Raw genomic sequence first — 144,179 nt, 5'->3', positions numbered from 1 at the left:
AGTGTGACATCATACTTAAAATTACATTCAAGCTTTTAATTGACAGACAATGTTTGAGTTTTTATTATAATTTTAAATACGGTAAACCACTGTTAAAAATTTAGAAATTGGTTGTAAAGATAAGATCTTTTTACCCTAATCACCCTTAACACACTGTCTGAAGGATGAGTTTCTCATACTCATTTATGAATCACTAAACCAATGTCATTAAAGAGCTGAAAGAGAACAAAGTGCAATGATATGTTGTAATTCTCCAAAAAAAAAAAAACCTTGAAAGACTGGGACATTTTTCATGAATCAGATTTGAATAAGTGGTAACACTTTATTTCACGGTGTCTTTGTTACACATGTTACATGTAATTATTATAGTAATAACAGTTAATTATGCATAATTACATGCAACTAACCCTAAACCAAACCCTAATCCTAACCCCAACCCTATAGTAAGTACATGTTATTAATGATTATTACTTAGTACTTAAATATATAATTACACTGTAACAGTGATACCGTAAAATAAAGTGTGACTGAATAAATCCACAGTAGTCATTACAGCTAATTTTAACGTCTGTGTGGATGCTGTTATACCCCAGAGGACAAGAAAAATCTATTCTAGATTTTTTTGTCCTATATTATTAAGGACATCAAGGACTTTATTATGCAAAAAAGCGGCTGGCTTTCAGGAGTAAAAATGCAATTAAAATCAGCACAAAGGGAGCTGAAAGTATAAATTTACAGAGCTAAAGATCAATATAAGAGAGAATATCTTATGTGCTCAACTTTAGGATACCATGAAATATATTATAAATATGACCAGGAAACCATTGTATACAATAGACGGCAACAATTATGGCAAATTATCTGAATAACTTCAGGTTTGATTCATATGATTTTTCTTTAGAACGGGACAGTGTTATTAATACCATAATAATTGACGTTTGTGTTCCAAATATAGACATTGGTTCAAGGGAGGTCAGAGGACTTTTTAAAAGAGTTAATACTGATAATGCAACAGGCCATAATGATGTTTCAGCATTTCTTTTGAAAACATGTGCAGAGGAACTTACACCAGCTTGGGCTCATGTCTTTCAAAGGTCAGTTGACTCTTAAACAGTTTCATCTCTTCGGAAGATGGCAATCATTAGTCCTATAAAAAAAAACTGTTCCTCAAGAAAGTGATGATTATAGACCAGTATCCTTGACTTCTATATTGTAATGAAGTGTTTGGAAAAGCTTATGGTGTGGAAACTGAAGTCAAATATTAAGGAGCAGTTAGACCCATATCAGTTTACCTAAGACAATCGGTGCACTGATGATGTTATACTAACCATATTACATTTTATTCTGTAACATCTTAAAAAACCCAAGGCCAACGCTAGACTGCTATTTTTAGACTTCCGCTCATTAGCCACTCATCAGCCACACATCCTTTTTAGTAAGCTTAGACAAATGTCTGTTAATCCATATATTATTAGGTGTTATCACCCTTTTTTGACCAACAGGAACAGAGTGAATCAGACATTGTCTAAGTCTAGAGTCATCGATGCAGGTGTTCCTCAGGAATGTTTGAGTTCTCCCATGCATTTTGTTTACATTATATACAAACAATTGTATAAGCAGTCATTCCAGCACTTTTATTGTAAAGTTTTCTGATGATACTCAAATTTTGGGACTTATCAAGGTCAAGGTCAAGGTTTTTTATTTATATAGCACCTTTACACAACACGAATGTTGACCAAAGTGCTTCACAAGCAAAACAACAGTGCAAAAATATTTAAAAAGCTATGTAAATAAGATAAAAACAGAACAAATCACAATCATGTATACATTGCAACACCACAGCTTATAGCGTATAAAAATAACCTACAATATAAAACCTGTCTATGAGTAGGCCTGAGAAAAAAGGTAAGTTTTAATTGATGCTTTGAAAGCATTTAATGTGGGAGTGGCTCTGATTGTAAATGGAAGTGCGTTCCAAAGTTTTGGGGCGTAAACTGAAAAAGATCTATCTCCTCTTGTTTTCAGGCGCGATTTCGGAACATTTAAAAGTAGCTGAAATGAAGATCGAAGTGATCTCTGAGGCGAATAAAAACATAAAAGTTCCGATATATAAATAGGGGCGAGTCCATGTAGAGCTTTGAACACAAAAATAAGAACTTTAAAGTCAATTCTTTGTTTCACAGGGAGCCAATGAAGAGAGGCCTGAATTTGTGAAACGTGTTCTCGCTTTTTAGTTCCCGTCAAAAAGCGAGCAGCAGCATTTTGGACAATTTGGAGACGTGATAGAGATGACTGACTAATTCCAGCGTACAGGGCATTACAATAGTCAAGCCTTGAAGATATAAATGCGTGAATAACAATCTCCAGGTCCTTAAAGCAAAGCATTTGCTTTAATTTTTTGAGCCGCTTTAGCTGGAAAAAACCAGCTCTGACCACAGAGTTTATTTGTTTGTCAAACTTCATATCAGAATCAAAGATGACCCCTAGATTTTTAACATATGAATGATGTTTTGACTGGAGATGACTCAAGGTTTTACTATGATTTTCAATCTGTAGCTTAGAGACAAACAAGATAACCTCTGTCTTGTTTTCATTTAACTGCAGAAAATTTTCATCCATCCATCCTTTTATGTCCTTTAAACATGCTAACAGAGAACAAACAGAATCACCACCCAAGTCTAGTGGTAAATAGAGCTGGGTATCATCTGCATAGATGTGATAAGAGATCTTATAACGTTCAAAGATTAAACGTAGTGGAAGCATATAAAGAGAAAATAAAACTGGACCCAGAATTGAACCCTGAGGCACCCCACAAGTAATTGGTACTGATGATGATGAGAATTCTCCAATTTCTACAGATATTGTTCTATTTGAGAGGTAGGACTCAAACCAATCTAAGGCCGCACCACAAATACCAACCTCAGAGTGTAATCTTTTCAACAAAATACGATGGTCCACCGTGTCAAAAGCTGCACTTAGGTCCAAGAGTACAAGTACTGCACAATTTCCAGAATCGACTGATAACAGAATGTCATTTGTCACTCTTAATAGAGCAGACTCGGTGCTGTGTTTGGCATTAAATGCGGACTGAAAAGGATCCAGGATGTTATTTGAGATTAAATATGATGTAAGTTGACCTAAAACCACTTTTTCCAGAACTTTTAACAAAAAGGGCAATTTGGAGATAGGTCTGTAATTTTGAAATTCGGAAAAATCAAGATTTGTTTTTTTTTAACAGGGGGTGAACCACAGCATGTTTTAAGCAGGATGGCACAGTACTGTTATACAGGGAGGCATTTATAATAGAGAGTACACTAGGTAGTACAGCATCCAATACCTCCTTAAAAAGGGCAGCAGGAATAATATCAAGAGAACAAGTAGTTAGTTTCATATTTGAAACCAAAGCCAACAATTCAGAGTAGGATATGGCCTGAAAATCGTAAAGACTAACAGAACTAGTCTGTATAGTATGGACTATACTTATGGACATGGATACTAATATTTCTGGTTATAGTTTGATCTAACATTTTTGGATTCATAATGTGAGTTTGGTAACAGCATGTCCGCATAATTCAAATAAACAGCAAATCATTGGCTGGTGCTTTGAAATGTCAGCAGCAACAAGACATAGACATGAAGGAGTGACATTCCACAAAGATCAACATATTGACCAATGCTTATGGAAGTCAGAGAGCCTTAAGTGAGAAATGAGGCCTAGTACTTCTGCTATTGGAGAGATTAGTTTCTGAAGATGTGCAGCCTCAAGATGGATCTCAGGCAGGCACGTGCACAGATAGGGCTCAACCTGTGCACAACACATGCCCTTTTTGTCCTTAACTCCGAAGTGCCCTTTTTTTGAGGTGTTTAATTATTTTTTTATATATATAAATCAATGCTATTGTTAAGCATTTACGTCTGCCTGTCTGTTTTACAAATAAATGTATCAAATAAAATGTATTAAAAAAACTAAATATTTTTGGATCCGCTCAAACTGTCAGTCAAACCCCTTAACTCCGCCCCCTGAAGGCAGCGAGCTTTAAGTTCTACAGCAGTCAGAGCAGCTGAACGTCTTGCAACGGTAAATAAATATCTTGTTGTTTGAGTACAATGCTGCCACATTAAGAAAGTAAAACTTGTATGTCTATAACGGCGCATGTTTTATAAATTTGAGCCGAATTATCCATAGACGGGATTGGGCGAGTGGGCAATCAGGGGGCACCAAGGGCTCCAAACTGCGACCAAATGGAGTTTTTGACAAAGCGCGAGCAGTTTTTAAACAAGTGTTCACCCATGTGAAGGGCACCCGTGACAACAATACGGAATGCAGGGTCGGGTTTTTACCGCTTTTTTACATGACGCGTATTAATCGTTTAACTATGCAGCCCGGGTTAAAGTCAACACATTTCAGACCTGCGAGAAGACGAGCCTGCGCGGGTAAATGTCTATCCTACATTAACACCAAAAACATTAGAGATGAAATGTCTTAGACATCAGATGCCCAGTGAAGGAAAACTGGATAGAAGACGAGAAACGTGTAAAGGATACAAGTATGTACAGTATATTGCCCTGCCACTCATTACAATATGCTATCTGGATATAACTTATTGTATTTGTATGTATCTTATGCCTTGACTTAGTCAAGGGAGTTGTATGATTATTTGGTTCATAACTTTTTATTCTGAAATCAACTGCATAGAGTTAAGTCTATTTAGTATTTAGTATATTTTTTTAGTAATGCAGTTATTTGCACCTTCAAAAGACCAAGGTTCCTCAGCACAGTTTTTGCCAGGTAGGCAGAGATACATGTTGAATATGCTAATCGTATGGCTAAAGTGTAGTATAATCTCCTATTTTGATCTTTAATCTCCTATTTCCCCCTCTTCTCAATGACATACATAAACATGTTAACCAAATAATAAAAACTAGCTTATAAAACTAATCAGAATAGCTTTTTTTCTTCAAACATATTTTATTTAACTGTATGTATGTAAGTAGAGGAAAAAATTTAAATTAATATATTCTACAATTAAATAAGAGCGAGTACACAAGAGCAGTTCACAAACACATGACTACAATAGGCCTAATATAGACAACCACCCAGGATGTAAATTGTTAAAGCCAACTTACAAGGCCAGATATCCTTTGCACTGTATAATGCCAAGCTATCATAAAATGTCGTTTTTCATTCATTAATAGTGAATTAATTTTAAAGCTATTAAGACGATTATTACGTGATATTTATTTGGAGGGGTGCCCTTTTTCAGATTCAGTAGATGCCCCTCAAAAGGTCTGTGCACGGCCCTGATCTCAGGAAAATATTGACAGTAATGGACTGACTGAAAGTCAGGCTGAGAACGTTCATGAAATGGTTGATTCTGGTAGAAATCATAAGGTTTCTGAAATGGAAGAAGATAGTGTAACGAATGATGATGTAGGTATATTCTAGTGAAAATACTGAAAGTCTAATTCTGGTGAAATGTGTACTGATGCTGATCTGGGGATGCGAGATGATGATGCTTTCTCTGATATATCTGATTTTGGATCACAGTGTGGAAGTGTAGATGACATGTATACAGTACATTGCAAGATATAAACAATTTCCTGGATGTGACCTTTGGTAGAACAGTTCAAGTTAGTGATTTTTTTTCCTGATGAAAATAAATTCATTCATACAGTGAAATTATTGCAGAGAAATGTTAGTTATGATGCTTTAAGTAAACAAAAAAGGTTCAGGTTGAAGAAGATGCTAACAAAGTTAAGAAAGGATCAAATGAATGCTTCTCAAAATAAATCAAATGTTTAAACGACACGGGGTGAATATTTCTCTGTGCTTTTTTGGTCTCTTTCTGTCCTTTCACTAGTTCGCCTGCGCATTCAGGTCTTAATGATTAATGGTAAACAAACTTGGCTTGCTGTCCTCGAAGGGAGCTCTGTACCTGAGCTCTGAACCTTCAGAGAGAGCGAACCTGAGGCTGGGGCTCGAGCCACAAGTTCAACCCCCCGCAACGGAACTGCAAAGAGGAAGAAGGAGAGAGTGAAGGAGAGAGTGAAGGAGGAGATGGGGAGGAGGAGGGATGTCGGAAAAGAAAGCAGCTGGACAGGAAGGCCTAAAGGCTGCCTTATATACGCCCATGATGATGATGATGATTGACAGGCCTGAATGTTTAGGCTCCTCCCGAACCTACGTTTAGAACTGCATTTCACTAGTTCGCCTGCGCATTCAGGTCTTAATGATTAATGGTAAACAAACTTGGCTTGCTGTCCTCGAAGGGAGCTCTGTACCTGAGCTCTGAACCTTCAGAGAGAGCGAACCTGAGGCTGGGGCTCGAGCCACAAGTTCAACCCCCAAAAGAGTGTTTGATGGACAGCAAGTTGAGCAGGAGCCTGCGAGTAATTAAGGTCTGTAAGATTTATCCTCTCTCTCCCCCCCAAAAAATGGGTAGAATATCATCAAACCATTTCTTCTTCCTCTTACTGAATTACTACTGCGGTAGTAAGAGCGAAGATGAAATCACTGCTGCGGCAGTGAAAGAATTGTACAGAAAAAGATGTGCAAAGTTTCAGCTTAAGACTCCTGCGGGAGTCAATGGGAAGCGTGCGGCCTGGGGCTCCTGCGGGAGCAAGGCTGAATCACTACTGTGGTAGTGCGAGCGTTATGAAATCACTGCTGCGGCAGTGAGCAAAGTTATACAGAAAAAGCTGTGCGAAATTTTGGCTTAAGACTCCTGCGGGAGTTACTGGGAAGCGCACGGACTGGGGCTCCTGCGGGAGCAGGCTGAATCACTACTGCGGTAGTGCGAGCGTTATGAAATCACTGCTGTGGCTGTGAGCAAAGTTATACAGAAAAAGCTGTGCGAAATTTTTTGGCTTCAGACTCCTGCGGGAGTTACTGGGAAGCGAACGGACTGGGGCTCCTGCGGGAGCAAGGCTGAATCACTACTGCGGGAGTGCGAGCGTTATGAAATCACTGCTGCTGCAGTGAGCAAAGTTATACGGAAAAAAGTGTGCGAAATTTGGGCTGATTTTAGCTCTAGCTATAAACACTATATGCTACGCATCAGTTACGGGCTATGTATTGTAACTATGAATGCTTGTATGGTCCCTGTCAAATAAACAAATAATAACTCCTGCGGGAGTAGGAAATGCGCTGTCTGGGGCTTCGGAGCGAGCGGGATAAGATCACTACTAAGGCAGTGAGAAAAAAGGTTGCGACAACTGTTAAATAAGAGCGCGATCGGCTGGGATCAATACTGTGGTAGTATGAGCAGGACAAAATCACTGCTGAAATCAATGCGTATCGAGCGAAAGGTTGTTAGAGGCTGATTGTGGTTGATAATTAGCCAACATGTTAATTCGATTTTTGTTGACAAATAACTGCGCAAAAAACACACGAACATTGGAAACAATCGTGAACACGTTTTTTGGAGCAACAGACTATATTATTTATGATAAATTTCTATAGGGGGAAAAACGCAAAATAAGAACATCTTGTGACTATTTTGTGGGCTTGTCTGCTTACTTTAGAGAACTGTGTTAAGAGGTTGGTATCCGGTGGGACCAGCGGGACCCAACTCGAACCTTGTGGGAGCATGCAGCTTACCTTTGCTGCGGGTGGGACTGGGCAGATAAAGAAAGCTAGTGGTCCCGGGGTTTCTCGTTGATATAAGTGTCAACAAATAAGAAAATTAAAACTGGAACGGAAGACTGAAATTTTTGTTTCATCGCCTCGCAATTGAAAAAGCGTGAATATGTATAAAAAATATATGAATGTTATAGAATATGCATCTGCGGCCGGTCAGTTTATGGGAAAAAGCAGGGTTTCTCGATTGTTATAATACGTAGACTACGCTGTGAGATCAAAGCCCAAAGACGTGATCCACTTAGCTTTGCAGCTAGCACGGCACCGTTTAATCCCAGATAGCACAGGTACGACTGTAAGATGTCTGATAAAGATCTGGAGAAGTGGAATACATTTGGTGTGTAAACACATCTTATAAAGGTCTTAGAAAGAGCTGCTTTACATACGTTATAAATCAAAAACATCTTTAATATGTCTATGACATCTTTTAGGAAAAGTCCCAGAGACGTATTGCAGATGAGCAAACAATCTAAATAATGTGACTTGCAGATGTAAACACAGACATCAAATAGACATCTTCGAGATGTATGTGTGCTATCAGGGATGCGTTTGAAATGACACCTTTGGACACCTAGACAGCACGGGTACGAATGAAAAAGCATTAGAAGGATCTGGAGCTCTGGGGAAAAAAAAAAAAAATCTGGGTGAGTAAACATCTCATAACAACCTGGAATAAAATTTCCCGGCAGCCTGCCGCCCAATTGGCCTGCTGCCAGCCAGCCGCTTTGCTTTTATGAACCAAAGTCAAACTTTCCGAATTTGGCATTCAATAGAAAAATCGTTGATCAGTTTCATGAGCAGAGCATTCGCGTCGCGCACGCACCACATCTCTGCAGCGTGTATAGTGAGAATTTGAGAAGGGCGAGTCATGTATTGCAGATGTGCAATTTAATCATCAAAAATTACATCTTGCAGGTGAAAATGTAGCATAGACATCAAATAGACGTGTATGTGTGCTATCAGCAATGTAGAAGCACTCTTGTATGAAAAAATTATTACAAACGCAAGAGCAAACGGCAATTGTTCTCGTTTTGTGAACAATTGATCTTTAATCTGTGATCAATTCTCAAAAGTAAGGTTTAGCTAAACAAAACAAAAAATCCAAGAACGGAGCTAGAAGTTCATAAACTATATTTAAGACTGTTGATGACAGCGGAAAGTTCCCTCTCGCCCCTAACATTTTTTAAAATAAAGCTTATTGAAAACTGGCCGTGAGGACGAAGGCCAGGATCTGCTGCGGTAAAGAGAAATAAAAATTCTGACGAATTATAGTGAAGTAAGCAGCCGAATCATTGCTGTGGCAATGAAGTAAAATGAATTTAAGAGGCTGGAGGACATAAACAGGAATCACGGCTGGGTAGAGAAATATATATATATTTTACAGATTATCGTGAAAAGCAGCCGAAACATTGCTGCGGTAATTAAATAAAATTAATTTAAAAGTTGGGTGCTAGGACGAAAACAGAAATCGCTGCTGTGGTAGAGAAATGTAAACATTTTCTAACAAATTATTGTGAAAAAGCGGACGAAAACATTGCTGCTGCAATGAAGTAAAATTTATTTAAAAGCTGGGTGCGAAGACGAAAACAAGGATCATTGCTGCGGTAGAGAAATATAAAAATGTTCTCTGACAAATAATCGTGAAAGAAGCAGCCGAAATCATTGCTGCGGCAATGAAGTAAAATTCATTTAAAAGCTGGGTTTGAGGACGCCAACAGGAATCACTTCTTCGGGAGAGAAAATAAGAACATTGTGACAGATTTTCGTGAAAAACCAGCCGAAAAAATAAATAAATGCTGCGGCCATGAAGTAAAATTAATTTAGAAACTGGGTGTGAGGACGAAAACAGGAGTCACTGCTGCGGTAGAGAAATATAAAAAATGGTCTTTGACAAATGATCGTAAAAGAAGCAGCCAAAATCATTGCTGCGGCAATGAAGTAAAAATAATTTAATCAGCTGGGTGTGATGAAGAAAACCTGGATCACTGATGTGGTAGGAAAAAGTTATTTTCTCTGACAATTATCAAGGGAGAAGCAGCCGAAATAATTGCTGCGGCAATGAAGTAAAATAAATTTAAAGCTGGGTGTTAGGATGGAGGCTGGATCACTACTGTGGAAGAAAAATTGTAAATTTACTCTGACGAATTATTGTGAAAGAAGTGGCCGAATTCATTGCTGAAGCAATGAAGTAAAATTATTTTAAAAGCTGGGTGAGGGGACGAAACCGGGATCACAACTGCAAATAGAAAAAATTGACAATTTTCTCTGACAAAGTATCGTGAGAGGACGAAATTACTGAGGTGGAGAAATATCAAGTTTAACTGGGGCTGGTGAATAATCGGAGTCCGAGAACACTGCTGCGGCAGTGAGAAATGGATTTTAACTGGCGCTATTGCGGTTGGTCAGATAACTGCTGTGGCCTTGAGATTGAAAATGAAATCAAGTGCGGGAGCGGTGTTTGTGGTTGCTGCTGCGGCTGAGGGAATAAACTTTAGGTGAGACAGGTGGAAATTATTCAATGGTAAAGGCTAATTATGTGCGCTTCTAGTAGAAACCGGCGTTTAGGGATGAAGTCCTGCAGTTGGTTACGAGGTGAGTTAATACAGACAAATCTTCTTTAGTCCATAAAGTCTATAAAGTTTATTGGCATAACTCCGTGGCGTGATATTTAATGACCTGATATCAATTTAATGGTGCGGCGATGAGAGACAATACCGAAGAACAATTTCAAATTGCGAAGCGTGTTTAAATGTTTTAATAAACACTGAGGTTTGGCTGTTGGACAAATTGTGAATAGCAATGAGACCGGGGTTAGGTCGCCTGTTAATTAAGCACTAAGCATCAACCGAACCGCGTTTTTTGAGATGTTCTAATCAATTGTGAATAATATTTAAAGCAATGAAGAAGCAATATCTTTATTGAATAAACATTATATGCTTATTAGGTTGATGAAAGTGGACTAGCTTACCGTGATAGTGCGAGCGGCGGTTCTGTAACGGAGAGAAAATTGATAATAATAGGATAAATGTGAACTGAGATCCCTACTGCGGTAGAGATAAAGCGACAGAAAGATCAGCTTTAAATAATACTTAACCGGACTCGTGGCGAGCCCGTGTGAGCAGGCAAGCCTGCAACAAATCTCTTTGATTGATCCATGCAATACAATGCTATTTAATGTATATGCGTTTTTACTATGAAGTATAGAAACTTGCCATTTAAAACACGAGATAGGCTATCTTATATTTATATAAAATGTACCCTGGATGAGGAAATAACTACAATCCGATTTCTGCATTGCTTGAAAAGTAAAAACGTAAATGAAATGAAAGTTTAATAAAGACATATTTATGAGATTGTTATTTTGTTCATGTTCTTATATGTGTCAAGTTTTGTGTTACAACAATAGGGTTGTTCCGAGTCCGACAGACGACTTTTTCTATCCTTAGCTTTGTGTTGGGTTTTTTTGAATTCAATTGCTCAATGCTGTCGGTTCAAAGAAAAGTGCAACAGTTAGCGCGTCATGCCTTTCGCCTGAGACGTGTGCGCGAAAAGCGGAGGCTCGTTGTAGACCATTGCGTGGGCATCCTTGCCCGTCCGCGGAGACTGTCATATCATGTATGCATGCGGGGCCAGTGGAATGCAGTGTTGCCTTGGATGGAAGAAACGCGGGAGCGTGTAGCGAATTCTTCTACAGAGCTGTGAGAAAAAATAAACTATCGAGAAGAACGAAAAAACGAGCAGTTTGATTGAATTGACAATAAGGTAGGTTTCACTACGATTAACTCTGGATTATAAAGCTCCGATGATTGTTAGCTTTGATGTAAAATGAATTAATAAACGTGAAAACAAGTGCAACACAGTCCTGTGGGCCGCCATTGTTGTTTTGGTCGATCGCGCATGCGTAGACGGAATTAACAGAAGCGCATGATGTCACGTCGCCATTGTCAAACAGCGTTTGCAATCGAGCATGCGGTTGTCGTGTAAAAGAACATCCGAAATGCAAAAATATTGAGCGCAGCCCCTGACATCAACTACGGCGGTAGTGAGCGGGTACTAAAAAAGCTGCTGCATTGGTATTTAAAAATATATTTCCCAAGTTAGTAGGAGCCTGGAGCTCGTTGTGTCGACGTGATTCCGGAAACGGGCGGGGCCAAAATCCGGAAAAGAAAGCAGCTGGACAGGAAGGCCTAAAGGCTGCCTTATATACGCCCATGATGATGATGATGATTGACAGGCCTGAATGTTTAGGCTCCTCCCGAACCTACGTTTAGAACTGCATTTTTCTATCCCCTTTCTCCTATGGAGCTGTTAAGGGTGGGCTCTCTAAATATAAATAGGGGCAGAGATGGTAATAAATTAGCAATGATATCAGAGTTATTTAGTATAAAAAAAAAAATGTAGCTTTCTTCTTAATTTTTATACAGACTTGTATGATGCTGAGACTTGTGATCTTGAATGTGTTTCTGATTTGCTGAGTGATCTACCAAAGCTGACAAATGGACAAAAAGAGTCTTTGGATGGATTAATTACTTTTAAGGAAGTTACTGATGCAATGAGACAGTTATCAAATGGTTGCTCCCCAGGAATCGATGGGTTACCAGCAGAGTTTTATCAGACATTTTGGAATATACTAGGAAATGATGTGTATGAAGTTTTATTGGAAAGTATAAGGAATAAGCTACTTCCTGTAAGTTGTCGAAGAGCAGTTTGTTCTTTGCTCCCTAAAAAGGAGGATTTGTGCCATCTAAAGAACTGGAGACCTGTTTCTTTGTTGTGCATGTACTATAAAATCCTTTCAAAATGTTTAGCAAACAGATTGAAACACAGAGATCAAACATACTGTATTCCTAATAGGTCAATTATAGACAATCTTTTATTGTTAAGAGATGTCATTGATTTAAATCAATTTAATAATGTTGACCTGGGTGTGCTTTTGTTAGACCAAGAGAAAGCGTTAGATAGAGTTAATCATACATATCTTTTTGAGGTTTTAGAAATGTTCGGCGAAAGACAAGAGGATGAATCAGAATCCCTTTTGATTTTTAAAACTCCACAGCTGGATTTGTTTGAAACGACATAAAAAAAGCTATTTATAACACTGCAGTTAAAGTTTTGCATTAAGTTTTAGTCAGAGGACAAAAGAACTCAAGGTGGCCAGATATGTTGAAGCCCGAATGTTTTTGTAAGAGACAGATGAAGAACTCTGTATAAACCACCAGTAGAAAAACGAACTGCAGATCTTCAATGAAGAATCATTCATGGTGCTATAGCTACAGACAAACATGTGGCGCACCTGAATCCAACAGTAGGGGTGAGATGTAGGTTTTGTGGTGAAGAAGAAAATTTAGAACATTTGTTTTTAAAATGTAAAAGATTGGAAAGTCTCTTTGATGTTCTTAGCAGATTGTTTCAAGCTTTTGGAGGGGAATTCTCAGAGCAAGTTTTTTTATAAGGGGTGTGAAATATAAGTTTTCAGAAAGAAGGAAGATGTGTCTGTAAAATTATTTAATAGGAACTGCGAAATTGGCAAAATATGGAAAACCAGAAAAAATCAAGGGTTACAGTTGAATAGTATCAATGTTGAAGTGATGTTTACGATGTTGGTAGCAGATAGACTCAAAATAGAATTTCCGTACTATAGTCTAAATCAGTGTAAACTTTTTCAACCCAAGGACCACTTTATCTACCAATTTTTTTCTGAGGACCACCTAACAGAATCCCACTCTAACACGCCCCCAAAAAACAACATAATAGGAAGGATAAGCTAAATTAAAGTTTAATATGCGACTGTTTCAAGTCAAAAACTAATTTTTTAAACACAATGCTATGTATAGAAATTATAATAGGAATTTTATTTCATTTGAAAAAGTAAATGTGCAATGAGTTGCGGCATAACATAAACAACAAACATGTGAAAAAAAATGCAATTAAACATACTATAACAGCCTAGGTTAAACTTAATGTCATTCCAAAGAGCCATTAGTTTAAAACTGAGGTGGTGGGTATATGAAGTCTATGGTTGTAACTATGGTAAATTTTCCCCTTAATGTCCAAAATCACGGAAATGACAGGGATTTTACACATGAAACAAAAACTAATACATTACAAAACTAATAGATCTGTGGATTTGAGCTGCTTTCAGTTGACGATTGATCTTTTCTTTTGACTCCTCTTTGGTTTAGCCACTGATCCATTTTTACGTTATTAAAACAGAATGGCAAAAACCGATATCACAGTTTCATAAGTGCATTACAAATCTACTTAAATAAGTGATAATTTTGTATAAACACTTGCCTAGTTTAGGTCATCTTTTGGCGGACCACACTTTAAGAATTACTGGTCTAAATAATGAGATGGTTTTCATGATCTGTGGTGTGTTAATGATGTTTTGTGTGTTGTGTTTGATGGAAATCTGTTTTTGGAAATCTCTCTCTCTCTCTCTCTCTCTCTCTCTCTCTCTCTCTCTCTCTCTCTCTCTCTCTCTCTCTCTCTCTCTCTCTCTCTCTCTCTCTCTCTCTCAACATCAAACACATTAAAATGTTTATTCAAATAACATTAAACGGTCTCTGGTGGTAACATCTACTGTCTTTCTAATTGATTTTTTATACAGTATGGCCAAATCAACCTGACAATATATTAGGGGAAAGCGGGCACGAAAGATTTCTGAAAAATATAATTTTTAAAGACAATATTTTAGACAGAAGTATATTTCTGCTGTTGTCAATAAGTAAGAAGTGTGGTCTATCAATACTAGATTTGACTTCACACAAATGTAGAACGACTTCAGTATACTTCACTTTGAAGTTGCACATTGTTACTCTTTTATCCCTTCGAAGCATCTGCAGCAGGCACGTATTTTGAAATGACACATGATGCACATATTTTGACATGATGAGCCAGTTGATGTAGTTGATGATTTGCATTTTTAATATTGTTTTAACTTATAACACAATGATAGTTGTTACTTACCGTTTGTTTTAAATATGACTGAATTTTGATTAAAACTTCATATGAACAAGAAGTTGGAATGAGTCGTTGTAACAGGGGAACTGTGAGATGGTAGCCAGAAAAACAACAGGATTTTCCCACAGCGTTTGCAGGGTGATGAGCCCGGCCAGGCAGTGGCGTGTTTACCCACCACGCAAACCACGCAATTGCTTGGGGCCCCACGGGCTTGGGGGGGCCCCTACTGTCCACAAGCGGTTAACTTATTTAATTATTTTTTATTTAATGATTGCAGAGTTATAAAAAGTCTGCGTGGTAAGCATTCCGCTTTTTTCTTATTTTTTTTTTAAGATCACACACTGAAGTTGCAGTACTGTATTAATTACATCATTTTAAATACATCCTATAAGGAATTTGGCAGCAAAGGATATATCTGAGATAGGCTTAAAAATATATTTCTGTACAAAAGGGAGGCCTTTTGGAAAAAGTTTGGAAACCACTGTGGTAAAATCAAGACCTTTATGTTTTTGACAGATAATGATTCTTTATTCTTTTGAATAAGACAATGGGCACTATTTGTATTTTTAAACCAAGAATTTTTTTCTTAATGTTGGGGCATGGGGGGCCCCAGGTCCTTGGACTTTGCTTAGGGCCCCCAAAATGGTAAACACGCCACTGCGGCCAGGGCCGCATTAATGCATGGGCTTACCTGGGCTTAAGCCCAGGGCCTCGGGCTGGAAAGGGCCCCGAGATGCCGGAAAAAATTAACAACCGCATTTTATAAAAAGTTGATACTCCCTTTAAAATTATGCTTAATCGCTTTGCTTTGAATGTCCGTGCGTGAATGCAGTTCCTGCGCAAGAAAATCTCTCACTTACTGTAGGCTACCCTGCAATCATTAGTGAGCTTTTTAAAATTTCTGTCTGAAATATCCATTATTGCATTTCTGATGAACAAAGACGAAACTGAGGACGCGTTTTTTTCTTAATATGAAAGACAACGTGTTCATTAGATGATTCCTCGTAACATTTTAAAGCCAAGATGTACAGAACAGCACACAAAGATATTACACAAAACATTTTTGATAACTAAATCTAATAAATAACAAATTAGATTATGCCTCGGAAGACACGGCTAAGTTCAGCGATCTTATTTCATTTTGAGATTTAGCGTGGCAAGGAATTAAAAGACGAGAAATTACATATAATTTGTTACTGTAAATTATAAAAAACAAGCTTTATATACAATTCCTTAAACGGTTCATTTATAACAAGAAAACACTGAAATTAATCATTTCATAGACACTATATATGCTTTATTATTTTGCACAGAAATATCTGATTGCTTACTTTCACTTTGATCATCTCTGCATTCACTTGAAACATCTGATGTTTCTTAAAACATTTGTTTCAGGAATCTCTTTTCTATCATTTGAAAGTAACTTAACACCGACCATATTATTAAATCACAAGAGAGACAATTGTGTCAGATTCGGTAGAGATATTTATATTCGGTGTCATCACCGAAAAAAAACGGCTTACCTGTTTTGTAGCTCAACTTTTGACAAGTTAAGCAACCTTTTTAAATACATTTTAAAACTTATACTTGTCGAAAAAATCAGTTTTTTGATGTTTAGTTTGATGAACGCCTAAATATGATCACGCAGAACACCTAGCGCGTTCGGCTAAATTGAATGTGACAGCATGCAACAGCGTAACATCGACACAACGGAAAGCAATCCAAAACTTACAGAACTTAAATTAGATCAGAATTTACCTTTATAATTAATAAAAAATAAAAACAATATGAAGTCAGAATCAATAAGGTGCAGAACATGGGTGCAAAATGCCTAAATGCGCAGGGGAATAAAACACAAGCCACGAATAGTTTAATCAGATAACACTAAATAATCTATAAATTAAATAAAAACAAAGAAATATTAAAATACATTTTAAAATAACGAAAGTATAGAATTGCCTGTTTTGTCTTTTAAATTGCAGAAACAAAGAGACTTGAATTTCTGAATATAGACGTGTAGCCCTGTCACGGGATTTTGGCTATTAACAGACTTTAAAAATATTTATTGAAAGCTACTTTTTCACATATTATTTACTTAGTATTATCATAGTAGGCTGTATATTTTTTATATTGGGAGAAAGCTGTTATATGTGAAATCAGATAATGTGCACTCTTATACAGCCAAAATTAAATGATCCTCATTTTATAACACATTTGCGACGATTCGACTGTGCAGTAGTCGAATCAGGCTTCTCCTGTCAAAGCATCGAATCTTAGACTATTCGGGTCACCCTATAGGACTATGTGCATATGTTATGCAGTGATATTTGTGTATATTGTGGGCATTCTGATATGGTTTTAATATTTTGTTATTGCATTTATTCCAGCAAAATAAAAGCCTGACAACTTGCACTTAGTGCCCTGCTAAAAAAACAGCATACCAGCAAGACCAGCATATGTTGTGTTTTGGTGCTGGTTTGCTAGTGAACACCAGCTAAACCAGCATCAGCACCAGCATTAGCACCAGCTAAACAAGGACCAAACCAGCATTAGCACCAGCTATACCAGCACCAAACCAGCATTAGCACCAGCATCCCATGCTGGTCATACCAGCAAGACCGGCATATGTTGTGTTTTGGTGCTGGTATGCTGGTGACCACTAATTCCCATGCTGGTCCATGCTGGTTTGATTCTGTTTTTATCAGCAGGGTTATTATAAAGATTGTGTGAATGTAGGCTGTAATTCTGGTGGATGAAGGGCCCCACAAAAGGGTAAAGCCCAGGGGCCCCTTATAGTGTTAATGCGGCCCTGAGCCCGGGTAACTCAGCACCTTGACTACGAATTCCTTTGGTTCAGACCCAACACGTACTGTGTGCCAGTTGAGCTCTGCCCTTGTTTATGAAAGCCATTTTTTGGTTTAAATTGTGCTGTCAGGAACTACACAAAGGTCGGGTCATGCTTTGATGCTCTTTCATCAGGGAATCATCAAAGTCTTTTTCAACAGTTCCTTTAATGAACAACACAAAGTTTTGCATATATTATGTAGACAAGTAGATATTTTGCTCTTGTCAAAGCTATCCTTTAATAGTGGTGCATGCCCCCCCTTTGAATACCCCCCCCCCTCTCTCTCTCTCAACATCAAACATATAAAAATGTTTATTCAAATATTATTAACGGTCTGTGATGGTAACATCTACTGTCTTTCTAAGTGATTTTTTTATACAGTATGACTAAATCAACCTGACAATATATTAGGGGAGAGCGGGGGAGAAACATTTCTGAAAAATGTCATTTTTAAAGATAATAATCTAGACAAACTGTCAAGATTGTGGCAACTCAAAGTTTAAATGACTTGTAAGTCCAAGTTAATTGCATAAATGTTTTTTACAGGATCTTTCATGTTAAGGAGCAGGACATAATCATTAGACTGTTAAAGAGTAGGCCGGATCATTTGTTTTGGATTGCCAAGAATGGTTTAAGTTTCGTCTGTATACCTGTTGGATTGGTTGAATGCCATTGCCCAAGGCAACCTACGATCGAAAGTGAATGACATAATCTTTATTTGAATGCTGTCACACTTAAAGTATAATCTAATCTATAGAGATACGTCAACAACAAAGGCATTCTTTTCTTTTAATGCAGAAGCATGTTAAAAAGAATTCTGGGAAAATATGTTGTGTCAGCAGAAGTACCAGAGAAATCAAAAGCAATACACAGTTGATAATATTTCATGCCATAAATTAGATTAATATGATTATTTTATTTGCAATCATTTGTTTATTTAGATATTTGAGTGAATGGGTGGTTTAAACTAATATTTTTAAATTGAATAGATTTTTAAGTTAAACCAACTTTTTTACAGTGTAGGAAAGAGATTTTTTGTTATTTTGTTTGTAGTGCTTGATTTGTTTTAAATATATAATTGTTTTGTTGGTAATAAAAAAAAATACAAAGATTGTAATTGTATATGAAACCGAGTCTTAATCCCACATTTTTCTAACTTCATTTTAACTCTCAACTCTTATCTTTATTACTACTGTATACAGAAGCTTTTTTCTCCTCCTGATAAGGTCTTAATCTCAGATGTTTCAACTTAATCACTGAACTATGGTACAGTACACTTACTGTATCTTTATAACATCCATTTCCACATTGATTCCTATTTGGTAGTCTTAAGAATCAGCCTGAAGTTTTGGGTTAAAGTAACACAATTACAAAACCCCCTCTAGGCCCAGGTGTGTGCGACCACCCAGATGTTAAAAAAGCTTAAAGACAGTCATAAATATACAATAGGATATAATAGGCCATAACAATTTATTTATTAGCTATTTAAACTTTGCCAAATAAATCAACCTAACCATAAAAAATATGTCAGTGTTGTTACAAAAAAAAACAGTGTTTGAACTCATGAATGTTATGAAATTGTTATCATAGGCTGCATTTTAACTAAATAAGCAATGCTGAATGCCAGGTGAATTCTTGCCTTGATCATAATCTTTTAATCTTTACAGCTTAAATAATTTTAATAATAAAAAAAATTCTTTTGAAGACATGTGAGGTTTTTTACATTGGGGTTAGTTCAAGTTCAAGATTACTGTTTTTCCAGAATGTGTGGCCTCTAGACCCTTAGTTCCTCAAAATCATAACCGGATGTCAAATGCTCATTTTTCATTGCTCATTTTTTCATGTTGACATTGAGATTGACACTAAAGTTAACTGTTTATGTGTGTTTGTTTTCATACTGTAAATGATACTGTATCCATTAATGCTCAGATTGAATTCAGCACAATGCGAGTCTGATTGACGGCACATTATATTACTGGTCAGACTGCATTCTCGGAGAACATGACATGACATGAAACTGAACAAATAGCTATTCTATTGTTGTAAAGCAGAATGAATGGATTAGTTTAATTGTGGTACACTGAAGTGTCATACTAAATAAAGTACAGCAGAATACAAAGTTTTTTTTTTCTTAAATAAAAATTCTGCTCATGAGAGTATTGTTTATTTCATTGCTTTATTGCAAATATCTGCCTATGGAGGACAAAACTAGTTTAAAGGCACACTGCAGTATGCCATTTTTGACAACCAACCCTATGAAGGGTTGTAATACTGGTTATATGTTGTGTATTCTCTGAATTCAAACATTGTTAAACACAAAACACTATGCTAGTGATTTTTGGATATTTTAATGCAAAAATGTTACATATTGTGCCTTTAATACTGAATTTTATTGGAAGCACTGAAAAAAAAATGCGGAAACTCTTTAGATTTCATTGCCAGTTGCTAGTTGGAAATACAAGTGGTTGTTCATTTAAAAAAGCTGCATGCACATAATCATATTATGCTGTAAGCTTGTTTATTGATTACTGACCATGAGATAATCCAGGTAAAACCGCCGGTTTCACAGGTAAGGCTTAAGGTTAGTCTTAGACTAACTGTGCATTCAGACCGCCACCGGCGAGAGCGTCAAAGTGGCCGGAAGTCATTCATTTTCAATGAGAGCCGGCGGCGAGCTCCGGCGCGCCGCGTCATGTACAGCGTGAGCGTCGAGGAGATTTGAAATCAGCTCAAATTTATGGTAATGAGATATGACGCGGTTCGGCGGCAACCAATCGGAAGGCGGAAATGTTCACCAGCAACCAATCGGAAGGCGGAAACCTCCGCCTGAGAGGAGTTCAGAGAATGCATTCGAGCGTCAGAGCGTCCACTACAACTTTTCTTTAGCGTCGTTGTCAGGGCAGCCAGAGCTTTTATTGACGCTCTCGCCGGTGGCGGTCTGAATGCACAGTAAGACACATGTTTGAACTGTCTCAACTATAAATGATTGCACTGACAGATCTTAAATAATCCAGTGCCATTGTTTTGTCTCAAGATACAGTAATGTCTTTTTCTAAGGCATGTTTATAAAAAATGCTTAAACATCTTAATTTAACTAAAGCTTAGTCTTACCTTTAGCTATGCCTTGTCTGTAAAACCATGCAGGCCATATGGTTATAAAGTTTGGCCAAAACAAATTAATGGGTATTTGTAACTATGCCTTTTTGCCAAATAGCACTAAAAGTTGTTCATGGGGGAACCAGAACGATAAGTGGTGCTATAGCACGATACAGTACAATATGGCTCTACATATGTTCTATATAGGTGCTATAAATCACTTAAAGTGGTTCCCCTATGATTACAACCCAGTATCTACTTTTTAGTATTAGTTTAATACAACAAGGAAATATAGCTCAGAAAGAAGCTGAACAACCAACATATTAATGACTAACTGTACCTAATGAACTTAATTAAAGTTTCCCTTCATATACTTACGTAACAAGTTCATGTTGAAATTAATCTGACTGCTAAATGATATCCTTCCTGTTTAAACAAGAAGTAACAACATTTCAGGAACACCAAAGTTTATAAAAGAATGTCACTTTTGTCACTTTGGAAGTTTCAGCCCACATTACTGAAAAGCTTTTCCTCAAGTAATATCTAACAATCTATTCATGAAAGAAAATTTACAAAATGTGGGGTTTTCCCTCAAAAGGGATATATTCAAATTTTCACAAAAAAAGGTTGGAAAGAACACTCAAAAAAATTAATTTGGTTGGAGTCAGTTTTACAAAATAATTTCTTGTTCACTTTACTTAACAAACACAAGTAACGGCATATGATTAATTTAACTTAGTAATTTCAACAAAAGACTGTGTCTTTTCAGCTTTACTTCAAAATTATTTGTTCAGCCAATAAAACATTGTTGCGTAAAAGTAACAGATTAATAAAAGCAATTCAGACTTGCATCTCATTGGCTGATGATGCTGCAGTGTATTATGGGTAAATTGTTGTTCTGGCAGAATTGTTGTACCCTCTTGCAAAAGTGTAGCACAATTAGATAGGTACCTGAGTAATAAGTGGCCAAGTATTAGTTAATTAACTTGTTCTGATATATTTTAGAACAAAACAAACCAACAAACGGTTTGAAATGTTACATTACATTTCAAATATGTTTGTGATATGTTTGATAAACTGTAATTAAATAAAGGTTGTATTGAGCAGCTGCACTCTGATTGATTGATTCGTTGTAATGGAGTTATTAAATCATATTTTTTTCATCAATTAAATGTTTCATAATAGTGACTTTACTAGGATTTCTTTAGTCCATGTAACATTTAAATTGTCAATTTTACACAAACTTTTTTAGTAAATACAACTTACATTTTATTTGTTGACATTACTTAACAAAGCTATGTGGAACCAACTTGACGAAGTTTTTTTAAGTAAATCCAACTTTTTATTTTTTTGAGTGAATGCGGTGTGCTTTAATTGATTCATCACACCTACACAACAATGTGTAACCTTATGAAGCACCACAGTTTAGCTCACAGGATGTAAGAATGTAATTTATAGCTGTCAAACTTTCATCTCATGCCAACCTGACCATAAACATCAGGATTTTATGATTACAACATTTCAGTTTCAGTTCATGAATGTTGTTGGCACAAAATGTTACATGGGAGTTTTATGTACTGGAATTAGTTGGCATTAAGTGCACAGATCCCGTAAAACGAACAGTCACCTGCATGACGTTGGACTCTTATTGACTCACTTATTGAAAGTGACGTGATCAAAATATAGCAGTGTGACGTTGAATTAGAAAATGTGTTAATTCTGTAAACAAACAGATCCTTTTTGCCATTTATTAAGAAAGAGGGGAAGCAAATGGTTCGCCCATTGTTGTAAAATATATCTGTTGGAACTTTTCATCATTGCTCAGAGGAACAACGCAATTTGATTAAAGAGTTGATTTAAGAGGGGAAAACATAAAGAAATGCAGCAAAGTTTATGATTCTCAACTTAAATGATCGCAGATGGTTTAAAATGGCAAAAACAAAGCACATGGAAGAAAATAAGCAACTACTGTTCTTATTGTTGTTCTCATTGGCAAAACCTCAGGCGACCCTGGTTACTAAATTCAAGCCACAGTACACTGTTAAGGCAGTTAAGCATAGTCATGGTATTGAGATGTTTTTCATACTACCGTGTTGGGCCTATTTATCATCTACAAAGGAAAATGGATCAGTTTGAATACATCAGAATACTTGAAGAGATTATGTTGCCCTCTGCAAAAGAGAGAAAATGCCCCTAAAATGGGTGTTTCAATAAGACAACAACCCCAAACACACAAGCAAGAGGGCAAAATCTTGGTTCCAGATTGAGGTTGTGGAGTGGCCAGCTCAATGCCCTGATCTCTACCCCATTGAAAATTTGAAGGGGTAACATTAAAATGCAGTTTCTGAAGCAAAACCTAAAAATTGACAAAAACTTTGGATCCTGGGCCGAAATACCCATTTCTAGGGGTCAGAGTCAGTTGACTTGATTTGACACAGATTATTAACAGGGTTATGCAACTAAATATAAGTCATTCAATAGTTGAAAATGAAGTTAACCTCTTACACTCTGAGGCTATTTTGGGGATTTCCGCCTGGATTTGGCCTACCCAATTTCAAAAGCTTCTCATACCCACAAGCAGAGGTGCACATACAAAAGTTTGGTATCATTTTACCCTTTGAAATGACATAAAACACTGTTAAAAGTGCTCAACATGGTTATATGTGTTGTCAGTCCTCTAATAAACACAAAAATAAATAGGCGCTTTTTGATGTTTTTTTTCTAAAGTCTGTATTTAAAAGTGTATAACTCTGGCCCTGAGTGGTAACGAAACCTGCAGACAGTTTTGTTTGATTCCAGCAATTGCCAGCTTACAGAGGAAAAACGAATTTTTTCTCTATCATAATAAATGCAAAAGTTAATTTACTCCAACTGATGGGAGGAATAATACCCTTTTTGTATACAATTTCTGCCTAAAAACATTTGAAGTGGTCCCATAACCACATACAGTGGAATAAATGCAATATCTTTATATCATTTTGCAGAAAACCCTTTGAAGTTACATAAAAAGCTGCTGTTTGTTACAAATATTGTTATTTATGTTGTTTTTCATATGATAAAACATATGAAAAACTTTTTTATGTTGTAAATACTGTCTTTGATAGTGTATAACTCTGGTTCTGTGTGCTCTAGCAGACTGCAGACAGTTCTGGATGTTACCAGCAGCAGACAGTAAACACCCAAAAAAAGAAGATATTCTTATTTTACTGAAGGGTGTGAAAATACATTTTTCATATAAATATTAATTTTTTGTTTTGCACATATAATAAATAGCAAGGGATTAATTATGCACACAACCAAAGAAAATGCTGTGAATGGACTCATTGTTTAGAGTAGGACCTAAAATAAAAGATGATGTATCATTTGTGGCTATATGTGCTATCTGAGGCAGTCCACACTCAAGTTTCCCAAAAGACAATTTTTTACTTTATTATTCATTCAACAATTGTTGGATATGTGTTAATAATAGAGCAAAAATAACGATGTAGCCTTATTCCTGAGAGTGAGAGCTTTCATTTGATATAAGACTTGCCCATGTTTGTCATACCTGAAAAATATGAAATATGTGAATATTAAATCATATAATAAATTGTCGGGGGGGTGATAGTGTAAATTAAGTGTAAATAACTTTCTTACAGTAAAACATATCTCAAAGTGATGCATATCTGCAGAAAGTAGAGAGTCTAAGCTATCAGTCAAACAGTATCTCATATGTGGTACTGGGTCCATGACAGACCATTAAAAATTAAAGGAATATTTTATATTAAGTCAAAATAAGATAATTCTGGATTAGGGTCCACAGCGTTTTAAATCTTAAGAAATTTCTTCAGTTTTAAATGTCTACAGAAAAACATGTTGGCACTGCAATTTTTTTAACGGCTTTTTCTGCTTCTCTGACTTGATAAATGTTTTAATGCTTTGATTCGGAATTGAATGTGAAATGTTTTCAATACATTTGAAATAAGAAAATACACTCTATAACATTTTTGCACTTTATTCAGAATCTTGGTTACAGCCAAATTAGAAACTCAATATCTTTATATTTGGGTTTTTTTTAAATATAAAAATGTCCAGAATGAGGACATTACCCCTCTAAAATCTGTCGTTTATTATGTTTGGGCTAACGGTTTTGTCGCACCCACGCAAATATTTTATGTATTTTTGAAATAGCATAGTTCAGTTGTTCTCAAACTTTTTCAGCGTATGGCCCCCATTGTGTACGGTGCATTCCTATGCGCCAGAGATGGGACCAAGTCACACATGTGCAAGTCTCAAGTAAGTCTCAAGTCTGAACCTTCAAGTCTCAAGTAAGTCCCAAGTATTTTTTTTCTTGGGCAAGTCAAGTCAAGTCGAGTCACAGGCTATGTCAAGTCAAGTCAAGTCAAGTCCTGTAGTAGGTCAAGTCAAGTCCAAGTCAAGTCAAGTCACCTTATTATTGTAATTTTACCTGCAGAATCTGATCTTAATAAAGTGACAAGATATACAGTAAGTAACTATCAGTAAATTACAATAATTTGGATTTGCATTGTAAATACTCATGTTCAGTAAAATACATCTTGGAATCAAACAAAATTGTAACTTCATAAATTATTTATTTTTCACTTCTGCCAACCGTGTTTGAAATTTTCCACATTGAGTCCATAAAACAAATAACAGCTTAACATCCAACAGACCCCTCTCTGAACACCTCCCTTTCTCTCAAACACAGTTCACGTACAACATTAAACTTTGTTACATTTCTCCTCTCTCTCTCTCTCTCTCTCTCTCTCTCTCTCTCTCTCTCTCTCTCTCTCTCTCTCTCTCTCTCTCTCTCAAACATGTGCCCAGAAAAAACGAGCGCGTCGCATCTCTTCCGTTCGCGCGCCTAAATTTGAAATAACAAACTTGAGCGCGCAAAAGACGCGACATGTGAACCGCCCCTAACATTGTAGAATCAAGTAATTTTTCTCTGTGTGTGTGTGTTCAGGTGGCAAACTTGAAAAAGAAGTATTCAAAAATAAAAATAAGTATTTAAAAAAATTAATCAAAATTATTTTGCCCACATTTGTCCCCAACACAGTATGCTACGTTACAAAGGGCTACATTAGCTATTATTACATTAGCTAACTACCAACTAACCAGATATTAACAAATTGACAAGCACTTACTAGGCATAATGGCTCTTTAAATGATGACCAAAATTGGAGATTGCCTTCTGGCTGCTTGTGATTTTAATGTTGCATGTCTTGCAAAGCACTGTTCGTCTTTTGCCATCTTGTTGAAGCCAAAAGCAATGACACTCCGTACCCCTCCGGCTGACATGTTGATATCTGATCTAAGTGGGCGTGGTGTGCGTAAGGTACGAGAGGGCATGACGAATGATAGTGTCGTGATTCAGTCATGACAACACCATTCTCAGCCTGCGCTCCAGCTGGGTCGACTTTATTTTTTTAAATAATTTATGTATTTTATATTTAAACTGAAAACATGATGTGATTAACACTCAAGTCATTCAAGTCATCGTGTCTCAAGTCAAGTCAAGTCCCGAGTCTTTAACTTCCAAGTCCGAGTCAAGTCTCAAGTATTTTATTTTTTGTCAAGTCAAGTCACAAGTCACAAAAATAGCGACTCGAGTCGACTCGAGTCCAAGTCACCAAGTCACAAGTCCCCATGTCTGCTATGCGCCCCCCCAAAGAAAGTTTATGACAAAAAACTGTTCTAAAATTTTACATTTTTATTAAAAAAAACATATTAAGTTATACAAACTAGTGCTGTTGGTTAGTAGCCTTATTTTTTTTAGGTTTAATTACACAGAGTTCATGTTAAATAAATGTATTTTATAAAATGTCATAAAAGTGGGGCCCCCCTGGAACCATCACGCGGCCCCCCCAGTTTGAGAACCACTGGCATAGTTTACAGTAAACAAGACAATTGAGCCTTTAAACGTATTTACAAACTTTCATTTTATTCAGAAGAGCTGCAGATACTATCAGACTGTACTAGTGTTTGAATAATCAGGTTTCACTGTGTATATCTTTTATCTGCTTTCATCATAGCAGGAACGTGTGTCATCATCAATGTTCAGCTACGCTCCGACTGGATCAACCAGCATTCACAACACAACACAGGTTTGAAATTTTAAGAGAGAAGTCTGCAGCTTTCTTTATCATAAAGGAAGAAAATAGCAAACATTTAATTTTACCCTGCATTTACTTGCAGTAATTGTCACATTAAGTAAGGATTTACCCCCATATGCCTTCATACAACTTTGAATTGTTGCCAAATGTTTTTAATAAAGTTAATAAAGCATGCACAAAATTTGCCTCTTTTTATTACAGTGTATGTAAATATCATGTGTACACTGTAAAAAAGTAAAAGTTGGATCTACTTAAACAAATTACTTTAACTGGTAACACTTAAAAAATTAAGTTTTGTCAAATTAAGTTTTTCATTTAAAGAAAAACAATTTAATGTGAAAATAAAAAAATACTTCTTTGGTAATATCTAGAAAATGTGAGCCTTAAGTTCTCACTTAAAGTTGATAAAAAAACGTGTTGAAGCTTTAGGACTTGTTATAACACAAAAAAAGTTTAAATTGATTAATTTCATAAGTTAAAGTGTAAACAAAATTTAAAATAGTAAGTTAAAATGACTTGCACAGACAATTTGATTGGCAGTCAGAGTCACATTTCAGTATATCCACAACAAAAGGTTTCATCATCACTCTCGGTGGAAATGGTTCCTGGTGATTGTATGGCAGGATTGGGAAACCCCACAATCTGAGTCCAGAGCATTTACAGTTGTAACCTTAGACAGCTCTATCTCTCCTTAACACCTACACGCAGGAAAGTGACAGTTTCACTCATATTGGTTTCATTCTAATTAACTCTGCTATAATGGCAAGCCAGTCTATTCCATTGAAGAATAGTTAAAGCTTTTCTTTCAACAGAAACAATGTTCAGTATTCAAAGAATTTGTGTTCTGGCACAAGGGGAAACAGTGCCAGCATATAATATGATGAAAGACACTCATGTTAGTGTACATATAGGGTTAATAATTAGTGGTGCTTGCATTTATGCAAAGCATCACTATTATTATTGCTTTCGGTTATTATTATCTGGACAAAATTTCGGTTTGTTGTAGACCCACAAATGAGGACTCAAATCGACCGGCTTATTGAGGAATGGGGTGCTATGACTTTTATAAGCGATCGGGTGCAGGATTTCCGAAAGGGGGGCTAAAAACCACCCGAAAAATCCCATTGATTTAACATTGCGCTGAACTTTGACGGGTCATAGCTCCGCTCGAGGATTTTGTAGAAACATGTGGGTTACATTATTTGAAGAGGGTGGTAGGCTCAGTAAGAACATGCATCACATTGGGGTGTAAGTTTTACCCCTGGGGTGTAAGAGGCACCCGAAATTTCCCAATGACTTATAATGGGGCAGGGAACACGCCCATATAAGGAAATAAAAACATTCCAGACGGGATATCTTTGCTTTACAGTGACATAGAGACAAGGGGGTGGGCTCATTTTACTCAGGCATCCAATCAGGATAGTCACAGATGTATTAATCTCATAGGCTGCCATTATAAAATGCCCAGATGGATACCTTCGTGCCACAGTGTCATGGAGGTGGGCTCATTTTACTCAGGAATCCAATCAGTCTCTCAGGATCCTTACATTGGTATTAAACCACGCCCCTAGCAACCACTATTGAGCACCCTAGCAACATAAAATTCAAACAGTTATATCTCAGCATCAGAACATCGTAGAGACACAGGGGTTGCACTGTTTGACTCGGATTGTAATCACTAGCCACATCATTAGCCACTCCCAAGCCAAGCCCCTAGCAACCAAATACAGTACCCTAGCAACCAAATAAACAAAGCCTTATATCTCCGCATCAGAACATCGTACAGACAAGGGGGTTTGACTGTTTTACTCGTGACTCGGAGGGTAATCACTAGTGGGTGCCAATTTTCTCCCTAGCAACCAAATACAGTACCCTAGCAACCGAATAAACAAAGTCTTATATCTCCGCGTAAGAACATCGTAGAGACATGGCGGTTGGATTGTTTTTCTTTTGTCTTGGAGTATAATCATTTACTGTCCCCAGAATTTTGCCACGGCAAGCACCACTTCACATTTTCTTCAGGAAATTTACTTATCTAGTTATTATTATTGTAGCTAATAGTCCATTTTCAACTAACAACATTAAAGGTATACTGTATTTCACCGAAAAATGAAAATTCTGCCATAATTTACTAACTCACATGTTGTTCTTCTTCTTCCTTCCATTCCAGCATCTACGGCTATATTCATGGCAAGAACAAGTTAATCCATACACAAGTTTTATTCAGACAAGTTGATCCATACACAGGTTGGGGGAGGGACACTTTGGCATCTCCAATCTGCCTAACTTGCATGTTTTTGGCCTGTGGGAAAAAACCTGAATTAAACCCACGCTGACACAGGGAGAACATGCAAACTCCACACAGAAAGGCCCCAGGTGGGGCTCGAACCGGGGACCTTCTTGCTGTGAGGCAACAGTGCTACCCACTGAACCATCCTTTTTGAAAGCAAACCGATCAAAAGCCTGATTGTCTTCCATAGTGGAAAAAAGAATACTATTGAAGTCAATGGAGCTTCTTATTAGTTTAATTTCAAGAAATTATACATTTAAGTCCTCTTATAGCTCAGTTCGCAGAATGTTGCATAAGCATCACGAGTTTGTTTCCTTTATTAAGGAAGTGAAAGTCATAAAACTACTATGTTTGCAATGCCTCCATTATTTCAGGCATGAAAGACTGTCCTTTCTACTTGAATGGGGAAAGCCAGATATCTCCAAAAACACGTGCTAAAATCACAATTAAACAACATATTTCTGACCAATAATTAAACCTCAGCTGTATCATCACTTTTGTTTCTTAAGCTCAAATTGCTGGAAAGCATCTTCATTCGAAGTCGTTTCGCTACTGCGCACGTGCAGAGGTTGGCTAGTACCTCATGCATCACTGTAGAGAGCCCCTCCCCCAGAGAATTTTGGCCAGGGGGGCTATATATAATTGAGTGTTGCATTGCCCCCTATAAAGGGTAAGCACATGACGTTGTTGGAGAAAATGTATTTCTTATGACATTTTTGAATATATTATGTTACTATTTATGAATGAATAATCCTTCGCTAAGAATCATATTTACCAGCACCCCCTGAAAAACTGCCAAGGTGAAATAGTGGGTAGAATGTTCTTTTGTTATCATACGACCTTTGATTACTGCATATTCAAGTTGCATCATCAAGTTACTATCTCTGCTTTGGTAGAAAGTAGTCAATCCTATTCTTCTAGACTTAGAAAAATGTGTGATGTTGTTACCATTGTGAAGGTCTGTGAGGTTCGACCTTCGGAATGAACCAACCCTGTGATTAGAACCTAAATAAATACAGTCCGCAGAGAAGCTCAGATCGAGAGACAGTTGAGTGTTTCCTGATGAGACATCTCAATCTGGGTTCTCCCTGCAGAATATTATACACCCCATTCGTGGTCTGAGTGTGTCTTATTTTTGTTAAGGTTCATAAGTATTTTAAACCTGACAACATCACCTTCTGTGAAAGTGACTGCGGTTACACTGAGTGGGAAAAAATCTAAGCAACAGCATTAGCATAGCACACAAAATGCGTCTAAAATGGGAAAAGTAGTTGTGTGATTGACTGTGCTAACAGATTCAGCAAAAATTTGGAGTGGTCTTTTTCCAGACTGCAAAAAACACTCAAATGAGAAGTAAATCAGTAGCAGTAGTCACATGTCAGGTATGTAAAATTTTGGGATGAAAACAATCTCTTATTCTGTGTTATTGCAAAGTTTTGTCAGTGAGCCTTCATTAAAACATCCATTAGGCAAGTCAAACATATATGTCAGGAAAAGCAATGTCTGGCCATATGCCAATGTCCACAGACTACTGGTTGTTTGGCAAACTGTTAGGGTCCCTGTTACGGCCAACTAAATTCAATTGAAGCTAATAATTGCAGCAGCCGCTATGAAAACCAGCCATTTTGTTAAATGTTTTGCCACTCAATAGGGCGAGCTCTGGCATGGTCACGTGGAAAGTGATGTCGTTTCATACCCTCTATAGATGTTGTCAGCAGTAACAACATAAACAAACGGCTTTCGTGGAACCAATGTAACTTATGGTAAACTCCAGTGGTGTAGTCTAGATTTTTGTAGTGAGTATACTGTGATTTTTCCCTCTCACCCTTATGCTCACTCATCCTAGCGTGACACCTCAAAACCACCACACTCACAGATGCATACAGTAAAGATATTCATGAAGAGCATTCTGAAAGTGTACTCAAAAACACATAAACTGAATGTGTTCTCAACATGTCAGTTTATTAAGAAAAAAGACTTTAGAGCCAATGGGTTGATTTTTAGACTGGTTTAGTGTTAATCAACATCTAACTAAGTTACTCAACTGTTAATTAAAATTAAATAAACTGTTTACAATCTTCAATCTGTGGCTAACACATGCATTGAAGGAGAAAAACTATTCACTCTTTCAATAGCTATTATCTGACAACTATTGATAACATTACCATGTGTAATTTAATGGTGTAAATGTTTTTAATTAATACACATTTAAGATGACCATGAATTAACTCTAATTTGCATAGTCATTGCATACATAGGCTATAATATAAGCATTGTCTTAAAATGAAAATAGGCTTATACTTAATTATTATTACAAGACCATCATGTAGCCTAATATTAGACACCCAAACCAAACAGAAGATTAAGATCATATACATCTTGAACGTAGATATATGAACAAAGAGAAGGGAAGTTTAACACTGTGAAGCACAAACAAACAAACATGCTGAAGGCAGCTAAAAACCATCAGGATAAAATCACGGGCTTTTTTATTGCATTTGGAGCCTTACCTCCAGATAAAGTAATAAACTGGACTGATGATTTAAATGTTGTTTACTCACATGTGTGCGTTGTAAAGCAGCACTGCTCCACTCGTTCACATGTCGCGTGAGCTGCTACACTGCAGGTTCGCCTTCATTTGGCGCTAAGCAGACCTCTTCGTGATGTCAAAGTACCGCGAGAGCGATTCAAAGCAGATTTCTCCATGTGATAACTGGAGTCTCTCTCGCGGTACTTTGCTGTCACTCTCCTGTGGCGCCACACCAGTCTGCTCCCCAGTCACTTTCGCGTCACTATAGCTAATTTGATTTCATGATCGGATCGCGCAGTTCGGCAGGAAATATAAAGCCTAATATTTCAACCTGCTAAAGTAGCAAGTGTAGCATGCTAATGGTCAGTGCTTCACATCTATATTATGACTAAAAGTTTAAAAATGTCACAAAACCATGCTGTTACGCATCCTCGCGCTATTTTCAGTGGGTATACGGAAATCCTTGACAATTTCTAGTGGGTATACGGCGTAACTCCACAAAGAATCAGTAACAACAAAGTCCTTTTAGAGTAGTTTATTTCTGATAATACGCAAAATAAACAACACATAAGATTACCTTATTATTTATTTTATTAAATCTTTATTAAGGACACAGAATCCTGGTCCATAGTATTAAAAAGAAAAGATTACAAAACAAGTACAGGACCTTAGTTCAAATCATAGCTAAAGTGTATCAAAAACTACACTGAGCTATAATGTTACTGTGTAAAATGTGTACTATATCATGTATGCAACCTTAACTACTGACCGGCTTACAAACCTCCCATCAATTAGTAGTAATCCATGATCGCCGTCTTCCCTCGTCTTTAGGAAACCAAAACATTTGTTATTTTTGACAAAGTGTTTGTTCAAGATTTTAGTTTAGACACAAGTTTTCAAACAAAGAAAGACCGGAAGTAAAGTTCGACTCAGACGCGTAATCCGATGCATCCAATGAAACAATCTATAGCAATGCCAATTTTATTATATAATATATATTTGATCCCAGGCAGCAGAGGCAATGGTGAAATGCATGTCTTGAATGCACTGTAACTCACTTTGGAAAATGCATGATTGTGAATTTCAAGGTCTGCCAAGACCACAACTGCGATGATATCACCAAATTGCCAGTGCATCGTCTAAATTATTTATAAATGTGATAAGATGTTAAACATATTTTTAATTTGATTTCTTTTGCTACTGTGGGTTTGGTCAGAAATAAATGGGGATTGGGTAAAAAAGTCAACAAAATTAAATTGACAAAAAACAAGATCTGGTTGCAAAACTACTAGGAGATTTTGTATTTTTTACATGATTTAAAAAGTGATATTGATTTCATAGATTTAATATGTGGACATCAATTTTTTTGTTATTTGCACCATAATACTTATTTCTGTGTAACTTGAACCTGTTTTACACAAACGTGGACAATTACACTGCTTCATATTCAATGAAAAATATTTGGTTATTATATTTATTGGTTCTTCCTATACCCAAAGTAGCTGGTAGAAATCTGAAAAAAAAGACAAACCAAATCTCGGGTCTTAAGAGGTTAAGACATTTTTTTAAAAACTACTTTTTGCTCCATTTTAAAGATAAAACTGCATGTTGGGTTGAAACAACCCAGCATGGGTTAAATTACAACACAGCGGGCTGGTCTTGTCCCTTTTTGACCTCATGCTGAGTTGAAAATAACCCAACATCTTTTTTTTTTAGGGCTAGGGATGTGAGAATCTTTTAGACAAATTTGAGCATCTGGTGATCTGGGCTTGGTCTGGTCGGGCCTTTGGTGTCTTAGTTTCGGTGATATGGACTGCAGCGCTACTACTTTTTAAAAGAAATTATTGACTCACACTATTACCAATTCTCGTTAATCATGTGAAGTGTTAGAATCAGATGAAGAATAAGACAATAAATCATGAATTGACTGTAGATAAGCATTATGCTTATGCAATACTAGTATAATGATTGATTTAACTGGAAGGATCGGCTTTAAAATAGCATAACTTGTGAAAGACATAAAAGACGGGGGTGGAAGTGGGAGGTGGGAGTTTTCCTCATCCGTTACAAACTGAACCTTACAACAGTTTGTGTCATGATCTCTAGGTCCTTGCTCATTTTTTTAACAGATGGCTTTTCTGTTGAAAGTCATGTGTTTGGAAAGAACGAACTAAATTTAGGATGAAATGTAGGAAGAAATGCTGAATCTTAATTTCCTATAGCTCAGTTGGTGCTAACAATACCAAAGTCATGGGATGATTTCCTGGAATGCACAGTAACACATTTCTGATTTCTGCTTTGAATACATTTGCCTGACAAAAATGTAGTTCAGAATTCAAACAATACATAGCATCTAATTATTTTTAGTTCAATTCAATGCATTCAAAAAAGCAAAAAAAGCAAATGTGAAAGTGACTGTAAACAACAGAGAGAGAGAGAGAGAGAGTGAGAGAGATAGAGCAGGTCAAGCACGTAGGATGTGATGCAATAATGTTGAATCATGTGCCTGAGCTCCTCTACATACCATTCCAAACGGGTGTGACACTTTTACCAGCCGCAATCTCAGTGACTCACTCAGTTTACTGTGGCAGTGCAAATGCAAACCACAAACATTGGAAAGCATTATTGTTTGGTTGTGTATCATTTCATATGTGTAGCATTTTGAACAAACATATGTTTTGAACAAGTGAATGTGATTGCTGCAAATGCTGCATATTAACTAATGTTACTGTACTGTAGTTAAACGCACTCCTTTTATTGTATGCTTTATCAATGAAAGTGTTTGTCTTAAAAGTGTATATGGCATCATGTGAAGACAGTAAATATAATACATCTGACATGATGTAAAAAATGCAAATAAAATCTTTGTCATGTGATACTCTTTATTAACATGTTAATAAATTGTGGTCAGAGAACTATTTGACTATGACATTTATGTTGAACAATAGTTCAAATAAAAGTAAAATGTAAATAAAATAAATGCAATATATACATTAAATACAGTATGGTACATGTGTGTGTGTCATGCCTTGGTTTGCAACCTAAATCCTTAATGTTTAATCAATAGATAATATGTTTAGAATAACATAAATACTGTAGAGTATAATATGTTTATTTGTACACGATAGTACGAAGTATTTGACATGATTTGGATATAATGCAATGCATTGTGCATCATTACACACTGTCAGAATTAAAGGACCTTTAAAAGAGTTCCTAATATTTACCACACTGTTTAAAACATGAAGTGAAAACAACTTGGTTTTAAGTCAACTGTACTATTTTAATTGACCTGTGATAAGTTGACACATCGTAACTTATAAAAACAAGTTAAAGTTGTTTAACTTAATTTGTTTAGGTAAAGTACCATAAAAATATATGTTGATGTGACAAAAGCATTTAGGTACATATGTATACAGTACATTTGCTCCAATATGCCCCTCTGAGGTATAAATTCGGACAAAGGTATACTTTTTGAAAACGTATCATCGACATCGACAACTATAGGGACCATTTATGATCATTTCTTCTGCCAGTGTTATATACTTTTACTCTTATCTGTTTCCTTTTAAACAATAATTTTGGTCATTTTGCATCGATTTTTATGTTTTCACAGTTTTAATGCTCTTGTTCTTCAGAAAATGTGCAATGAAATACTGAAAGAATTTCAAGTTGTAACCACTTTCATTTTATTTTAGACAGCAATTATTTAAAAATTAACATTTCAGATTTGTCAAATTATTTTTTCACAGTAATCAAATTAAATAAGAATAAACAAAATATACACTTATTACCAGATATTATCAGAACATAAATTAGAGCATATATAATAAACAGTGTGTTTAAAAGATAGTTTATCCTTTGTACCATTAACATTAAATGTGCAATGAAACATTTAAACTATTACAGTTAAACTGACCAATCCAACAGAGAGAAATCATTTTTGAATTAAAATTGGATACACGGCAAAGACGTTATATTGTGACAGTGACACGTCAATGAGCGAGTAATTTTCGGACCACACCTTGAGTCTATCCCCCTCACTGAGAGAATAAACAACCTCGGAGAACAGAGTTTTCTTCCAGTAGTGATCCTTGAAGTTCACAGTTTCCATGTACATGAGGATTGGGATGTGTACTGGGTATCCAGTGTATTGATGAATTTCGTGGTGCAGAAGCTTATCGTTATATTCCTCTCCATTAAGTCCCCTGTACGTGATCTGCAGAAGAACTTTGTAGGTCCCCTCACGGTGCACTATCAGAGATTTGCCATCACCATCCAAAGTGAAGAATCCAGCGCTGTCATTGCTGTCGCTGGTAAGCTTCCAACTTACATTAGCTTCATTCTGTTTTCCAAGAGCTTTAGAGAAATAAGTTTGAATACATGAAATGAAGTGACGTTTTGGCCAAAAATATGATATATTTAACAATGCTTTAGAATGAAAATGCATACACTGTCAGACAAAAAGGTACACAACTGTACCTTTTGGTCGCTGGGGTGGTACCCAAAGGTACCGTTTCTTGTACCTTTACAGGTATATAAACATAATACAATGTTGTACCTTTTGGGGTACATTACTGTTCCTTAAGGATCTATTTTGTACCTTTAAAGGTACAGTTAACTGTTTTGTACCCCTAAAATTTTACTGGTACAAAATTGTTCCTTAAGGTACACAACTGGTCCTTAGAGTATTATATTGTACCCCATAAGGTATAACATTTCAATGTGTTTTATACCCATAAAGGTACAAAAAGGTACCTTTTAGGGTACCACCCCAGCGACAGAAAAAGGAACAACTTTGTACCTTTTTTTCTGACAGTGTATGATGATCTATGTCTATAAACAACTGATACATGTAATATAGCATTAAAAAGCACAATAACTTGAATGATTTGTTATCATTTAAACAGATGCATTTTATCTGGTGTATTACAGAGCTCAAACTACAATGGCAATTTCTTAGTAGCAGCTAAGCCTAAACAAGCATTTCAGGGACTTGCGTTTTAGATTCATTAAGCTAGACATTTTTTTACAAAACTAAACCTATTTCAGGACCTGTCTGGTTATTTCTTACACTGCTACTCTTCATACATTTATTAGCAATTATTTACAGGCACATATAGGGAATAAATGTCACATTACTTGTCAGACGGATGAAAGGTGTGAATATTTGCTCCTGGGAAGTTTTTCCACTGCTTCTTAATTCATTATCCATATCATTCATCGTCTGTTTCTGCATTCCTATAAGGAGAGATGAAAAGATGAAATCATTATAATTAAACCCGAATTCACATCAATACAATAATTCCTGATAAATAGTACAGCTTAATACATTTCACAACTCTTACATTTTGTAAATAATAAAAAACATAATTACCAGTTGCTGGTGACTCCGGATATTCCTTTTTGAAAAGAAAGCAAATGTAAATCATCAAAAAAAATAGTCATGAACAAACCTTAAATTTATTAACTTCTATTTAATAAACCAGAAGTTCTGTATGGTTGTTCTGGTGCAACTTTAAAAAATCAGCAACGTATATGGGACGATGAAGAGTTTATTAAATCATCAACGTTTTATAATTTATAGCAACTTCTAATTAGTCAAAATAGTTGAAATGACATTTTCTCACCCTCACCTGTATGAGTTTCTTTATTCTTTATTAACAAATGAAGATTTAAAAAAATATATTATTGTAACCACACAGTTGACAGTACCCATTGACCTCCATAGTGGGAAAAACTAGTACTGTGGAAGTCAATGGGTACCATCAACTGTGTGCTGACCATTTATGATCAAAACATCTTATTTTTGTGGTTGACAGAATAAAAAAACTCATACAGGATAGGATGAGAAAATGATAACAGATCCTTTTTTGGGTGAACTGTCCCTTTAATGAATCATTGCCTTGTTTGGAGGTTTACAGCTTTAAAGCATTGTCCTATACTGTGCTATAGGCCTATATAATTTATTCATACGTAATGCATACATATATGAAAAACTTTTCATTTAAAAGTATTTATGTAACTGTAATTATATACTAACAGATCATAATAATACTACAAAATAAAAGTGATGTGTTATTTACAGCAATGCCATAGAAGAACCATTATTATATCTCTAAAGGAGCATTTAATTCAATGTTTCTTAACAACAGTTTAAAGTTTGCACAATCTTTTATTTTTTTAATTATACAAAAAACTTTTTGTGCATTAGAAAGGTTCTGCAAATGTTAAATGTTCTTTATGGGATTTTTCAGACAACCTTAATTTATAAAAGTATATGATAATAAATAAATATTTATCTTGCTATATTTTTCACAAACAACCTTTAACGTGTACATAACCTTTTTGTCATTTTTAAGACTAGATACGAAACAGTTCTTTAAAGAATCTTTGGAGAACAACAAACACTTCTTTCAATGGCAATGCTGCAAAGTTAAATGCACGCGCTGAGGTATGTGGGTGCGCGTATGTAAAGTGCTTACCTTGCATCCTGACGCGTATGACTGTAACATAACAGTGACCAGACAGCAGGTGAGACAGAAAAACACAGTCATGAAGTGAACACAGCACACGGTTCTCCTCAAAGATTTGTATTCAAACTTCAAACGACTGACAGGCTCCGACTCCATGAACACACTGCAGTCTTCAGATCGCGTCTGTTCTTGCTGGATCGCCATGAGTGATCTCCTAGGTAAGAAACGCCGCTTTGTGCCATTAAACTCTCTTCTTTCTCTCTATATATACAAACTAATTCTCCCACGTGTTTCCCCAAACGCCCAAAACAAACAGCCCACTCGTGTCGTAGGGTTTCGGCGACATGAATAATACAAGGCATGCGAGTTAATGAAGTGTCGCTTCCTGCTTTGCCTCTGATACCGCTCGTGCCAAAGCTCTTTATCTCTGAGGAAATAAACTATTAGAAAAAAATGATGACATGTCACTCATGGCATTACGCTTTTTTGGAGAGATTACATCATTGTCAAAACACACTGTGGTCTCATTGCAACCCACACGAACATTTTTTTGGTGTATTGTAGTGTTTAATAGTAAAATTCCTAGATAGGCTTTTATGCGTTTTTACAGTAAGCACACTACAGTATTTACTATACTACTACAGCATATTGTAGTATACTAAAATAATTATGCAAGCTAGACAATTATTAAAATATGCTATGGTTTTTAGGGTACTATTACTATATTTTTTTTTTGTGGAAATCACCATACTGTCGATTGTAATAATGCAAATAGTAATCAGTCTACCAACAACATGGTTATTACACTTTAAAATATGAAACAATGATAAATACTATATATACATATATGTAGGCTATTTGGTCTTCCTCAAGTGTAAATAGATTGACAATTGATTGAGGAAATGATTATCTACAGTAAATATCACACGAAAGTTTATCCTCGGGGGAAATGCGGAACAGTTGCTAAATGAAGTGAGAACCAATGCATTTTTTGGTATGAAGGTTTGGGTATGTGTTCAGACTGCTGAAACTTGTAAAAGTTGCATAAGCATGCACTGATTAAACTCGACCTGATTTTGATCTAAAGTAAAAGATGTTTCTGGGTTAACATACGTTGTTGTTAACACTGGAATAACTATTTTTATTAATTAATTATTTTTATTTTTAATTTTTTGAAATCCCAATTTCTACCCCTGACTTATAATGTTAACTTAATTGTACCCCCAGATCCGATTGGTTGTTTGAAATGTTGTCTCGAATGATAATTCCTGTGATATTTTTAATGGAAACCATTACATTTGCATTGCTTATTCAGCAGGGTATGATAATGGTGTATTCAATCCAATCCACATTTATTTATAAAGCACCTTAAAAACAACACTGTTGACCAAAGTGCTGAACACAGTCCATAAAATAAAACAAAAACATACAACAAAAGTGCACAGTAAAACAATAAAACAATAAAAATAAATAAATACAGCATTAAAACACAACTGACAAAATCAACCCTCAAACTGCGTTAAAAGCCAAAGAAAATAAATGAGTTTTAAGACGGGTTTTATAAACAGGAAGAGACTCAGTTAGCCTGATGTGCAAAGGCAGCTCATTCCAGAGTCTCGAGGCTGCCACAGCTATCGCACGGTCACCTCTGTATTTACGCTTAGTCTTAGGGACGACCAGCAGTGCCTGGTCAGCCGACCAAAGCAAACGAAAGGGGATGTAAGGCACGAGCAGATCAGACAGTTACTGGGGGGCCAGGCTATGCAAACATTTAAAAACAAATATAAGAACTTTAAAAACAGTGCGGAAGTGCACAGGGAGCCAGTGGAGGGATTGGAGGATGGGTGAAATAGGCTATGGTCAAATTTTCGAGTTCCAGTAAAAAGGCGTGCAGCTGCATTTTGAACTAATTGTAATCGTGCCATAAGTGATTTGCTAAGACCAGTATAAAGTACATTGCAATAATCTAAAAGAGTGGTAATAAAAGCATGAATTACAATTTCAAAATCATGCAGAGATAAAACCTGTTTTACTTGGACTAATTGCTTCAATTGGAGGAAGCTAGTCTTCACCACAGCACTAATCTGGTCATCAAGTTTTAAACGACCGTCCAACTTGACACCCAGGTTTGTAACCACCTGGCTAATGTATCTGGTTAGAGAACCCAGGTCAACAGGAACCGTAGCATCTGAGTTACTAGGAGGCTGTTTACACTTGGCATTAACATGCGTTTTCATCAATCGGATCGCAAGTGGACGACATTAATGCCAGATGTAAATGGTGTTCAAAACGTTTTGAGCTCGTCCACTTTCAACCACTTTCAACCACATTCAGAGGTAGTCGAAAACCCTTTTGATCGGATTGCTTTTGCTTGTGTAAACGCACATGTGGTTGAATGTGTTCGAACAGCCACACGCGACCGCCTTCTCTCCGCCCATTTATCTAATCTGAGGAAGTAAACACAAGTTTTACGTCTTTTCTGACTTCTGGCGTGAACACATGGTGAACCGCGCTATTTTTAGCCTTTAATTGATAAATCTAAAGCGGCTGATCTCCGTAGTTTATTTTGCAAGTGTGTGAAAGTTGCGCGATCCTATTTCATCAATTGCGCTGAAATTTCAGAGAAAGCTCTAACATATACATGTACAAAACACTGTGCAGCATGTTTACTTGCTAAACAAGCAGCGGACTCTGACATAATATTAGTTTGCGTCCATATAAACTCATTATTAATCCCGCTCACGTTTGAATGACAGCAGAGAGACTCGCCCACCGTCTCACAGACCGCCCCCTTACAGTATTCAGGACAGAAGCGGTTGAAAGTGGACAAAGGAGACGGCTTTAAATACCAGGTGTAAACGTAACGTGTCTCTCGTCCACTTGTGATCCGATCGATGAAAACACATCTTAATACCAAGTGTAAACAGCCCCTAGGAGCAAATAACACAAGCTCAGTTTTGCTCTCATTTAAATACAAAAAATCATAGCCATCCATGCTTTCACTTTATTTAGACACTCTCAAAGGGTTTTTGACTGACTCAGTGGCACATATATTTGGCAGTCGTCAGCATAAAAATGGAACAAAACATTGTAACTTCTGAAAATTGACCCAAGAGACAGGAGGTACATTGAAAAAAGTAGCGGCCCAAGGACAGACCCTTGAGGAACTCCACACGACAGAGGAGCTGAAGATGACACAGCATCACTAACCTGAACTGAAAAACTTCTGCCTGGTGTATGAATTAAGATGACCCAGGAAATGAAAATCCTGACATTCCTTTAGTTTACAGCTGGCTATATATTGCTTTTATATTGTATACAGAACAGAAGCCAAGATTTATCTTGTATACATGCCCATTTAGTTCTGTTTAAACAGTAAGATACTCATGATTAAGTTCAACAGATAATACAATTATGAAAATTATGCGGCAGTTTCAATCCAGGACTAGGGCTTATTAATGTTTGTCTATCAAACCTTCAAAAAAAAAAAAACATTATCGATGTGCATCTTGAAACAATGGCACTGATATATGTTAAGATAAGTCAGTACAAATGTTTAAGTACGGCATGTCAAATATGCATTTTAGTCTGGGACTGTATAAGCCCTGTCTGTGAAATGCCCCTAATTTAATCAAATACCACACCTCCTATTAAGTCAATTAAAACAGAAGGATACACAAAATTTCAAGTGTATTTTTAAATAAATCTGTACTTTGTTTGCATTTGGTGAAGATTTTGGGTTGTGAGTATGGATGCACAGTCAACAGAGCATAAAAACGACAATTCTGTTGTCATTGTCGCCCATTTCAATATAACTTCTAATCTGCCTTGATCATTAGCTATTTTTTAAACAATCAACCCATTAGGCTGGTTATGATTATGATTCTGTCATTGAAACGTCAAAGATGACACACCTAAATTTCTGTGTTTGTCGTCTTCCTAATATGGAAGTTGATGTAAGCAAGATGTAGTATGCGTACAATTGTCCACATGCAGGAGCATTTTTTGCTACGTATACACTTAGTTTCTATAATGTGTTTATGTATTATATACATTATATACAGTGGGTTTAACAAGCCTGAGACCACAACTGAAATCTTATAAATGTTATTATGAAAAGTGATGAAAACCGCACAAATTATGAACCATCTCAGCATGATTTAAAGATCTTACCAAGAGTGTACATATATATATGTGCTACAATGCAATGGATGCAACAAGCAGGTGAGTAGATGAAGGAGTGAGAGTTTGCTTGAACTTAACTTTGCCAGTAATTAATTTGTCATTGTAGAAGAGAATGATATGAACTCCGGGAAGCGGATGGAGTAGCAGTTGATGATGATTGAATGTCACGAATTGAGAGAACTGTGAGTCAGGTATGTATTAACAAGACCAAACAGAAATGTCTCTAAAAAAGGTTTGCGTAATTAGATAGTTCAGCCAAAAATGAAAATTACCCCTTGATTTTCTCACCCTCAAGCTATCCGAGATGTATATGTAGGTGCGTCAATTGCGTATGCTGCAACACCTTCAATGCAAAATTATATTTTATTGCAGGATAAGAGTAATATTTTACTGTAAACAGCTTCCCTTGTTTGCAAAAGCTTTTTACACTAGTTCAGCACTGATATCTGATTGGACCACTGAAGACAATTCAACATCTCCAGTAGCGCACACAATAATGAGATTGGCATTTGACGCAATGCCCCCGGTTTGAATCTGCCTTTTGCAGACCTCGCACTTCTCTCTTTTCCTATCACATATCACATCAAAAAGGCATATATTTCCAAGAAAAATTAAGAAAATTTTCGAAAAGTGGAAATAAAATGCTTAATGAGTTGTTATTATGAATGAAAGTATTTACTGGGTTCTATAGACCTGGCGAGCTGCATCAAACATGACCATGCATGCGCATGAACTGGCTTTTGTCAACCACGCTCGTCTCCACTGACACTTTAGTCACTTCCTGCCAGCTGTGGGAATCAAACCAACAATAACTTATACCTCCTGTCTGTGTGAGCTTTCTAAAACCTTTATCTATAGGCTTGTTGAAGCCATGACTTTATATGGTATATAAAGCACACTTATTGTGCAATCATACCAAATACTCAACATTTCAATTTCAGAATGAGCCTGCATATTACTCACAATGTACAGTGGGTACAGAAATTATTCAGACCCCTTTACATTTTTCACTCTTTTTTTGACAGAAAAAACAGACATGTATTATATAATATCACATGGTCATAAATATTCAGACCCTTTGCTGTGGAGTGTTTAATTAAACTGATTGGACTTGATTGGAAATGGCACACACCTGTCTACAGTAAATAAGACCTTACAGCTCACAGTGCATGTCAGAGCAAATGAGAATCATGAGGTCGAAGGAACTGCCCAAGGAGCTCAGAGGCAGAATTGTGGCAACGCACGGATTTCGCCAAGGTTACAAAAGAATTTCTGCAACATTCAAGGTTCCTAAGAGCACAGTGGCCTCCAAAATCCTGAAGTTTGGGACAACCAGAACTCTTCCTAGACCTAGCTGTCCAGCCAAACTGAGTAATCGTGGAAGAAGAGCCTTGGTGAGAGAAGAAGAACCCAAAGATCACTGTGGTTGAGCTCCAGAGATGCAGGAGGGAGATGGGAGAAAGTTCCAGAAAGTCAACTATCACTGCAGCCCTCCACAAGTGGGGGCTCTATGGCAGAGTGACCTGAAGGAAACCTCTCCTCAGTGCAAGACATATGAAAGCCTGCATAGAGTTTGCAAAAAAACACACGAAGGACTCCCTACGCATGAGAAATAAGATCCTTTAATGAGACCAAGATTTAACTTTTTGGCGTTAATTCTATGCGGTATGTGTGGAGAAAACTAGGCACTGCTCATCACCTGCCCAATACAGTTCCAACAGTGAAACAAGGTGGTGGCAGAATCATACTATGGGTGTGTTTTTCAGCTACAGGTACAGGACGACTGGTTTCAATTGTAAGAAAGATGAATGCAGTCAAGTACCTCTTCTAGAGTGCTCTGGATCTCAGACTGGCCCTGCGTTCCAGTTCGTTTTTTTATGACCTTCCCTCGCTAACTTTCCTCATTCTCGTTCACTCGGATGTACGTCATTGCTTACGTTGTACGAGTGCCCACTACTGCTGAAACACTTGAAGGAGGTTCAAATAGATCGCCCTAAGCCCTTGATCACATGGAAAGTGGAGACCACCCCCTCCATGTGCAAAGTGCGAGTTGTTGAAGTGACGTCACAATCGTGATGCATTGTGGGATATGGAGCTGCCTGAAGTGTACATATGAAATAGATTTTGACCGAGGTATCTGTCCATACAAACTTCCCTCGTCCACTTGACAAAGTAGAACGCACTTCAAAATGGCGACAGGGATTCCCCCGAGGGGAAGTGTTTAGGTAACTTTGCGAGTGTGTGTCTAAAACTGGAGTGGAATGCACCCCGGGCCAAAGGTTCACCTTCCAACAAGACAAGGACATTCTTGACTGACCCAGCCAGAGTCCTGACCTAAACCTTAAACAGTGTAGATACACATGGTGTCACAACCAAGTTGTAAGCTGCTTGGCTGTAGCCGTAGAGACCAAGAGAGTGGCAGCAAATACCACCCCCTAAAATGCCTAGACTAATTCAGTACAAACGCAGTCCTTTATTCAGGAGAGGCAGACCAAGCCCTTATGCCCAAATTGGGGCCTGCTGAATATAGCAGGGATTGGGAAATGCAGGTTGACTTAAACAGACTTACTTTCCCCTCAGAAGTTCCAGTGACTAATTTGCATCCATAAATGGTTCTTTGGTCAAGTAAGTCATCATGGCTGAAGTGACGGTACCCTGGTAAACACCTACAGCTGAGGTGAACTGATGATGTGTCGCAGCGTCATTCTTATCTGCTCCCCTGACACGCATAAAGCATGGAATGTCTTATTAAGCGGTGCTGAATATTGATTGGGATTGTAAATCCTACTAAGCGAATTATTAACATATCTTAAATGGATGATTGTTTCACCAATCATTATTAGATATTCCCTCTTAAGTGACCCTATAAACTTTTTAATTCAATTCAACAAATGTTCAAAGCAGCTTTGCATTAATAAATTAAGGACAAAACACAGAAAAAGCAGAGTAAAGTGGCTAAGATTAATGATAATGTAACGTATAGAAGAGGGTGCTAAGTTAAGCCAATATCAGCTGACTCCCTAGGGGTTGAAAAAAATATATATACGATAAATTAATTATAAAACAGATATTATTTTAAATTTTTTGTCATGTTAAATTGTTATGTACTTTGAATATAATGAACCACACATTTAATTACAGATTTTTTTGTAAAAAAATGTGTATGTAATAAAAAAAAAATACTGTATAAATAGTATTTGCATGTATAAAACATATAGATTTTCTGTATTTTGTCATTAATGAAATAATGCTTAAAATAACATTGAGCTGTTAATTGACAAATAATGTTTGTAACTTTAAAGAGTTTTACTTATAATTTTAAATAATGGTAAACCAATGTAAAAATGTTGAGGAATTGGTCCTAATTTTTTTTTAAGTGCACCTATTTTATTGCTAAAAAAACGTTATTATGTATATTTGGAATTATACAGTGTGTTTGCATTGTTTATGGTTTAAAAAACACATTATTTTCCACATACCGTACATTGTTATAGCTTCAGATGTACTGCTTTCCTCAAACGCATTGATTTTGTACAAAACTCATCAATTTGAAACGCTCTGTGTCCCTGATTGGCCAGCAAATCTGTACATTGTGATTGGCCTGAATACCTCTGACGTCAGCCTGAAATTTTATGCTCCTTACCATGTTTGAAAGATTCGCTAACAACGCAATGCTGACAGGAGTTAACTTACAGGCTGTGAGTCAAAGCGGGAGGAATTATGATAATGTCGGTCTTGTCTACGTCAACAGGCTGAGGAAGTAAATGGTGGCCTACAATCTGTGTATTTGTTGTAGTCCAAGAAAAGAGATGGAGACGATAACTCACGTCATTGTTTACCTTTGGGGTTTGTACCTTTTGCATATCGTTAACATGTGACACACCTAAACATCAAATTAAATTTAAAAACTTGAATCAGACCATAGTTGCTCTTTAACAGCAGCTAAAACAACGGAACGAAAAAGAAAACCAGAAACTTTTGATGTTTTGCAAGGAACAGAAACAAACCCAGAAATGTAAAAAAAATATATGTTGCGGAACAGAAACGTTTATTTAAAATAATGGTAACCGGTTAATACCGTTATTTTTTCGTTCTTTGACAAGATTTCTGTGCAATACTCGGTGAAGTTCACTTCCAGTCGTCGTTGACTCATCTGAGAAATGAGAAGCTTGCCACCAGCAAGTAGCCTACTGAAACCCAAGTCTCTAATGCTCAATCATAAGAGGTAAATGTTGTTGGCTACCAAATATCTCAAGATGTTATCTCAAGACGAATTAGTGGTGTAACGGATCACAGGTGATCCGTACAGATCACGATCCACGGTTCAGCTCACATGCGATTTGCGGATTAATACGATGGAGTGACTGTTTATGCTGCATCTTCTTCTCGAAGCACCGTTGGGAATTCGCCCTCCGTCTGTGTGTGTGCGCGCGTTTAAGTGCCCTCAACAAATGTAGGCATGTCAGAATTACAGTTATGCCACTTACATAATGTAGCCTTTTTTAATGTTTGATGACAAGATAGAGACTTAAGGAAAATTATGTAGACTAATAATTAAAGTTTAATGTCCAAATGATCACTCTACTTATTTGAATGTCCCACAGCTGACATGGAAGTTATTAACCGGTTCGGGAACTTTATTTTTTGTTCTGACCGGTTCACGAACATCAATTTTAGGGTTGAACCGGAAACGTTAAAATACTGTTTCTGTCCGGAACTAACCAATTGGGAAAAAATACTGGTTCAAAGCCATGCTTACAATGCACGGTTATCGCAAACGTCACTATTCTCACTGGATTTTACGCCCAGTACGCTATGTCCTACATTGCTCGACATGATTTTGCCAAGCGAGAGATGTTCTCAGAGCAACATATTGTGTTGGCCCAAGGACAAAATGTTTGTATATAAAACCTAAACCTACCGTAAAACCCCAAGTCTAACCATAACTGAACCCTAAAATAAATGATTTGTGAAAAAATGGTCTAAAAGCAGCCAATCCTGGTTTTCAAACTTAAACTTAAACAAACTGTAAAGCTATTTCTGAAATCTTATTGGTTAATTGAAATGTTGTTCCAGGGTCAACATAATGTTGCACAAAAGGACATCAACCATTTGGCAAAATCAGGAGAGCTGTCCTACATCATACGAAGGCAACTTACTCTCGTGAATGACCGTTACCAGAAGCTAGTTATTATTTGTGGGAGATGGTGTAGCTCCGTGACGTGAGCTTTTTAATTAAGAAATTAACATGATTAATGCCACAAATGTGCTTATCAATATTTTGCAGAAAATGTCAATGTTTCTTATTAATAACATTTAGTTGTATTCTATTCAGCAGTCATTAATGGATTAGTAGACTGTTTGCTTTATTATACTTAAACTTCATTGTGATGATCCCGTAACAGACATTCAATTGAATATAAGTAATTGTGCAAGACTACTCTACACGTCAATTTATTTAACACATTCTAACTCCCGAAGAATCAAAAACAAAGAATTGTGACACACCTTTCACATCACAACAAAGACTCCTTTACTTTTTGACGTTCATTCCACACCCCAGGGTTTCCCCATCCTGTGGTCGTCTTTGACGTGCAGGGTACCATTAGGTGTTTTGCTTATGTGTCAAACAAAGATGCCTTTAATTCTATGCATGTGCACAAGTAGAAATCATAATATAATAATACATTTTTTTGTAGTTTAAATTGCCTCTGAAAATAACGTCTGTAGTTTCCCATTTGAATTTCGTGTATAGTGTGATGTCTAGGGGTATCTATAGTGTTTTTACAGTGATGCGAAATGCATGTCACTATGCTTGATTTTATTCTACTAACCCTAACCACTTCCAGTTAGTACACTGTCTAAATTGGACCTTCAACAGGGTGTCCGTGCTCCTTGGGGTATTTTAGAAGGTACCCCAAATATTGTTTGATTTTAAAATTTATTTTTGTGATTTTTACAAAAATTTTACAAAATGCCTTCCAGGAACATTTTCTTCTATAAATATATAAACATACAAATATATATCACATGCATGAACAGACCCTCTGCTTTCAAACAAGCAAAACGGGAAAAAACGTTCTATCCTATCTTAATTTGTTCTCTTTTATAACCTCTTAAATATGGGTAGGCTTCTTAAAAAATCATAATTTGTTAGTTAAAACCCTGTACGCACATTTTAAGAACAGATTTCTGCGTACGCATGCTTAGTGAATGAGACCCACTGTGAGCTCGTACTACCCATAAAGCACACCATATACAAAGTTTCAGGTGAGAGCTAATATGCAAACTTTTGCTAATTGGAAACATGTCGCCGAGACGCCAGCATTGAATTGCAAATGAAATCGAGCCAATATAAGAAAAAGTGAAAGCGTGAATGCATTTAACCCATTCAACGAGTAACGGACCCATCCACTGCAAGTCATGAACACATGCACAGAGCAACTATCACCGCAGACAGAATGAGTGTGCCGTGCCCTTTCATTGTGACAATCCGTGTGTACCATGACCTCACATTTTAACCCTAGTATGAGTGCACTTTAAGTGTGCTAAAAACGTCCAAATGAATGTTTTTTTTTATTTTCAGATTGTCAGTTTTAAAGGTGAAGTGTGTAACCTTTAAAACAAACATCATCAAACACAAATATAAAACCAATAAACCACTTTTCCTAACTCTTCCTTTATTTGCCGTTGGTTTTACAAGCAAAAATTCTCGCCTACAAACTTACACCAATGGTTAAGCCAACATTTTTCTGTGAGGCTGGTCAGGGTGCTGTAACAAGCAGAACAATGTATTTAATGTTTTATTCGGTGTTGACACCTTCTAAGGAAATCTGCCTACAAATGATTTGTCACTTGTGGTTGTCTAACCACTTTAGGCCATTATTAAAAAGTATTTTAACATAAAAAAATGACACACTTCCTTCTTAAATGACTTCATTCACTCTCATTCAGACTAAAACGTGATGTCATTAAGCATCCCTTGATTCAATAATCCTTTAATTGTTGTCATTTGCTCACTTTGAAATAAGGAAAATACAATTTTCTCCCATTTTATCAGTGAATGCAATGCATTAACAGACTAAATAAATTAGAAAGAACACAAGAGGAAAAATAAGAGTTTTTGAGGTCGTCCTGACAGGTCAGCCGACAGGGTTTGCATTCAGTATGGTACACTGTACAATGCAGCATGAGGAAAAACAGCAACGAAATAAGACCACAGAGACAAACACGAAGATAAATAATAAATATAGCATAACAACTTAGAATAAAAAAGCAGTTCTTTGTCCAAATCATCCACATCCAGAATCACATTTCAAAGAGTCCTTGCTGAAAAATGGAGAAAAGGGACCATGTGTCTTTTTTATACCTTACATAATCCACTTCACAATGTCTTCTTTACAACGTCTCCTAAACTCTGAAAAGTCTAAATACGCTCCTTTGTCATTTTACATGGCTTTCACGTCTACAATATTGTGTCAAAATTTTTAATTGGTTTCCATGAAACTATGCAGCAGATTCAGTCCATGCTCACGACGTCTTTGTGTACATTCCTGCGTAGAATCCAGCTCTACACAATCAGAACTGAAACCGCGTTCACACTCGACGTCTCTCTCACACCCACAAAAACGCATATCCGCCCACTCGCACACACACAATACAATAAGGCTGAAACAGGTGCTTGTGTTACCAGTTAACCAGGTACAACTGTCTTGTAGCGTGCTCGGTTGAATACCAACTTAAGACAGGAATTTCCTCATCTCGTGGCGAGAAACGGTAAACTGTATCAAAATGTCATTCCAGAGAAATTCAAAGCTCCGACTTTGATGAATGGATGAAATAGTCTCTGTCAAAGACAGACCCACATGCAGTAGGTTTCTTCCAACATTATCTCAAAGCGATCCTTTGTTGAGGAGGTTTTTCAAATTCTTAACAAGTGATACTGAAATTCTGTTGTCGAAGATATTTGAAAATTCCAATGCCTCGGATGTGTGGTTCATTTAATTCTAACTGTCCGCTCTTTATATCAGATCCATCCCAACACCTTGCATGATCTCTATGGTTGTCATTTTCTTGGCATGTTGGTCTTTCGCAACCCATGGTTCCTTAATAGTAAAGGTGAAGGTGTCATATCTCCTTAAACAATGGCTCGTTAGATGTGCAGCACAAAACGTGTTAGTATTGTTTGCATCTGAGAGTTAACATGAAATAATGTTAATGGCTTGTCCTGAATTTCCTCTGAGTCCACTCCGAAATAGTATAGGAAATATCTTACATGGAAACGTAATAAATAGTGTGTGGGGTTAATAAAAAACTTCAACCAAAAATTGAAAAATCTGTCATTGTTTACTCACCCTTGTTTCATTCCAAACCAGAACATAATAGCACGATATTATGGATATCTCTCATAGTGACAGTCTCTGATACTACATACTTTTTATAGTATAGAAAAAAGCTGTATTAGGGGCCGTTCACGTCGCGCCTAAAACGTGTGGAAAATGTTATGCCGAGTTCAGACTGCACGATTTTAGACCTGATTTTGACTCACAGAAATCGCAGACAAATGCCGGAAATCACAGGGAAATCGATGCTTATGCACGCGAGTGACAATCACACAGTGTGAATTATCAAAGACGCATTCTGAGAGAATCGCAGAAGAGTTGCCAAATAGATATCTGAACCTGTCGGCGATTCAAAATCATGCCGTGTGAAATGTGTTTTGACTAAAAAAATAACATCGGAAATGACCCACAGCCAATGCGAGAGCAACATACAGGGCAGCTGGAAGTTCGGGGAGGAGTCTCTCCAAACATTTCCTCCTTCATAATCTTTATTTCTACTTCTTTCTGCTGCAAATGAGCACACATGCAATTTGTATGGTAAGCTACTATTTTTAATAATAATACCAATCTCACGTGAGAACTCTGGTCTTGCATGCGTGACCTTGCGTTGTTTCCTTTGCGTCACTTCTGTTGTGCGTTTGGTTGTGAGACATCGTTTGCGGACCGGGACAAAGTTGTCGGGATTCTTCCTAGGGTAAAGTCATGTAGTATGAAAACCCCTGTCGCCAATCCATCATGCAGTCTGAAACAGCAGTGACTGAACGCTTCCCCAGATAATCACGCAGTGTGAAAACATCTGTGACCCGACTAGTTTTAAAATCATGCAGTCTGAACTCGGCATTAGGTGCGTAGGTTTTTGTCACATGACCTGCGGTGCGCTAGCAGGCTTTTGAAAAGTTGAGATGTTTTAAATCAATGCGGTGTGGACGCGCCTGGAAAAAAAACGAGTGCGCGTGTGGGCATCACGACCACATTGTTTAAATTATGATCACACATACCATGCGCCTACATTTGAAACAACGAACTTAGGGGGGATTCACATTTCCCGTCTTTTGCACGTGCAAATACGTTATTTTTAATGTAGCCACGAGGCAAGCACGCTCAAATCTTTTTTTCAGGTGTGCCGGCACCGCAGCCAGTTGAAAATATTTCAAGTTTTCAGAATGCCACGTCAAAAGCGTTTTAGAAAAGAGGGGAAGTAGCGGTCGCTTTTCAGCATGGTTTTAAACGCGAAATGTGAACCGCCTCTTAACCATGTGCAAAAAAATTATCGCGGACTACAGAATAAATTCATAATGGTTTTAAACAGCTGAGCTATTACATTTTGGGATGCAGTATTCCTTTAAAGGTATAGTTCAGCCAAAAATGAAAATTACCCGATAGCCACCCGAGTAACATATGTCCATCCTTCCAATCTTTATAATAAATGAATAACTAGCTTCCAACAACGGCGCCATCTTAAGGGCCGGGTATACTTTTTTTCCGCGTCCGCGTCCGGCTCGCGCGCACACGCGTCCGCGCAGCTTTCCGGGTATAGTCCCCGCGGCTACACGCGGATGGCCGCGTTCGACACTATACGCAATACGAATGATTTCTTATTCAAATTATTAGTCTAACAGGCTGTCAGGGCAGCACTGATTTGGTGACATTTAGAGTACATTAAAACATTAGGATAGGTGAAGAAAAGTAACTGATCCACCATTGCAAACACAGTTTAGAACAAACAACAAGACAACAAAGAACAGGAATCAAACAAACATGCTCCACAGCTTTCTATTCTTGGAAGAAGTAAAAGTTAAAGAAGAAAAACGATAGTGTGTGTGCAAATGCTGTCTATTTCCTTTGTATAATTGTTTATAGTGGAGTGTCCTGTCTAAATATTTTCACGCGCATGCGCTGTCGTACGCGGACTGTACGCGCACTGTCCGCGCGGTCTCAAATTTTGGGCTGCACGCGGACGGTCCGCGCGGCCGTCCGCGCACCCTCCTGATGACGAAAATGACGTCATGCGGACGGCGCGCATACGCGGACGTCCCGAGTATACTTTCGGCTTTAGACTCCTCCTCATTCTTGATGAATATGTTGAGGGCAGGGACGCAAAGCAGGGAGCAAAACAACGCTGCACATTCGTCATACGTCACTACGAAAAATACTATCGAAAGCTAGTTATTTTCGTTTGTAAAGTTTTAAATATGTATTTTTCTCTTACAAAATCGCATTGATTACCCATATTCACTTATTATTAAGATTGGAAGAGCTAGGACATTTTCATCGGGTAATTTTCATTTTTGGCCGACCTATCCCTTTAAATGAAGAAGTTAGCTTTGGCTCATAGCTTCCTTCGTTCACAAATTTTTATAATTGAAAAGATAGTTCACCCTAAAATGATATGTCACATTCACAAGCTTGTATTTGTTAACCTTAGTTCATGCATTAGCAGAAGCATTTTGAAGAATGTTGATGTTTTTTAAATAAAATAAGAGTGAATGGTGATCGTTGACTAACATTCAACAGACGGCAGCACATCCTATCATGTTCTTTGGAAAAAAAGAACTATAAATCGACTATAGACGATTTTACCGGTTACAAGTCTGGCCCAAAGTTAACTTAAGCCTGGTACACACCACAAGATAACCGGACAGAATTTGGGCCGATTTCCCCCCTTAACAACAATCCTAGGTAAGGTCCCAATCGTCTCTGTGGTTGATCTGATTATCTTATCAGATTTTCCTGTGTCAATGGGGTGTGTTAAGAGCGTCTGAATCTGCACACCATTCATTGTATTAAAAGAAATGTTCAAGTTTAAAGGTGCACTGTGTAGATTATTAGCGGCATCTAGCGGTGAGACTGTGAATTGCAACCAACGGCTCAGTACACAACTTACCCTTCCCTTTTCAAAGCACATAGTGAAGCTACGGTAGCCGCCACAGGACAATCATGTCATCGTCTGCGGCAATTTCGTTACAAAATGCGCTATATAGGACAGTTTGTCCATTTAGGGCTACTGTAGAAACATGATGGCGACCTTCATGTAAGGGGACCCCTTGTGGTGTATGTAGATAAAACGGCTGATTCTAAGGTAATAAAACAATACAGTTCATTACACAAGGTCTTTATACACCACTGATAATATAGTATATAATATTGCATTTCTGTCAAGAGATCCTTCTAAAAGTTACACAATGCACCTTTAAACTAAATATCTTTTCTGCTTACTAAATTATATTATTAAAGAAATAAAGTTCTGGTTTTAAACAATATCCGGTGGTGAGTAAATAATGATAGACACTTCTTATTTTTTCACGCTTTGTACATGTTGGCAGCAGTGGCTAAAGCTAACTGCCCATTGGCCGCGACCACGCAAGGCTCCTCCTCTAGAAGTCCATTGGGGTCGGCGTGAGGAATGCTGTCGTGATAGCTGCTGAAGCTGATGTTATCTTCCTTCAGCTCAATGGTCCAGAACGGAGCGTTCAGTTTCCGATTGCGATACTCTCGATACGTATACACGCCCCCGACGAAGCCCATGAGGAGAACGACGACAACGATGATGACGGCGAGAATGATGATGTTAAACTGTGACCACGACACCACGGTCAGAGCAGACGCCGTGCTGTTGTGTCCCGCGGAGTCTCCCGTGCCGGACTGCAGGGTCGGTAGGCTGGGTTGGGTGGTGGTGGTAAAGGAGGAGGTGAGGAGGTGCAGGGGAGGTGTTGAAGAAACTGAACTTCGGGATTTCGGGATGCCTGGTTTGATGTCTTGAGTTGGAAGGAGTCTCACAGCTGAGAGAGAAGTAACTGTAGTCAGTGCATTCACAGAGAAAAAAAGGAAAAGAAATATCTAATAGAAAGCATATATATATATTCATGTATATGGTTCCCCTAATGTAAATCTATAGGACCACTTGTGCTTATTACTCCAGAGTTTCACATGCAGGATCACATTGTCATTCACGTAAATGAATGCAAGTGTTTTCCCAAGAACTGAATTACTATGTTGTGGTAAAAAAAAGCACATATGCGAAACTACTGCACAAAAAAATCCATTGTTGCCACACAACTGTATTGTTTGTTTATTTTCCTGAGCGGATGTGCCACTTTACCTTAACAATATCCATACTACATTAACGATGGTTTTCATTAGAAAGGTGGAAATGGTTAAGGTGCAATAAAAGCCATTACATTTTATCTTAACCATGCTGAGCCCTAGCAACCATTCAAGTGTAAAATGCACTCGCATACCATTGAAAGTGATGACGCAATGTCAAGATGGTACCTACTATAAAAGTTTTTTTATGTTATTGTTTTAATATATTTATGCAACCAATTTTCTGTTCAGTTTGAATTGTGTATATATAAAACAAAAATATATGACACAGCAGGATAATCTGATGAGCTGTAAAAAGTTTATATTATAATAATTACACGTGATGGTTTCGCAATTGTAACCAATATAAATAAAATAATAAACATGCTCCATCTTATATTAAGAGGAAGTAACTCCATAATATTGGCTTATAAGTCTATGAATCACCCAAGGATCATTCCCCCTATACACATACGTCTTACCTCTCTGGGTGCAATTGTGGGACCGGGCATCCCCTATGTAGCCAGGTGCACAGATCTCACAGTGTGTGCCCGTTGTGTTGTTGATGCAGCGATGGCAGTGCCCAGACTCTGGATGACATATCTGAGGGTTGGTTCGAGGGTCCGAGTTTCCATTGCAGTCACAGGGCACACATACGCCTGCTGATTTAAAAGAGCCATCCATGCATACATCGCATGTCAGGCCAGAGAAGCCAGGCTTACATTTGTCACATACAGGGCGACTGCTGGAATCTGTTGTAGGGAAACACAAACTGCTATTAGAATAGAGCAATATGACAAATGGGAAGGAAGATTACAGCAACACATTTTCTTTATGCACAACCATTAGTTTTTAAACGAATGGCACATTGAAGTGTAGTTTCAACTTTTATCACAAGGTGGTGCCATAGCAACAACAACAAATTTGATGTTTTAACAAATTTTATGAGAATAAAATGTAGATTAAGTATTTGAGAATATTTTATCTGTTAAACTTATGGTAATACCATGGTACAGTAAAAAAAATTCCTAGGTATTACATAGTTTCATGTTACTAGTACTGTACCACATGATATCATAATACCACCATTTTATTTTTGCAATGTTGATGTCATTGTATGATATATTTGGTACCATATTACACCACACTGTTGTTTTACAATATCTATTTAAAGTATTGTGGTAAGATCAGATGATAATACCCTGGTACTTTGATCTGAAATGCTTACCTAAATGACACTGTATAGTCTTACACCAAGATATATGCATGCTTGAACAACAAAACACACCATTATAATACAAACAGAAATGTATTACTATTGCAAAATCAGCAAAAGTTTGGTTGGTAAGCTCTGAAATATTTATGAAAAGTAAACAAACACACGTATCCAGGATATGTGACGACTAGTAGCCTATGATCTGATTGACTCATTCAACATTTACTCGTTCTCTGACCTACAGTCACCTTTCGTATCATAAACACCCATAGTAATATAAACCTATAGTGCTATTATAGTCATGATACTGCCTGGATTTCTGAATGACCGTTGTTGCCAAGGCAACCACCTCTTCGGTTTGACTGACTGATTCAGATCTCTAGTCACCCCACCCCGACTGGCCTTACATCAATAAATCTGTCATGGTGAAATCAAAGAGATGGGGATAGACTGGAAGCATTGAAAGAAGAAAAAATGACCAGTGTACCAAGCTTTATTACCTTAACTGTTATGAGTAAAACTATTTAAAAGAACACGAATGCAAATTCACAATTTTTTTAAAGGTGCCAAAGAATGCATTGAAATAATATGTTAAATAGCTGATATCTACTGTACATAGAAGGTAGTGGCTTTATTAAGTGCAAAAATTATTCAGAAAAGTCCATTTACAACCTTAGTTTTTCTTTCCTTAGAATGAAATGGTCTACTAGATGCATATGAATAGCACGAAGTGTAAAAATCGTGCAATACATATGCCAAATTCCACTTTGGCATGCATATGATCCGCTAGTCCTTCCCATTCACTTAAACAGTTTGGGCCCTATTTTAACGATCTGAAACGCAAGTGCGAAGCGCAACGCGCAAGTGAGTTTGTGGGCGGATCTTGGGCGCTGTTGCTATTTTCCCGGCGTGAGAAATAACTCTTGCGCCGGGCGCAAATCAATAAGGGGTTGGTCTGAAGTAGGTTCATTATTCATAGGTGTGGTTTGGGCGTAACGTCAAATAAACCAATCAGAACGCTAGCCAACATTCCCTTTAAACGCAAGGGCGCAAGTTCCATGGCGGGTTGCTATTATTATGACGGATTTACCAGGCGCACGCCAGGAGCGGTTCACAGCCGAGGAGACCGACGTCCTTGTACGGGGGAATCCCACGCTTGCCAGCATAAATCGGGCACGCCGTGTAACGGGAGGTGGATCTGCCTCAGGACTTGACGCCAGCAGAGGACATCGCTGCGTCCACCCTCACCGCTGAAAGGGTTTGGGGGCTTTGAAATCGGACCCAAGAAACGCAAGCAAGGTCCAACCCCAAAGTACTCCTACAAATCAAGTTCATATACATTAAGGTTTCTTATGAAAACATTTTAACTATTATTTACATAAAATAAACGTAATACAGCCACACAACAAAGTTATGAAAATATTTTAATCGTTATTTGCATGAGAATAAATAAAAACTATCACCACAATGCTCACCACTATGATTCCCCTTATCTCGTGTATTAATATTTTTAAGTGTAACAATTTATGATTTGCAAAAATAACTGTTGCATCTGTGTAGATTAGATAAGCAAAGTGTATGCGCGTTGTGCACGCTATACATTATGGTCAAGCATGCGCCCTTAAAATAGCATAATGAACCACGCGCAACGCGCCACTGACTTTAGACTAGTTTTTTTTGGTTAGTAGCGCAATTGTTTTTTGAAACTGCAAAATAGCATAAGAGATGGTTTGCGCCGCAACACGCCTCCTTTTTGCGCTGAACCGCCCAGGGAGCGCAAGTTCATTCCCTAGTTTGCTGACGTGCATCTGTGGAGGGAAAAACCCCGCTGTGCGCCGGCGCAAAATACGAATGATACATGCGTCACTGACAAAGTCAATTGCGCTGGGTGCAAGATAGGGCCCTTAATCTTTTTGTCATTTTATTTATTGGTTTCTCAAGTTTTTTTTTCTGTTTTTTAAACCATTTCTCCTTGGGTTTAGGGTTAGATTTGAGATTTGCTTAAGGAGGTTATTTAATATACAGATTTCTCCATGTTTTTGTCTATATTAAATAGGGATGATGCACCGTTACCGATTTAAACAGACAACTTCTGGCCGATGCCGATATTAACCACTTGTATACAATACTATACAGCTGGTCTATAAGCTAGTTTATTTCTGCATCAAATTATTTTTACTGAACATGGATTCGATCAAATTAACATTTAACTGACCAACATAATAAGAGAGGCACAAATTTTTTATTATATAAAAAAACTAATATAATAAGACAGCATGACAACCTTAAAAGGTGGTTTTTGCTATTCAGCATTTATTTTATTAACAACATTAACTCATTTTTTACATATAATGGATTTCTTTATGCAGTTAATTAATAAACAATCAGTATCGGCCTTTTTCTGTGCTATTGCCGATATGCCGATGGTTTCAAATTCATCAAAAATCGGCTGATAAATATCGGCGGCCGATACATCGGTGCATCACTAATATTAAAGCCATGGTCGCTTGGAGTTGGGGCTATGCTGCGTTTACACCAATCGCATTTCAGGCGTCAAAATAAAACGCGTCAGGCATAAAAAAAAACAGCGTCTACCGTGCCTAGTTTGCCGCTTGAACAGTTTAAATGCATGCAGTTTAAAAGCATTTGACACGCGTCAGAGGCAAAATCCGCTTCTTGTGGGAGGGGCAAGTGCTATGCGGTTGTCTGTTTTCAGGATGGCTGATGTTGATTGTGCATTTATCGAGAGAGTTACCGGTTTGTATTTAGTCACCTTACTATAGGGGGAAAATAAACGGCACGCGTCGATAAACGTCACGTGACTCAAAAGTGAAATGTGTATTTACAACTTACCAGGTTGCCCAATGTCCTCACTGACACTCTTCCAAGCGAGGTCCTTTTTATTCCTGTCTCTATAGAAATAAGAATTTGTGTCGTATAGCTCCGGATGACTGCTCACGGACAATATCAAGCCTTCATGCTGAATGAGTGACTCCGGTTCGCTGCCGCCACAGCAGCAGCAGGCTCCTGATTGGTTAACTCGCGAAAATCTGCCAAAGTTCACAGTTTTCAGCTCGGGCGTCAGCCGCAAATTTGCGTCAAATGCAAAAACCACCATTCGCGCGTACAGCGCCATACGCTCAATTCGTGGCATTCGCGCAAACTAGACGCACGAATGAGGTGGAATTGCGTCTACCGCGCCGCACCAAATGCCTCTTTTGCACCAAGAGAACCTCCAGACGCGCATCAATGCGTCTTCACATTGACTTAACATTGAAATCACTCGCGCTTGACGCCTCTACCGCGGCTGTTGTAAATGAAGCATTAGAATTGAAGTTTGTTTTAGGATGTCATTTTTATTAGTGATGCACCGATGTATCAACCACCGATATTTATCGGGTAATTTTTTATGAATTTGAAACCATCGGCATATCGGCAAAAGCACAAGAAAGGTTTATTAACTCTTTCACCGCCAGCGTTTTTTAAAAAAGTTGCCAGCCAGCGCCAGCGTTTTTCATGATTTTCACCAAAGTTTAATGCCTTCCAGAAAATGTTCTTCTTTAAATATATAAACATTAGGGGTGTAACGATATTACGAACCGAACCGAACGATCGCGATACACCACCCACGATACGAATCGCGAACCTCCCGCGTCGTGTCGCGGTACTCTCACGCCTCCTGCTGCCCATTGTTGAGGTTAATGTCACTTATCTCTGACTAACTAATCTATTTATAAAAAAAAAATATTTGCATATATTTGATTAAATTGTATTAGTAACGACTAATAAGAGCTTTTAAATGCTGTTCTAAATAGTATATTCCAAAGTTACTGTTTTCCAAGTGCATGTCATGTCATGTCACGTGACTTGGGAGTGAGCGCAGGTCACAGGATGGCTGCTCCGCCTGAGATTGCAGATCCCCCGGACACATTTAAGTCTCTTGTGTGGGAACATTGTGTGGTTTCCAGTGGAGTACAGGAATGGAATTCGTGTCGTAGACAAATCATCACAATCTGTCGTAACTGTGTGCGTGTGCTTGCGTTCGCGTGTGTTTGCTTGCGTGTCAGATTAGGTTAACTGAAGTGAAATAGAAGAGCGCGAGATCATTCTCCAGAACAAAAGTAAAAATGTAACAAGACGTCGTCTGTCTGAGGTAAAAACAGAGGGTTTACACGTTTGTTGCTATTTTAAATGCAACAGAGATTTGATTTGTTTATTTTTGCCTGTTCAGCACAAGTTCGCGTGTTCGCGCTGTCATTGTGAGAAAAAAATCATTAATACATCTATTTCATGATGTTAAACATGTAAAGTGATGCATGGTCTCTGTTCATCTGTTCTTCTTCACAAATAATTAAACACATTTTAACTTGAATGCTCGTTTTGTAAGTCCATGATTAAAAATGAACATGTAAACAAAAACAATTATTATCATTAAAGCATGAAATGACGAATAATAAATGATGGCAGAATTTTTAAAAGTGAAAGTTTAACGCGACCTCTGGTGTGTGTGTGTGTGTGTGTGTGTGTGTGTGTGTGTGTGTGTGTGTGTGTGTGTGTGTGTGTGTGTGTGTGTGTGTGTGTGTGTGTGTGTGTGCGCGTGCGTGCGTGCGTGCGTGCGTGTGCGTGTGCGTGCGTGTGCGTGCGTGTGCGTGCGTGCGTGTGTGTGTGTGATGATTACCTTGATTAGTTCATTACTGATAATAAACCCACATTATACTCAGATTTACAGATTCATAGTACATTTATTTCATGCATTAGTTGACTTCAACAGTAACATTTTCAGCATTTTAGCTAAGGAATGATATTCATCACCTGATAAACAGCTAATTAGAGTCCTGCATTACTAAAGTTAAAGTCTGATTTTAAGTTTGTTTGCCAAAGTTAATAAAGAAAACGTCAAGTTATTTTTGTTGTTGTTATTAAGTTAAGTTAATCTATGTTCCTTAGCATTGCTGGTAAAATGACAGGAACCCTACACCCACAGCAAACCGAACCGAATCGGACCGAACCGTGGCTCCAAAACCGTAAACCGATCCGAACCGTGCAATTGGTGTATCGTTACACCCCTAATAAACATACAATATACCAAATGAAAGAACAGACCCTCTGCTTTAAAAAAAAAAAAAAAAAAAGTTTCATCCTACCTTCAGTGGTTCTTTTGTAATCAGCTTTTGAATATGGGTAGGTTTCTGCAAAAACACCACATTTTGAGCAAAAAGCAGAGATAATTCAATTTTTGTGACGGACTTTTCATAGAGATCCCATTCAGAGCGATCTTTAAAACAGACATGGACATGCAGCCGCTTGCCATTGGGTTAATACTTCCGGGTTTAAAAAGTTGCGGAAGGGCGCCACCTGGTGGATAATAGCGGTATTGAGGAAAGACGGAAAATCTCGTCATTGGCGGGAAAGCGTTTTCTCTTAATTGACGAGATATCTCGTCAATGGCGGTGAAAGAGTTAATTAACTGCATAAAGGCAATGAGTTGCATGTCTGTTGTTCAATTAAAATGATTTAATGTTCTGGTGTGCACTATACTCAAGCCCCGACAGAAAACCTTTGTTGAGCTGGCTCAAATGTCTTGGACAATAAAAGAAACAGACTGCACTTTAGTGGGGGAAAAGAAGTCCAACTTTTTTTGAAGTAGCAATATTTATACTGTTTAAACTTTAAAGCAATAGCACTGGCATTATTTATGTTTATTAAAGAAATCCATTATGTGCAAAAACCACCTTTGAAGGTTGTCATGTTGTCTTATTATATTTGTTTTAGCTTAATTTGTGCCTCTCTTATTATGTTGGTCTGCTGAAAGTTAATTAGATCCAGTCCATGTTCGGTAAAAATTATTTGATGCAGAAATAAACTAGCTAATAGACCAACTGTATAGTATTAGATACAAGTGTTTAATATATCGGTATCGGCCAGAAGTTGTCTGTTTAAATCGGTATCGGCCCAAAAAAATCCTATCGGTGCATCCCTAATTTTTATATAACAAAAAGTTGTTCTAACCCTAAACCCAAGTGAAAAGGGTAAAAAAGCAAAACAATGTAGAAACCAATAAATAAAACGACAGAAAAAGATGCGCCGTTTAAGAGAATGGGAAGGACTGGCATATCATATGCATGCCAAAGTGAAATTTGGCGTATGTATTGCACAAACTGTTATTATTCATCTATTCCTAGATAAAATAAGTTGTACATTCCACTGCACATTTAAAGGCGGAGTCCATGATGTTTGAAAGCCAGTGTTGATATTTGAAATCGCCTAAACAAACACGCCCCTACCCCAATAGAATCTGGACCTTCTGTTGATAGACCCGCCCCACACATACGCAACCCGGCATTTGATTTGATTTGATTGGCTATAAGTGTGTTTTGGTAGTCGGCCCGTCTCCTTTTTCAAACATCGTGGACTCCGCCTTTAAGGTGAAATGTAACTAAATACTTCGGATGAGACGTTAAACCGAGGTCCTGACTCTCTCTGGTCATTTAAAAATCCCAAGATGTCATTAGAAGAAGAGTAGGGGTGTGCCCTGGCCAAACTTGCCCATTGGCCTACTAATCATCCCCATATATACTAATTGGGTTTATCACTCTGTCTCCTCTCCACTGATAGGCTGGTGTGTGGTGGGCGTTCTGGCGCAATATGGCTGCCGTCACATCATCCAGGTAGATGCTGCACATTAGGGTTAGGGTTAATAAGCTTCCCCCATTCATATGTAAAGCGCTTTGAGTGCTAAAAAAAGTGCTATATAAATGGAACAAATTATCTTGGTTCTTTACCCCGCTTTTAACCTTAGGTTAAGGAGCGTTTCACACTTGTAATTTCAAAGACGAGTTATCCGAAGCAGGTTTGTGGGTTTATGCCTGCATTGCGGTGCCAAATGCATGCAATGTGAAAGGAAGCAGGGTTAGAATGTTTTGACTCGATGCTTTACAACGGACAGACAATCAGAAACCGAAGAGCACGTACAGCATATCATCATTTATGTACTGAAAACACCTGAATTGGAGTAAAATGACATCCAAGGAGACTTAAAGCGACACCATGTAATTTTTCAACCTTCATAATAAATTTTCAAGACCCTTGTGATAGTACATCGACTTTAAATAGGTTGAATGACATGTCTAAAGATGATAAAATTGCAGGATTATATGAAGGTAGGAACCATATGTTCCCAGCATCCATGCACAGACACTAAACAAACCCCATGCTACCTTCATTTATATGAACAGGTGTTCTCAACAACTACTCCATAGCACACTCTAGTGGTGCAATGAAAAATAAATTTTTGGCTCCAACTAGGCAAAATTGCTACGTCTTTACTGTACCAATATTTATGAAGCATGTGTATGTGTGTTGCGTGCGTGCATGTGTGTGTGTGTGCATGGGAACAAATCTAAGTGCATATGACACGTTCTCTTGTGAATTAACACGTTTAATCAGGCTCTTATGTTTAGGTTCAGTTATTTATTTCACTTTAAAGGTAATGAAAAGGTTATAGTCAGCAATTGAAATGCCTTATTTTCACAGATGTCACTTTGGTCATTTCAATGGTATGTAACCAATTTATCTGTCTTTACTGTAGATATGTTCCAAAATAAGATGAACTCAAACAGATTAAGACTAGTCTCAATTCTCAAACAAGTGTACATCATCAATAATAGCTCATATTTGACCTAATATATAGTAGCTGCAGGGCAACAATGGGCAAACTTATATAACACTGACTGAACTTTTCGTACCCTCTCTGTCTCTCTTTCTCTGTCTCGCCTTTAGATTTACACATTGACTTTCCTCCTCAGGCTGCACTGGACATCAAGGTAAACTGACAACCCGAATCCACATCACCGTGGCTGTTGCCATGCAGTGCGGACCAACGGACAGGAAGCTAAAAGTCTAAATCAGTCTACAGCAATAAAACTCAAGTTTATGGTCAAGTCAAGTCACTTATATAATAAACTGTTACCTGTAGTTTGGAGATAAAGTTCCTGTTATGTGATGAGGGCAATTAGTCATAATCTGTAATATAACAACTTTCCCCTTACGTAGATAACCAAATCCACTTGGATGAATTGTATTAACCAACTACGTAAGATAACATTTATCTAAAGAATGTGAAAGTGATGCATAATATGTCGCAACACGATTACTGTGTTGTGTGGGTTGGTTAAGGTTACAGGTGTGTTTTGGCCAGTAAAATTCTATTCCTATCTTTTAAAATTCCAGTGGATGTTTGGTGTAAAATCATGTAATTTTATGTTAAATTAAACACTTTGCACAAATCATTTCATAAGGATCAATTGTGGTATCACAGCGAGATAATAAAGTAACACTGCTGAATAACCACTTGGTGATCATGTTTAGACAATCATGTACTCATTCATAACTTGTTTTCTATCTGTCAACATGTCTCAGAGATGGAGACTCACCCAGATGGCAGCTGCCGGTGGAGCTGTCGGAAGAGCAGGGACAGGGCGTACAGGCATCCGTTAAACCATCGCCATGGCGACGGTAAAAATTGGACAGACATTCCTCACAGTTGTGGCCCTGAGTGTTTCCCTGGCAATCCAAACACACACCTGAGAGGACATAGAAAAATAAATATTTTGGATTTACACTAGGGTCTCATGTAAATCATTATATAAGACTTCAAAAGCAACAGTTATTGTTATTGTTCAACTTTAAAGTAACTTTAAAAAAAATAAGAAATTAAGAAATAAGCACTCTGGGGGCTTTGTCCAAAAACTTTTTTATAATGACAATCACTCAAATGATTCTGCTAACATTATATTTCTACAAAGGCTACAGTAAACTAAAAGCTTTATTTTGTGTGATACCTCATCTATACCAGTAGGTGTTGGGATACTCAAACAAATGAACCGATGTCTTATCAATGTTTTGGTCACAGCTTTTACACTTTTCAGAGAAATCAGCATACATGGCTTACTTATTATTGTTATTAAGTAAATAATCTGGCATAGGAGAAAGTATTAAAGATAACAAGTATTTATAAAAAGGTTTCTTGCTCTTGCTCTGATTGTGAGTGTACCTGTGTCATGTTTTTTCCCCACACACTACACAGAAGTGTGGAGTCACTTAAAACTCGAAACGTTATTCAGGATCTTAAAAAGATTTAAAGCTTTTATTTATATAATATTTTATATATATTACATGGATGACTTGGATCAAATCATGAAAAAAGCCGCAAATAAGAGCCCAGTATAGATGGGAACTCTTTTAATACTTTTTAAAAAGCATCTCCGAAAGAGATCTAAGGAATCTGGCTCATAAAATGCCAACAGTACATTTTTTAAAAACTAGGCAAGGGAACATTTTATAAAATATAACAATTTTGATTTATTTTAAATGTTTTGACTCACAACATAACTATCATAGTTACATTTATGTTATTTTCCACATCTAAAATGTGGAAAAAATAAAGAATGAGTAGTGACCGTAAACTTTTTTGCTGTGTCATTTCTATAGTTTTGAGGTTAGGTTGTATATCAAGCGATAAAATCTTATCTATGATGCACTTTCATTTTTATGCCCCAGTAAACTTCACTGTTGTTCCACCTTTGCTCATTTTAATTACAGTAAATCAAGTTTCAAGTTTATTTAAAAAGTGATTTTTTACAATGTTCCATTACTTCAGTGCAGCTTTACATGAAAATAAAATAAATTATTAATATATAAAAATGAATCGAATCAAATATTTGGCATTATTGCAAATTTGTTTGAATTAATTTTCATTTATTTATAAGGACAATGGTATATATACTTTCCTAATAGATTATGAGACGTTTAGGTAATTAATATGATAAGGCGGGCATCATATTAAACTAGATATACATTTTCATCTTAGGAATAACATGATATTACATGATATCAGTAGTTTTACAATGCATAATGAATTTGCAATAATACCATAAAAAGCAGTGCAAAACCATCACTAAGTGCACCATACAGTTACATAATAGTAACAAAATTTACTAAACCCTAAGCTAATCTAATTGCTTGGCAATCTTCCAGTAAACAAGGCAACACATCGACAATGGCCAAAACTTCACTTGTGAAGACAAAAACCTTAGGCTTAGTTCTGCTTAAACGGACAGAAAGAAACGAGTAACTGGTAAACGTCCAAAAGCTTTGTGTAACATTCACCATTGCTACTGTATACAAATTCTTCGTCGTCTTTAGTCTTCGTGAGTTATGCTGGTCTTCTGTGTGTGTGAGGTATTATTCTGTGAGGGTGAAGATCTATGAAGTGTAAGCAGCCTCTGGAGGTACTGATTGGGTTTTATGACTGAATAGGGCTGTAAATCTGACTGAAGCTCTCTGCATCAGTGGAGAGGTTACCAGCTTCAAACATACACACTGCAGAGAGACAGCTGGGTACCTTTATGTGCATGCAATTTCATGCACTTGAACAAGCAGTTGACGAACACAACTATGACTTCAGTCAGTGAACCGAGACATGCAGCAATTTAAGACAAACACAACTACACTTCTCAGATGTCAGCAGTTTTGCTTAACAAATACACTTTCTCTCACACACACAAACACGTGTGTTTTTATGCTAATAGTGTGATTCAAATTGAGGTAAATTGGGTATGGGTTGCCTAGGATACAGGGGGATGGAGCGAGAGAGAGAGAGAGAGAGAGAGAGAGAGAGAGAGAGAGAGAGAGAGAGAGAGAGAGAGAGAGAGAGAGAGAGAGAGAGAGAGAGAGAGAGAGAGAGGCATGTTGTTGACAACCACATGCTATGTGTGTACAGTAACACATACACAATGGAAGACTATGAAGCAAGTGAGGCTTAAACTAATTCTTCAATACATAAATGTTTGATTTTGGAGCAATAAACTGGATCTTCTTTTCACAGTGGATGAATTTTAACTTATCAGCAGCTTTGATCTGATTTAGACTCAATCTAAAGACATGACGGTTTTGGTGGATGGGACTGACCTGACTGCGGGTGGCAGTAGGTTGAATGGTCATTGCATTGGCACGGTTGGCATCCTGTGCTGCTGAAGTGGAAGAATCCAGGATGGCAGTCATCACACTTGGGCCCATACACACCTGTCTTACAATCACACGTACCTGAGCTGCAAACAAAAATACAAAAATCTAATTTAATCAAACAAATAATCTTAGACGGAGGTCTGTAGAATGATATTGAATTAGAAAATACATTATGACAATATAGTAAATAATTTTACAACAGTAAATGCCTCTCTTAGTATTTAGGAAATAAATATGACCCATTGAGCTGTTGTGCATATGCAGGGATCATAAATTTGAGTCCAGCTTACAAATTTTCTTAAAGGGGCCATGGCATGAAAATCTGACTTTTTCCATGTTTAATTGGTATGATTGGATCCCCAGTGCTTCTATCAGCCTAGAAAATGTGAAAAAGATCAACACACTAACTTAGTTTTGGTAAACCATTCTCTGCAAGCACCTGAAATAATAGGTTGTTGAAATTTGGCTCTCCTTATGATGTCATAAGGAGCTCTTATTATAATAATACCGCCCTTAATCTGCACTATCCAACCAAAGCACTGCCATTTAGTGATGAGAGAAAGAGAGAGAAAGAAAATAATTCACAGCACAACTGAGTTTCAATTTCAACAAACCATTGTGATCAGTGTTTGCACTTCATCCGCTCATTTGCATTTTAAAGGACACACCAAAAACGCCACATTTTTGCACACACCTACAAAGTGGCAATTTTAACATGCTATAATAAATTATTTATTATTACAATTTTCTCTGGGGACACCAAATATTTATTTAACATCTTAAAAAAGTCTTGTGACATGGCCCCTTTAAAAAAGTTTTTCCATTTTGTCCCATCACTGTTTCTGTTTACCAAAACACAAATAAATTGCTCTCGTAATGAAAACAATTTCTTCTCGCACATACACAAACACAAACAATTGTGCTGAACTATGGCTTTGACCCAGACGTCTAACAATCCTATACTAAACTGCAGCCATGCACACTTTAGAGCAGTCTAGCCCTTTCATTTTTAATTCCACCGCTTCTGCAAGTGGGTTGACATAAGGGATCTGTGGCCCAGACCACATTTAAAAACCATCTGCTGCTTCTGCCCCGATTCCTGGAATCTCTCTCCCTCACACACACTAATTGTGTTTTATCTCGGTGTGCTTGTAAAGTTGTCAACCCGTTATGCTAGTGGTCCACCCACTAAAACTGCTGAAGATTTAAGAAGTCTAGAAAATCACATAAGACGAATCAATAGTGTACATCAGATATCCAGACCAAAAACAGATATCACAGATAAAGATCCATTTACAGAAGATCTATTTATAAAGACCCAAAAATGCCACAGCCACTAATGCCACAGATACAACATTAACTAGATTGTCTAAAGTGGTGCATGTGGTTTCTGAGTGGTTTTTAAAGTGTTGATTTATGGTTGGTTTGGGTGGTTGCTTACTGGCATGAGGCAAAATAATCTGCATCCTCCATATATGAGTCTAGGAGCAAAGTTTGATTTCAAGGTTATATTTTTACAGAATTTTTATGTAGAAAACAGTTAATCACAAAAAATGACTTTCACAGTCAAAGCCACATATCTGGTTTGACACCCACCTCTAATGTAAATCTAGAGGATACTTCCAAAGGCATTTAATGATCTTTTGTGCTTATTACTCCCTAAATTGCAAATTTACCTGATTAGTAAGCCGTTTAATGGACACAATAATCATAAGCCTTCCCGAAGTCATTCGAATTCCTACGCACCCCTGGCTGTTTGTCTCAGGTCTGGGGTGAAGGTTGTTGTGAGGTGAGGGTGCTCGAGGTTATGTGATTGGTTCCTGTGTGCGAGCAGAGCGGGTGATAGATGAGAGAGAGGGCGGATGATGGGTCCTGTGGGATGGGTTTACAGGAAAGTGCTCAGCCATGCTGACAGAATCTCCACCAGCACTGGGGACCCGAGAAAAAACAAGTGCTGTAATAACACAGGCAGGGGCCACACCAGAAGAGAAAGAAAGGATTTGAGAGGAAGCACATGAGAGGTGTACAGGACACGTGAAGCAGCGACATCATCATTCACCCACACAATGTGGGCGGATCCTCTCTGTAATGTATGAAAAGTGTGACTCTTCTGTACTGCGCAGATGCGGAGGGGGAGAAAGACTAGACCTTAGTCAAGGATATGATTTGATACAAATTTAACCTAGGTTATAACTTATTAGGAACAGGGACATATGCATGCATGTCCTGTAATGAAAACTGTACTATTGCATTCTATACTTTGGTGTCAATCATTCAGTTGTCATTTCATACCGCCCCAGTGACAGCTTCTGTACTTTCTGAGAGTACATCCCTTCATCAAAAGAAAAGGGGTTCACTGAAATATCGTCCGATGATACTTGCTATCCTTCTCAATGAATTATGGTGAAATGCCGCTACATCCAAAAGCTAGAGGGCGCTCTCGTGCAGAAACTCAATATGCGCTGAAGACAAACTTATGCTTTTGGGAAACGCACCCCAGAATAGTTATTGCCCACACATTATTAGTGTATATTGGCATTTATCGGTGCACCCCTAGAAAAAATGCAATAAATAAAATTAAACATATTTTTACAACCATTAAAGGGGACATTTCATAAGACTTTTTTAAGAAGTCAAATAAATATTTGGTGTCCCCATGCATGTGAAGTTCTAGCTCAAAATACCTTAAAGCAACACTATGTAGTTTTTTTACCTTTAAATAATGTCTCTAAAATTATTTCAGTGATAGAACAACTTTTAACTGGACAAATTGTACTGTTGCTGCAACCTAAGCAGCCTCCTAGCTGCAACAAGCACACTCTGAAAGTGGCGGTGGAGGGTAGGAAACACAGCCCCACCCCTCTCCCTGCCTGCAGAAGAGTGTCTGATACCAGGCACTGTTGCGCTTTTCAACCACATGGGGGAGCTGTAAGTCATTTTTACATGGAAACTACATAGTGTTGCTTTAATATATATATATATATATATATATATATATATATAATTTATTATAGCATGTTAAAATTGCCACTTTGTAGGTGTGAGCAAAAATGTGCTGTTTTTGAATGTATTATCCCCTTCTGACATCACAATGATGGATTTTTTCACATGCTTGCGGGTGTCCCAAAACTAAGTTACTGGCTTGATCTTTTTCACATTTTCTATGTTGATAGAATCACTTGGGACACAATTATAGCACTTAAACATGGAAATAGTCAGATTTAACTTCTAAATCGTGACATTAAACACCCTTCTCCATTCTCAGTAGCCTATCGTAATGCAGAATCACAGTCTTTTGATTTTTCAGTGATATGCTGTTTCTCTTTTCACACTAAATGCAAATGGCTGATCAACTTGACACAATCAAAGCAAAAAATATCTGAAAATATTTGATGTTTAATGTATAGTTATGTACACTGCATTTTGAAACACTGAAAAGGGGAGGGGCTACTGAGCATGATGAAGCCACAAAAATAAAACAGGGGAAGCAGAATCTGTCACTTCTTGTCACTTGTCGTAGCTGGTTGGGAACCAAATTAAACTGACATGGAAAACATTTTTGCTTTTCACTTTAGTGCAAAAGCATTCACAGTGTAAATTTCACAAGACTTTTCAAAGAAATCTTTGGTGTCCCCAGAGTACGTATGTGAAGTTAGCTCAAAATACTATAGATAATTTATTATCACATGATAAAATTTCCACTTTGCCATGTTTTGGTGAGTCCTTCAAAATGCAAATGAGCTGATCTCTGGACCAAATGGCAGTCGGGGTTGGATAATGCAGATTAAGGGGCGATATTATTCCCTTCTGACATCACAAAGGGAGCCAAATTTCAATTACCTATTTTCTCACATGCTTGCAGAGAATGGTTTCCCAAAACTAAGTTACTGGCATACTGGGTTGATTTTTTTTCACATTTTTTGGGTTGATAGAAGCACTGGGAACCCAACGATAGCACTTAAACATGAAAAAGTCAGATTTTCATGATATGTCCCCTTTAATTTATGAAATCAAACTAAATAATGTTTTACTGTATTACAGTATCATCAAAGTGAGAATTTTCCTAGAAGTGAATAATTGCTTAAAGAGTTAGTTCACCAGAATATTGAAAATCTGGTCATTTATTACTCACCCTCATGTCCCCTAAGACCTTCATTCATCAACAATGTCTTTACTGCCTTTCTGGGCCTTGACACTTTCAGTCGCATTGCTGTCTGGGGGTTAAGAAACCCCCTGGATTTTATAATTGTTCTGGAGATGATCGAAGGTCTTACGGATGGAATGACATTAGGGTGAGTAATGACAAAATTTTCATTATTGGGTCAACTAACCCTTTAATTATAAGAAATGACATAATGCAAAAATCTCAGTGGTCCATTTACATTTTCTTTATGTTATTTTTTTATTTATTTTGGGTTAAATATGACCTGGGCATTATGAGATGTATTCTTCTATAGACCATAGGAATGACCAGTCAGTTGTTAAAATTCCAATTCAGGGTAAAAGATGTAATGCCTCATAATAACATTTACATTTATGCATTTGGCTAACGCATATACTTGTATACAGTGTATTTAATTTTCTGAATACATTTTTTGTCAGTAAGCATGTTTCCTGGGTCTTAAACACATAACCCGTGAGTTGCTAATGCAATGCTTTCCAAATTGAGCAACAGTAATACAGCGCTACAAATGACATTACAACAAAGAACTAAATCTTGCCTTGGCTTTGTTACCCAACATGCATCTTTTGATGTCTGCAGGGAGTCATCATCAGATACATTTGCACTTATCGAGTCTGTGCAAGTGTGTGTATGTGTGAGTGTGTGGGTGAGCGGGTGCATGTGCATGGGCCAATAGACGGGTTGCCATGGTGATGGCTCAGCACCTAAAAGCATTCTGAGGAATGAGAGTGAGGTGTGACATATGACCTATCAATCACACTCAGGAGAATTAATGAGAGATATCAAGTAAGAGAGAGCGAGAGACCATCACAGTCAGTTAACACTTTCATATCGCCAGAGAAAAGATTTGGTTTGTGGCTGATGCAACACAAAATCTGGCCTTACTAAAAACAAGTTGAAAAGAGTGATAGAGCATATAAAGATGTCTGTTTCCCAAACAAACACACAGCCTTACTCAAGGTCAGATAGTGATCAATCAAACCCAGTATAACAGCCTGACCACTGCATTCAGATTCATTAAGAGACAGACCGCTTGTCTCTCTGTGGGCTACAGACAGCTTCATAAAGCCAGCTGTTGAAACCATTCATTAGGGTGGCACATTTAACGTTTTGTGTAAACAGAAAACAGGGCGGTGTTTTGTAGCAATCTACACCATGATGATTATCTAAATGGATGAACCCCTGTTCAGGAACCCCTATTTAGTCTTACAGTATTTTAAAAAGCCAAGTGTTTAGATAGAAAAACACTTTTGTTTATAAAGAAAATCATTAAGACCACAGTAAGGTTGTATCTGTTAATATTAATAAATGTATTAGCTAATATGAACGAACAATAAAAATACTTAAGAAGTCTCCCAGAAGCCAATCATTTTAAAATGCATCTTTGACCACCATTACAGCACATGTAAAAGTTTTTCCTGAGATTTCTACATGCTTTGAAACAGCTTGAATGTAATTAATTAAGTATACGTGGATTTATGAATATGTGAATTAGTCTCTGCCTCTACAAAAGATATGCATATGTGAGTTAGTCTAGAATTTGCATATGATTTGTTTTTCACCACAATGAGACTTTAATCTTAGTTAACGTTAATTTCAATATTTACTAATACATTTTTTAAATCAAAAGCTGTACATGTTAGCATAAGTTAATGTACAACGAACTAACATGAACAATTGTATTGGAATTTCTAACAAATAACAAATTTATATTATATTAATAATAATTGAATAAATGCTGAAAAACTACACTGCTCATTGTTATTATATTATAATATAATATAATATCATATCATATCATATCATATAATATAATATAATATAATATAATATAATATAATATAATATAATATAATATAATATAATATAATATAATATAATATAATATAATAATGCATTTACTAATGTTAACAAATACAACCTTATTGTAAAGTATTACCAAAAAACTGGTAAATGTAGCTTAAAAAGGCAATATTCATAAAAACACGCCACTAAAAATAGGCTTGGCAGGATATTTGTTGTCACAATATTAGAAAAATACTTGTAAAACCAGAAAAAAAACCTGTCTAACCATTAGTTACAGTACAACTTAGCTGTGTGAGCATTGCATTATCTGATTAAAATATGTAATGCTGTCATGGAAATGACACAACATGTGATTTCACACATTTCACTTTAGAGTTAACATTTTATTTACGGTATATTTTGCATAAAAAAAACTAGGGATGCACCAATACCGATACTGGTATCGGCCTCGATACCACATTTTCTAAAGTACTCGTACTCGCTAAAAGTCCCCCGATACCTGAGAAATGTCTATGTTTGAGCGGCGTGTAAGGGGTTAATGCCTCGTGTTGTCCAAAGAGGCAGAGTTTACAACAAACTGGAAAACTAGTCCTTTTTTTTGTTAAATTATATGACTAAAGCTGTTACCTGTAAATTTAAATCATGTTTTTTTATTAAGTACTCGGTATCGGCAAGTACTGAAATGCAAGTACTCGTACTCGTATTCCAAAAAAGTGGTATCGGTGCATCCCTAAAAAAAAACTAAGGTAGCTTAATGACATGCAAAATATAAAGAAGATGAAGCAAAGAAGATACATGTACTATTCGCGTTATATATATTTTACTTATTTCTTGATCATTTGATATTCTTACTATTTATAAGGATTAATTTTGGCTCCAAATGTTTGGCAACTAAAAGCATTCAGCAGCAAATAGCAAAAATAAAAAATTAATAGTGAAAAGGCTGAATAAATATAACTGAACAACAATGTTTTCAATGATCAAATATAGCAACCAGCCTAGAGGCGAGCATGCTTTATAAATGCAGCAAGCATGTCAGCAGTATGAACGCATTTTAAAGTGTCAGAGAAAGAAAGATTGACACTTTTTGCCATTTTTTCAAGAATAGTTGCAGTTGACGAATATTCGGTGCATCCCTAAATTTTAGTATTTGAGTGTGATTTTTTTTATCACAGCAATGAAAATATTTATTTAGGGGTGAAATATGACCGGGTAGCCATCTCTTTTAAATCAACATCTATACTATGTTGGTTCCTGTAGTTGCATTCACTAAAAAAGATTCAACACCTATAGAACACACACAGCTCCACAGTAGAAACACGAAAATCACTCAACACCAGATCTTTAACCCCATCAAACTAATGCACTCTAATGCTGGAGACATGACACATAATATATCATAATAATATCACCAGACGCTTCCAAAATCATGTGGATTTGATTTGTGTGTGTACGAGTGTGTGTTCGCGGGAGAGACCACGTAGAGCAGGCAGCAGTAGCAGAAACCTCATTAATGTTTCAGAGACCCTGGAGCAGATCAGCTGCATATTAACTAGGTCAGTGTTACACAATGACTGGACCCTCCAATCCCCTCACTTTCTCTCTCGTGCTCTCTCTCTCTCTCTCTCTCTCTCTCTCTCTCTCTCTCTCTCTCTCTCTCTCTCTCTCTCTCTATCTCTCTCTCTCTCTCTCTCTCTCTGCTGCCATGGAGATGCCAGCATCATTCTTGTTCTTGCATCTTTCACAGCCATGACAACGTGGATCTAGGGTGCTGTAAACCATGCCTGCTGCTTTGAAAGTGAAAGACTTAGATGTTTTAGGGGAAGAACACATGAAAGAACTGGTTGCTTAGCAACCGAGGAAGTAGCGCAGATTCAGCTAGCACAACCTTTCTCGGCATCATAGTTTATTGACTTACCTAAAACACACAGGGCACGTCACATGTCTGGTATGTTGTAACGCATGTACTCATGGTCAACTGATATGGGTTTGTTTAATGGCCTAAGCAAGGACTGATATCTATAGCGCAATATGAAACAAACACAGCAAGCAATTCTGCATTTAAAAGATGTCTAATAGCTGTCCAAACACAGCCCAGACCACTATAGGCTAATACAAGGCAACATTTGGGCTGTCAGTGATATTTTACAGACGTGATGAAATGACATAATGATGTAAATCGTAACCCAGCACGTGCAAAGTCCTACACACAATCGGGGACACACTCTTGATCTGCTCATTAGCAAGGGTCTAAACATTTCATCCACTGTAATCAAGGATGAAGCGCTATCTGACCATTTCTGTGTTTACTTTGATTTATTGATCTGTCCTGCCACTGATGCTAGATCTGTCTATATCAAAAAAAGGTTCATAAATGAGAACACCAGTGAGGTATTTATGAATGCTATGTCAATGTTGCCAAACATATCCGCAGACTCTGTTGATGTTCTCCTTGAAAACTTTAACATAAAAGTTAAAGATGCTATTGATGGTATAGCTCCAGTTAAGGTCAGGGTGATCACTGGCAGACGTAGAGCACCCTGGAGAAACACAACAGCAGTACTGCACATGAAAAGAACTTGCAGAAAAGCTGAACGTATGTGGCGGAAAACAAAACTTGAAGTACATTATAGCATCTATAAGGACAGTCTTCGTGCTTTCAATGTAGAACTAGGCACAGCTAGACAGACCTTCTTCTCCAATATTATAAATAACAACATAAACCACACTCGCACTCTTTTTGCTACTGTAGAGAGACTAACAAACCCCCCAAATCAAGTTCCTAGTGAAATGCTCTCTGACAACAAATGCAATGAGTTTGCTAAGTTTTTCTCTGAGAAGATCAGTAATATCAGAATGGCAATCAATACGACCTCAAATTGTACTGTGGTCAGTCAGATATCATTGCAACAACCTCAGAAATTAGCCATTCTCTCAGAATTTGACATAATTGATATAAAAACCTTGGAAGAAACAGTACAACATCTTAAAGCATCAACTTGCAGCCTTGACACTCTCCCCACATCTTTTCTCAAAAAGGTGCTTAACTGCTTAGAAACTGACCTCTTAAAAATAGTAAACACCTCTCTGATCACAGGCACTTTTCCAGAGTCATTAAAAACAGCAGTTGTAAAGCCTCTCCTAAAAAAGAGTAACCTAGACAAAACCATACTTAGCAACTACAGACCTATCTCAAATCTTCCGTTTATAAGCAAGATCGTTGAAAAGGTTGTTTTCAATCAGCTGAACAAATTCTTAAACTCAAATGGCTATCTGGACAACTTTCAATCTGGTTTCCGTCAGCATCACAGCACAGAGACAGTGCTCATAAAGATAATAAATGATATTCGCTTAAACTCTGATTCAGGTAAAATATCAGTGCTGGTGCTACTAGATCTTAGTGCTGCCTTTGACACAGTAGATCACACCATACTCTTACATAGACTGGAAAACTGGGTAGGGCTCTCTGGGATGGTTCTCAAATGGTTTAAAACATACCTACAAGGAAGAGGTTACTATGTGAACATGGGTAACCATAAATCTGAGTGGACATCCATGACATGTGGAGTCCCACAGGGTTCAATTCTTGCACCGCTTCTGTTTAATTTGTATATGCTCCCACTTGGTCAAATAATGAAAAAGAACCAAATTGCTTACCACAGCTATGCAGATGACACCCAGATATACTTAGCCCTGTCACCCAATGACTACAGCCCCATTGACTCTCTATGTAAATGCATTGATGAAATTAACTGTTGGATGCGTCAAAACTTCCTCCAGTTAAACAAAGACAAAACCGAAGTCATTGTATTTGGAAATAAAGATGAAACTCTCAAAGTTAACACATACCTTGACTCTAGGGGTCTAAAGACACAAAATAAAGTCAGAAATCTTGGTGTAATTTTAGAGTCTGACCTTAATTTCAGTAGTCACGTGAAAGCGATAAGCAAATCAGCTTACTACCATCTCAGAAATATTGCCAGAATTAGATGTTTTGTCTCAAGACAGGACTTAGAGAAACTTGTTCATGCTTTCATCACCAGCAGGGTGGATTACTGCAATGGACTCCTTACGGGGATCCCCAAAAAGACCATTAGACAGCTGCAGCTCATACAGAACGCTGCTGCCAGAATTCTGACCAGAACCAAAAAATCTGAGCACATCACTCCAGTCCTCAGGTCCTTACACTGGCTTCCTGTTACATTTAGAATAGATTTTAAAGTATTGTTACTCGTTTATAAATCACTTCATGGCTTAGGACCCAAATACATGACAGATATGCTAACTGAATATAAACCTAACAGATTACTCAGATCATTAGGATCCGGTCAGTTAGAAATACCAAGGGTTCACTCAAAACAAGGTGCGTCAGCATTTAGCTTTTATGCCACCTCTAGCTGGAATCAACTTCCAGAAGAGATCAGATGTGCTTCAACAGTAAACACTTTTAAATCTAGATTAAAAACACATCTGTTTAACTCTGCATTTACTGAATGAGCACTGTGCTGCTTCACACTGACTGCACCTTTAACTCAAGTCACTTTTACTCCTGTTTTATTCTTTTTAACATTTTAAACTGTTTTATTAAAATCACATTTATTTTCTTTAATTGTTATTTTAAATTCTCATGTATCTCTGTCTTTATTGTGATCTTATCGTGTAAATCTTATTTTTACTTTTTCTTTTTCTTTTTTATATATTGTTTTCTCATTTCTGTGTAAAGCACTTTGAATGACCTCTGTGTATGAAATGTGCTATACAAATAAACTTGCCTTGCCTTGCCTTGCCTAAATGTGTCTTCACACACACAGACACAATTAATTTAATCTCCCTTTTAAAACAGTCACATGTTGTCAGTCTAAAACTCCAAATTTTGTCATATATTTACTTTCCAACAAACGGCCCTTTTGTCTTTTGAAGAAATGTCCGAACTTGGGCATAATTAAAGATTTTTTTTAGGCCCTAAATCCACACACAAAGTTTGAATCTTTGCATCCGTTCACTGCAGGGAATATCATTTGATGTCATTATGCCCAATCTGGCAACAATTAGCAAGTCTTTCTGTAAACACAGTAAACTTATCACTAAACAATTTAAAGCACAGTAGAAATATACCAACAAACAAGTAAAATTTCACAATTATTTTAATATTAAAATGACAATGAATCAAATTTCTGAGAAGATGTTCATAAAAGAATAAATAAATCACCCATAAAATTTGCAGATACTCCAAATGAGGTTTCCTGTTATTTATATTAGCTTATACAAATCTTTTTGTTTTCAACTTGTCATTCTGTAAACTGACAAAAAAACATTTCATAGTATACACACTACAGTACAATAGCACAATTTAAATCTTGGTGTGTGCTCCCAAAATCCATACATCTTCTACATTTAGAAAGAAAAGGCTTCAGTTCTTTATTAAAAATCTTGTCTTGTTTAATGGTGGCGACACAGTGGCAAAACAACTGTGAAGTAATTTAGACAATGATGCGTTGTAATAATTACTTCCTCACCTGTCACAGTGTGAGCTGACGGCGCCAAAGGAGTCACAACCGCAGGGCAGGCATCCGATGGTGCCGTTGGTGAAGTGATCCTCTTCACAGTCCTCGCACTGCAGTCCGGTGTAACCCGGCATACAGTCACACTGACCCGTCTCATGATCGCACTCATCGGGGTCCGACACGCCTTCACCACTGCAGTTACACACAAGCTCTTCAGAGGGGACACAGAAAAATGTATGAATGTTTGACAACCAAAAAGAGATGAACCTGAGTTTATCAAATATTCATATAAAACACAGACAAGGTCATCCCTACCGTCTGATATCTTTAATATTAATAGTTTATTAATGGACCATTAAAGGTTATTTTCAAAAAGAAAAATTGGGTTTGGCAGCCCCTACAGTCCAGGAAGGCTCAAGAAGCTTTGCATTATCGCCAAATTAGAAATGTTATTAATTAAAATAAATTTGATATTGATTATATAAATTTGCAATCTTTCCTGGTACTCCCTAGTCTACCCCTCCTTGTTTTGAATCATTGGTTTAAGACACCTCTAAATTACAGTATGTAAACGTAATGCAACACTTCTGCTCTTCAGGAAAATCTCTCTATGCATTACCATTTTGCTGATCTCTACCAGCTATAATGAACGACTCCCATCGGCTTGATTCTTTGATAGCTCATTAAGTTGATATTGGCCTGCAAGAGCGCAGATATTTAGTATTCAAGAGAGGTTGTAAGACAACAGAGGAAAAATGCAAACTATTAAGTGAGAACAGAGATGAAATGAAAGGTTATATTTTAGGAAGCTAGGAATGACGGAAGTTGCAATTAAATCCAAAAGTATTTTCTACAAATTTTGCTGAGTTCAGTCCGGTGAATATTTGCCTCAGCGTTATTGAAAACAACATCTGTATGTAGAGTTTACCTTCAAATAATCTACACTGTCAAAAAAAAGAAAAAATGCTGCAAAAGCTGTCAATGAGACTGTACACTTTGAAAAGGACCTAATACGTACCCTTGAGGTACTAATATTCACCTTAAGAGTATTTTTGAAAGGGTGCCACATTAATGACAGCTTTTGTTCCTTTATTTCTGACAGCGTAGTGGAATCTGATTAATTTTCTTTTGTTTAATAATTTTGGTGTAGATTTTCTGTTATTTATTAATGTGCTGTTATTTAAATATTTATTTATTAGTTAAAAGAGGAGACAGAGGATGTCTAACTGTGGGTTAACACCAGACACGAGTTCAACGATTTGCGCAAGGAGATTACATACAAAGTCAATGCAAAGACGCGATCAGACGCGTCCTCGCGATGCAAATGACGCGATATGGGCGGAGCGTTTACCGCGAAAACACACGCTATTCACCTGAAACGTGGCGTCGCCCAAGTTGAACTCGAGCGAAAAATTCGCATGACACAAAGTTAAATCCCGCAAATAATCTAGAGCGAGTAAGGCGATGCCCCGCGTTTGGTGTGTACGTAGCTTAAGACGTTATGAGGACAGAAAGTGAGCAATGCGTGGGACAAAAACATAAGCAAGATTCAAAACCTTCATATCACACATAAGCACCACAGCTCTTATGATTGCTAATAGTTAGTGACATCAAATGCTGCCTGATTATCCACAATTCCCCATCTTAACTGTACAAGACAATCTATAATGGTCCTCTTATGCTATTGTCAACCATGTTTGATCTCACAAAGAAATTGGACTATATTTGTAAAAATTAAAATAATAAAAAAACAGCGCATTTGAATCGATCTTTCAAGTAGTTCATGTTTTTATTCAGCAGCCTTTGTTCACATGCACCGCTTGTACCCGAAGCAACGTCTTTTTCAACAAAGAGGAGGCTTATTCTCCTTCGGCGGGCCATTAAGTTCAAAAGACAAAAATCAAAGCCAGACAAGAGGTTAATCATTGTTTACCACCACCACAACATATTCAGTTTAATCGAAAGAATGGCGTTAACAATGGCAGCTCAGCGTGGGTTTAATGCATACAAATGCAAGACACTGCACACAACAGTGTGATCTATGTTAAAAGCCACATGTCTTCCTTTTGAATCTAGCATGCATCCATCCCCAAGAACCCATTTCACCAGATTTACTGCAATAGGTCACCCAGAGGGGCACCTGCTAGAGGGAAAAACATCATTTGTATGCACAGACAGACGCACCTTCTAATGCACAGAGCTGTGGTCTATGAACGTAAACACCTTCTGCTCTTGGGGCATAGAGGCTGTGGAGGATGTGGATAAGAAGCTTACAGACCCCCAGTCTGACGGATTAGACATACATCCTTCTAAATGAGACTACCGACCAGACTCATTTATTTAGGAGAAAATATTATGAGTTTTAACAGGAAATAATGTGATTACAACCATTTGAAGGATGAACCTTTGATGTGAGGTCAATTTAGTTTTATAGGTGATGAACGGCATGTAAATAAAATGATTATCAAAATGAGTCAGAATATCACGAATCATGTCAATTAAATGTCCAGGAAATATTTAACTGAGAATCATAATTTTAAAAATCAATTTTATCTTTTTTTAGGAAAATTAAGAATGTTACATTTTGACATTTTTCCCATTGTTTTACAGAACTGTATACTGTAAAATTGACAGACAAAAAAAAAAACAATCCTAAATGCAGGGTTTTAATTTTCTTCAGCAAAATCCAATTATTTTCTTCTTTTTGATTTTGGAGTGAAATATAACCTGAACATGTTCTTGACAGGTTTTTAAGATTCACCTATTTGTTCTGAGCGCCTTCTTACACCACTTAACATCAGCAATAAATTGAAAGCCTGGGTGTCAGACAACAAAAGAATGAACACATGATGTATGCATCGGATGTATTTATGCTTAGAAACCTACAGTATATCACTCCTTATTCCTCTTTCAGCCTATATTTCAAAATTCCATTGCAGGTGAAGATCCATCAGTGCATGATGCCTACAGCTGGGACAAACAAATTCCACTGTCTATTCCTTTTAACTGGGAATGAAGCACTTACATGGACAGCAGGGGGGTAAAGAGAGTTCACTGTGCCAGCTAATGCACATCTGCAGGGATGTAGGTCAAACTCACTCACCTCAAAAATCATATACTGTACCATAAGATGTTTTACTTTTTCCATTATAATAGTTCAAATTATTTATGCTATTAAACTTTAAATATAACCAGATTCAAGACAAAATTCAACTATAAAAGCAGATTAAAATGTTAACTGTAAAAGCACAGCACCAGCAATGCCAAGGTTATGAGTTTGACACCCAAAACAAAGCACATGACTCGATTAAATTAAAAGAAGCTTAAATGTTTGTTGTTTTTCAGTGTTTCTTTTTGTCTCCAAGACTTGAAGATTTTTGCCAGTACAGAAAACGGTCTATCCCTTAAACCATCCCTAGATCAATATTTACTAAAAGTTGACAACTAGCCCCTGGCTTGTCCCTTCTTTATTTAGGCTTTCTCAAGCCTGCAGAAGGTCTGTTATCCAATGGTCTTCCATTACACTTCCTGAATCTAAAGGCAGGCACTGCCTTTGTTTTGACTTTTGTAATCTTTGTCTCCAGATTATATCAGCCATCAGGAACAATAGCGATAGGGCACAACAGAAGGGCACATAGGGTTAAACACTAGGGGTTGAGGTTGCCCTCTTTAAATGAGCTCAGAATATTTTGGTTTCTTCTTAATTTATATAAGCCTTGTGGCCAGCCTTGGATGTGTGCAGATCTTTATTCTTGTTGTTTCTTCTTAAAAATATATTTTTGGCATTTGACTTGGCCCTTACGAAAATTAATAATGGTTATTCTACAAAAAAAGCCATGGTTACTACAACATTTTTCAAGGGGGTATCTGGTTGAATATCACTTTAATTCAACGTGTTTATAGTACACATTTATAAATGCTACAATTAGCAGTGAAATGTAGGTAAATGCAAGAAAACAAATCTCGCACAAGTGTTAAAACAACCCCATACTTCAGTTTCAGTTTTAGGCTTTCTTTGCTCTCCTGTTGGTCTATTAAAAGTGAGTACAGCTTAAAAATTTGACATATACAGTGTAAAATCATTGGGGGTCAGTGACCTCTTTGTCAGTAACTGTCTGTTTTGTTATCTTGGGGATTTAGTATTATTATGGACGGTAAAGTAGGCCAAGTCTAGAGATATTTCCATAAGAACAACTGATGTGCCCAGAAGTCCATTAATGCAAATGGAAGATTTATGTAGACTTCACTCTAATTAACAGTTTGACCTATTTCTTAACTAGAAGTATGCAATAATAGGCCTGGGTCATCTTTCTTACGAGCTAAGATTACTTAATAAAAACATTCAAGAATGGTTACAATCCCATCGGAATATATATTCCAGAATTTGGTGGTTTATTTTATATAACCCACATATCATGCATTCCTTCAGACTGAAGAAAAAGTATCAGGACAACACCTTGCAGATCAATCAATGAGATGCCAATATGATTATAACATGGCTAACTGCAATAGATATATCCAAAATATCAAGGTCTAATGAAAAAGATACCATGTTTTATGAAAAAATGTGCTGCATGCACTCTTAAAAACAAAGGTGCTATAGGGTTAAAACAAAGAACCACTTTTGGTTTCCCAAAAAACCACAATAGATAACTATGATGAGTATCTTTTGTGCAACAGAAAGGTTTTCTAGACGTTAAAGCTTCTTAATGGAACCATTAAGCCTGTCAAAGAGCATTTTAATAACCTATATTTTATGTGTAGTATGCAAACTAAGTAAATTAAAGGTCAAGTTTTATTACAAATCAATGCATTTGGACGGACAGACAGAGACTTGGAGAATGTGCTATTGATTGAAACCTCATTAATATATCATGTTGCATGGTTATGACTATTATTATATATGTGTAATTACAATATGGCTGGTACAGTAAGGTTTACAGTGACAGATTATAATGCAGAAGGCATGAAGGGCCCGATGACAGAGTTTAACGAGTTATGAATGACAAAATTTGACATTTGCTCAATATTTTTAAGCGGACAATATCAGTAGCATACACGATCAGATGGGCATCAGATTTAAATAATTCAGTGATTGTTTTTGCATGTATCTCACCTTGGGAATTTTCAGAGGTTGTGCTAAGATCGGGAACTACGCCTGATCTCCCTGCTTTATTATCAGACGATGCTCTCATATCAACAGAGCTTAGCTTTCTCCCATCAAATGCGGCCATATAGATGAGATCAGACAGAGATGGGGTGGTGGGCGCCCTCTCTGCTGCTGGTGGGGCGACATTTATCGGTTTTCCGGCGGACGCGATCGTGGGCGCTGGTGTCAATGCGACAATACCTAGCCGGTGCCCTGGAAACCCGTTAGCGCTCGTGTTGAGATGCACTTCACGAGATTTCCTCAATAACGGCACCGCATCGTAAGAATGGGCCACCTCAGATAAGCCCATACACACAAACACGATGAATGGGAAAGCCGGAGATGTAAACATCATTAAGGCAAACCACCACATAATAATAATTTCAACGCTCCATGAAAACCTCCTCGAATCGGACGTCGCAAGGCCTCTGTCCTCCAATTTCCATCGGGTTATTCCAAACCAGGTGGTTTCCAAGCCGCCCGATGTTTCCTACTCCACCATATCCGAATGAGACCCCCTTTTCCTCAATGGCTCAAAACCGACTGCAAGGTGTTTGATCCGCACCGACCTGTAGTAGTAACGCAGCGCATTAGAGTGACACACTTACTGACCAATCAGAATACAGGAAGGGTGAGCGCTGAAGTCAGATTTGTTGTTTTTCTCGCCGCTTGAGAGACGGCGAGAGGTGTGATTGGCTAAAATCGGATGCGTCTAAACCTCGTTGTTAATCTCTGGCTGGTTCATGCGGTCAGGCGATCATTAAAATATTTCCACTGCTCGTTTTATAGCCTATTGTTAAAACGAAAGTGTAAATAAACACTTGAAATGGTTTCAAAGCAGTTTAGACAACCTTAAGAGCAAACCCATAAAGACCCAGATTTTATTGCAGAGCATGTCTAATCATTCATTGTGTTTGCGTTTATTAATTATTCATGTACTGTTACTGTAAAACTAATAGGTATCTAAAGAAGGTATAGGTATGTAAGTATAAAAAACACTGTTCAGACACACTGTAATAGTATAATTTCTACAAAAATGTTGGTGTTTTTGGGAGGGGGTCCTTTTGGAGAAATTTTAGGGTAGGCTATTATGTGTAATGCTCATCAGTAGTAGCGCCATCTTCTGGCTGTATAAAAGAATGACGTACAAAATACGTCTTCGGATTTGATACTGACAATTTTATGTCCCATTGTCAGCCTTTTATGAATTTTAAGACACATTGTGGTTATTGCAATTAACATATTAAACCTATTAAAGCTTGTATTCCAGGTGACTTTTAAAATTAACCACAATATATAAACAGCAGCTGTTATAGTGCTATTTCTCAGAAAGATGGTATCAACAAATGACAACATGATGACCAAAACAGTCCACATGATGCATGTGGTTTTTACACTGTTGATATGACAATAATGGACTGTGAAACCAAATAAACTACCAGTGCCTCATTTTTCTAATAAATAAATGAATACATATTTTCAATCATTTACTTTTTAATTTTCTTGGTTAATTTTTAATACAGTTCAGTAAATTTTTAATTCAGTGTTTAGATTTTGTTCTTCATTCCATTGTCATTTTATCTGAAGTACTATCTTTTTGCATTTTTAATAAAATATTATTTAATATTAATCTGCTTTTATCATGGGCACCATTGTGTAGTTTTGCCTAGACCATTGCCTTATTACTTAAACGGTAAGTTTAATAAAGAATATGCATTCATTTTGACCCACAAATATATTGATGCCTTCACTGTAATTTCTGCTTACCGTATGACAGCTTTCATGACTGACGCCAACCTGTAGCCCCACCCCCTGCTGTTCTCATCCAATCAGCGCCGGCTACTATTGCCAAGTTGTTCCTGGAACGTCATCAGGAATCCGGTGACTGAAGCTTACGTGGTGAAGTTAGTTGGTTAGCCACAAGCTAGCACGACAGAGAGAGCACATATATATGTAACGCTATGTAGGATATTCCTGAGGAAACATTTGTGTTAATCTTGAATTTCCAGTACTATAAACGGCAGTGCTTTCAAAGTTTATGGAGTTGTCGCGGTAGGTTCTTGCTTGTTTGTCTGTTTTGTTGGTGGTTTAGTAAGGGAGATGCACAAAAGCTAACATTAGCTAGCTATGTTTACGCTTTGTGTCTCTATTCTCGGTGCTGGAATTTTTTATCGATGGTATGTGAGAGATGTAGTCTTGCACTGTCAGTATGTAATGTATGAGTCGTTTTAGCACTAAGCTGACATGTCACGATTACATCTGATACTGGTTAGCTTACTACAATGTAGCATGTCAAACAATGTAAACATTGAGTCCTATTGGCTGTCTAGTTTATTACAAAACATTAAAACATCAAAGTGTTTGCTTTTACCACCTTGCCTATAGTTTGCTTAACAACATGGTATGCTTAAGGCGTAGCTGACACTTATGTTGAGTATGTTTTAATTTATTTGTGATATGATTGATTAAGTGTTGTCTTGATGTTGTGATTGTCTGGTTCTCTTTAGAGTCAAGACAGCAGTCAGGGACGCCAGGATGATACCGTAATATCTAGTGGACATAACCCATTAAGTGGTATGAAGACCTTAAAGCTTCTCAAGATAATACTGGACACGATTGGATAGACAGTCAAATAATAACTTCAAATACGCATACATAAGCTGTAGACTTCAGAGATGTTTGCGAAGTTGAAGAAGAAGCTGGCAGAGGAAGCAGCCACTGCCCCTCGTACCGGTCGCATCCCTCGCTCCATGAGCAAAGAATCCATCACTTCTGTGGGAGCAGATTCAGGAGATGACTTTGTGAGTACACCTTTTTCTACATTCATTTTTTTACTGCCCCCTACTACTTCTTATCACATATCATAATGGGGTCATAGATGCTTTTGTCTCATCCCATGTCCCGCTGGAAAAAATACTGATACCAAAACTCGATGTACCACCCAGCCCTACAAAACAGAATTACATGATTTACTTTGAAATCAGTGTATTTTCACGGATACAGTGATAAATCTCATGGTCGAAATCAGTCTGGCAAGGCAATATTATAATGTAGTGATGTCTGGGCTACAATTTTTAGGCCTGGTTTAGCAGATGAGGCTTGGCTAAAGCCAGGACTAGGCCTTAGTTAAATTAAGACATTTAAGAATTGTTTTATAAACATGCCTTAGAAAAAACATTACAGGTGTGTATCTTTAGACAAATCAATAGGCAATGCATATTTTAAGATGTGCCATGCAAGTTATTTTCAGTTGGCACAGCTCAAACATGTGTTTTAGTCTAGGACTAGCCATAAGACTTGTTTGTGAATCCAGGGGCACATGTTTAAAATAATTATGTTTAAAAATTATAAATACAATGTTATTTAAAGCTGTGATATTTCAGCCTTTCCCTCACAGTTTTTTTTTTTGTTGTTGTTGCTAAATAGGAATAATTGTTTGTGCATTGATCTACTGTCCAGTAGGCCTCACAGGCATATGCAAAATGTTATAATAATGTTACTAAATCAATTATGTAATCCATTACGGGGATTATAATACAAATTCATATTGATAGGTAAAGGTACACAAACATAATATACTTAAATAAAACTAAAACCTTTCAAGTTTGCGTATTTAGCTATTGCGATATTATCAGGTGACGTTTTGTGCATATGGAAAATTATTCCTGTTCAACATGACCAGGCTTTTAGGTGTGGTAGTACATTAGTAAGCATATTAAAATATTCCCTTTTAAAGCAGCCTGGTCCTAATAAAAAAGCATGATATTTACTTCTGATACAAATATCTGGCCCTGAACCTTAGTAGAAAGGGACTAAATTGTGTTTAAATAGTATTGGGCCTAGAAAAAACTATTTCTCAAAAGCTGGCCGCTGCTTGGTAAACCAGTGGAATGTAAACCCAATGTTAATATCACTTGCTTGGCAGTGTAACCTGAAACACTTGTCCTCAATTAATGACAATCACAAGCAGGGTAAGGTTTATGTTGTCCGAGTCCTCAGCCCTAAATTATTTAGTTTACGGAAAGCCACACACAGGAATATCAGTTACAGGACTGAATCAAAGCCTGCCATACCATTATTTTCTGCCCTTCATACAGTTGTTTCCTGTATTGATGGGTTTGTATCCCAAAGACATTGTTTAAATCTACTATAATTTATTTAATTAATACATTAGTTGCAGTTTATATTTAGTTGTTGTTTGCATATTTTTTTTTTTTTTTTTTTTAAGTAACCATTTCTCCATTTTGTTTTGTAGTTCTTGTGTTATGCCAGGCATGGGCTGTTTACCGGTTTCAGTGTATACTGAGGTTTTAAAGAGGTTTCAAAACCACTAAAATTTTCTGTAAAACCTGTGCCAAGATTTGAGCTGTGATTACACAAAATTAATTAAATCATGTAATTGGCATACATGTTTATGTTTCTTAAAAATAAAATGTATTATGTCAAGTTGAAAAGTTGTTTTTATACGCAGACATTTGAAAATAGCACATTTTACTGTTACAATGGCAATACCTCAACACCGGGAAACGGTTATCATACCACCAAAATCTCATACCGGCTCATGCCTAATGCCAGTGGTTAGATTGACCAGAATGAGTAAAATGATGACGATGGTGATTGTGTCTTCATCTGTACCATTCACTCTCAGGCATCAGATGGTAGCAGTTCCAGAGATGATGTTTCGTCTCAAATCCAACGCAGGAATGATCAGATACGAAAGCTGGAGGCTAAACTCTCAGGTATTTTGCACACAATACAGTACATCAAGAGAGAGAGCAAAGATATTGTATGAAAGACTTTCTTTGTATGTGTACTTTCTTCTCACCTGCCACAGTTTTGCATTCAGCCACCCTTAGACTTTATACATTTTGCCACTATGGAAATGTATAAAGCACATAACATTGGACAGATATGCCACATTTCATTTTGAACAAGAGAGAAACTAATTTAACTTTTATTTCTTTATTGTAAAGACTTGGAAAAACGACATAAATAAAAGATATCTGGGCATCAGTATTAGCTTGCAGTGGTATGTGATTACATATCCTGATCTAGAAAACTCTTTTAACCGTAAGAGAGCGGTAGAAGATAAGATGATTGTATAATTGACCTGATTAGAGGGTAAAGGTCAGCAAAGCTTCACAATCAGTCTGGTTTTTACATCTTAGAAAATCATTCTGTTTTTCCCTCCATTTGTTTATCTTCTCAATCATGTTTTTCCCTTTGTTTTATCCCTCCTTCCTTGTTTTTGTACCTGTGAACCCCCTTCCTCCGGTCGTGTGTGTATGTTGGTATCCCATTCCCAACCCTAGACTACGCTGAGCAGCTTCGGCTAATGCAGAAGACCAAGGAGAAGCTTGAGATTGCATTAGAGAAGTATCAGGATTGTACGTACCGTTTTTTCCTCCCATTTTCACCTCTCTTTTTAGCTTTATCTCCTCCGCTGTGTTTCCCATTTGTTTGTCCAATACTTTTACACAAAAACAGACCTGGTGGTTGCCTACTTATGATACATTCCAATGTGCTCAATGTTGAAAAAAAAGTGTTGATATGTTGTTCATTAAGGGATGCACCAAAATCAATATTTAATTATTTAGAGTGACACCTGCTGATACCTATAGATATTGATGCTTTTCCAGCTTATGTCTTAAATCCTAGCAGTGCAGTGTGTTCAAATTGCCATTCTGGTGTCATTTTAATTTTAGAGAGTTATTTTTTACCCATTTTGATTGCCAGGATATAATAAGCCTTGACCATCACCTGCTTTTAAAGGTGCATTGTCTAACTTTTAGAAGGATCTCTTGACAGAAATCAAATGCAATATAATATACATACCTATTATCAGTGGTGTGTATATAGACCTTACATAATGAACTGTATTGTTTTTATTACCTTAGAATCAAAATGTTTTTATCTACATACACCACGGGTCTCCTAACATAGAAGTCACGTCATGTTTCTACAATAGCCCTAAACAGACAAACTGTTCTATAGATCATGTTTCGTCCCTAACATGTCTCAGAAGATGATGTGTTTGTCCTGTGACGGCTACCATATGTTTTGAAATTGAAGGGGTGAGCTGTTGCAATTCGCAATCTCACCACTAGATGCCACCAAAATAAACACACACCACCTTTAATAGCATCATCAAGTTGCAGCCGTTGTTGTTGTTAGTTATCTTAACATATGATATCAGTGCTAATATTTTGTCTCAAGATGCACACCAGTATTGGTTTTTGTAAGGTATGGTTTTAGAAACTACTTAAATGTCCAACTATAACTAAGGCCTAGTCATAGCTTAATCTAAACCCTGTCTAGGAAACCACTTCAATATGATCTATTAAAGAGCACCAATGGTCTGATTCACGATTTGACTTTTCCTTTGGTGTGTATAAGTACATGTTAACGATATGCAAAAGGTACAAACCCCAAAGTAAACGATGAGGCGAGTTTTCATCTCCAACGTAAATCTTTTTTGTTGGACTACAACAAACACACAGGCCGATCAGGGACACAGCGCTTTTCAAATCAATAAGTTTTGTACAAAATCCATCCGTTTCAGGAAGACAGTATATCTGGAGTTACAAAAATTTACGGTATGTGGAAATGAATGCGTTTTTTGAACCATCAACCACGTGAACACATTGTATTATACCAAATACACAAAATAACCTTGTTTTTAAGCAATGAAATAGGTGCTCTTTAACAACATATGGGGGGTTCCCGGACAGGGTTTAGATTAATTCAGGACTAGGCCTTAGTTGTTTTAGGACATATAAATAGTTTTTACAAACAAACCTTACAAAAATCTATACTGCTGTGCATTTTGAGACAAAACACTGGTACTGATATATGTTAAGATATGTCAGTGCAAGGGTTTTTAAAGTTAATGTAGCTCAAACATGCATTTTAGTTTCAGACTAGGATAAGCCCTGTGAAGAACTATTGCTCTGTCTTATAATACTCTGTTTGCTAACACAGTTTTTTTCTGTTTAGGGGTTAATATTGTGGGTTATTTTTAAACCTGTACAGTAGCAAATACAACCTTTATTTCGCTGGTTATTTCCCTTAGTTATTATAAACCCATTATAAAGAGATTTATTGTGAAGAGATTTGATGTCTGAGGAGTGAGTTGAATTGTGTTTGGCAATGGACAGCATGCTTTGGATGCAGTCTATAGACATCAAGCTAAAAATAATTAGGAAGTGACAATTCAGACGTGTAACTGAGTCATTGAAATGCATTTCTTGGTTTTTGTCTTTGGTCAGCATCCATGCGGAAACTTCAGGACCAGAACGAAGCTTACCAGTCTAACAGAGCCAAGATGGCTGAAGGCATGGCTTTAGCATTAGAGAAGAAGGACCAGGAGTGGATGGAAAAGATTGCTTCGCTGGAGCAGGTAAAATTAGTTTATAAATATATCATACAGCGGAGGAAATTCTAGGCTTGTGTCTGAAAGGCTGAAACTTACGTACAGTCAAGAAATGGTCCTCAAGCCATCACTCTACCTAAATTACTTAAGGATTGGAAGTCAGTTTTAAAATCCTTGGCTGGCGTTTTTCTCGTCAATAGGAGAAGGCATCGCTGACCGCTCGACTTGAAGAGATGACTGAGCAGAGCTTAAGTCTGTTTCAGAAAAGAGATGACCTGGATGAACTGGAGGGCTTTCAACAGCAAGAACTGGCCAAAGTCAAACACATGGTCAGACCAGCAAAAAATTGTTCACCCAAATTATGTCATCATTTATTCGCTACCATCCTATTCTAAATCTTTACTTTCTTTCAGTTGCTGAGGCGAGAGGAACAGCTGAGTCAGAGAGAGAAAGAGGTGAAATTAAGAGGAGATGAGCTAAACACAGCCAGACTGAAACTGAGTCAAACCCAAGACAAACTGTATGAGCTGAGTGAGGAACACGAGGAGACCTGTCAGCTCAACACTCAGCTGCAGGCCCAAAGGTAACAGAACTTACAGTTCTTCACCAGGATGAGATCAGATGATGGATTTTCTGTTGATAACCACAGAAAATAATTTGACTGTGTGAAAGGTAGGAAAACAATGGTCTATACCAGGGCTGTTTAATTTTGGTCCTGAATAGTTTAGCTTCAACCCTAAACCAACACATCTGAAGAAGCTAATTGAAGGCTGTATCCAAAAGCTTAGGCAGCAGACTTTTTGCAGTGACTTCAGAGGCAGCGTTTGTGCATGCGGGAAACACATTCGGACAAACTTCATAGGCAGTGTAATAGAATTCTGTTTAAAATATAAACAGAGAGTGCCTTTGTGATAACTAATCGCATATTTGAAAACTACAATACTAATTTCTAGCTAGAAATGCAATCAAAGTGTAAAACTGAAAAGTTAAAATAAAACTTTATTTACACTAAACTTGTCAGCTGCTTTCTTGACCGCCCTTTTATTTTTTCGAACTCGACCAGGCCTAACCAATCACATTCCCTGCGCACGCCCATGCATAGAATTGTGGGACAAGAGGATGAAGGTATCTCAGGAAGTTAACCAAAAATTGGATTTGGAGGTGCCTTGATGCCTTCCTGCCTTAAAATGCTGCCTCCGAAGGCAGAATTTTAAAGCTTTTGGACACAGCCAAAGTCTACAGGGATATTTTAAATGATAGGCCGGTGTGTTCGATTAGGGTTTGAACTAACCTCTAGGACATTGGCCCTTGAGGACCGAAATTAAATAGCCCTGGACCAGGGGCGTTGCTAGACATAAAGCTCTACTGGGGCACAGGCTCCACATTTTTTGCTGACTTTTTTTTGAAAGCCTGCTATGTACAAGAGGTGTGCAACACTTCTATACAATGTCCTTTGCATATCCCACTATTCTAGTGCAACAGTTACTGCGAAAGATACATATATACAAGTGTAATCTTCATCATACCTAACATTATTAACATGTTTGGAGGCATAAATGGCATAACATGTTTGGAAATAATGACAGCAGAGAAATATTTTCTACATTATACAATGATAGCAATGATTAATAACTTATTTTTACAAGAATATTTTAACAAGAATATTCTAAGAAACCAGTAATCTCAGTCATTGTTACTGCTAACTGTTATGTAAGTTAGTGTTCTAGAGTTAAATATTAGTAAACTAAATATTAATTTAATATCTGAAAATACAGAACAGTATAACACATACATCTGTTGATTTTCTCGGCAACAATGCAATTCTATAGACTTGACAAAAGGTTTTCCTGAGATTTTTCCTCTAATGTTTGAGACCTGACTGAGTGAGGATGTAGTTTGTCTTACCTGTCTTAAACTCATCATCTCTCCTTTCTGCTTCCCTTTCCCTGCTTTGCACAAAACATTTCTGATGTCCATCTACAGAAGCCAATAATGATCGAGTCAAAATAAGATTAGCATTATTATTTAGAAACTTCCTTTAGTTTCGTTATGCTTTCATAAGCACTCGCGTGGCGTCACCTTTTGAATGCGGTTGTGCGCGGTGAACGCAAACGCGCACGGCCATGGATACGTGCGTGCACGCGTCAATGCGAATGCTTCGGCGCTTTTACAAGCCTAAATTGGGTAACTACTTTGCATAAAGATCAGTTTTTTGCCGCGATTGTCTTTGTAAAGGATTGCTCTAGTTAACTGCTAAAATTTAAACTTGAGATTTACACCGGGGCACAAAAGATTTACACTGGGGCACGTGCCCCAGTAAAAGGGGTCTAGCGACGCCCCTGCCCTGGACTGACTATAATTTTCCATGGCAAGTATTGTCCATATTGTCATCAAGCATTTTTTGTTGAGGTATTTTTAGCAAGATTGTTAAGACATTTTATTACACTCTTTTTTTTCTGCTTGTCTCTTTGCCTCAGGGCTGAGTTGCTGAGTGAAAAAGCAGAGGCAGAGAAGAGGATTGTGGATCTGGAGAAGAGAGAGCAGGAATTACAGCAGCTGATCCAACAGGTGTCAGAGGATTTTCAGAAGGTGAGATCTTTACTTTCAGCTTCAAAAGTCTAGAAGGTCATTTATGAGACATGACCCTTTCAAGAGTAATTACAGGGATCCAGTAGTCACAGACCCGGGACTGTCAGGGAATTTTACAATTGTTTTTAAATTTCTAAAAAAAAGTGTTAAAAACATCTTTAAAAAGTTCTACAGTGCTCTAAAATGTTTAACTCATTCCCCGCCAGCCTTTTTAAAAAAGGTTGCCTTCCAGGAAAATGTTTTTCTATATAAGCATTCAAAAAAAACCTCTGCTTTCAAACAAATAAAATAGGGAAAAAAACTTTCATTCTATCTTAATTTGTTCTCAATTAATAATTTCTCAGATATGGGTGGGTTTCTTCAAAAATACAACATTTTGAGCAAAAAGCTTAAATAATTGCATTTTTATATAAAGGAAATTTGTTAGAGATCAGATTTGGAACAATTATCAAAACATACACAGATTTTAAAATTAATGATTTCATTTTTTATTTAGTTTTTTATAAATTGGGTATCCATCTAGTGGATAATAGCGGAATTACAGATTACCATAAAAATTTGTCAGAAAAGCGTAGAGAGGGAAATGTTTTTGGCTGGGAAAGAGTTAGGGGCTGGACACACCAAAGCTTTTATGCCCGCGGGCGGCGCATGTTTTCAATAGTTTCCAATAGAAGCTCTGCGTTTTTCAAATAAGCCAGCAGCTAGCGGTTTTCTTCCGCGCTGAAAACTGGCGCCCAGCGGTTTTTCGCTGAGCACCGAGAGTTGAAAAATGTTCAACTTTGGAAGAAAAGCTCCGCTCGTCAATGTCAGTTCTCACGCGGCTGTCCAATCACAGTGGAGGTGGGGGGGACAAGTATCACAGCAACCAAGCGTCTCACAGCTGGCGTATCAGAGCTACCAAAGCGCTTAGCTGAAGAAAGCTGGCACTCAGCTGAAAAACCGCTGGCATTTGGCGTTGTCCAGATGTTTTCAGCCGCGTTTAAAAGTTTTGGTGTACACAACCCCTTAGTCAGGAAGACATCCCTCTTAAAACAGACCCCAAATCAGTTGCCCTCAAACCAGCGTACCATCCATCTGTTTGTTGTACATCTGATTGTAGACATTGATAAAGTATGCTTTTATCCAAATTAAGGAGCTTTTATCCAAATCTAAACCCTTTTATCCAAATTAACTTACAGTGCATTGCAAGGTATATGTTTTATCAGTATGTGTGCTCCCTGGGTTTGAACCTGTTACCTTTTGCGCTGCTAACGTAATGCTCTATCCCTGAGCTTTACAAGAGCACTCTACTAAGAAAGAATTAAAGGGCACCTATTGTCCAATTCACATTTTTTTTAATTTCCTTTGGTGTGAGTGTGTATTCGTAAATGTTAACCATATGCAAAAGGTACAAACCCCAAAGTAAACAATGACGCAATTATCGTCTCCAATGTAAATCTCTTTTCTTGGACTACACATGGATTGTAGGCAACAGTTTACTTCCTGGGCTGGTTGATGTAGACAAGAACGACATTATCATAATTCCTCCCGCTTCGGACTTACAACCTGTAAGTTAACTCCTGTTAGCATTGCATTTTTGTGACCGAATTTTTCAAACATGTTAAGGAGCGTCACATTACCGGCTGACATCAGAGGTATTTAGGCAAATCACAATGTACAGATTAGCTGGCCAATCAGGGACACATCACTTGAGTTTTCAAATCAATGAGTTTTGTACAAAATCTGGAGCAAAAATGTACGGTATATGGAAAATAATGTTTTTTTTTACCATAAACCACGCAAACACATTGTATTATACCAAATCCACAAATTCAAATAACGTTGTTTAACACTAGGAAAATTATGCAATAGACTGTAAAGCTGATTTCTTATTTGTTTTCCAGGCACAGAGTAAGGTAAAATCCCTAGAGAAGTCAATGGAGCATCTTCAGAATGAACATCATCAACTAAAGCTACAGCATGAGCAACACAAAAACAAGGTCTGATCATGTGTACTAGTCAATATGCAACACTATTTAATGGTCTTGTTAATGTAACTCCTAATGTCCTACTGTGATTGGCCAGGCTGCGGTGACTGAGGAGGAACGAGAGTCTGTATTGGCTCATTTGCAGGAAAAGGCTGCCTCTTTGGAGAGGAGACTAGAAGCTAACTTTTCCCAGGACGAGCACCTACTGGAACTTCTCAAAGAGGTCAGAGGACACGCATGAATGCATCATATAACTGCGTTTTTTAGTCATCTAATATCCGCATCTGTTTGTGTGAGCGCAGAAGTCTGCATTAGAGCAGAGGTTAGAAGAGGCCAGAGGAGAGCTACTGCAGGAGAGAACCAATCACAGCACAGCAGTCAGCTCGCTGCATGCACAGGTAACACCCAACCTCTGTTACAACCTCAATCAAATACTCATACAAATTATTAGTACAATACTGTACAGTTCTGTGAAGTTTTGTTGTGTACTGAATTGAACTGTGGAAGTCCTGTTTCCTCTTGGGTTCCAGATGTCTCGTCTGAATGCTAACATCACAGATCTCCAGACTCTGCTCAAGCACAAAGACGACTCATCCAAGGCTTACAGGGAAAGAACAGACGCACAGGTGAGAACACCAGGATCGTCCAAACATTACGTGATGCTGCCTTAAAATCCTGAATGAAAAGATTCACGTGTTTGCGTGTGCTTTCAGATATCAGATTTGGAGGAAAGGCTGGTTCACACCTCTGATGAGATAAAAACTTTGGAACAGAACCTTGCAGACAACGAATCACACACAGGAAAACTGGTAAGTATTGTGAAGACCAATCACAGTTTTGCTGTTGGCTTATGAACAGATCTTAGGTTATTACATGGTTATTACTGCAATTCTCGGGTTACCATACAAAATAAGCATTATTGTTCAAATTTCTGACCTTTGACATTTGTTCCCGTAGCAGGCGGAGTGGGCAGAGGAGCGGGAGAGACTCCAGCAGCAGGTCTCAACACAGCGACAGAGAGGTCTGGAGAAGACAGCCAAACTCGAGGAACAAATTCTTGCACTACAAAGGGAGAAAGAAGAAGAGACCAACAAACATCAGGACAGTGTGGTGTGTACAACCAGTATTTAGTTACTATCAAAACTTACTTTGATTATCATTATCATTTGGCTTGTTTATTGGTGTTGTGCAACATGTAATCGACTAATAAATGGGTTCTCTTAAAGTTCACATAACACATGCTGTTTCTGCTGATCTCATGTTATTACAGTAGTATTACACCCTTCATATCGCCGAAGAGTTTTTAGTTTTATCAGATTTCTAATCAGCTCTACTGTTGCTTTCTTGAAAAAAAACGAGCTTGTGCTGATTGTTAACAAAACACAAACATTTGATGCAGTTTTATTTACCGCCTGCGACTCATGACCTGGTTGGGGCCCATTTCAACGAAATCCAGTGTCACACACGCGCACAATGCCGCTGGTACTTTGGATAAACAAACTACATCCATTGTTTCCAAAAGGCTGGGTTCATGGGGAAGCTAAACAAGCTTAAATTTCCCTCAAAAACAACAACACATTTTTTTGGTGACGTTGATTTTTTTTTTGTCAGCTTTTCCAGTTAAAGTGCCCATATAAGGACTTCCACTGTACTTTCTGCACTAAATTGCCCATTAAAGAAATAAAGCAAGATTTGTACGTATGAATTTCTCATGTTTGAAAAAATACTTGTACGAACCCTGGAGAAGTGCATTCGGCACTGAAATACTTTTTTGACACTTTGCCTATGTTTAGCATTAGTAATCTATCTCTTTACAGTGTTAATAAGTCTGAATGCATGAAATAACTTTAGACCCCCCCCCCCTTAAGGACTAGTTGAGGACTCCCAGGATGCAAACTGTATAACAGAAACATTTCATAAAGTATCATGCTCTTTACAGGATTAAAAGAGGGAGATGCATATATAATTTGGTTGTAATCGTGGTGTATTATTATTATTATTATTATTATCATTGAAGGCAGTGATTTTGTTACAGTGATTTTGGCTGCCTGGTGGTTTTCAACAAAAAGTTTTCAACAAATCACGTCACTGTTAGAGCAAGCTCCTGATTGGTTAACGCTGTGCGAAAATCCCCCAAAGTTTAGATTTTTTAACTGGCTCAATTTGCGCCTATTTGCGTCTTTGCAATGACTTAACATGTAAATCACTCGCGCTTGCCCCCTCTTTAGCATCTGATGTGAACGCACCATCAGCCTGCTAAAATCTAATTTATTACCTATAAAATGTTACAGGAAAGCTAAACCTAAAACCTGACTTTAACCATCGTGACTAATCCTTCTATTTTTCGCTCTCTCTTAAGCGGTTACTAGAGGAAGAAAAGGTTTCACTGGTGAAGAGCAAAGCTGAGATGGACAGCACTGTTGAGAGACTGACCGTAGAACTGGAACAGTCCAGAGTAAGAATCAAATACGTCACATATATTTCTTCCCTACTATGACTCTTGGTGCTGGTGGTGGTATTAAGGACATTAAAGCTGAATCAGAATATTTTTGTCTACGTCACAGGCAGAGTTGAGTAGCAGACAGACGGTGAGTGTTGAAATCGCCAAAGCTCTGGAAGAAACGCGAAAACAGAGGGAGGAGCTTCAGCAACAGGTTAATCCACTAGCTATATTATGCATTCATAAGATGCTTATTCTGGATAGACAATGCCATGTCTTTAACTCTGCTTATTGCTTGTCTCTGATAGGTCAGTAAAATGACAGAATCCCTCGAGAAGGCGGAGCAGGAAGTGAGTCAGCTCTCTAAAACATTAGGGGAGAAGGAGGAGGAGCTAAGTGTCCTGAAGGAAGGTAATAAATAAGAGCTTGAAGAACTTAATGACTTGAATTCTTTTTTAAGTGTCTCATTAAATGAATAGCCTCTTTATTGTTTGTGTGTATGTGTCAGAGCTGCAGGCCGCCCGTAGCGGTTTGTCCTCTCTGCAAGCCGAGTGCGAGTCTCATCGTCTGGAGGCCGAGGAGAGAGAGCGAGACCTCGGCTCTCAGCTGACGTCACTGCAGCAGGAAGTCATCACAAAAACACAACAGCTCGCCTCTTACCAGTCACGGGTCAGTGAGATCTTCCACACACCTGACCGATGACCATCTGACCTGAATTTTGTCCTGATTTATATCTTGTTTGTTTTACCAATTACACGTCTTGGTAAATAATATGCATAGTAGAAATGTGTATCTCATGGTAAATGTATGACAGGTGTCTGACCTGGAGGATGAGGTGTCGAGTTTAACAACACAGTCTCATGCAGACGAGTGCGATGGTGAACAGAACGGGACGGTTACTGTAAATGATCTCGATCAGCTACAGAAGGTCAACAAAGACCTGGAACAACAGGTGGCTGAGAAGAACAAGGTATGACTGATTCAAATCAGAAGATTCAACTGCTAGACGCTTTGATTTTTTCCTGGTCACATGTTTCCACATGATTCCATTTGAACTTTGGTACACGGCAAAATACAAAATATCTTGTGTATCCGGTCTGACGCATTTTCATGCTTTTGAATGGAAGTCAATGGAGCGAGAAGTGTAGTCGGATTAGACTAAATATTTGTGTATTTTCTTTCCAGACGATAAAACAGCTACAGCAGAGGCTTGTTGAGCTGAAGAGGACATTGCAGAAAGAGCTGGTGTGTGTTTATTCCGATATGTGTGTGTGTGTGTGTGTGTGTGTGTGTGTGTGTGTGTGTGTGTGTGTGTGTGTGTGTGTGTGTGTGTGTGTGTGTGTGTGTGTGTGTACAAAACATCTAAGACTTCCAAGAAAGTGTGATCCTATCGTGTTTAACGGCCCGTAATCATTCCCTCACATGTTTATGCAATAGAAACTGAAACCAGACCCTGATGCCGAGTCAAAGGAGAGACTCCAGGACAAATCGGCTGATAAGAGCGTCTCAGAGATGGCCACCCCGGCCACAGCTCAGGCTCCAGCCCCGGGCCCACCGCCTATCACCTCCAACACCACAGTCATCAACAGTTCAGACCTCACTGACACACGGGAGATCAACTTTGATTATCTCAAACATGTTGTGCTGAAGTTCATGTCATCCAGAGAGGCAGAAGTAAGCACTGGAAACTCACAATCGAGGATACCTCAATTTAGTCCCATATGGTTATTATAACACTTTTACTTTGTATTTTCCAGGCCTTCCAGCTCATCAGAGCCGTTTCTGTTCTTCTACATTTTACAGAAGAAGAGGAAGACATGCTCAAACAGACACTGGAGTACAAGGTGTGTGTAAGAAACACTAACACGGTGCATTAGAGTCGGGCTTGTAATCCCGGTTCGAGTCGCAGGTTGCGACTGAGGTGTTCTTGAGCGAGGCACTTTAACCCCAATTTCTGCAAGGATAGCTGCACACTGCTCCGGGTGTGTGTGTGTGTGTTCATAACTTGCAGTGTGTGTTCACTACTCACTGGGATGGGTTAAATGCAGAGGTCACATTTCGAGTATGCGTTCCAAACATTTCATGTTCAGTACATGAAAAAGGTCAGAAAGCTGTTTTTTTTCTGCACCCATGAGCTAACTAGGCCAATGCAGGCTGTAGCAGCTGACAATGTGGGTCAGGATATTTGGATCATCACTTTGAATCAAACCATTAGCACTCGGTGACATGGTCAGAAATAGCATCCGGCAGATATTTTTAGCATTGCTGCATTTCGCTGTGCTAGATTCAGTCCATGCTGCCTAGGTATGGATTAGAGGATGACACGGGAGTGGATTTTCACTCCTGTCCCGTCCCACTCCCATAGAAATAAATCTTGTCCCATCCCACTCCCAGACAAAAGTTTAAAAAATAATCCCATCCCGCTCCTGGTAAATTGACTCCCACTCCCATCCCGCTCCTGTTTAAACTGACTCCCGCTCCTGTATCGCTCCCATATATTTTTTCTTCAACTAGTGTTTAGTTCATACAAAGAATTTGATTTAATCTGCTCTACATCCTGTTTTGGACCAGTTGCTGAGCTGGTTTCTAGATTTTCTCCAGAAAATGGAATACAGCAAATAAAAGAAAAACAATACATAGTTCACTCCATGTCTACAATAGTTTAATAAACCCAAAGTCTGGAGTCCAGAACACAAGAACCAGACGAATAATTGGATTATGGGTGTTTAATTCACAGTTGCAGTATGGGCATAAAACCTTCCATTAATATGCACTTAAGTATCTGTGTTTGTGTGGTTCTGCAACAACAAATAATAAACAAGAATAAAAGCCTTATGAAAGAACATTAATATACATTTGTTTAAATAACAAGCATTAACAGCTGTAATTAAGTTCAAAATATGCAAAAATATACAAGATACCGCAAAATGGTGTCATATGTTCTAAAATGTGACTAGCACATGTATCAGATAACACATACAGTAAATAACTATATTTGTTAGAATTGTTAAATAACTGTATAAGTATTAGAACTATACAATCTCCAATATAAGGAAATAATACTGAATAAATATGAACAAGATAAACTAACACAAATATAAACTGGGTACCATGACTATTAATAAGAAGATTCGCGCTATCTAACAGCTTTATTTACATTATGAATGATAACTGACAATATAAAATAAAAGACGCGGTAATCTTGCTGCTAATTTAAAGACAACTAGAAAAAAACGTACTATTCGGCACTGATGCACACAATAAAGCACAGAAACTATCCAAACAGCAGGAAATCTCTTCGCAACACCACTCTTGTCACACACTTATCTCTCCGTTTGATCAGAGCCGCTATACTCTTTGCTGCTGTTCCCTTTTCTCATAAGCGCTCAGGCTGCGTTGGAGCGCTTATGCACCAGGGAGACGCATCCGTGAACATTCATGCAACCTTTCTTACACATGCAAACACACACACAGGCACGCACGCACACAATATATTAACTAAGTTTATTTATAGAAACTGCATATAAAGTTGGGTATCATAGTTTTATTACGATCCCGGTCCCGTCCACTCCCGCTGACATTTTTTCCTGTCCCGTCCCAATCCCGTGATTAATAGTGATTTTGTTCCCGATCCCACAGGAATCCCGCGGGACCCACAGGATTCCCGACAAAATGTCAGCCTCTAGTATGGATGTGAAGGCACTTCAGAGGATGTGGGTTTTAGGGAAAAGGGCGTGTGCAAATGTTTGCAGTGCAGCTTAGATAAGATTTGATTCTAGTTTATGTCTATACCAAGTATGTGGTTTATAGATGGTCATATCGGTACTGAACATATTCACTGCAAAAAAATGACTTTCTTACTTAGTATTTTTGTTTTGTTTTCAGTAGAAATATCAAAAAAATCTTTAAATTGAGATGCTTTTTCTTGATTAGCAAAATGACCCAAGAAAATTTGTCTAGTTTTTAGACAGTAAATATACAATTTAAGTGATTTTGTGCTTAAAACAAGAAAAAATATCTGCCAATGGGGTGAGAAAAAAATTGAAATAAGAACATTTTCTCACCCCATTGGCAGATATTTTTGATTGTTTTAAGCACAAATTCACTTAAATTGTTTTTCCTAAAAACAAGACAAAAATACTAAGTTAGAAAGTCATTATCACTTACTACACTGCAAAAAATTATTTTCAAGAAAAAAAAATTCTTAGTATTTTTGTCTTGTTTTCAGTAAAAATATCAAAAAAATTCTTAAATTAAGATGCTTTTTCTTGATGAGCAAAATGACCCAAGAAAATAAGTCTAGTTTTTAGACCAAAATATCAAATTTAAGTGATTTTGTGCATAAAACAAGCAAAAAAATCTGCCATTGGGGTAAGCAAATTTTAAAAGCATCTTAATTTAAGAATTTTTAGATATTTTTTACTGAAAACAAGATAAAAATACTAAGAAAGCATTTTCTTGAAAATCATTTTTTGCAGGGTACACTGCAAAAAAGATTTTCAAGAAAATAATTCCTAGTATTTTTGTCTTGTTTTCAGTAAAAATATCTAAAAATTCTTAAATTAAGATGCTTTTGCTTGATTAGCAAAACGACCAAGGAAATAAGTCTAGTTTTTAGACCAAAAATATCAAATATAAGTGATTTTTTTGTGCATAAAACAAGCAAAAAAGCTTCCAATGGAGTAAGCAAATTTTTCTTGAATTTAGTGTTTAAGAAAAATGTTCAAGATTTATTTGCTTTCTCTATTGGCAGATTTTTTTGCTTGTTTTATGCACAAAATCACTTAAATTTGATATTTTTGGTCTAAAAACTAGAATTATTTTCTTGGGTCATTTTGCTCATCAAGAAAAGGCATATTTATTTACGACAAAAATACTAAGAATTTTTTTTCTTGAAAATAATTTTTTGCAGTGTAGTTTATTAATCTTATCTCAACAGGTCAATATTTTAATAGTAGTGCATGTGAATTCAAAGGTTTTGCTCACAGAGCTGTTTTATTATGATATTATATTGTGTTACAGATGTCGTGGTTTGGTTCCAAGCCCACGCCCAAAGGCATCATACGACCTTTCATCTCAGGAACCTCAAGCTGGAGCTGAGAGACAGACAGAGAAACAAGGAACCAGTGGATAATTTTTACAAAAAAGAAGAAGTGATCACTATAAAGGAAACAGTTGCTGACACTGCGGTTTCAATCTCTGCCACAATGTAGCTCTGAAATTCCCTTTGAACAAAGGGAGACTAAAACAGTCCAGTTTCACCACAAAACTTTAGCAGGGATTGCAACAAAAAATACTTTATGGCTGTCATCTTTTTCTGAATGGGAAGTTTCATTCTTTTTAATTATAATTGATAAAGGATGTTGTGGGATTATCTGTGTCACTCATGTGGTTTAAATGAAGCATCAGAAATATGAGGAATTTTTGGATGTTTGCTTTCAAAAAATTAACAACGATTTTCCAACATCCTTCCAATGGAATACAGCTGTAATTTTTTATTTGCAACACTTATTTGAAGCATATATGCTGCTCCGTATTGCTGGTGTACGTAACCAGATGATAAATCTGCCCGTTAATCCAGTGCTTGATTTTAGAGGAAATCGTGAAGATTGGGATGTCATGAGATATACTGTTATGATGTTGAAGCATCTTAATCTGCCTTGTTTGTGTAAATTGAAATGGCATACATTCCCTACAAGTATTTATATATGAATACATGTGTATATATATGATAAGATTTATAAATCAGACAATAAGTGGAGATATGAGTTATTTTACTTCATTTTCATGTTCACTGTTTATCATGCATTGGTCTTCACAATGTGAGCGATTCACATAGAGGCATATATGCACAGACTGTAGAGTTGAGCATGCCTTATATTGAAAGCTTTGATTATATTTAATCTTCTGAGTGTTTACTAAACATCTCAGTGCACTTGAAGCCTTAACATTCAAGGCTAAATGCTAACAACTGCATTAATACTATCATGAGAATCAAAAGTCAGAAATATCTTTAGTTGTACCTGTGAAGACTGAAGTGGTTTTCAGTCGATGGCAGTGTTTTGCTGACAGAACAAGATCTAATTTTGTGTGTTTTAACACTTTTAAGAACGATCAGCACTAAAGCGTCTGAATGACAAGACAGCAGCTTTTGGTGGGGGGGGGGATTGGAACAGAACCTTAAATATATTTGAAACATTAGTATATCAGACTCAGTTGTGGGAGGATAGGTTTCATATTTCCAGAAAATGAAACCCTAAGACTTTGTTTTCATTTTACTTCTAAAGGCTTGAATTGGTTCCTGGTTTCTCGCCGGGCTCCCCATGAAACGATATTTAATACTGATTCAGGAACTGTTTTATCTTTTTTTGGAACTTTGTTTTGAACCCAGTTGGTAGTTTGTACCCTATTCCCTTGGAGAGTGTGGATAAATATATCCTCCGTTTCAGACCATCATATGAATCAGATGTCTTGTGAAGGATCCATCTGTTTGCAACTGAAGATATGCACTTTTGTACAACCAAATCCATGTTTTATTTGATGTTATGATGCTGTAGCCTTCTCTACAGCAACTTTCACCTCTGGTTTCAGTTAAAAACCACTACATTTAATTGATTTCACTCCATGGTATGTCAAAAAAAATAAAATCTTTCTCAGTAACTTGTCAACACATGCTTTTATCCTGATATCAGTTTACCTTTATGTGTGAAAAAAAGATATTTGATGCACGGGCGGGTGATTCTCACGAAATCCAGATTTAGAAGGTGTCCAGCATCAGAATTTTTAAAAAGCCCTTGAAGCCAATTTTTTTTTGCACATATAAGATTTCTTTTTATGAATTTACTATAACAAAAAATATTTCCTATAGAATTGTTTACATTTTTTTATTTTTATTATCATTATCAAAAATTATCATTACCTCAACATGATATAACATTAAATATATGCATTTACAAAGTCATGTTTCGGTAATGAGAACTAAAAAGTTGTCTAGGTACTATGACAAACAAAATTTCAACTTTTATCTGCAGAGAAAAAATAAGAACTGCTTACCTGGTAGCCATCACAGTCAATTATGTCACTTCCAATTTTTTTTTTTGAAAATGTTAGTTCCTTGAGGTTTTAAACAATGATTGAAAATTGTTGCGGAGGATGAGAAAATTGGTCTTGGACACATTTATATTCCTTATTATTGTCTCTACATTTACAGATGATCACCAAATACCACATGTTTCTTTACTGTAAATGTTAATAGTATAACATGCACTGAAGCTTTTTATTTTTTAGATTTTTTAATTATAAATATTTCCATGTCAAAGAACCCAAATCCAGTCATGGACACATTGCGGTAATGAAAATTAAATATGGAAAAAACAGGTTTGTATGATGTCATTTGAAATCATGCAAAATAGTACATGATGAGATGTTTGTAACTTTATGCTTCTTATTTTGATACTCTCTTACTTTTTTATCAAAATATTTCATGACACCTCAAGGCTAATTTCACGAGAATCACCCAGGTATTGGCCAAAATTATGCCAAAAATCATTAAGATATGAAGATCACGTTCAATGTAGATATTTTGTAAATTTCCTATGTAAATATATCAAAAATGTATTTATTATTAGTTATATGTGTTGCTAAGGACTTCATTTGGGCAACTTTAAAAGCGATTTATTATTATTATTATTATTTTTGCATACTTAGATTCCAAATTTAAATAGTTCCATTTCTGTCAAATATTGTCCTATCCATAGGTCAATGTAAAGCTTATTTACTCCGCTTTCAGATTATATATAAATCTCAAATTCAAAAAACTGACCCTAATGAACCACCACCCAGAACACCCTAGCAACTAACATACTAAAACCAAATCACTGCAAAGTATTGCTTTAAAGCTAAAACTACATTTCTAATTTTAATAAAAACACTTAAGAGAGACAAGAAATCTAACTCACTCCATCTTAAAACTAGATTTATGGTTATATAATTTATATTTACACCATGACAGATGATGTCATCAGGAAGTGTATGACCAAATGATCACAGTCAAAAAAAAGAAAAGCATTTTCTTTATATTTACTTTATATTCTTTATTGCACCAGGCACTTCACAATAACCTTCCCAACCCAACTCGACCCCACACTATGAATTGAACCATATATCCACCACCTAAATACTATATATTAAACATCATCCTCTTTCTGTACAATAAGAAAACTGAGAATTGGAACTAAAGAAACAAGAACTACACATCCAAGAGTGCCAACTAAATAAAACCAGCAAATACAACTTTTGTATTTGTCACAGTATTTAATACCCTGAATAGCGGCTCAGGGCTTATACAGCAAAGCCTCTTTAACAGATTCAATGTCTTTCTTTTGCAGTTCATGGACTGTTGCAAAAACCACTTCACTTTCATCGGTCAAAAACGTGTCTGGCTTTATGACTTTTGTAAGAACATATTCAAGAATCAATAATTTACATTAAATATCATACAGTATTTCCACACAGAGTGAAATAATGTTTTGGCTGCGGTAGTGGTGTGTGATTTCTCCAGAAGGTTTTCAGAAGTAGTCTGTGTCTAAGAAAGAGAAATGGTAGATCCTGTGGTTGGTTTCTTCTTTTGGTTTATCAGACAGACTTTCTTGCAGTAAGCACTCGAACGATGGACCCCAGACCACCCACAGCAAAGGCCTGAACAAGACAATAAAAACCAAAAATGGGTATAAAAGCTCAGCACAGATATCTACAAATGCACCATTTTAAGACTTTTAAAGCTGATTTTATTGCTATGTTAATTTTACAAGATCAAGATAGTTTTAACCATTATGCCCCAAAGATCAACTTTTTACCAATAGGCTCCCAGCATTTACATAAGTGTTTCTCAATGGGGCCCTGGGCCTACTAGGGGGCCTTAATAAACTTCCAAGGGGGTTCAAGATGACTTAAAATAATATTTTTTTAAACAAAGCAATCATTATAATAGGCTAAACCCATAAAAATTAAGATTTTAAGGTTTGGTTATTTTTGTGCCAAATATACATCTCTTTAGTAATTGCAAGCTCTAGAAAATTTAATTTGGTAAAAATTATAATATTTTTAAAGTGAAAAAGGTTGACCACCCCTGAATTACATGATAAAGCATCTAAATTAAAATTTGCATTTAATTTATAGCGTTGTTTGGATATATACTGTATGTTTTTCCTGTAGTTTGCCTAATGTACACTTTTTATATTTAAACATTTAGCGCTATTTTTGAGTCAATCACTTTTCTGATGCTTTCTGAAATGCTTTCTTAAAACAATATACACTAAAGGCGGCTTGTTTTTAATTTACAGTTGGGTAAAATATGCACAAACCCAACCGTTGGTTCAAATACGCACATTTTGTAGATTTATTTAAACCAGCGATTGAGAGTTTACCCACCATATTTTGAAAAAACCCAATCTTTTTGAGAGTGTATATTTAAATAATGATTAAAAATATACTAAGGTTACATTAAGGACCTTTTCATGCCATTGCAGCAGGATGGCACTGCTGTTATCTGATGGCTTCTCAAAGCCTCTGTAGATGTACTTCATCAGCAAATCCACTCCATTCCTATCCAGAGACTTCACAGCTGGCTCAATATCACTGCCCTTAAACGAAGTCAGCACTCGCAACACCACGGCCTGGGCTCGCTCCTGTCATACAACATTATAGGGGGAAAACTCTTCAGAAAGGTATTCTCATTAGGAGCTCAAGAAATATCGAAACACACTGAATGCACAGCTGCTCAACCAATGACAGTATTTATAGCGACAACATAACTAAAGAACAGAAATGAAAGGCATGCGTATGGGTGTGAGATTACAACGACATTATTTTGACATCTGTGACAACTCGTTACGCACAAGTGTTCTTGAGAGAATGAGTCGCTTACTTTCACTGCTGGATTCTTGGAGTTGATTGGTGGATTTTTCAGGGCGATGTGAAATGCCATCATCATTTCTCCTGTGAATCACAGTTAGTTAAGGAAAGCTGAACAACCAGTCAGTCGAGGGTTGCTGAAGGGCATTTCTCAAAAGAACAAAATCTTCCCAAACACTTCTAGTTATTTTTACGTTCACATGTGAGTTTGTGTAAAAACATATGTGTGTGGTTCCCTGAGGCAGTGTTTCCCAACCAGAGGGGGGCCTCAACAGATTTCCAAGGGGGTCTCGAGAGATGACTTTAAATGATTAAACATTGGACAAACATTGCTAAAATGAGCAAAAATCAAGATGTTTTTTTTTTTAATATATTTTTGCCATTTTAGTAGCAAATATACATCTGTCTAGTCATTCCAAGGTCTAGTTAATTTATTTGGAAAAAACTTAGTGAGTGGGGGGTCTTCAAATATTGTTGTGGGCAACTAGGGGGCCTGGCCTTAAAGTGAAAAAGGTTGGGAACCACTGCCCTGATGGTGCATCCAGATCATAACCAGGGATATTAATACTTTAAGCATTAAGCATTCTTTATCACAAAATATTTGATCTTAAAATCTTCTAGTTTGCTTTTATTCATCTTTAGTAAAGATTTGTGATCTGAATCATATATGGTTATGTTGTCCACACCCTTTCTACACAACATTCCTGATGGCCTTAAATTCTCTTCTGCTGACGTAATGAAACACCAAATATAAATTACAACCTGCTTAGAGGCCAAACCTTTAAAGAAGAGTCCATGATAATGAAACCAATATCAAATGTGAGGAATTCGAATCATTATATCAATGTTTAAGTCAAATCAAAACTCTAAAGCAAAGACTCACAAAACAGCTTGAATTTTCTTTAAAAAGTTATTTTTGGTCCAAAAAATTTATTAATTCAGCTGTAAGACGTGCTGACCTGAATAAATCCATAACATAAAACAATGGAAAGTTGGCTTTAAACTAAAGTTCAAGATTATTGGAAAGGCACTCTTATATCCCTTATATGTCACATGTCAACATATATGACCTTGACTTGTCATATTGTAGGACAGAGGTCAATGAAAAAAATACATTATGTATGATAATAAGCACTACTTTAGATAAAACACACAAACAGTGTCAGTTTCCATGTACAAGCGTGACATTTACAATAGAGATATCTCAGACGATATTTCAGCAATTAAAAACCATCAGCATGTCGGCTATATACGATGAGAAAAGCTGATCAAACAAACCAATAGTAGTTTATAGTTCACTTTAGTGGGAAAAAGCACTCAATATTTTTCTGAAATGATTCATTTATGAAGCAAAAGCACTAGAATTTCAAGAAATTTGTAGCTTTTTATAGCAATACATCACAATTTTTAATACCATTTTTAATACCAACATTAACTTCTTTAGGCTGTCATGCTGTCTTATTTCTATTTTTGTTTTGTCTTTGTGCCTCTTTTGTTTGCCTGTTAAATGAACACAATCCATGTTCAATAAAACAAGTTAGTATGAGTTAACACTGACCAATTTTATTAAAATTTCCAGTTATCTTTTTTAATTAAAGAAGTTCAAATTAGTTATTAAGTGACAGATATCGGAAACCGTCAATGGTTGTTGGTTTAAAAAGATCCTATCGGTGCATACTTAATTTACACTATTAGAAGCAGTTTTGATGGCTCTCAAATGATAGTCAACATGGACAAACTCATTTTTTGGGCAAGGCAAGCGCAGACGTACATATGATCCCCTAAAACTGTGTCTAGTAAGGGTGCTCAACAGATTTTGTGACAAAACCTATGTGAATAATGTATACGCTACAACAGAGGCAGGGTTAGTTCGTGATGGAAGCGACATCTAAACTTGTCCCCAGAAAACCGTACAACATATAAAAAATAAATCTGACATCTAATGATCATTGAAGGATATTGCCTGATGAGGTTGTCAACCTCAGACGCGTCTGGTCCCTGCTGTTCGGCCGCCTCATCCTGATCGTCCACGAATTTATTCTCGTCGTATTCGTCGATGTCGACTCCCCGAAATCGCGAGGACAGAGTGTTTTTCGCCATGAGGAGGGTCGGCTTCAATCAATCATGCGGGAATGTGGAATAATCGGAGAGATATTTAGCTACACGGCGATCCGAGTCAGTCTCCGTTTCCCTCAGCGCCGAAACCCAAAGGCACGGACGGCCGTGAGTCGGTTCATTTGTCAGCAGAAAGGTGCGGTTGTTACCTCTTCTCCAGCGCGAGCATTTCCACACATTCCTGCAGAGCGGACAAAAATCACGAGCAGAGCGGAAACGGAATTGCACGCGGTGGTTACAATGTGACGCGGTTTTCCGTTTCCTGTAATATAGCTGTGATTTTTGGTGTGTGTTTGACTTTATCCGAAACTGCGCAGACGGCATCGGGGTATGACATCAAAGTACCGCGAGAGTGATTCTAAAGCAAAACTTTCTGATCGCTCTCGCGGTTTTTTAGCGTCAAGTCAATGATGTCTCTTATTGGGTAATAATGTTCTAAAGAAGATTTTGGTATTATTTTTGTAAAAAGCACAGCAGTTGTCGACTATTGTCCATTTATATTTTCCTTTCCAGTACAACAAATGAATGTAAAAAGCTTAAACCAATTTATAATTAATAAAATAATTTGGGATAATACGGTTTTAATACTCATTTTATTTAATTAATCTTTTGTGTCCCTTTCAAACGATTTAAAAAATACTTTTTTTGAACCAGAAGCCCATTTTTCAAGTTCCCATTGTAACAGTAATTTAAAACTATATGCAAGTCCTAGAAAAAAGTTATCAAAACCAATGATACTTTTGAAAAGACTTACAATTTTACTGAAATATCCTGCTAAGACCAGTACATACAAGCTCGCCCTACTGAAAAATCCAGCTAAGACCACCAGCAAAAGCTGGTTTTAACTGGTCTCCTTAGCTTGGTTTTAGCTGGTATTGCTGGTGTAGCGAGCTGGTCCAACTGTGTTTTGGTCACTTTTTAAGATGGTCTAGCTGGACTTAGCTTTGTCAGGCTTGAGGACCAGCTTAGACCAGTTACTGCCACCTTAAACCAGCTAAAACCAGCTACCAGCTTATGCTGGTCTGTGCTGGATTGTTCAGTACCCTACTGAAAAATCCATCAGTGACATCTTTTTCGAAGGCATGTTTATAAAACTTTTTAATTTAACTAAGGCCTAGTCCTGGATTTTAACTGTCTGTGAACCGGGCCATAGCTTCTTGCTATCCTAAACTCTATTTTACTGTTTACTCACGTGTCCACTAGTGGGCAGCAGATGTTGTCATATTAATGTACAGTGTTTAATCCTACAGATGGGCCAAATCACTGCTTCATCTTGAAAAAATACTTCTGTTCTGTTTTATCCTGTTTGACATTTACTTTGACATGCAACTTGATGAAACCCTTTCTGTTTTTTGTCCACTTTTTCATGTTCTTGGGAATTGCATCCTTATAATTAATAATTCGATTAATTAAAAACTGGGGTACAATAAAACAAAAAAATATATAATCTGTGAAATTAATGCTATAAAAGTAATATTTTTCCCTTAAATGGACAGTTCGTCATACATGTACTCATTGCTGAGTAGTAGAAAGTCATATGGGTTTCGAAGGACAAGTATGGGTACACTTTTTAATATTTGGGGGCTTTTGTGAATAATAATAATAATAATAGTAATTCTAAAATAAACATCTTTAAATTGTTTAAGTTTTTCTGACTGAGTAAACCCAGTAGGCAGATATTGTTGAAGCTTTAATTGTCTGTTTTAGCAGGAAGCAGGCATGCACATTTCAAAAACCACCTGGTATCAATTCTAGTAACCTTGTTTTAGTTTGGTGTCAATTTGATTGCAGCGAAACACATGCTAGAAAAATACAATAAAATAAAAAAACAAGTGTCAGGAGTGTCTGTACTGAACTTCTGAGATCCCCAATATGTTTAATGTAACATTTTTCATATACATTTGACACTGTTTATGTCATTCTATTAAAAATGGCATTAAGTATTGACCTTATTTTTATGTTATTAGCTATATAAATGACCCTGGGGTTTCTAAGACCCCAAACAAAACATAAGGGTTAAATTAAATGCAAATGTTTCCATACCAAGCTTGTTTTGGGAGAGTCTGACGTGGTCTGTTCCCATACAGTCCAGAATTACTTACTGTTTGTATTTGCCTATACATGTACAGTATGAGTTTCAGTTGTATTTTCAATGCTAATACCAAAGCAGTACTTCTTATGCCTTACAGCTAAGTGATGTGTATAAACAGACATTATCAATGCCCAGCTGACATCCTCTTTCCCATTTTGTGAGGGCAATGCAAATATTTACTCAAGAGTCTGAACTGAAAGGGAATGTTGGGAGAGGTGGACTTTGAGTCTTTGACTTCTGGCCATTCCACAGAACCCTGCTGCACTTTAATGAATTTATTTTATCAGATTGTGTCTATCGAGCATTGATGAGAGTCTCGTGTTTCAGGCATGCTTTGAACATGGTCACTATCTGATTCTGAATATCAACATAAAGGCTTTAAATTGCTGAAGTTCGCTATACAGAAAAGAACCACCAGGATGTAGAGCACTTTGAACTCCTAATATGTACAGTATGTGAACCTTTTTGTGATGTACTATTTTCTACATAAAATATTCATACATAATGTAAAGAACATTATGTGAAAATATAGCATTGAAAGATTGAAATCAATGCTTGAAATAAAATTTTGATGCTTTAAATCTCACAATTAGATTATGAAACTTCAGCCTGGTCACATAAACCAAGGCCGAGCATTGAGGGGCACCAAAACATTCAGGTATATATGCAGTGGCGGCCGGTGACTTGTCTTTCAAGGGGTGCAAATTCAAAATATGTTTTCGGATAGTCATGTGTTGATGTAATTTTAAAATATGTTTTTTTGCATCATGTAAATCATGCGTATTGTCAAAATACGTGCCTGTTGCACACACGTCTAAAGGGTTTATGATAAAAGAGACGCTTACGTTCACAAAATACTCGCAAGACACTTAACAGTAAACTCTGATTATTACACATGAGATTAAGCGAGTATCTGGCAAACGTGATCGTCTCTTTTATCATAAATCCTTTAGACGCGTGTGCAGGAGGCACATATTTTTACATGACACGCCAAAACATATTTTGAAAAAAAGAACCACACACAAGACGGGCTACATACATGTTGTGATGAGCTTTGCATTGCGCGCCCTTGATAAAGAAGTTACCGGCCGCCACTGTAAATATGATATGCATATTAAAATATATTATATGATATGTATATTAAAAACCTTAAAGGGGACATTTCACAAGACTTTTTTAGGATGTCAAATAAATCTTTGGTGTCCCCAGAGTTCATATGTAAAGTTCTAACTTAAAATACCATATAGATAATTTATTAATATATCACTGATTCTTGAAACTTTGGCAAAAACATGTCCCACTAAGAAAAGTGCTAATTCTGTTGGAAATTTATAACATTTTCATGAAGAAAAAGAATCAATGTTATAATCAGGGGGTCCTTTGCACATATGTAAGCTTCTTTTAAAGGTTTATTTTTATTTTTTATTAATTTAATGATTATATGCTGGCCCATTGCCTACAAAATCAGCTGTCCTCGGTTAAGAGATAATCATTTCAACTTGATTAAAAAAGCCAAAAGTAAAAATTGAATTGAATAATACATTTACCACATGAAAGGGTACATTGTAATATGTATTAAAAACTACAAATAGTGAGTTTTGAACAATATTTACTATTATTTTGTGATTGCTCAAAATGTGTCACCACCGTCAGATATTTATAAAAAGCAATAAAATCAGACAACTACAGGGTCAACTGCATTCCTGAGGACCCCATTTTCAAACCTTCAGCTCTACTGCATCCTTCAAGATCACTCAAGCTCCTGTATGTTTGCTATTTTCTCTTAAACTTGTGCATATTTTTGGACACTGCTACTGTGACAACCATAACATGTCAACACCGTCATCTTTGTAAAAAAAATATTAGATTAGATTATGAAATAAATGTATAATTTTTAAGAAGAGGTCTGAAGTATCTAGCAACAGAGGGGAAACAAGATGGCTACTGTGAACAACTCATCTATTTTTTTTATCTATATTAGGTTTTTGTCACCACGTCAGGTTTTCTGTCTTTTCTGTCAGGTTTTATGTATTTTAGGAAGTAATGATTTGATATTTGTTCATCACAGTGCTCAGGATTCTTATTTTTTGGACCAAATATTTACATAAAGTTAAGCAAGAAGCCAATTGACTTGAGTGGTATACATTTTGGAATAATGAGGTCAATGTCACCACCGTCAGACGGAGTTTTATTTGTTTTAAAGGAATATGCTAACAATATGTTTCAGTGCTGTTGAGTTATTAAATTAATAGTCTCTATTAATACAAAAATATGTTTATTAAATAAAAAAACATTACTTTTTCTATTTAGGCTTAAAGTAAATGTTGTATGAGTAATAACTGGGAAAACGCCTATTTTATGAAAAAAATACAAGCAGGGGAGGTTACACCAGTAAATTGCTGAACAGCCAAGATCTTGGTCTATAATGAAATACCTTCAGATTTTGTAATTTAAGTAACTTTTTTTCAAAATTTTAACCTGTTTTATCCAAATTCCCAAGAATCGCTGATATGTTAAAATTGCCACTTTGTAGGTGAGAGCAAAAATGTGCTGTTTTTGGGTGTGTCCTTTAAAATGCAAATGAGTTGATCTTTGCACTAAATGGCAGTGCCGTGGTTGGATAGTGCAGATAAGGGGCAGTATTATCCCCTTCTGACATCACAAGGAGAGCCAAATTTCATTTACCTATTTTTTCACATGTTTGCAGAGAATGGTTTACCAAAACTAGTCCATTTCTGATTATTGGGGGATATGTCCCCCTCTATGTCCATTATGGTTACACCCTGATACACACATAAAAAAATGTTGGGTGATTTGCAGTGTTGGGTCAAAAAGGGGTGTAATTTAACCTATACTAGGTTGTTTGGGTCAAATATAAACATGTTCTGGGTTGATTTAACAACCTGTTTTTTCCAAAAAAAAAAAAAAAACAATTTAGTGTGACTTCTCTTGGCACTAAACACATCTTGAGCTTTTTTGAGGAGACTGAAGTCCTGAAGCCATTTGATTAGAAATTAGGATTTAATTTCATTTAGGTTAAAATGAAAGGGAAAGTAGAAAGGGAGTCATACTATTGCAAAAACAACAAATCTAATTGTGGCATGGTGGCCTTAGACTTTTGCACAGTACTCAACATTTAAAATTGTACAATGTAATTTCTACTTCCTCATACTTGAGCTTTAATAAAGTTAACATTACTAACATATCAATATTTTTACAAAACGTCTGATTCTTAAGATATGAATGCATTTACTTTCCAAAGCCAATGGCTGTTATTTTCTCTTTAACTGTCTACAGCGTTATGAAATATGATTCCCCAGTGTCGAAATACACGCACCAGACTCATGCTTTCTGAATAAAAGAGTTACATTTTAGATGATCTACTGGTTTTATATCGAATCACGGACCGAAATCACAGAGAACCTGCAGGGATTTTCAGTGAATCATAATAATTCACGTCAACACGAACTGAGAAAAGCCAGAGCGTTTCAAAAACCCCAAATAATTCATAGTTCTTCTATGCTAGACCTTGAGGTTGGTGTTCTCAATTAAGTCCTTCTGAAAACCATAAGATATTTGCATTTTTTGAACCCAAACAGTCTCATGCAGTATTATAAAGGCATGAAACGCCACACACATGTCTGCCCTCTTACATTAAACTGAGCTCCTCCACCTGTTCAAGTGAGACTGTAGCTCGCACACCGTCTTAGTTTCTTGGGGTCCGTCTGGTCCCCACAAAAATGTTTTGGTGGTTTTAATTTTATGAGGCGGGGTCCTCCTCTCAGTGCTCATTATTTTGGGGCGGGGGCTGATTACGCCTCCAGCCTTTGTTTGTAAAGAGAAGGAATTTCCTTTTGTTTCTATGATGTTTTGCACGTCATCCATGGGCCGCATAAATCTGATGTCATTATAGACTTTTCTGGTTCTTGTTTTGGAACTGCGGGGCTCAGAAGTGTTGAACGTTTTGATACCAAAGCCAAACGAAATTCCGTAAAACGATGGCAAGACGCTTACAGTGGGACAGGGATTTCTGTCCATCAGGGAATATGAGAACGTAAGAGCCGTAGCTGGGGCCGGATAACGTGTTTTGTCTGTGAGCTTACTATTAGAGGTGTTCACTCTTAAATATGCAGTCCGGTTATGAATATTCGATCTGGTTCTCTTATATGTGTTACTACTTTTTTGTTGCCCATCTTCAGTGTAAGATTCACCAACGTCAGTGATATCACATTGATTTACTTGCGCAATGCTGTTATCTGCGACTTCATGTTTTCTGTTGTCATCTGTGATTCCCTCCGATTTTCCCTCTATGATGTCATTCTCAAAGTTTTCCTTTGGAGATTCATGCTGTGTGTCAGTCATGCCAGGCTGTGGATTGCCAACTGGATTGTTATGCCGCCTGGTATCTGTGACATCATATTGTAAGCCATCCGTAAAATCATTTTGCCATTCTTCATTTATACTGTTGACAGTGATGTCTTGGTTTTGGATAGGCCTATCTGTGGCGATGTTATGCTCTTTGACTTCCCCTGTGAGTGTGACGGCTTGCCTGTCGTGCACATCCAAACTTTAAAAGAAAACAAAATGTCAACACTTACAGAACATGATTTCAAATGACAATGTAAGCTGACTGTTTATACCACATCCCTGACAACAGGGTAACCTGCTTACACGGGGGTTACAACATTTACACTTGTTAGCAGATTACACAGCTGTCCGGAGGATTACTACGGCTTCAAATGCCCAAAAAGTCAAGTTAAGCCTTGAATGCTGCACCACTGAGACTCGTATACGGAGAAAACAAAAGCTAATCTGGAAAAAGAGCGAAACCTGCAAAAACCAAATGGGAAATGAAATCTGCACCCAGACCTGCAGCTGTATAACAGCTGCTAAGATACCGAGACACTGAACAACTCAAAACATAAATTACAAAAAGCTGTGAACTATGTAGTCATTGGAAACTTAATTCAATAGATATTTTTCCATTCGATTTTACGCCCTGTTAACTTAATTCATGCTCTTACATCAAAGACAGGTTCAGTATTTCAAGGTTAAAAAATGACTATATCTTATTATCACATTTAAGCTCGATAATCTATGTGCTGGTTGCAGTTGTTGGGTTCAAATCTGTTTTATCTATCAATATGAGATTAATACCATTCATGAGTTACCATTGAATGTGTCTATTGAGAGTTCACATGAAAGTGAGAACATCATACTGTCATCGGCTAAATGAAGGACACAAACCATGTAGCACATAAAGTGTTATTTAATACTGCTGAAATGGCCTAGAGGGTTTATGATATCACTCGTTCACTTATTAACTGTCTAAGTGGAGATGAATGAGACTATTATTTTTCTCATTCCTATATGCTAGCCAGTTATGTTCTTCTTTAGGTTTTACCCGTTGTTTTGTTCTCCCAGCAGCGGTTCAGGGTGGTATGATGAGGGCAGGTAGAGATGTAGAGATGGAGTCAGGTCGAGACTCTTGTCTTCAGCAGAGTGTTGAGGATCATCTTGGAGGAAACTTTGATCATCTTTTCTTCTCCAGAGGATCTTGCATGTGGGAATATCTTCATAAAGAATAAAATCAATGCTATTTCTAATATATCTATATTTTATTTACAATAACTCTTAAGATTAAATTAAAAGTCCAAATGTAGGATATATTTTGAGAATTATTTTAATAAATAACCAATTTATCATTACCGGTATACTTAATTTACAGTTAAAATTTTTGCAGTATCCCAAAGGTTGTTAGGTTTCTTGGAAACATTTGAGTTTGTTTATTTATTTTAAAGAGGAGAACATAGCAGCAATTTTCCTCTGCGAAGTAATTTTTTCATCAGTGAGACTAATATTTATTTGATGTCATGTTATCAGGCCAGTACACTTGTCTCAAGTCCAATACAAAACTACACTGTCAGAAAAGAATGTAAATAATCCCCATCTGTGACTGGGACACCCTTTAAAAAGGTCCTAAAATGTACAATTAAGGTACAGATATGTATACATTTGTACCCTTGAGATTCTAATATGCACTTTTTGGTTCCAATATGTACCTATGAAGTACTAATGTGAACTTTTAAGTTGCACAATTTCAACTTGTTTCTATAAAGCCCTTTTCACACAGACATTCCGGAAAATACACGGAAAAGGCATCATGGATTTTTCCGGGATCATTTCATTTTTTGTTCATTCACACTGCCATGATTAGCTGGCATCTGCAAGGTCCAGGAAAGACACGTGATCTGTTGAAAGTCCTGCACTCTCTTCTACACAGCGTCTGAAGTTTGCAAAGTATTTTTTATTTCTCTCTCCAGAAACAACTTGCGTGCATTTTTGTTTATGATAAGACTATAAAGGAGCGTGTGATGAGCCGTTCTAATGCTGGTGAATGATCTCAGCTTTTGAGTGGATATTTGACAAGCTCCCTGATCTCTGCTTTAATCCAGTGTTCAGACATTTCTCATCATGATTGTTTATATTTAAAACCCGCATTTTGAGGAGCTGAACGATATATCTTGTTGACGTGCGGGCATTTTGGTTTATTATAGCTCAAATGAGCACGTGACGCGATATTCTTTTATGCTGCTGAATGATCTCCGTTTCAACGCAGTAAGTGACGAGTTAACTTACCTGATATCTGCTTCAGTCTAGTTTGCTGACATTTCTCGTCATGAATGTTGTAAATCCTTCATTTTAAAGAGTTGAACCAACTTCATGTTGCCATGACACGCGCGTCCTCACTACGGCACGTGCGTCATTGTTTATGCGTCTCAGTTATAATTTCCTGATAACTGCTTCAATCTATTTGCAACATTTCTAATATTTATATGCATGTTATTTCTCGTTTAAAGGAGCTGAACCATAACTTGTGTTGTGATGATGCGCGCGTCCTCACTACGACACGCCCATTACGACATTGTTTCGGCTTCTTGTTCCCACAGAGGGTTTTCCGTGTATCTGACTAGGTCCTCTTTCCGGCAACGATCCAAGAAGATATATGCGAGGTGTTTGTGTTCACACAGACGCTTGTCTTGCAAATTTTACGGGTATTTTCTGAGACCAAAGGTCTGTGTGAATGTGAGGTAAGTCATGTCAACTTATCAACTTAAAGGGATAGTTCACCCAAAAATGAAAATTCTGTCATTACTCATACTCATGTTGTTTCAAACCTGCTTACATGTCTTTATTGTGATAAACCCAAAGGAAGATATTTTGAGAAATGTTTGTAACCAATCCGTTCATGGACCCTATTCACTTCCATAGTAGGAAAAAAGAATATGAGTAAATGCGGTTTTAAGATTTTATAATGTTTATTAAAACATTTCTCAAAATATCTTTCTTTGTGTTCATCAGAACAAAGAAATGTATAAATGTTTGTAACAACATGAGAGTGAGTAAATGATGTCAGATTTTTTTGGGGGGGGCGAACTATCTCTTTAAGTCAAGACTTAAAATAGTAGGTTGAATAAACTTGCAAAACCAAGTTGTTTTAATTTACGCACTGCATTTTTTACAGTTTATCGATGTGCCACCATATTTGAACCTATTGCGACATTTTATCATAAAAATATTTGTTTGTATGTTCAAATTAAGAAAGGAAGTCATATGTGTCTGAGTAATTTTAAATGTATTTTCATTTAGGAGATTCTTTTAAATTTATTAAGGTTGCTTTCCCATCATAAAGTTTGATTATGTGACCTGTGCCATGTCATTGCAATACCTGGTATGCTTATTGCTCGACGTCTCATCTGTTTCTCCAGTGGAACAGTTGAAGGCCTGTGTGTTAAATCCACCGGTGCTCTCTCTCTCTGTATACTGCTCCTCGCTCGCTCTCTTTTATCTGTTCTCTTGATCCCAGAATATGCAGACCATCCCTCCATCTCTCTCTCGACTCTTTCACCTCTTGCGGGAGAGGAACGAGGTCTCTCTTTCTCATCTTTATTGGGTGATGATGATGTGGAGCAGTTGGTGGGTCGTGGTGACAGAACACATCGCACCCCGCATGCTCCGAAAACATAAACAGAGTTTAATGATTCATCATGTCAGAACAAATTCATCTTGAACCTTAGTAAAGGATTTTAAGTAATGTAATTGTTATTCTATGTTACAGCACTCTTGGTCTAATATCTTATGTTATTTTATATAATAATAATAATATAGGTAACAGCACTGAACATAAAGACTGACATTTACAGTCAAAGTATCAATATCATAAAATGTACAGAAAAGAAAATGAGAAAAGTAAAGGTGTTTCTCAATGTCAAGGAAGGATCCTCGGAAAGCCAGAATTTCGAGGATGCCACGTCTTCGAAATCCGTCGAAGGACTGTTCTAATGTCGAGGATCCTCGGAATTTCAACCAAGGACTGAGTCCTTCGTTCGCAAAATATCCCAAACATGATCTCACAAAATACGTGAAATAGTCACACATTATTTTGCTCAGTTTTGTGTGACATTGTCACGTATTTCCACCATTTTACGTGCCCCTGACACGACTTTCTTTTCCGTGACAGTTTCACGTATTGGTTACTCAATACGTGATTTTTCCTATTTTCTTACAATTGACGCTTCGGTTTGGGGTTAGAAAAACTTTCTGTTACATAAAATGACATCCTTACCCAAACCCAACTCTGACCCTAATGTCAGGCGACGATGGTTTAAAAAGCATACAATTTTTTTTATAAACCAATACATTCAGTGACATCCTAACGCAAACAGCAAATCTAACCCCAAAACGAAGCGACAATTGTCTAAAAAAAAGGAAAAACAGTTGAGAAATACGTGAAACGAAAAAAAAAAGTCGTGTCAGGGGCACGTAATATGGTAGAAATTCGTGACAATGTCACGCAAAACTGAGCAAAATAATGCGTGACTATTTCACGGAAATTTGTGAGATCGTGTTGAAACGAAAGGATGCATATGTGTAGCCTTCGCGCTCTCAAATCACCCACAATCCTATGCGCGCTGCACCGAAAGCACACCTTTTCACTGATGTAATGATGCAATGACGTGCACTTGATCCAGCCTGATCCATTTATGAGTTCTCCGAATGCTAAAGAGGAGCCTCGCCTAGCCTCCGAAGGAAGTGACTTAGGACCAGTCCTGCCAAGGAAGTATCCTTGACATTGAGAAACACCTTCACTTTTGATCTTCACACAACCTTCAGAAGATCCAGATGATGTCACTTGAAAATGTGAATTGTGTGGTATTACTACATTTTCTGAGGGGGAAATTTTCCTAGGGACATAACTAAAATGTGCATTTATCTTAAATATTATGACTTTTCAATGGTAAAAATATTTAAAGCAAAGGTGGGATATGGACCTTTACAAAAATGAAAAAATTTAAGATATCTAAGGAATTGTTTGCTTTATTTTTAAAAGTAGAGATCAGGGACAGATAACAAATGCTATTTTTCAGTGTTCTGTGTAGTTTTTATTATTGTTTTACAATATTTAGTTTCAATTTGGTGTTAGATTAACATGCAAAACACTTTGCTTAAAAATAACATGAGTTAGTTTTCTTGCATTTTTATATAATGACCTGAAATGGCACCAATTCGGTGGAATGACCCACTGAATAATGTATAGATTGAATGCACACTTTGGATTAAAAAGAGTCTGCAAAATGAATAAATGTAAATTCAAACTAAACCAATGGTTTAAAGTAATCTATAAAACATACACGTTTGATGAAACTATGAGTTGAAACAATCCTGCATAGTTTAATTTAAACGCAACAATTGGGTTTGTCCAAATATTACCCAACCATATGTTTAGTATGTGATCAATACTCTATAAATCACTTGTAATGCAATATTTGAATAATACGCATGACATACTTTGAAATATTACCTATGAGAAAAGCTTTTCTAGCCGTGAATGATTTCCTGGAGGTTTTTTCTGAGCGTTGTCTTGAATCTTTAAGAGACCTGCCCTGAAGCATGGTGTTGCTATTGAGACCAGTGTTTGGAGAAGATGATCCATGTTGATTTACTGGAATAGTTTCAAGAGGTGGGAAACCTCTCTGGTTTGTGACTTGGAGTCTTTGTTTCAGTGTGGGGTTCCATGCCATTGAATCTGCGTTTTTAATGAATCCTGTGAAACATCTCATGGGGTGGAAGTGCATCACATGGCTCTATTCATGTTCGCATGGATTGAGTCCTCCACTAAATTAAAGGATTACCTAGTACCACCAAGCAAAAATGAAAAAAGATCATATTTATCTTACTGTAAAACATGCAATGTTTGGTTTAGTTGTAAGTCTGTGACTAATGTTACTTATTAACAGAATGTCAGTAGTTGCGTGCATTAACTTCCTCACATAACTTTTGTTCAGCGTTTGATCTTTTATGATATTTGACAGTCAGATCTACAGTCCCATGATGAAAAGCTTGTGTTTGGTGTATGGAATGCTTGTATAACTGTTTTAGCAATCTGGACGTCATTATTAATCTTTAATATGTCCATTATGCTAAGTTTAAAGTCTTTGCATGTTCCATGTTCTCTCAAAGATCTTTGTTTATTTCATAATATAAAGTAAGTAAACAGTACTGGAACATGAAGAACAATCGTATGTTATATAATTGCAAGCGATTTGTTTGTTTTGTATGCTAAATTTATGCTGTGCATGCGCCTGTATCACTATACAGTGTCTACTGTACTTTGCATACAAAATTCATTGCTTTAAAGTTATAAAATGAATTACAATGTTTACACAAGCATCCCAAAAAACTTTATCTTGTCCAGTCTCTCGCCTGTGATGTTCAAGCAAAACGAATGTAAAAGGGCCCCAGTAGCTTCTTATTACACCATGCATCCACAAAATGTACAACATCTGTAAATGCTTAAATGATCCCCGACCAAAGTGATACAGACAGCAGGTTTGTTTTATCTGACCCATCCCTAAAAAGGGAATGTAAGATGTGTAGGAAGATTCCATCAATGGACATTAATTCAACATGCATACATCTTAAGAAAGTTGCAGTCTTACCTGCCAATCCAAGAGTCTTCTGTTTTTACTCAGATTTTATTTTTAACTCCAGTTCAAAAGATGTCTCTTTGTTGAAGGTCTGAGCATCTTTGCAGTTTCCAAGGGAACTTTCAGCTTTGGTTCGCTGTTTTGTTTAGAGTCTGCTGTTTAAGGTGAGCGAACAAGACCGGATTATGTTGTCCATGGATACAACAACAAAACCTGGGATTAGCTCTATGTAATTATATCAGTGTTTAACCATGGCACCATTTCAAATCAGAGTACTCAGCGTTTCCATGTTTTCCAAAAGTTAACCTATTCCAGACGTACGTTTGTTCACACACATATTTGAAATAAGTGACTGATTCACTTTGCGAACATTCTGCTCATTTGTGAGCTTTTGCAATCTGCAATTTACAGCAAAAACACTAACTATGGATTGTGAAATGCATTGCAGATGGATTAACATTCTGCCCAGATCCTTCTCTCCAGTCTCCCACCCATTATTAAACTGTCATGGCATTATTTTGGCTGCTAGCGAACGGAAGAAACACTTTGGATTTAGGACCACTGTATCCATTCCAAAGGCATGTATATTTAACTCCAATAAAAATAATGCTTTGTCAGTCTGCTACAATTGCAAGTGGCTTGATAATATACAGTCAGAAATTTTTGTGATATTTGATGCTCATTTAAAGGCCAAATGTGCCTTATATGTCTGTCCACACATTGGCCAATGCAAGCCCCCAATATCCTTTGGGGCTGCTGACCTGTGTCAATTCGTCCATCACCTCGCAATGAATGAATGATGTCATCTCCATTGAGAGTACGCCTGCGAAACAAGTGGAAACAATTTTGGCATTTCAACTATAGCAAGCATAATAGAATTATACTCTCTCTGCTGTGGTTTACCAAGGATGTGTCTTTAATTCGTTGTCAGTTATTGCTAAATAGATGATGATTTTTTTGAACTGTAAAAAATGCAGCCTGAAGTTTACACTCAAAAAAATGAACTTTCGCCTTTGCCAGTTTTACTTAATCCTTTCATATTGTGATTACTTAAAAAAATTAATTTAACAACGTGAACTTAATTAAATTGAGTTTATTCAACAAAAAGGTGTGTCTTGTCAGCTTTACGTAAAAATTATTTGTTCAGCCAACATAACAGTGTGTGTAAAATTAACAGATTAATAAAACCAATACAGACTGGCATCTCATTGGCTTATGATGTTGCAGTGTATTATGGGTAATTGTTGTTGTTCTGGCACCCTCTTGCAGAAGTGTAGCACCATTAGGTACCTGTGACCAACTATGAGTGAATTAACTTGTTCTGATATATTATTAGAACAAAAACAAACAAATTAATGGTTTGAAATGTAACATTTAATTTCAAATATATTTGTGATGTACTTGATAAGTTATAATTAAGATGCTTATATGATTAGTTGTATTAAGCAGCTGGACTATGATTGATTGATTGATTGATTCAGTGTTAAGGAGATATTAGATAAAAAGGGTGGAGTTTATAAAATGGCATTATTCAAATTTTTGTCACCATTAATAAATTTTTATGTACAATCAACTCAACTGTTGTTTGTTAAGTTTACTTAATCTTTTTTTGTTAAATGAACTAAATTATTGATTGTTGAGTTTACTTAAAGGAATAGTCTACTCATTTTCAATATTAAAATATGTTATTACCTTAACTAAGAAGAGTTGATACATCCCTCTATCATCTGTGTGCGTGCACGTAAGCGCTGGGGCGCGCTGCGACACTTCGATAGCATTTAGCTTAGCCCCATTCATTCAATGGTACCATTTAGAGATAAAGTTAGAAGTGACCAAACACATCAACGTTTTTCCTATTTAAGACGAGTAGTTATACGACCAAGTTTGGTGGTACAAAATAAAATGTAGCGCTTTTCTAAGCAGATTTAAAAGAGGAACTATATTGAATGGCGGAACAGCACTTTCGGGAGTATTTCAACTCGCCTGAAAAATCCGCTCCCCTTCTCACTCTCATAATGGGAGAGGTAGAGTGTTACTGCGCCGAGTCGAAGTACTCCCAAAAGTGCTGTTCCGCCATACAATATAGTTCCTCTTTTAAACTGCTTAGAAAAGCGCTACATTTTATTTGGACCACCAAACTTGCTCGTATAACTACTCGTCTTAAATAGGAAAAACGTTGATGTGTTTGGTCACTTCTAACTTTATCTCTAAATGGTACCATTGAATGAATGGGGCTAAGCTAAATGCTATCGAAGTGTAGCAGCGTGTCCAGCGCTTACGTGCACGCACTAAGATGATAGAGGGATGTATCAACTCTTCTTAGTTAAGGTAATAACATATTTTAATATTGAAAATGATTAGACTATTCTTTTAACAAATTATGTGAAACCTGTTGACAAAATATTTTAAGTAAATCCAACATTAAATTTGAAAGAGTGTAAGCAACTTGCTTATCCAAGTCAACTCAACCCACAATTTTAAGTTTTGACTTGCGAAAATTTGACATAACTAATAAAAATAAAAAGTTTTAATTGTTTAACTTAATTTGTTATGTTAAAATAACATAAAATATATATGTTAATATGATATCATTAATTCATTAGATCACTGATATGATCAAAATTACTTTAATTGGTAAAACTTAAAAAAATATGTTTTTTTAAAGGTGCCATAGAATAAAAAACTGTATTTACCTACACTGTAAAGAAATATGTATATTAACAGTTAAATTACTGTATATTTTAACAGAATATTTCCATACTTTATGTGTTATGGATGTTTTCCGTTTTTTCCATAACATTTTGTAGGCATAGATGAATTATAAGAATTCTGTAAATACCGGTAGTAATGATATATCGTGAGCCTCAAACGCTTTTGTTTTCTCATTTTTATGTAAACTTCATGCACGCAAAAGACTTCTGGAAAACATGGAAATCTCAACATAACACCAACTGTGATGTCATAGTCGAGATGTACGCCCCATCATTCAAATTAATTAAATTAACTACCAAGTTGTTAAAATGCAAATAAATTGTCACTGTTGAGTTAACGCTCTATGCTAGTTAATGCTATATGCTAGCGTTTAGGCTGAAGTTCTGAACTTACCACTCAGAAATGTCCATCAACAATCTCTAAACAATAACTTGTTCCTCAAAATCTGAATTTTCGTCTGATACAGGCTCAAACATATAAGGTCTGTTTACTAATACGAGCTACTGACATGAGCCTCAGAGCAGAGCAATCAGAGCAGAGCTCAATATTATCATTCATGACCCTTTAAAATAAAGTAATAATAGACCATTTAATTCAAAGGATAAATCCCAGGGTTGTAAATGGACATGTAAAAATGTTTCTGGATAATTTTTGCACTTAATAAAGTTATATACCTTCTATGTAAATACCAAAGAACAATTAAACATATAATTTCAAAGCATTCTTTGGCACCTAAAGTGAAATTTTAAGTTGAAAAATAATAATTTTGTAAGTGTAACCAGTTGTAGTATTTTTTTAAGTTGATCCAACTTTTCAACCTTTTTTTTAATGTATGTTTACCCCAATATCTCTCCCACTGGATAATGACAAGATCCCCAACGTAAGCCAACACAAACATTAGCATCAGCATAGTTTAACCTAATGTCCAACACTTGAAGTACATCCAAGAACTCTCTATCTCTCTTTTCTCAAACCTTGTTGATTTTCACATATGGATCAAGTGCCTTGTTGCAATATAAACATGATATCATGTATATTAGTATAACCATGTAGAAATGAAACTGCCCTCTGGCAGCGAAAACAGATACTAAAATCCTGCAGTGAGATCCAAGCAAGCTCTTCAGTGATCGTCTTTATTAGTTTTGCAGTAAATCATGATAGCAAGCATTCTTGTTTAATCCAGTTTGCTGGCTGCTCCGTCCGCATTTGATAATCTCAATAAGAACGCAATGGGTTCGACTCCTGCTTGCTGTATCAGCTGTGCTCTCATTCTTCATCTGGATGTGTTAGATGGATCAAAGCAGACAGCTGGTGATGAATTCACTGAGTGGAGTCTCAGGGTGAGGAATGCAATGGCGACTGACTTTATCGACTTCACTGTCGTCTCAAGCAAACAGTTAACTGTTGTAGGAACTCGAGTGGCTCCGAGAGGAACATATTACAGCCTGAGGCTTAAGATTGTGATGACTTATGAATGTGTTCCTTTGTAAAATTCATTTCATTAACTCGCAGTTTGAAGTCTTAATCACATCAGCCTCCCACTGTGCATTCTATAAGAGCCGTCACTAAATGTCATGGGGCCCAGGACAAGATTGTCAGGGTGGGGGTTTCCGCCAGAGACCCACTTCTTAAAAAATAATTCACTTTTGCTGCAATGGTCCAAATATATACCCCAGCTGTCACTGGGGAAGTACCCTTTAAAAAAAATATACAGATATATACACATTTGTTATCAATATTTTCCTCCGAGGTACTAATATGAACTACGTATGTCTGAAGTTATACTTTTTGAAAGTGTACCGCCCGGTGACAGCTGCTGTAAATATTTTGACAATTTATTTCTGACAGTGCAGGTCATATTTGATGTATTTAATGAATCATTTTGTTTTATAGCTCTATGGTGCAATAAAGACAAACATGAGAAAGACGTTGCTGAGATGAATATGATGATGTCATTTTTCATAAGCAATACTTTATGCTTTAACTTGGCTACTTCTTAGGTCTGCATTGACATAAATAATGAATGATTTATATGTATATGTAACCACTATAATGTATCTGCTTTCTGAGTATAGCTGTGATACTGCATTTTCCTTCATAAAAACCAAACAGACTCACTCAATGGAGTGAGCGTCTAGGAATTCACCTGTGCTCCTTGTCTTCCCATTTGGCTTTTACAAGCCCCGCCAACATCTGCTGTGAAGATGAGCCCAGTAAACCTACTTTAATATTGTCTCTTACCCTTATAATCAGCATGTGTGAACCATCACAATATTGTTTTATCAGCCTGGTGAGTTTCAGTAACTTTTTATGTGTTTGCAAAGCAGTACAGGGAACAATTAATACATTAAAAGTAAATGTGTAATTTATGCACCACTTAACAGTGATTTATAGTTAAGCGTAATAACGCTGTAGGCTGTCTGAAGCCATCCGTAGCCTGACACAACTTCTCCAAAAATGTAAAAATGCGTCAATTCTACGCGGACTGCAAGTTCTGTGATTGGTCCGCTAGAACATGGTTTTCAATCTTGAAGGATCCACTGCTCTGCATTTTTGTTTGACACACCCAGTTTTGTTCATGGATCTCTTCCATAATGATGATCTAAATCAGGTGTGTTAGATAAGGAAAACATGCAAAATGTGCAGAGCAATGGGTCCTCTGGGAACAGTTTGAAAATGACTTCACTCGAATCCCTCCATCAGATATAAAAATGTTTTTTTTATACATTTCTGCTTATGACAGTAAATACAAAGATACAGGAGAGACATTTAAAGGGATAGTTCACTCCAAATGTAAAATTTTATCATCAAATCTGACATAGTTGCTTTTTCGAAGAAGAGGGTTTGCTACGACATGGCGGTATGTGATTTATGATTAAAATTTGATCTCTATAACAACTCATACTGCAACAAAAAATGTAGTCTATTTACTTCCATCACTGCTGATGCTTCTTTAACAAGTACACAACAAGCTGCTTTGCCTTGATACAGTGTACACCTTTAATGTGGACTCGATCTGCATGTGTAATTTCATGTCCACCAAACACGCAGCTGTTTTAAAAATGCCGACTGTTATGCCAAGTTCAGACTGCGTGACTGCAAGTAGTCGGGTCACAGATCTTTTCACACATCATGACTATCTGGGGTTAGCATTCAGTCGCTGCTGTGTTGACACTGCATGTTGACACTTCAACAGGGGGTTCACAATGCATGACTTGACCAGGAAGGATCAAGCCGACAACTTTGTCCTGGTCCGCAAACTACGGCTCCCAACCAAACGCACACAAGAAGTGACAAGCAAGGTCAGGCATGCAAGACTGGAGTTCTTGCGTGAGACTGGGATTATTATTAAAAAAGGTAGCCCGCAAGAAGCTTACCATACAAATTGCATTTGCTCTCATTTGCAGCAAAAATAAGAAAAATAAAATAAAATTATGGAAACGGATGGGGAGACTCCTCCACGAACTTCCAGCTGCTCTCTGGGATGTTATTTTCAGTCAGAACACATTTTACACCACATGATATTTCACGGGTGTCGGCTACTCCTCTACGATTCTCTTAGATCACTTCTTTGTAAGTTCACACTTTGTGATTGTCACTCGCGTGAACGAGCACCGATTTGCCTCTGATTTCGCCCATTTGTTGGCGATTTCTCAAAACCTGTCGGCGAGTCAAAATTGGGGCTAAAATCGTGCAGTTTGAACTCGGCATTAGGTTGGTGTGGAATTTGTAGTGATGTTGTACTCGAGTCTGGGGTCTTGACTCTGTCTCGGACCACAGTGGGCGGAGAATTTCAGACCGAGTCTTTGAGACCAATGCATTTTTTATGTTAATAAATTAACAATAATAATAAAATGCAATGTTGTCGGGCATTATTTGAAAATAACATCCCATGGTGCAATGCAAAGATACTGCCATCAGAGCCGTTTATTTATCTCTAGAAAAATAGGCAGAAGATGATGCATGTGGTAGGGATTTTTTTAATGATAGTAAAAGCATAGTCCATATTAAGACGTTAAGACTGATCCTCGTAACAATTCCCAATCTAGCTTAGCCTGTAGACCTAACTGTTGATTATTAACTGGGGTGATATTAAATCATGAATATGAAAACTGACATGTTTTTATGGTCTTGATCTCAACTCGGTCTCGACTCCTAAAGGAGTCGGTCTTGACTCAGACTTGCTTCATCAAAGACTCGGTCTTGACTCAGACTTGACTGTATTTGAAACCAAGGGACTCGGTCTCACCTCGGTCTCGACCCTTCAAAGAGTTGGTCTTGACTCGGACTCGGCATAGGCGGTCTTTTAACTGTCTAAATTGTGGCCGAAGGAATGCAACTTTATGACCTTTTATTATAATATTTAGTGTGAGTTTTGGCATGGTAGTTAGCTATTGTTTTCTTATCCTTTCTCTCACAAACTTCTCAGATTTAGATAGAGAAGCTTCCCGGTGATAGCACAGTTTACGTTCCTAAACTTTTTTATGACTTGTTTGCATTGGCGAAGCGACTGAACATCATGGGTTTTAAAGTCAATCGAGTGTGTGAACCGAGGCTATCGGTCCTAATGTCGTGCAGCGCCATTATAGATGCAGGATGATCTGATTTCAAAACATGCGGCATCACCTGTTCTCTGGGGGCGAGTATATCTCTCATCGCACTGTATCCCACTTCAACATCTGTGCTCAATTTATCATTTCAGCATTAAACTGAACATTTTTCAGATGCCTGGGCCGAATCTGCTCGCGTACCCATACGGCAGTAAATCCTGTTATATCATTTACAGCAAATTTCAGCATGTCTTAGAGAGAGAACGAAATATTACACCCGTGGGTTTGACCCAGTTTGCTTTATGGTTATTGTAAGCTATTAAAAAAATCTAATTGATTTTATCAGTGCTTTACAGATTTTATACTAGGATTTGCATGAAACCATGTAAATAAAAATTCCAGCTTGCAAAATTCTTCTCTCATCTCAGCAACTGAGCATCACACGCACAAAAATACATAAAAGCTGAAGTCAGAAAATAGCTGGTCACGTATGTCATTTGAAAAACACAGCTAGCACGGTTTCATCTGCAAAATCTACGCCTTGCCTTGTATGGCTTGTATTAAAATCACCTGGGGTACCGGATGATGTGATCAGGGATTTCTGCAAGTTTCTTGAAGGCATTGCCTAAAATAATAAATGTAAGTGCATGTTATGGGTTCAGGTTGCCATGTTGTTTCCTCACATTTAGACCTGAACAGAACCAGAGCTGGAACAGGAAACATTTGATTGGTGTTTTATGAAACGTTAAACACAAAACCTGATCTTGGGTGCGAAGTTTCTCCTTAATGACAGTATGTGTGAGTTGAGTTTAAGGCGGGAAAAGTCTCAATAATACTTCAGCAGGTGCCACAATACTCGGACCTGAACTGTTGCGTGAGCCGTATTACCAAACGAATGAGTCCTTTTAAAAGCTGTCACGAAATACATATTCATTTTCAGCATGAGTAATTTTATCAGGCACAAGAGGACGAGAGAATATTTCCAATGACTGATTTTAGCATTATGCAGAGTGCATGGCCTATGGAGACAGTTGTTGCTGACAACAGTGTTTTCATGAATACATTCCCATCACATAGAACAAAGATACATTCTGACAGGATTCAGATTACTCATGACTTCCAGGCAAAAGGAATCCCCCTCAACTAGAGAGAGAGAGAGAGAGAGAGAGAGAGAGAGAGAGAGAGAGAGAGAGAGAGAGAGAGAGAGAGAGAGAGAGAGAGAGAGAGAGAGAGAGAGATTTTATATGCAAGCTATATATAAGTAGTGTAGAAATCGAATCGGACTGAACTGAACTAAATCAAATTGATTGTACTTGATGATCTGGACAAATCACTGCACAGTTTGTGATCTCTTCTGAAAGTCTAAGATTCACATTACTAAGTGTTTTTTGGATGAGTTTCTGGAGACACAAACAAAAAGCGCTATTTGTTCTCCGTTTATTTTTATTGTGCGTAAGAGAAACATTTTCAGATCTTTTTACTCTCTTTCTTATGGGTTGGACCAGCAGTTGTGCTTGATGTCATATGTGTTGATTGTCTATTGCGAGGGTCATCTGTGCGCCTCTGACCTCAAAGTCTGGCCAACTGCATGCAGTGTCACTGCCAAATGTGCTCACTAATGAGGAATCCCTATTACACACTGTTCAGTATTTCTGTAGCTTGGTTGGTATTGTCATCATTGGTTTGATCCAGAAATCACACATATTAATAAAAAATGTGAAGAGCTCAGTTGCGAAACCCTTCAAGTGTGTCTGACATCTTTTCTTGTTTTCCTTTTTTATCAGGCCTTGAGTTTATGTTCAGTAATTTCACTTTAATGGCAATAAAAAGGTTATTAGTCAGTAATTACCAATGCTGACACGCGTGTTGAACTTCTGGGTCGAACTTCTGAGTTTCAAACGACGTGTTAATTTGAAATGTGTTTCATGCAATATCCACTTCTTGCGGCATGGTTGTAATATTTTTTTACTTAATACTACAATAAATACATGAAGAAGAACCACCGGAAGCATTTGATATTTTGAGCTTTCAGTCCTGAGGTGTTTTTATTTTACAGTACAGCAACTGTTTGAAAATTTCTGTCACTTTCAACCGGTCGGTGTGCTTCAGCTAGACTCAGGGCACAACTGAAAGGTAGGGGTGACAAAATATATATCTTTTATCTTGGTTCTGACGAAATTTCATCAAAACCTAGGGAAAAGGTGTTATTTAAATCAATCGCAGAAATTTGTTTATCACGTTTGTGGTGGTAGATTAGCGAGCGTCCTGTCAGAACATCAGAACTGCAGGCAACGTTCTAAAAACCAAGGTTCTGAGTCTGAATATGAAAAACTAATTCCAACTAAATGGCCCATTCCAACTAAAACAATAAATGTTGATGACTTCATTTGAAAGACTTACAAAAATTCTTACAAAATTCTACTGTTTGTTAAAATTTCATGCAAAAATCTGATGAAATGAGAAAGTTACAAGCAAAAACATGTGAATAAGCAGCATTTTCGGTCACACACCTTCCATTGACATCCATATATAACTTTTTCCTCTAATTTCTAATATAAAAAATATTATAACTTTCTCAATCCTCAAGGATTTTTACAATCCAGGTTCCTTTGTAAATGGGAATGTCTGCTCTGTCTAGTCATGTGATCAATTTTGAGCTTTGGTGTTTTTGAAAATTTTGTCATCATACCTACAGTAATTGTAATGCCTCATTTTACCCAATGGTCACTTTAGTCATTTTTTTTTTCTTTTACTGCAAAACCCTCTGTGCATGCAATAATCTTTACTTTAAAAAAGTCTCCAGTCACTCTTCACTATTCTTTCTGAATAAAGGTCAAATGCTCAAAATTTTGGTCAATATCCTATTATATTCTGTAAACCTCTTTTAACCGAATAAAAAACTTGCATCTGTATGTACATGCACCGTCGTTCATCCAATTCTTCTTCCGTGCACTTAGAGGACTTTGCTGAAAAATCGCTGTGGATCCTGCCAACAAAATTGCTGCTTGAGTTTGGGGCAAGACTTTATGCTTGTCTATTACAGAATGAGGACTTCTTCTCGTTTGGCACAATAATTCAGAAGTGATCACCCACATGCTTCTTTGAAGGTTTTATCATTCACAATAAGAGCTTCAGAGGGTGTAAGACCTAAGTTATAAAACAACTGTTTTTTAAGTGTTAATGCACATCCAGCTGGTTGTTATCACAGAATAAATCCTGGCAGGGACGATCAGGACAACGCAAGGCAGAGGGGTCTTTTATCACCCTTAAGGGATTTATTTGTGATAACAGCCACCTGGAGGTATTTGTATTAAACTGTACTCGAAGTACCCAGTTAAGGATGTGTTATTAGTTTCAGTTGCTTGTTAGCTGAATAAGATACCTTAGAATGTTGCCACTGGCCAATCAGAATCAAGCATTCCTGAGGGCCATATAATAAATAAACTTAAAACATAGCTCCCCCTTCAAAGTGATCTTCAAAGACATTATTCATGCCATTTGGAGCACAAAGTGACCATAAAGTTTCCTTCACCAACCTACAACTGTTGATTATAACATATTACCTCTTTACCTTGTGTTTATTAGGGGTCAAGCCCCGAAGGGGCGTAGAACCCTATTGTTATTGTTAGTTTTCTTATTATTATTAGGGGTCAAGCCCCGAAGGGGCGTAGAACCCTATTGTTATTGTTAGTTTTCTTATTATTATTAGGGGTCAAGCCCCGAAGGGGCGTAGAACCCTATTGTTATTGTTAGTTTTCTTATTATTATTATTATTAGGGGTCAAGCCCCGAAGGGGCGTAGAACCCTATTGTTATTGTTAGTTTTCTTATTATTATTATTATTATTATTATTATTATTATTGTTATTCTTGTTCCTCGTTCTTCCACCCAAAAGTCAATGGCAGCCCATAGAACCGTACGTAGGAAAGTTATGAAATTTGGCACACATGTAGAGGACAGTCTCAGAAGTTACTATAGCAACATTTGTGTGTCTGACTCAAACCCTCTAGCGCCACCAACAGTCCAAAAATCCACTTATGTTCATGCTCATAACTTCTGACCCGTGAGTCCTAGAAACTAAATTCTTGTTTCGTCTGAATCCTTGGCTCATGATGATTCAATTGCACACATTGATGTCATTTGTGTCATGCAAATCTCTCCGCCATTTTGAATTTTCCGTAAAACCTACTTTTTCGAACTCCTCCTAGAGCGTTCGTCCGATTTGCATGTCCTTTGATATGTAGCATCTAGAGACACCCCAGACAAAAAGTTATCAAAAGCTTTTTGATAGACCAATGCGTTCTCATATAAATTGACAACATATATGGCGGCGAGCACGCCAAAACGGACGTGAGGCCGTATCTTCGCAAAACTTTATTGTATCGACACGAAACTTGGTATATGTCATTACAGTCATGACCTGAGGGTGCCTGCAACGTTTCGTCGCAGCGCCACCTAGTGGTCACGAGATTCGAAAAATGCCTATTTTTGCTTATAACTTCTTCAAACTTGAGTCTAAAATCATGAAGGTGGTCTCGTTAGATTCCTTGAGGCATGCCGAGTCAAACGATACCAGACGGTTTTCGGTCGGCCATTTTGGGTGTCGGCCATTTTGAATTTTCTCATTAAGTTCAGTATTTCACAAACAGATTGGCGTATCGCTACGAAATTTGGCATGGTTCATCAGTGACATGTTCTGAGCGCACCTATAAATCTTTAGGACGGCGCCACCTAGTGGTCAGGATATGTAAAATAAAATTTTAAAATCTTTATATCATTTGATTAAATTGTCACTATGACATAAGACTTCACTCTATTGATTCCTTGGCTCATGCTGAGTCCGACTGTACCAAATATGTCAGAGTCAAACCTACTTCCTGTCGGCCATTTTGATTTATATTGAACAGCTACTTTTTCGAACTCCTCCTAGAGCGCTCGTGTGATTGACTTGATTTTTGGTATGCATCATCTAGAGACACTCTAGACAAAAAGTTATCAAAAGATTTTCGGTAGACCTATCCGTTGTCGTATAACGCATCAAAGAATGCGAGGGCGAGCATGCCAAAATGTGTTTGAGCCTGTATCTTCGCAAAACTTTTGCGTATTAATATGAGACTTGGTATATGTCATAACAGTGATGACTTGAGGGTGCATGCACCATTTCGTCACACTGCCCCCTACTGGTCACGAGATATAAAAAATTGGTTATAACTACTGCAAATTTGAATGTAAAATTATGAGACTGGTCTTGTTAGATTTCGTGAGGCATACCGAGTCAAACGATACCAAATGGTTTTTGGTCGGCCATTTTGTGTGTCGGCCATTTTGAATTTTTCTTTAAGTTCAAGTATTTCAGAAACGCAATTGCATATTGTTATGAAACTTGGTATGGTTCATCAGCAACATGTTCTGGGAGGACTTGTAAACTTTTCGGTGCCCCCTAGTGGTCAAGAGATTTGAAGCTATATCTCTGCATCTCTTTATCGTATTTACACCAAATTTGGTGGGTGTCATCACAATCAAGACCTGAGTCACAATTTATTTTTTGGTCAGTGCCCCCTAGTGGTCAAGTCATTTAAGGCTATATCTCTGCATCTCTTCATTGTATTCACACCAAATTTGGTGGGTGTCATCACAATCAAGACCTGAGTCACAATTTATTTTTTGGTCAGTGCCCCCTAGTGGTCAAGTCATTTAAGGCTATATCTCCGTATCGCTTTATTGTATTTACACTAAATTTGAAATGTGTCATCACACTCATGACCTGAGGCACCATCTATTCTTTCGGCACAGTGCCACCTAGTGGTCTCAAGATACGAAAAAATTCAATTTTTTTCATACAACTAATGCAAAGTTAGATCTTAAATCATGACAGTCATCACGTATGAATCATTTTTTGCCATGTTTGGCTTGACCCCGGTATCGCTGCTTGCAGCTATATTTATTATTATTATTATTATTGTTATTCTTGTTCCTCGTTCTTCCACCCAAAAGTCAATGGCAGCCCATAGAACCGTACGTAGGAAAGTTATGAAATTTGGCACACATGTAGAGGACAGTCTCAGAAGTTACTATAGCAACATTTGTGTGTCTGACTCAAACCCTCTAGCGCCACCAACAGTCCAAAAATCCACTTATGTTCATGCTCATAACTTCTGACCCGTGAGTCCTAGAAACAAAATTCTTGTTTCCTCTGAATCCTTGGCTCATAATGATTCAAATGCACACATTGATGTCATTTGTGTCATGCACATCTTTCCGCCATTTTGAATTTTTCGTAAAACCTACTTTTTCAAACTCCTCCTAGACCGTTTGTCCGATTTGCATGTCCTTTGGTATGTAGCATCTAGAGACACCCAAGACAAAAAGTTATCAAAAGCTTTTTGATAGACCAATGCGTTCTCGTATAAATTGACAACATATATGGCGGCGAGCACGCCAAAACGGACGTGAGGCCTTATCTTCGCAAAACTTTATTGTATCGACACGAAACTTGGTATATGTCATTACAGTCATGACCTGAGGGTGCCTGCAACGTTTCGTCACAGCGCCACCTAGTGGTCACGAGATTCGAAAAATGCCTATTTTCGCTTATAACTACTTCAAACTTGAGTCTAAAATCATGAAGGTGGTCTTGTTAGATTCCTTGAGGCATGCCGAGTCAAACGATACCAAACGGTTTTCGGTCGGCCATTTTGGGTGTCGGCCATTTTGAATTTTCTCATTAAGTTCAGTATTTCACAAACAGAATGGCGTATCGCTACGAAATTTGGCATGGTTCATCAGTGACATGTTCTGAGCGCACCTATAAATCTTTAGGACGGCGCCACCTAGTGGTCAGGATATGTAAAAAAAATTTTTTAAATCTTTATGTCATTTGATTAAATTGCCACTATGACATAAGACTTCACTCTATTGATTCCTTGGCTCATGCTGAGTCCGACTGTACCAAATATGTCTGAGTCAAACCTACTTCCTGTCGGCCATTTTGAGTTATATTGAACACCTACTTTTTCGAACTCCTTCTAGAGCGCTTGTGTGATTGGCTTGATTTTTGGTATGCATCATCTAGAGACACTCTAGACAAAAAGTTATCAAAAGATTTTCGTTAGACCTATCCGTTCTCGTATAACGCATTAAAGAATGCGAGGGCGAGCACGCCAAAATGTGTTTGAGCCTGTATCTTCACAAAACTTTTGCGTATTAATATGAGACTTGGTATATGTCATAACAGTGATGACCTGAGGGTGCATGCACCATTTCGTCACACTGCCCCCTACTGGTCACGAGATATAAAAAATGTCTATTTTTGCTTATAACTACTGCAAATTTGAATGTAAAATTATGAGACTGGTCTTGTTAGATTTCGTGAGGCATGGCGAGTCAAACGATACCAAATGTTTTTTGGTCGGCCATTTTGTGTGTCTGCCATTTTGAATTTTTCTTTAAGTTCAAGTATTTCAGAAACGCAATTGCGTATTGTTATGAAACTTGGTATGGTTCATCAGCAACATGTTCTGGGAGGACTTGTAAACTTTCCGGTGCCCCCTAGTGGTCAAGAGATTTGAAGCTATATCTCTGCATCTCTTTATCGTATTTAAACCAAATTTGGTGGGTGTCATCACAATCAAGACCTGAGTCACAATTTATTTTTTGGTCAGTGCCCCCTAGTGGTCAAGTCATTTAAGGCTATATCTCTGCATCTCTTTATTGTATTTACACCAAATTTGGTGGGTGTCATCACAATCAAAACCTGAGTCACAATTTATTTTTTGGTCAGTGCCCCCTAGTGGTCAAGTCATTTAAGGCTATATCTCTGCATCTCTTTATTGTATTTACACCAAATTTGGTGGGTGTCATCACAATCAAGACCTGAGTCACAATTTATTTTTTGGTCAGTGCCCCCTAGTGGTCAAGTCATTTAAGGCTATATCTCCGTATCGCTTTATTGTTTTTACACTAAATTTGGTATGTGTCATCACAGTCATGACCTGAGGCACCATCTATTCTTTCGGCAACGTGGCCACCTAGTGGTCTCAAGATACGAAACAATTGCTTTTTTCCATAAAACTAATGCAAACTTAGATCTTAAATCATGACAGTCATCACGTATGAATCATTTTTTGCCATGTTTGGCTTGACCCCGGTATCGCTGCTTGCAGCTATATTTAGGGGTCAAGCCACGAAGTGGCGTAGACACCTATTGTTATTGTTAGTTTTCTTATTATTATTCATCCTAGTTCTTCCGCCATTGAAGTCAATGGCAGCCCATAGAACCGTACGTAGGAAAGTTATGTAATTTGGCACACATGTAGAGGACAGTCTTAGAAGTTACTATAGCAACATTGGTGTGTCTAATTCAAACCCTTTAGCGCCACCAACAGTCCAAAAATCCACTTATGTTCATGCTCATAACTTCTGACCCGTGAGTCCTAGAAACTAAATTCTTGTTTCCTCTGAATCGTTGGCTCATGATGATTTAAATGCACACATTGATGTCATTTGTGTCATGCACATCTTTCCGCCATTTTGAATTTTTCGTAAAACCTACTTTTTCGAACTCCTCCTAGACCGTTTGTCCGATTTGCATGTCCTTTGGTATGTAGCATCTAGAGACACCCAAGACAAAAAGTTATCAAAAGCTTTTTGATAGACCAATGCGTTCTCATATAAATTGACAACATATATGGCGGCGAGCACGCCAAAACGGACGTGAGGCCTTATCTTCGTAAAACTTTACTGTATCGACATGAAACTTGGTATATGTCATTACAGTCATGACCTGAGGGTGCCTGCAACGTTTCGTCACAGCGCCACCTAGTGGTCACGAGATTCGAAAAATGCCTATTTTCGCTTCTAACTACTTCAAACTTGAGTCTAAAATCATGAAGGTGGTCTTGTTAGATTCCTTGAGGCATGCCGAGTCAAACAATACCAAACGGTTTTCGGTCGGCCATTTTGGGTGTCGGCCATTTTTAATTTTCTCATTAAGTTCAGTATTTCACAAACAGAATGGCGTATCGCTACGAAATTTGGCATGGTTCATCAGTGACATGTTCTGAGCGCACCTATTAATCTTTAGGACGGCGCCACCTAGTGGTCAGGATATGTAAAAAAAATTTTTAAATCTTTATGTCATTTGATTAAATTGCCACTATGACATAAGACTTCACTCTATTGATTCCTTGGCTCATGCTGAGTCCGACTGTACCAAATATGTCTGAGTCAAAACTACTTCCTGTCGGCCATTTTGAATTATATTGAACACCTACTTTTTCGAACTTCTTCTAGAGCGCTTGTGTGATTGGCTTGATTTTTGGTATGCATCATCTAGAGACACTCTAGACAAAAAGTTATCAAAAGATTTTCGTTAGACCTATCCGTTCTCGTATAACGCATTAAAGAATGCGAGGGCGAGCACGCCAAAATGTGTTTTAGCCTGTATCTTCACAAAACTTTTGCGTATTAATATGAGACTTGGTATATGTCATAACAGTGATGACCTGAGGATGCATGCACCATTTCGTCACACTGCCCCCTACTGGTCACGAGATATAAAAAATGTCTATTTTTCCTTATAACTACTGCAAATTTGAATGTAAAATTATGAGACTGGTCTTGTTAGATTTCGTGAGGCATGGCGAGTCAAACGATACCAAATGTTTTTTGGTCGGCCATTTTGTGTGTCGGCCATTTTGAATTTTTCTTTAAGTTCAAGTATTTCAGAAACGCAATTGCGTATTGTTATGAAACTTGGTATGGTTCATCAGCAACATGTTCTGGGAGGACTTGTAAACTTTCCGGTGCCCCCTAGTGGTCAAGAGATTTGAAGCTATATCTCTGCATCTCTTTATCGTATTTAAACCAAATTTGTTGGGTGTCATCACAATCAAGACCTGAGTCACAATTTATTTTTTGGTCAGTGCCCCCTAGTGGTCAAGTCATTTAAGGCTATATCTCTGCATCTCTTTATTGTATTCACACCAAATTTGGTGGGTGTCATCACAATCAAGACCTGAGTCACAATTTATTTTTTGGCCAGTGCCCCCTAGTGGTCAAGTCATTTAAGGCTATATCTCCGTATCGCTTTATTGTTTTTACACTAAATTTGGTATGTGTCATCACAGTCATGACCTGAAGCACCATCTATTCTTTCGGCAAAGCGCCACCTAGTGGTCTCAAGATACGAAACAATTGCTTTTTTTCATAAAACTAATGCAAACTTAGATCTTAAATCATGACAGTCATCACGTATTAATCATTTTTTGCCATGTTTGGCTTGACCCCGGTATCGCTGCTTGCAGCTATATTTATTATTATTATTCTTCCTCTTCCGCCATTGAAGTCAATGGCAGCCCATAGAACCGTACATAGGAAAGTTATGAAATTTGGCACACATGTACAGGACAGTCTTAGAAGTTACTATAGCAAATTTGGTGTGTCTAACTCAAACTCTCTAGCGCCACCAACAGTCCAAAAGTCCACTTATGTTCATGCTCATAACTTCTGACCCGTGAGTCCTAGAAACTAAATTCTTGTTTCCTCTGAATCCTTGGCTCATGTTGATTCAATTGCACACATTGATGTCATTTGTGTCATGCACATCTTTCCGCCATTTTGAATTTTCCGTAAAACCTACTTTTTCGAACTCCTCCTAGAGCGTTTGTCCGATTTGCATGTCCTTTGATATATAGCACCTAGAGACACCTCTGACAAAAAGTTATCAAAAGCTTTTTTATAGACCAATGCGTTCTTGTATAAATTAACAACATATATGGCAGCGAGCACGCCAAAACAGACGTGTGGCTGTATCTTCGCAACACTTTGGTGTATCGACACGAAACTTGGTATATGTCATTACAGTCATGAACTGAGGGTGCCTGCAACGTTTCGTCACAGCGCCACCTAGTGGTCACGAGATTCGAAAAATGCCTATTTTCGCTTATAACTACTTCAAACTTGAGTCTAAAATCATGAAGTTGGTCTTGTTAGATTCCTTGAGGCATGCCGAGTCAAACGATACCAAACGGTTTTCAGTCGGCCATTTTGGGTGTCGGCCATTTTGAATTTTCTCATTAAGTTCAGTATTTCACAAACAGAATGGCGTATCGCTACGAAATTTGGCATGGTTCATCAGTGACATGTTCTGAGCGCACCTATAAATCTTTAGGACGGCGCCACCTAGTGGTCAGGATATGTAAATAAATTGTTTAAAATCTTTATATCATTTGATTAAATTGCCACTATGACATAAGACTTCACTCTATTGATTCCTTGGCTCATGCTGAGTCCGACTGTACCAAATATGTCTGAGTCAAACCTACTTCCTGTCGGCCATTTTGAATTATATTGAACACCTACTTTTTCGAACTCCTCCTAGAGCGCTCGTGTGATTGGCTTGATTTTTGGTATGCATCATCTAGAGACACTCTAGACAAAAAGTTATCAAAAGCTTTTCGGTAGACCTATTTGTTGTCGTATAACGCATCAAAGAATGCGAGGGCGAGCACGCCAAAATGTGTTTGAGCCTGTATCTTCGCAAAACTTTTGTGTATTAATATGAGACTTGGTATATGTCATAACAGTGATGACCTGAGGGTGCATGCACCATTTCGTCACACTGCCCCCTACTGGTCAAGAGATATAAAAAATGTCTATTTTTGCTTATAACTACTGCAAACTTGAATGTAAAATTATGAGAGTGGTCTTGTTAGATTTCGTGAGGCATGCCGAGTCAAACGATACCAAATGGTTTTTGGTCGGCCATTTTGTGTGTCGGCCATTTTGAATTTTTCTTTAAGTTCAAGTATTTCAGAAACGCAATTACGTATTGTTATGAAACTTGGTATGGTTCATCAGCAACATGTTCTGGGAGGACTTGTAAACTTTCCGGTGCCCCCTAGTGGTCAAGAGATTTGAAGCTATATCTCTGCATCTCTTTATTGTATTTACACCAAATTTGGTGGGTGTCATCACAATCAAGACCTGAGTCACAATTTATTTTTTGGTCAGTGCCCCCTAGTGGTCAAGTTATTTAAGGCTATATCTCTGCATCTCTTTATTGTATTTACACCAAATTTGGTGGATGTCATCACAATCAAGACCTGAGTCACAATTTATTTTTTGGTCAGTGCCCCCTAGTGGTCAAGTTATTTAAGGCTATATCTCTGCATCTCTTTATTGTATTTACACCAAATTTGGTGGATGTCATCACAATCAAGACCTGAGTCACAATTTATTTTTTGGTCAGTGCCCCCTAGTGGTCAAGTCATTTAAGGCTATATCTCTGCATCTCTTTATTGTATTTACACCAAATTTGGTAGGTGTCATCACAATCAAGACCTGAGTCACAATTTATTATTTGGTCAGTGCCCCTAGTGGTCAAGTCATTTAAGGCTATATCTCCGTATCGCTTTATTGTATTTACACCAAATTTGGTGGGTGTCATCACAATCAAGACCTGAGTCACAATTTATTGTTTGGTCAGTGCCCCCTAGTGGTCAAGTTATTTAAGGCTATATCTCTGCATCTCTTTATTGTATGTACACCAAATTTGGTGGATGTCATCACAATCAAGACCTGAGTCACAATTTATTTTTTGGTCAGTGCCCCCTAGTGGTCAAGTCATTTAAGGCTATATCTCTGCATCTCTTTATTGTATTTACACCAAATTTGGTAGGTGTCATCACAATCAAGACCTGAGTCACAATTTATTATTTGGTCAGTGCCCCCTAGTGGTCAAGTCATTTAAGGCTATATCTCCGTATCGCTTTATTGTATTTACACTAAATTTGGTATGTGTCATCACAGTCATGACCTGAGGCACCATCTATTGTTTCGGCAAAGCGCCACCTAGTGGTCTCAAGATACAAAAAATGCTATTTTTTCATAAAACTAATGCAAACTTAGATCTTAAATCATGACAGTTATCACGTATGAATCATTTATTGCCATGTTTGGCTTGACCCCGGTATCGCTGCTTGCAGCTATATTTAGGGGTCAAGCCCCGAAGGGGCGTAGAACCCTATTGTTATTGTTAGTTTTCTTATTATTATTATTATTATTATTTTTCTTCCTCGTTCTTCCGCCGAAAGTCAATGGCAGCCCATAGAACCGTACATAGGAAAGTTATGAATTTTGGCACACTGATAAAGGACAGTCCAATGTGTCCCCACAGCAAATTTGGAGTCTCTATCTCTAACCCTCTAGCGCCACCAACAGTCCAAAGTTGCACTTATGTTTTTGCTTATAACTTCTGATCCGTAGGTCCTAGAAACGAAATTCTTGTTTCCTCTGATTCCTTGGCTCAAGCCGATTCGACTGGACCCTATGACGTCATTTTCCGTCGTGAAAATTTTTCCGCCATTTTGAATTATTCGTAAAACCTACTTTTTCGAACTCGTCCTAGAGCTTTTGCCCGATTGCCGCGAAAATTGGTATGTAGCATCTAGAGACGCTCACGGCAAAAAGTTATCAAAAGAATTTCGATAAACCAATCCGTTGTCGTATAGTGCGTCAACAAATTTTACGTAGAGCACAAAAAAACAGAATTTAGGCTGTATCTTCGTCAAACTTAGGCCTATTGACACGACACTTGGTACTTGTGATGCCAGTCAGGAACTGAGTGTGCATGCACAGTTTCGTCGCAGCGCCACCTAGTGGCCAGACAGATGTTTTTTTCACCTATAACTTTGGCTGTGATCAACGTATTTTGACGGGACTTAATTTTTAGGAGTCCTGAATAGTCGCTGAGTCCAACGATACCAAACATGCCAGATTTCGCTTTACGGTTATCCCTGCGCAGCAAAACAGCACTTAAAAAACATGCGCGAATATCTCCGCGAGCGTTATTCCGATCGACTCGAAAACACCATAGGAAGAACATCGCATTACCTTCTGAACAAAAAGTTCTATTGGCGTTATATTAAAATTTTCATCAGAAATGGCCGAAAATTGCAAAAAACGAAAAATTACCTTTTACAATTTGTGTTTTTA

At 37.2% G+C, this 144,179-nt stretch overlaps 5 protein-coding genes, 1 long non-coding RNA gene and 1 pseudogene across 7 annotated transcripts; 3 read left to right on the top strand and 4 right to left on the bottom strand.

The window, feature by feature from the left end:
- Window positions 1–34,398: 34,398 nt before the first annotated feature.
- LOC135730072 (uncharacterized) lies at window positions 34,399–38,393 on the bottom strand. The gene is made up of 4 exons (XM_065247954.2): window positions 37,965–38,393; window positions 36,857–36,881; window positions 36,622–36,720; window positions 34,399–35,838 (listed from the first exon to the last, which is right to left on the bottom strand). The coding sequence occupies exons 1-4, from the start codon at window positions 38,157–38,159 to the stop codon at window positions 35,417–35,419; spliced, it is 741 nt and encodes a 246-aa protein (XP_065104026.1). The 5' UTR covers window positions 38,160–38,393; the 3' UTR covers window positions 34,399–35,416.
- Window positions 38,050–64,179, top strand: LOC135741396 (uncharacterized). Its single transcript, XR_010529509.2, has 3 exons — window positions 38,050–38,173; window positions 42,247–42,331; window positions 63,561–64,179. It is a non-coding gene; the product is annotated as an uncharacterized lncRNA (long non-coding RNA).
- On the top strand, window positions 42,398–44,890 carry LOC141282953 (uncharacterized; annotated as a pseudogene).
- LOC135729653 (multiple epidermal growth factor-like domains protein 9) lies at window positions 49,123–84,024 on the bottom strand. The gene is made up of 6 exons (XM_065247458.1): window positions 83,416–84,024; window positions 78,312–78,510; window positions 66,750–66,889; window positions 64,214–64,363; window positions 55,048–55,317; window positions 49,123–54,261 (listed from the first exon to the last, which is right to left on the bottom strand). The coding sequence occupies exons 1-6, from the start codon at window positions 83,819–83,821 to the stop codon at window positions 53,783–53,785; spliced, it is 1,644 nt and encodes a 547-aa protein (XP_065103530.1). The 5' UTR covers window positions 83,822–84,024; the 3' UTR covers window positions 49,123–53,782.
- Window positions 84,025–85,329: 1,305 nt separating this feature from the next.
- On the top strand, window positions 85,330–103,577 carry golga1 (golgin A1). 2 transcript variants are annotated; one of them, XM_065247456.2, is made up of 23 exons: window positions 85,330–85,500; window positions 85,956–86,249; window positions 88,097–88,187; window positions 88,761–88,835; window positions 90,717–90,847; window positions 91,021–91,149; window positions 91,234–91,403; window positions 93,298–93,409; window positions 95,293–95,388; window positions 95,474–95,599; window positions 95,679–95,774; window positions 95,907–96,002; window positions 96,090–96,185; window positions 96,334–96,486; window positions 97,736–97,831; window positions 97,941–98,030; window positions 98,125–98,227; window positions 98,325–98,485; window positions 98,631–98,786; window positions 99,002–99,061; window positions 99,254–99,490; window positions 99,574–99,660; window positions 102,839–103,577. In XM_065247456.2, the coding sequence occupies exons 2-23, from the start codon at window positions 86,124–86,126 to the stop codon at window positions 102,914–102,916; spliced, it is 2,565 nt and encodes an 854-aa protein (XP_065103528.1). In that variant the 5' UTR covers window positions 85,330–85,500; window positions 85,956–86,123; the 3' UTR covers window positions 102,917–103,577. The 2 variants fall into 2 exon arrangements, with proteins under 2 accessions (XP_065103528.1, XP_065103529.1); XM_065247457.2 differs by lacking the exon at window positions 88,761–88,835.
- Window positions 103,578–105,892: 2,315 nt separating this feature from the next.
- On the bottom strand, window positions 105,893–110,073 carry arpc5la (actin related protein 2/3 complex, subunit 5-like, a). Its single transcript, XM_065247455.2, has 4 exons — window positions 109,689–110,073; window positions 107,742–107,814; window positions 107,326–107,502; window positions 105,893–106,513 (listed from the first exon to the last, which is right to left on the bottom strand). Exons 1-4 carry the CDS (start codon window positions 109,826–109,828, stop codon window positions 106,451–106,453), a joined length of 453 nt encoding a protein of 150 aa, XP_065103527.1. The 5' UTR covers window positions 109,829–110,073; the 3' UTR covers window positions 105,893–106,450.
- Window positions 110,074–114,808: 4,735 nt separating this feature from the next.
- On the bottom strand, window positions 114,809–123,054 carry LOC135730071 (uncharacterized). The gene is made up of 5 exons (XM_065247953.2): window positions 122,936–123,054; window positions 121,798–122,128; window positions 119,665–119,949; window positions 117,340–117,508; window positions 114,809–116,502 (listed from the first exon to the last, which is right to left on the bottom strand). Exons 2-5 carry the CDS (start codon window positions 122,069–122,071, stop codon window positions 115,590–115,592), a joined length of 1,641 nt encoding a protein of 546 aa, XP_065104025.1. The 5' UTR covers window positions 122,072–122,128; window positions 122,936–123,054; the 3' UTR covers window positions 114,809–115,589.
- Between the last annotated feature and the right edge of the window lie 21,125 nt (window positions 123,055–144,179).

The sequence above is a fragment of the Paramisgurnus dabryanus genome, chromosome 11, assembly GCF_030506205.2.
Source record: "Paramisgurnus dabryanus chromosome 11, PD_genome_1.1, whole genome shotgun sequence".
NCBI lineage: Eukaryota > Metazoa > Chordata > Actinopteri > Cypriniformes > Cobitidae > Paramisgurnus > Paramisgurnus dabryanus.
Note: the sequence above shows the minus strand (reverse complement) of the source record. Positions and strands in the feature narration are given on the sequence as shown.

Excerpts from the sequence above, each read along its gene's own strand:
- golga1 (XM_065247456.2), top strand. The coding sequence starts at position 86,124 with ATGTTTGCGAAGTTGAAGAAGAAGCTGGCAGAGGAAGCAGCCACTGCC. Across the intron at positions 86,250-88,096 it reads CAGATTCAGGAGATGACTTT|GCATCAGATGGTAGCAGTTC; the intron begins GTGAGTACACCT and ends ATTCACTCTCAG. Across the intron at positions 96,003-96,089 it reads GGGAAAGAACAGACGCACAG|ATATCAGATTTGGAGGAAAG; the intron begins GTGAGAACACCA and ends GTGTGCTTTCAG.
- LOC135729653 (XM_065247458.1), bottom strand. The coding sequence starts at position 83,821 with ATGTGGTGGTTTGCCTTAATGATGTTTACATCTCCGGCTTTCCCATTC. Across the intron at positions 78,511-83,415 it reads AACCTCTGAAAATTCCCAAG|AGCTTGTGTGTAACTGCAGT; the intron begins GTGAGATACATG and ends TCCCCTCTGAAG. Across the intron at positions 66,890-78,311 it reads GTCAGCTCACACTGTGACAG|CTCAGGTACGTGTGATTGTA; the intron begins GTGAGGAAGTAA and ends TTTTGTTTGCAG.
- LOC135730071 (XM_065247953.2), bottom strand. The coding sequence starts at position 122,071 with ATGCACTTCCACCCCATGAGATGTTTCACAGGATTCATTAAAAACGCA. Across the intron at positions 119,950-121,797 it reads TAGAAAAGCTTTTCTCATAG|CATGCGGGGTGCGATGTGTT; the intron begins GTAATATTTCAA and ends ATGTTTTCGGAG. Across the intron at positions 116,503-117,339 it reads CTGGGAGAACAAAACAACGG|TTTGGATGTGCACGACAGGC; the intron begins GTAAAACCTAAA and ends TTTCTTTTAAAG.
- arpc5la (XM_065247455.2), bottom strand. The coding sequence starts at position 109,828 with ATGGCGAAAAACACTCTGTCCTCGCGATTTCGGGGAGTCGACATCGAC. Across the intron at positions 107,815-109,688 it reads GTTGACAACCTCATCAGGCA|AGGAGAAATGATGATGGCAT; the intron begins ATATCCTTCAAT and ends ACTGTGATTCAC. Across the intron at positions 106,514-107,325 it reads TGCTGCAATGGCATGAAAAG|GCCTTTGCTGTGGGTGGTCT; the intron begins GTCCTTAATGTA and ends TGTCTTGTTCAG.
- LOC135730072 (XM_065247954.2), bottom strand. The coding sequence starts at position 38,159 with ATGGCGATCCAGCAAGAACAGACGCGATCTGAAGACTGCAGTGTGTTC. Across the intron at positions 36,882-37,964 it reads CATACGCGTCAGGATGCAAG|GAATATCCGGAGTCACCAGC; the intron begins GTAAGCACTTTA and ends CTTTTCAAAAAG. Across the intron at positions 36,721-36,856 it reads TCCGGAGTCACCAGCAACTG|GAATGCAGAAACAGACGATG; the intron begins GTAATTATGTTT and ends CTCTCCTTATAG.